We start from the raw sequence: 144,179 nt of genomic DNA, 5'->3' as shown, positions 1-144,179 counted from the left end.
CTAATTGTGGCTGAAGGCATAAATGCCAACACATAACTTTTCCTCCATTAACTCTAAATTCTTCAATCATATCCTGACATTCTTCCTGTCCCTAACATTTTATTTTAAAGGCACATGCAGTGAATTTTTTTCATTTTAATTCATGCATGTAATACACAAATTATGTTTTTATAAGTCAAAATTTCCCATTCACTTACATCACAATTTTAGACTTTACTTAGCAGTGGCATCTCACACTTTTAAGTTTTGGTTTCTTTAACAACTAAATTTTGTTAAATAGATTGGTCTGCAACTAATGCTGACATATAATTAGAGAGCCACTATTTAAAGAAACCCTTTTGAAAGTAAAAAAATCACTTGAAACACAAGAAGTCACCCCCTGTTTCATCTCTTGCAAGTTTGATTTTTTTTTTTTTTTTGAGACTGAGTCTCACTCTGTCGCCCAGGCTGGAGTGCAGTGGCTGTGATCTTGGCTCACTGCAACCTCTGCCTCCCAGATTCAAGCGATTCTTCTGCGTCAGCCTCCAGAGTAGCTGGGATTACAAACACCTGCCACCACGCCAGCTAATTTTTGTATTTTTAGTAGAGACGGGGTTTCACCATGTTAGCCAGGATGGTCTCGATCTCTTGACCTCATGATCCACTTGCTTCGGCCGCCCAAAGTGCTGGGATTACAGGCGTGAGCCTCTGTGTCCAGCCTGAATTTTTATATATCAGGTTTTCTTACGAAGAGGAATACCTCTAATTTGTTTCATTTACAACACAAATGCTTAACTTTCTGTAATAACTGCTCTAGTTAAACCAAAATAGTTTTCTATTATGCAAATGTTTAGTGTTAGTTAAAAGTAATGAAGGGCTGTCCTACAAGAAAAGCATTATAATTAATCTTTAACAAAAGTTAAATTAATAACCATAATTAATACACATCACATTATGGCTGCTTTATTATAAAAAAATGGACACCCATATTCTCTTATTGTTTTTGATGATATGAACTAAGAAATTCCTCCAGGGGATGAGTTTTCCCAATGTGCTTTTACATGATAAAATTTTTTTCAAACATTTGAAAAACTTTATTGTAGGAAGCACTTTTAAAATATGTATTAGCAATATTCCAAAAGTCACTATGGGAGCATTTCCTTCAAGTTTCTGTGCATAAATCACTTTGCATGCTCTCCATATATCAGAGAAAGAAATGTCAGCAAATAACTTCCCAAATATGAGATATTTTTGTAGTTGAATATTTCATTTCTGCATGAGTGGCCATGAACATCTATGAATTTACCAGGTATTTGTAGTCTGTGTGGCACAATAATAGGTATATAAAATTGAATATTGTATCTCATTCAGTTAAAAGATGAGAGTAATATGAGAATTATCAACAAATTTAAAACATTTTATGTTCTTTTTATTACATTCAGAACTATAGATTAAGTGTCTCTAATACATTTTTTCTCTCTTTACGAACTTCAAGAAAGCAGGAATTATGCTGTATTACAAGCATCAATAAATGTTGATAATGTTGTGATTTAAAAAAAATATATGATTCTATAAGTATGTTTCTTTAGCACTCTGGTTCATACTTAAAACTTCTCTCTCTTTTACCCATGGTCAGTTGTCGTTTTTTTCAGTTATTAGTATTTAACAAATGTTTATATTGTGCTCACTATATACTAAGTATTAATACTTCATATACTGAGTTACTCCTCATGGAAACTATGTAAGGTGCATGCTCTTATTCTCCGTTTATACGAGTAGAACTGGAGCACAGAGTGGTTTGGTGACTAGCGTAAGGTCACATAGCTAGCAAGTGGAGTATATGGGATGTGAATCTCAACCCTATGACCGAACCATTTGTACTATGCTGCTCCTCCAATAATGACCTCAATTAAGTTGTGTACCTGATAATTGATTATTTCATTTTATGTTTGTTGGTGATCCAATAACTGTATCACAATATTCATTGAACCCTGAAGACACATCACAAACAAGTTGTCTATGAAGTTATCAAAACCAGAATCCTCGATTTCAAGAGCAAGTGTTCCAACTGCTGAGTGGCCAGTGAACCCACAGTTTCTGTAAATAAATTAGAATGCATCAAGCCTGCCTAGTACACAGGTATCATCAGTTATTATAGTACAAGATAAAAGCAAAGCCCTGTTTTCTTTTCTTCACATAAGAGCTACAAGCTCCTCCTAGAAGGGAACTACAGCTAAAAAATTATACATTTCTTTTTCCCAAAGCTTCTTTACATTGATTATCCTATAAATAGGAACAGGTAGTAGTATTTTCATTTTATAGAAGGAAAAACTGAGACAAGGTGAGATCTTATTACAGGAAAGTTACTCAGTAAATTGGTAGGAGAGATTTTCAGTGACCTATAAAGCACTCAAAAGGAGAGGCAAAATAGCCTTAGTCCCTTTAGTACTTTGGAAGCATTTAAAGCCAGACTTTTTCCTATTTATATTTGAGAATATTTGTAACGATTTAGTAGGAGACTATTTTATTTCACCAGTATAATGCTTAAGAGTTAAAAGTAGATGTTAAATTGTGTGATTTCTGGGCACCAGAGATATTCCTCCAGCCCCTAAAAGCTCCTCCACTAGTTTTGTAATATTTATAATTTATATACGTAATATTGGCATCAATTGGCATTGAAAAATAGCATCCATTTCTTCAACATGCAAAAACACACATCTTCTAACCATGTAAAAGAGAGTATGTGAAAAGAGAGGTAATATGGTAATACTAGACATTCTTAATAATTTCCATTTGTGTAAATTCTCCAGAAAGTTTATTTTTGAAGGAAGAAAACAACATAATCTGGAAGTCAATAGGACACCAAAGGCAAGTTTGCTCTGAAGAGAAACAGGTAAAACTGAGACAGAATCCAGAAGGTGGTATCTAAGAACCCAAAGAGAAACTACCTCACTTTTGTTCTATATGAAAGAGAATGAAAGTATAAGCAAGTCAAACCCAATTAATCCTTATTAATTGAGAAACAATGTTCACAGTAGTTTTAACTACATAAACCAACTTCAAAGTATTAGAGTAATAAATGCAAAAAATTCAAGATCAGTCTTTCAAAACTATAAATATGCTTAAGTAGTTGAACTTGGTACAAATCAAACCCCAGGCCAGTGGCTTCTGAAAGAGATTGGATAAACTATGCTGAGCACTGTTAATATGCAAAGCAAAGCAGTTGCTTCTGAAACAGAAAGTGGGCCCCAAAGTGCTTCCATTGCTAAAATATAAAGGACTTACCCAGGGCAAGCCTGGAGTCCTACACAAACTCTGCTTGGAAAGAGAGTTTAAATGTAGGGTGAAATTGTTGGCAAGGATTTTTCTTTCGCCTAATTTTACAATGCAATAGATGAAAGAATAGGTTTAGTGTGGACCTAATAAAAGAAGCCTTAGATTTGGAATTCAGTCTGCAAGAGTATAGAGTGATTTTTCTGAAATAGCAGTCTCCTGGCCATGCGAGCCATCCAGGAAAACACAGCAAGTATAATCATGTCAAGGCCATCATGTAGCAAATCACAGGAACCAGTGTTCAGCCTAAGACACACATGTGTCCTGATAATTGGGTTTGTATGGGAAAGGAGATGCAGTCCAGGACCACGGATAGAAAGATCTGGTTAAACTAGCATAAACAATATGCATTCCAGGGTGAATCCTGCCACATTCCTCTACAGGCCACGCTTACCCAGTTAGCATGGTTATGTTACAAGAAAAAAAAAAAAAACACCTTTTGCTTCATCTCTGGCATAACAATGTGTTCAAGAATTTAAAAGATGTCTATGAGGAACTGAGGACTAGCAGCAGGGCTTCTTTGTCTAGACTTCAGCCTCTGAAAAAACTCGTTAATAAGATAGAATGATAAGCCCAGCAGTTTCACAAACTGACCTTTTGCCTTTTGAGCTCCAGTCATCACATTCTAAATTGAGCCACCCGCAGAAAATCACATGATATATCATTTTAAAGCCTTCTGGATCCAGTATTTTAGGATGATAGTTATTTACTTAATTTGCCATTTTAAAATAATATCTATAAAGTATAAAAAATGATACCTGGCACATAGTAACTGGTCAATAATATAAGCTATTGTTGGGTCTCAGAAAACAATACTCTGAAATGAAGGCCTCAGAAGCAAAAGTTTTTCTGACCATCTCCTGCTCTCTTATTCTCAGTCCCATTATCTCTTGGGGATAGCCATAGAAACTAGAATCCCTTTTCCCCAAAGCCAGCCATAAAATCTAAAAATATTACTCTAATTTTCCCTCTACTTTTCTGTGTAAAAACTAGATGTAAAGAAATTACAAGATCAGGCCGGGTGCAGTGGCTCACGCCTATAATCCCAGCACTTTGGAGGCTGAGGTGGGCGGATCACGAGGTCAGGAGATCGAGACCATCCTGGGCAACATGGTGAAGCCCCATCTCTACTAAAAATACAAAAAAAAAAAAAGTTAGCTGGGTGTGTGGTGGTGTGCCCCTGTAGTTCCAGCTACTTGGGAGGCTGAGGCAGGAGAATTGCTTGAACCCGGGAGGTGGAGGTTGCAATGAGCAGAGATCGCACCACTGCACTCCAGCCTGGCGATAGAATGAGACTCTGTCTCAAAAAAAGAAAAAAAAATTGTAAGATCTACCTTGTTTAACTGCAGTTCATAAGACACTCATTCCAGAGAAGACCCTACCCTACACACAGAAGGAAGGAATACATGCTCAGAGAGCCCAAGAAGAATCCAGACAGACAGGCTCTGCCTTGTTTCCCTACTCTGTCTATTAGCATTAGATCATAACTTTGTCCAATCATACTTTTACCTGGCTGCTCATACTTTGTTGAATCTAAGCATAAATATGAACAAGTTTCCCTTTATCTTTGGGTCTTCATTCTAATGACTCCCATGTGAACATGTTACATGAATTTGTATGCCTTTTCTTTAGTCAATCTGCTTTTTAAGAGTTCATTTTTCAGTGAACCTTCAGAGACCAAAGGGGAACTTTCCCGTTGACGCTTACACTATTTATTATTACAGGAACAGGAACATATTGTAACAGATAGGAGATCTTGGAGTTAATTATACTTTTTGAACAGACTTTTGCTTGGTCAATACACTGTAACTCAAATGACACTATTTTTAGTTCCACATTCATCTTGAACTTTTATTACTTTATATACTCTTTGTTGCTTCTCTTCTTACATAGGTGTGAAATTTTAAAAGGTATTTTAAAGTAGGAGTTAAGTTTGCAAATGTGCTCTTAAACAAATACTCAAAATATTATGTTGTGTATGGGTAATGTGGCAAGATGAGATTTTCTTCCTTCTCCCGTTTTCTTTCTTTGACCTTACTACATGTGATTAAATCAGTAAAGAGACAGACTTATGTGTGAACTCAGAGGTTGTGCTCTGAGAGTTGGTCAATTTTAGCAAGAAAACTCTCAATGTTTCAGAGTTGTTTCCTTTTAATAATTGGAAAGACTTAAACCTTCTTCTGCAAAGAATAAGTACAATCTACTGCAGGACTTCCAATATGGAGCTGAGAGAATGACGCAAGACCTTACTATATGCCTTTCTGGATACTTAGGACGTAAAGCTAAGGGCAGACAACATGAAAAGACCAAGTAAAATGTCAGAGAAGGCTAGGAGAAGGTATATTGGAAAGAAAATGGGCTTCAGGAGGCCTATCCAGAGTTTGTAGCTTCATAGGGCAAATAGTGAACTATTTCGTAATATTCACTGGGCTGTGCGTTCATGTCAAGATTACTTCCTTTTTTGTTGAACTGTACCTACACATCTTTCTAGGTAATATGCACATAATTAAGGCTTGACAACCATAACAAGTCATCATTTCAAAAGCTAAAATTAATTTTTTGTCAGTAATTGTTCCAAATTTAGAAATGAGAAAGCAGTCATTTCCTAACCATAAGAGTTGTGTATTTTCCCTAATGACAGGGCTACATTTTATAAGTGTTGTCTGGTAAGTATAATTTATTAAATGTATCAAATAATTGTTTGCAAAATAACAATAATTGCCTCTTCTTGCAAATGATGCTCACGGCAATGTCAAGCTCTTCCAAAATTGAATGATTTACTTCTGCTTTTCATTGAATAAAAAAACTAGCAGATTATCCTTAGACTGCTATTTCATGTACTGTATTTATTTTACAAAAGCAAAATTGTGAAGGGAACAATTTACCAGAATCAAACGCTGCTCTCTTCATCTTTACTTTCCTCGTTGGCTGTGGCATTCACAATGTAATGGTTATATTGTCAAGATTCCACTAGATTGCAATTCATTTTCCCCCTGTTACCCAAGAGCCTAAAAGCAAATTCCCAACAATACATTAAGAGGCATAAAACAATTCTTGAAAAAAGAATTAGATTAGATATGAAGCAATACAGGAAAAGTTGGAAATTGGGAATTATACTTATCAAGTTGCATGTGAAGAAATGTCATTTGTGAGATCTCCAAGGAACCTGTTGTGGCTGTTTGATACACTGTGCCTAGGGTTTGTCAGGTTGCAGCATAGTTCTTGGATTCAAAGAAACAAGCATTCATTTACATTGTAAAACTGCTCCTAAGACGGACCAATTTGTCTGCCAATGTTTATCCTTCTTTCAATCTACTAAGTGGATTTTTCCTGAATAAAAGCTAATGCTGAGCTATTTTTATTCTCTTTTTGTGTGTTCAGCTGAGTTTTCTTGGTTCATGAATATGCCTCAATCTTTTTCCTGAGCTTTTCAATACTTATTGTTGAATACTTAGTGAGCCATAATTAAATTTGTATTATCTAGAAAAAGAGCATCCAGATAATTCAGATATGAAAATCTACTCAAACCCATTGCCCTCATTCTCTAACTTTCCCTTGATCCTGTTCCTAGAATATGCTAAATAGTAGGACAGTTGGTTTCATATTCTCATTGTTTTAAGTCTATCTGCTTTGTAATAAAGCCTCTAACAAGCAGTGAAATTACCTAAGAGGCAAAAAACAGAAGAAAGGAGGAAGAAATGCCAGAAATGTCTGAAAAAATGAACCTTTAAAAGTTTCCTCTAAAGTTTTTTCGATTCGGGTTTTGTTTTTACCAGGCAGAGGGGCTCATTCTCTGTTTGTTTCTTTTAGAAAAATCATCTAAGATTTTTTTGAAGGGAAGCATTCAAGTATCTTTCTACTATAAAGATTTTGTCATTCTGTGTAATTTAAACACGTTTCATTTATGATCATGTAACCTAAAAAAATACTAATACTGAAAGCAAAATATTCCCTTAAAACCTTGTTTTTATTTTTGACTTTCCTCTTTTTTTAACCTTTTTTTTTTTGTCATCATGCCCTACTCTTCAAAGAAAAGGGGTAGGACAATCAATTAGTAATCTCAAAATGATAATGATACTATGTCATTTACTTGGAAACTAAAACATTTCCAAATACTTTCCACTCTAATAATGGAATAAGACAATTACAGTTTTAGGAGTTCTATAACTCTCATTGCTCTAGTGGTTTTCCAAATATTTTCATTATGTGATAGAAAATGGCTTTCTGCTCAGTACACCAGATAAATCTGACCATGAAGTTACTTGCAGGGTAACTGAAAGGTGTTGGTCTGTGCTTTTATTGCTCTATTTATAGAATAATGGCTAAACCTAACATTACCTTATAACCCATGAGTAAATTATATAGTCTTATATTTTTTTAAATCTGATTTCTTGATAGTGTGAGAAATGAAACTATGCTATAGCCCTAACCATAGACAACTATCTCTTCTCTGTAAAATCTGAGTAACAACCTTACGACAGAAAGATCTGAGCTCGGGGTTCCCAGTTCTGAACTCTTAAAACTGGGTGCAACTTTGTCCACCCTTGTTCTGCTATTGTTCAAGGAGGTAAAAGGTGGGTATGAGAAATCTTCTCTACTCAAAAACTTTTCCTCTTCATAGTCTACTAATTACAAATAGGTGTAAGTTGAGTTCTTTGTTATCCTTAGAGTTAAAAAAAATGCAAAGTAATAATATTGTAAAAGTTTGGAAAAGGAAGACAAATTCAAATTCAGACAAGAATTAATTGGATTGAATTGCATTGCTTCTTTTTTTTTTTTTTTTTTTTTTTTTTTTTTTTTTTTTTGAGACGGAGTCTTGCTCTGTTGCTCAGGCTGGAGTGCAGTGGGGCGATCTTGGCTCACTGCAAGCTCCGCCTCCCAGGTTCACGCCATTCTCCTGCCTCAGCCTCCGGAGTAGCTGGGACTAGAGGCGCCCACTGCCACATCCGGCTAATTTTTTTGTATTTTTAGTAGAGACGGGGTTTCACCATGTTAGCCAGGATGGTCTTGATCTCCTGACCTCGTGATCTGCCCGCCTCGGCCTCCCGAAGTGCTGGGATTATAGGCGTGAGCCACCGCGCCCGGCCTGAATTGCATTGCTTCTAATTGATACAAGCCCAATAAAGAAGGGAGGAAAGAGAAGAAACAGAATAAATTCAAAATTTTGCTCAACTGCTTATAATTTCTGTGATCCAAACAAATTACTTTTTCTGTATAGTGAGCATAATCCTACCTTGCAGAGTTGTTCCAATGATTAAACAAGATCACATACGCAAAATACTTAGCAGGCTGTGGTCATGCATTAAGTGGCCATTTTTTTTAATGGAGTACCCTGGTGGGAAGGGGCTAGAGTCTTGGCCACTCACTTACTAGAATAGTATAAGGTAGTGATCTTCCAACTGGGATATGCAAAACCCTGGGAATACAGAAAGCTCCTCCAAGGAGTCAGAGGTACGAATCCTCCTAAGAGAATCAAAGTCCAGATCCATTATTTCTCGATGTAATCTATTCTAAACTTGACCTGTTTAAGAACATTTCTGTGTGTGGTGAAGGCTGCACACTGGCAAAATTTCCTTTCCTACTAACTTTTAAAAAATTAACTCCTCCAAGTTATCAAAAAAAAAAAAAAAAGAAAGAAAGGCATTCCTTTTACCTATCACAAATTTGCTATGTTGCATTTCTCTATTGCAATAATGATCTAGGCTGTCAAGCAAGGGACAAGTTGAAAAATTGTTATGCATAGAGTCCCCTTTAATCAAGGTAGCATAACATTCCATCCATTCTACTAAAAAGGTACATTTCCAATACAAATCTACTTGTTATAGTTAGTGATAATTTTTCAAACTCTGTAATTTTTTTATTTTATCAATTGACTATTACTAATAATATAATAACAACTCAATCAAAAGGAATGTTTAACCCTGAGAGCTTTATAGTTGGAATAAATTATTTAAAGTTCAATTTTAATTTATATTCACATTTTTGATACGGAAAGTATGAGAGGATGATCAATAAAAGACTTTCAAGCATGAAAAATGTTATATTATGATAATATTCTAGGGTAGTAGTATAATAAAAGTACAATTTTGAGCAAAAAAAAGAAGGAATTGTTCAGAGTTTTTTTAAATTAATGGTTCTGGGTAACATCACCATGGCATTTAGATTCCCTTGGAAACATTTAAAAGCATAATCTAACAGTTACATTTTTAAATTATAATATTTACAATATGTAGAAAATTACATCCTTCTCAGCCACTTAAACTTATTATTAAAAATGTATAAGATGGTACACAGTAAAAACACAATTTTCTGGTCCATGTATGCAATACAAGCTAGTCTACAGACCCCTGAGGCAGAGGTTAATAGCATGGAACTTTCAAATCAGAAAGAACAGGCTTTGAAATCAGTCTCCACCTCTTGATTTTTAATGACCCATGTTCAACTTAACCTCTCTGTGCCTCAGTTTCCTTATCTTTAAAATGGAGATAAGCATGATAGAATTAAATGAGATGATGCATTGAAAGTATTTAGCCTTGTGCCTGGCTTTTGGCAGCTATCACCATCACCATCTTTACTGCATATGGGGAAGACAGGGAAAGAGAGGCCTCAGTGCGAAAAGAGGATCCAAGAGTTACAATGAAGACTTGAAGTAACATTTCTTTAAAGAAAATATATACAAATGGCCAACAAGTACATGAAAACATGTACATTATTAGCCATTAGGGAAATGTGAACCAAAGCACAATGAGATATTCTTTCAAACCCACTAGAGAAGCTGCAATCAGGAGGGAGAGAGGGAGGGAGAGAGAAAGGAAGGAAAGAGAGGGAGGGAGAAAGAGAAAATAAAAAAGAAGGGAAGAAAAATATTATGTTAGCAAAAATGTGGAGAAATTGGAACCCCTCATACACTGCTTGTGTGAATGTAAAATTGAGCAGTGGCTATAGAACACAGTTTGGTGATTCCTTAAGAAGTTAATTATAGAATTTCCATTTGACCCAGCAATTCCACTGTTAAGTATATATCCAAAAGAATTAAAAACAGGTATTCAAACAAATATTTGTACACAAATGTTCACAGCAGCACTATTCACAATAGTCAAAAGTTGTAAACAACCCAAATTTCCATCAACAGATGAATGGGTATGGATAAACGAATTGTACCATAACCACACAATGAAAGAGTATTCAGCCATTAGAAGGAATGAAGTTCTGATACGTACTACAATGTGTATGAAACTTGAAAACATTAAGCTAAGTGAAGAAGCCAGACATAGAAGGTCACATATTATATGATTCCATTCATATGAAATATTCAGAATAGGCAAACCCATTAGAATTGTCAGGGACTGGGAGGACAGGGAACAACTGCTTAATAAGCAGAGTCTCCTGTGGAGTTGATGAAAATGTTTTAGAACTAGATAGAGGTTAAGTTTGCACAACATTGTGAATATACCAAACACTATACAGATTTGAAACCTTGCATTTCACATGTTGTATGTTTTATGGCAACAGCTCTTCAACAATGATAACAAAGATGGTCACTTACCCTCAGTGTTTCCTTCTTGTCTCCAGGTTTTATTAATGCCTTGAGAAGCACCGGCTATCAATAATATCTAAGAAACTTTAACAGTCAAAGCATAGCTGCTGTTTACAGCTGTAAAGCCACACTGTAGGGAGGTTGCTTTCTCTGAAATATGATGTATTTCTGGAGCCATAGTTACAGGCATCCCTCCAGTTTGCAAAAATATTACCTGCAGCAACACCATTTTAAGGACTTTAAAGGGGTCATCCTGCTTTTTAAGGAGTAAGTGGAATCCCCTGCTTCAAAACAAGCTCTTACATCACAAGAAGAGCTGAGGAAAAGAGACGGAAGAGAGACTGATGGGGACACAGCATTCTTGTCCAGGGGGCAGGGCTTGGGGTTTTAGGAAAGTTAGACTGGGAAAGGGGACTTGCATAATCATTGAACAGTGCAAATTGCCCAAACGTGGTCAAACTACCTACCTGGTTGCAGTCTGTGGTGACAGTTGGAGTCTCTATGAGATTTTTGCATGTAGATTCCTGCTTCAACACTTTCTGTCTGGGTAACTTGAGGCAGGTTGCCTAATCTATGCAAGGTTCCGTTTTCCTCACCTGTAAAATGAGGATGATAAAATCTACTTCCAAGAGCTTTTTTGTGAGGGTAAAAAGATACAAGGTAGTTTTCCCACAAACTTGTCTGAGAATGACAATCACCTAGCATGCTTTCTAAATAATAAGTTTTTGGGCCCCATACCAGACATGGATCTGGATCATAGGGTCCAGGGAGAGGGCTGGGAATCATATTTTGAATGCCTTCCTTGAATGATACTTAGCGATCTAGCTAGAATGGGAAATAATAAAGCTCTTGGTACATAAGTAGTCAAAAGTGTTATTTATTATGAATATTTTAGATTATTATTTTGGTGGTTATGGTAAACATTTAAATGAGGTCTCCAGGAAATCAAAATAATTAATTATAAAAACCCCATTCGAGTGTTCTTTTCCTCATATTATACAAACAACTGACTTGACCAATTTTTCTCCATTCAATATACTAAAATTGAGAGGGAAAAAATAATAACAATTTAAGCTTCTGAAAAAGATTATAACACTGTCAGCAATTAGGACAGCCATTTGAGGACAGTTTCTTTTTGGTGATAGGAGGGGAGGTAGAAATTCTAACAGATAAAAAATCTCCGCCAGTTCCCTATTGAGATTTCTCATGAGTCAGTGACAATTTTAGTATTTTCAAAGAATAACAACTCTTTGATCTGAGGGTGTGCTCTTGATTTTATCAGTTTGAAAGAGAGTCTGATGTCCCAACTAGATACAGTTAATCCACCCACTACATTGACTTTTAAAATTTGATTGTGGGCCACAGTAACGAATACATTTTACATTGTATTTCAGCTACATATGTATCTGGAATAATATCATTATGTATCCTTATAATGTGCTACGCATTTGGATATTCTCTATTTTTTTTCTTTTCTTTTTTTTTTATTTTTAGAAATTTTGGTTGCAATCCACTAATTTCTTTCACAACTACTAATTTGTCCCAAACCACTAATGGGTTGCAGCCTAAAATTTGAGAAGCACTGACCTAACATATGCATCAGAAGTTAGTATTTTCACCTTCTCACAAATTGTGAATCACAAAATGACTGGTTTGGATTAAAAATAAACCAGAGAGCCCAGGCAATGTGGCTCACACCTGTAATCCTAACACTTTGGGAGGTTGAGGCAGGAGGATGGCTTGAGCCCAAGAGTTCAAGACTAGCCTGAGCAACATAGTGAGACCTCATCTATACTAAAAATAAAAATTAGCTGGGTATTTTGGTGCATGCCTGTGGCCCCAGCTACTCAGGATACTGAGGCAGAAGGATTACTTGAACCAGGAAAGTCAAAGCTGCAATGAGCTGTGCTCCTGCCACTGCAGTCCAGAGTGACTGACATCCTGTCAAAAGAAAAAGAAAGAGAGAAAGAGAGAAAGAAAGAAAAAGAAAGAAAGAGAAAGAAAGAGAAAGAAAGAAAGAAAGAAAGAAAGAAAGAAAGAAAGAAAGAAAGAAAGAAAGAAAGAAAGAAAGAAAGAAAAGAAAGAAAGAAAGAAAGAGAAAGTTTCATAATCCCAGTTTGCAAATCACCAAAGAAAAGAGATGAATCAGTAAGTTGGACTCATCTGGGCATTTCTGACTTACATAAGCAAAACCTGAAACTCTATGTAGGAAGCTATGTTATGACTACTTACAACTTTGAAGTTTACTGTTAATTACAAATAAAACAACTGCAAAAACTCGTCTGTGTATGTAGGGCTTCTTGAAAGTGAATTTGAGTATCTGAAACAGCTTGTGAAATAATGATCTGAGCAACGTGTCCTTTGAGGGGAAATGGCAAATGTGTGGAAAGGTTGTGCCTTTATTATTACATTGATAAAGAGTTGGCTCCTTTGTTTTATTATTTTCTCTCATGCACTTTTTTCCTTTCCTTTCATAAACTGTTTGTCCTAGGATTTGGCACTAAAAATTTCCAACATTATGTGATAAGTAGTAATGCTATCATTTGCCCTACGTGCTTTCTGCATTGAAACAGGTTTACCACATGTGCTTCTTCAGGTCTTACAGTGGGTTTAATCTAAGTCAGATTCCTAATCTGGAAATGAAAGAGGGGAAAACCTACAAGCATTGAAGAAGAGTCATCAACATGGGCTAATAACTACATCTGAAAAAGTAGAAATAATCTCTTTTCTTTATTCAAATGTGAAATATATGGCAAATAAGATAATAAACTCTCTTTATTCACACCTATGTTTACCAAAACTTAACATTTAGCCATATTTGCTTCAGATATTTTTTAAAAATATTACAGCTGCACGTGAATCCTTCTATGTGCCTCAATTCAATCCTATTTCCCTTTGTTTTTGCAATTATGTGAACATTGTAATTTTATTCAAGGATGAATCCATGAAGTCTACAATATTGCATGTTTTAAAGCTTTATTCATGGTATCCTACTACATGCATCATTCCACAATATATTTTCATGTTTGCTGAACATTTTTCAATATTTTGTCAACAGCTTCATATATGTAGCTCTAACTTACAAATTTAACCATTACACATTATTTCACATATGAATTGCCACAATATATTGTAAACCAAAAATAAAATTCTAAGCCCTCCCCTCTCCTTCAACCATCCGAATGGACCCCTCCTCTTGTCCAAGGGCATTCCAGAGTTAACCTGATAAAATAATTCAGGCTATGATGGAAGAGGGATCAGATGTGCCTCATTATAACCTCCAGCATTAATATCAACACAGACCTTAAGTTTGGTAAGAAACACGTACAATGTATTATCTCTAAAACCTTCCACTTGTAGGCTTCATCTGCATGATAAAACCTTGGTCTCCACAACTCTTTATTATAACCCAGACATTCCTATCTTGATGATAACTCTTTCAACCAATTACCAATCAGAAACATTTTAAATCTACCTATGACCTGGAAGCCCCTCCCAATTCCAGTTGTCTCACCCTTCCAGGTTGAACCAATGTACATTGTACATGTATTGATTAATGTATTATGTCTCCCTAAAGTGTGCAAAAGCAAGCTGTACCCCAACCATCTTGGGCAGATGTCATCAGGACCTCCTGAGGCTAGGTCTCGGGTGCATCCTTAACTTTGGCAAAATAAACTTTCTAAATCGATTGAGACCTGTCTCAGATACTTTGGGGTTCACATATTAATGCTGTTAAACATGCTTAGGTTATTGCCACATTTTCACTGTTAAAATAAATGTAATGACAAACAGTCTAGCACAAGATACAGAAATGCAGGATCAGAGGATATGTGTACCTTCACATTTACTAGCTATTGCCAAATTACTCTCCAAAATGATTTGAGTATTTTTATTTCTCCGTATCTTTGGTGATGAAAAGAGTTGAACTATGTAAAATATTTGAAGGGATTTATTCTGAGTCAAATGTGAGGACTATGACCTGTAACACAGCACCCGGGAGGTCCTGGGAACATGTGTCCAAGGTGATCAGGCTACAGGCAGGTTTTATACACTTAAGAGAGTCATAAGACATCAAATAATACATGTGGGGTATGCACTGGTTCAGAAAGGTGGAACAACTCAAAAGGGATAGGGAGTTTAAAGGTCATAGGTTCATACGTGGATTCAAAGATTTTCTAATTGGCAGTTATTTGAAAGTTATTATCTAAAGGCCTGGAATCAATAGAAATGAGTGTCTGGGTCAAGATAAGGGATTGTGCAGACCACAGTTCTTATTATGTACATGAAGCCTTATCAGTGGCAGCCATTAGAGACAACAGATGGCAAATATTTCCTATTCTACCTCTAAAAGGGGCTAGACTCCCAGTTAATCTCTTCAGAACTGGGAGGGCCTAGAAGGGGGAGAGATCTAGTAGAGATTCTTTACAGAACCAATTTTTCCCAACAAGAACAGTTTTGCAGGACATTTTAAAAGAAGACAAAAAACATATTTGGGGGTGAAATATTTTGTTTACCTTCTTTATCTGTCACGTGATATTACACCAGAGTCAGGTTGGAAAGTAAGCCATGTTATATAGGGTTAAATAAAACTTATCTGATGAAATTTATGGTTTGTAGGAAGTGACTCCCCAGGCCCCTTCGACAGGAATTTGGACCAGAAGAAAAAGGTCAGAGTTCAGTCCTCATCTTGAACAACATTCAATATTGTCAGATTTTCTATTGTTTTCTACCTGTTGGGTATGAAATTATATTTCACAGTTGTTTTAAATTTGTGTTTCTGTAATGACCTTTAGAATGGTTAACTTCTGTTTGTTTTTTATTCAGTTGTCTTTTGTTTTATATTATGTAAATATTTTAAATATTGTAGATATTCATTTTTTCAGATACAAACAACACAAACACACACACACACACACACACATCTCCCAGTTTTATCTTCAAATATCTTTTTTCCAGTTTTGAATTTTAACTTTGTTTTTCATGTCTTTTGTTATATAGAAATTTTACTCATCAATGAATTGATTTTATCAATATTTTTCTATATGGTTTATGATTCTGTGTGCCTAGTACAAGACATGTTTTTCTTACTCCAATTTCAATAATATAGTTTATTTTCTCTTGAGAATTTCACAGTAAATTTTTCAATAGAGGAAACTTACTTTGTGGTACAAGGTAGGAAATCTCTTTTTTTCCAATGTGAATCTGATCATCTTTTATTGAATAACTCATTTACCAACAATTATATATAATGTCACTTCCTTCATATGTGATATATATTCTAGGTCTATTTCTGATCTGTCTATAGACACTTGTCTGTTTTAATACCCATGAGCCAATACTACCCTCTTTTAATTATTGTAGAGGCATAATATCATGATACCTCAAAAGGTAATTGCCCTTCTTGTTTTCTTCAAAATTACTTTGTACTTTTTTTCTTCAATGTGAATTTTAGGATCAGCTTTTCAAGTTCCATTAAAAATGCTAATTGGATTTTATTACAAATGACAGATTAATTTGAGGAATATGGCAATACAGTGATATTCTTGTGAGCATGATTTTTATAATTTTATATTTTATTTTGATATTTTTGATGATGTTTTCTCAACTACTCAAGTTAGTTACATTATAAATTATTGGGGAGTTTTTTAAAGTTCCCCAACATATGGGAATCTTTTCAAATTTTTATTATCTTTCACTCTGATTTTCTAATTTAAGAACATAGTCTGTCTATTATCAATCCTTTGAAATATGTTGACATCTCCTTTATGAAAAATGTATTTGTTTAGTACAGACTTCTAATTACATATATTAGTTAAAGCTTGTAATTTTGTTAGCTATATCTTCTACATTCTATACATAGAAAGGGAGTAGAGAGTTCCTGTGTACTTCCTGCACCCACACATGCAGCCTCCCCCATTATTAACTTTCCACAGAAAAGTGGTACATTTGTTACAGTCTATTAACCTACATTGAGCCATCATTATCACCTAAAATTCATAGTTTACATTAGGATTTACTCTTAGTGTTATACATTCTATGGCTTTGACATATGCTTATTTTAAAAAACATTTCTTTTATGATTATGTGTACGTTAATTTTATTTTTGTGATTTTGATAGTTTTTATTTACAACTTTTGTAATACTATGTAGTTAAAAGCATAGAAGTTTATGAGTATTATATTTTTGATGGATGGATTCTTTATTATGATGTAGTGTCCCTACAAATGCTTTTTGTCTTGAATTCCATTTTGTCAAATATTAACATTGTTACATTTGCTTCCTTTTAGTTTGTATTTGACTAATATATCTTTTTTCTTCCCTCTCCCTTTCCTCTCACTTTGTTCTAAACAAGTCTCTATAGTCTCTATATTTAATATGATATTCTCTGTATTATATTACATAAGTTCAATACATTTATGTGTAGTATGATAACATATATTTGGCACTTTTTTATCAAATAGTTATTTTCCTTTGCTTTTGCTTTTCTTCTTTGCTGTTGTATTGATAGAGTTTTTCACTTTTTCCCTGTACAGATTTAGAAGAAATGTATCACATTTAGGCAGATATCTATAAAATTTAAACAAAAATGCTTAAGTACTAAAACATGCTTAACTCTGTATTTTCCCAAAACTTCTTAATGTTCTTCAGAATTTCAGTCCTCTTCCTGAACATAACAAGAAATTTAGCTTGCATTAACAGTGCAATAAACACTTTCTGTTTGTTTTTGCAGTGTACATTTGTATTTATTTTTATCATTTTTAATGCAAAAATTGTTGATTATTTTAATAGCCACAAGTTAATTAAATTTTGTTACCTATTTTTGCAATATTTATACTTTCTTAATAGACTTTATTTTTTAGAGAAATTTTATGTGCATAGTAAAGTTGAGCAGAAAGTATAGAGTCCATGTGTACGTTCTGCCCCCACACATGCAGCCTCCCCCATTATCAACTTTCCACAGCAAAATGGTACATTTGTTACAATCTATGAACCTAAATTGACACATCATTATCACCCAAAATTCACAGTTTACATTAGGATTTACCCTTGGTGTTATACATGCTATAGTTTTGACAAATGTATGACATTATGGTATCATACAGAACAGTTTCACTGCTCCAAAAATTCTCCGTGCTCTGTTTATCCTTTCCTTCCTCTAAACCCTGAAAACCACTAATCCTTTTTACTGTCTCCATAGTTTTGCCTTTAGTGGAATGTCATATAACTGGAACCATACTTTATGTAACCATTCAGATTGGCTTCAATCCCTTCGTAATATGCATTGAAGTTTCCTTCTTTTTTTTCCATGGCTTGATAACTCATTTCTTTTTAGTGCTGAATAACACCCTATTTTCTGGATGTAACACTTTATTTATTCATTCACCTTTGGGAGGACATCTTGATTGCTTGTGAGTTTTGGCAATTATGATAAGGCTTCTTGAAACATCTGTGTCCAAGTTCCCATACAGACATAAGTTTTCAATTTATTTGGGTAAATTCCAAAGAAGTATGATTGCTGGATCCTAGGGTAAGAGTATGTTTAGTTTCATAACAAACTATCAAAATGTACTACAAATTGGCTGTACCATTTTGCATTCCCACCAGCAGTGAAGGGGAGCTCCTGTTGCTCCATATTCTAGCATTGAGTGTTCATAGCATTTTGGATTTTGGCCATTCTAATATGTGTGCTTAATTTGCATTTCCCTAGTGACATATGACATGGAGCATCTTTTCATATACTTATTTGTCATCTATATATCTGCTTGGTGAGGTTTCTTTTCAGACCTTTTGCTCATCTTTTATTGGTTTGTTCATTTTCTTAATGTTGAACTTTAAGAATTCTTTTCACATTTTGCATAACAATCCTTTATTAGATATGTCTTTTACTAAGATTTTCTCTTAGTTTGTGGCTTGCCTTCTCATTCCCTTGACAGAGTCTTTTTCCAAGGAGAAGTTTCTCATTGTAATGATGTCCAACTTGTCAATTATTTCTTTTATGGACCATGCCTTTGGTGTTGTATCTAAAAAGTTATCACAAAGCTCAAGGTCACCTGGATTTTCTCCTGTGTTATTTCTAGGACTGTTACAGTTTTGCATTTTACATCAGGTCTACGATCCACTTCATTGTTGTTTTTTGTATGTAACGTTTTTCCTATGAGTATATTTTTAGCAGCTGATTTGGAGAATGTGTGTGGAGGTAAACTATTTAAAGACACAAAATAATTTTATTTATCCCTCAGTTTTAAATAATAGTTGAGTTGGGTATAAAATTCTAATTAACAACTATCTTGAAAATACTATTTTGCTATTTCTGGTCCTATTTTTGCCATTGTTGCTGTCAGTTTAATTGATATATTTTGTAAATCATCTGTTTTTTTTTTTCTTATCATCTTAAAGATTTTCTCTTTATTTTTGGTATTATGTTGTTTAACCACAACATGTCTAGGTATAGATGTGTTTTGTTTTTTCTTGTTTCTTCTTCTGATTAACATGTGAAGTGAAATTTTGATCTCAGGTTTCAGTTTTTTTCATATCTGAAATTTTTTTATCTATTTATCTTCAAATATGACTTAACTATTGGTCTTTTCATTCTTTTCCTCTGAATTGCCTGTCATACCTTTTTTTTTCTATTCTCCATGGCTCTGAAGTGAGATTTCATGGTATTTTTCTCTCTGTCTTGTTTGGTCATGAATTTATTATTAATGCATTTCAATTTATCAATTCCCCCTTGATTGTATCCAGCCTACAGTTTACCTTATTCATTTACTTTTTATTTAATAGTTGTATTTTTTATTTCCAAGATTTATTTTTCTCATAAGTATCTGTTTTTGTTTCATTTCTGTTTGTTTCCCTTTCTTAATTTCTACTACTGTTTATATAGTATTAAACCTTCTTTTGTTTCTTTGGCCACTGCCTATATAATCAACTTAAAAAGACTTTGAGATTTTTCATTATATTCTCTTCATATGAAGTGAATTTGTACTTCAATTTTTTTTTTTTTTTTTTTTTTGATGAAGTTTCACTCTTGTTGCCCAGGCTGGAGTGCAATGACACGATCTCGGCTCACTGCAACCTCCGCTTCCCAGGTTCAAGCGATTCTCCTGTTTCAGTCTCCCCAGTAGCTGGGACTACAGGCGCCTGCCACCACCCCCAGCTAATTTTTTGTATTTTTAGTAGAGACAGGGTTTCACCATGTTGGCCAGGCTAGTCTTGAACTCCTGACCTCAGGTGATCCGCCCACCTTGACCTCCCAAAGTGCTGGGATTACAGGTGTGAACCACCACACCTGGCCGTGTTTGTTTTACTCTTTTTTAGTGTAGCTTTCTTTGTCTGTTTTGGAATTTTATTTTGGTTGATTTGATGGAAAAAAATTGGTTGGATTTCGTTTGATTTTCTCTCTCTCTCTCTCTCTTTCTCTTTCTCTCTCCATCTTTCTTCACCCTATCCAGCATAGGAATTTTGTAATTTCTCCTAGTCTTTCTTCACCTCATCCTCAGTTCACAGTTGTGTTTACAGTGGAAATTTGTGACTATTTCCTTGTTAAGAAGCAGTAACTATAACAGATCCAGCCACCAAGCTACAAAACAACTGAGTTCATTTTCTAGACAGTAGCCTATGGGAATGTTTCACCCCATGGCCCCTCCTCTTTCAACCCTGCATGTGTGACATTCTGTAAGGTGAAGCCCCAGGAAGATAATGGCAACAGTTTTCTTGAGCTCCTTTCAAATGCAGAAGAGCCTCACCTCAGCCAACAGAAAGCCTGGCTTAAGACCTCATCTCATATGGACTGCCAATCCATGTACTTCCAGGCTGCCACTGCCCACTTCTAACTCAGCAGGCCTGTGGTGTCAGCTTTATTCACTGCTTTGTGCTTCTAATCTCTTTCTAAACCTTGAAGAACTTTATTTCATTTTTAGTCTAGTTATGTATGTTAGGCTTTTGATGTGGTTTGGCTCTGTGTCTCCACCCAAATCTCATCTTGAATTGTAATCCCCACATGTCAAGGGAAGGACGTGGTGGGAGGTGATTGGATCATGGGGGTGGTTTTCACCATGCTGTTCTCATGATAGTGAGGGAGTTCTCACGAGATCTGATGGTTTAAAAGTGACAGTTTCCCCTGCGCTCTCTCTCTCCTGCCACCTAGTGAAGGAGGTGCTTGCTTCTCCTTTGCCTTTCACCATGATTGTAAGTTTCCTGACACCTCCCTAGTCATGCATAACTGTGAGTCAATTAAACCTCTTTCCTTTATAAATTACCCGTCTCAGGTAGTATTTTTATAGCAGTGTGAGAATGGACTGATATAGCTTTATTTATTTATTTATTTATTTATTTATTTATTTGTGTTACAAGTAGAGCCGATGCTTCAGAACACTACAACAAAAACTAGTGGGACAAGCATTAGAACTGCAAAATCGAAGGTGCTCCAGAGCTCACAGGGTCAGAACAACCTGTTTAGATATAAGTTCATCCCTTCATGTTCATTTTCTCTGCCTACTCCATAAACTGATCCCAGACTTCCTCAAGGTAGACCGAATGAAGATACGTATTCCGCCAGGTCTGCTTACTATTTATTTAATTTACCTGTGACTTTTTCATTTTCATTGCATAAGTAATCAACTCATTTAACCATGGGAAGAATTAAACCAACAAGGCTCAATTATGTTTTTTGCTCCATGTTGTCAAACTTTAATAGTATTTCAGTTTACCTTGCTCTTGTGATGAGGAAAATAATGTGATCATCTCCCTTAACTTCCCTATTTCATCACAATGACTTGGTAACCTGTACATGTTGCTGTGAAATCACTGGCTTAATGCTATCTAATTCTACTAACTAAGCTTGATACATTTATTTCCTTTCTCTAATGTGATACTTTCCTCTTTTGATCAATATAATCCTATAATCTATGCAAATTCTTGTAGGAATAAAGCTTGCAACAATGTATTTTATTATTTTTATAAGCACGTCTTCCTATGAAAAATGTGTTAATTCTTTCATACAAGCAGCTTTTGAAAAACTGATATAAAGTATAAATGGGAACAAACATGACAGTTGTAACAAATATACTATTGGATATATTTTATTTTTATTCCACACAAGATATTAATACATTAACTTTATATCCTATTAGCTCTTTCAATAAGGTCAATAATTGATCATTTAATCTTTTTTTAAATAAAGAGGTTTTGTTTCCTACTAAAATTAAGAAAGATTCTTTCATCTTACTGATTTTTTCTGAACAGGTCACTGTCATCATATACCTTACCGCATATCAGAGTCTTCCTCATAAAATGGATAGGAACATCATGAACATCACTGTGTGAGTAAAGAAACCACATTATTTTTACAGTGTAGAAGAATTGCTAAGCTTTTGCCTCTTTTTTTGATTAATTTCATGCCTGACTCAGTCAGAGATTAGGCCTTGACACAGGTTATAATTAAATATTGAAATCATGAAGTGCAAGAATGTTTAATTTTTAAAATATGAGTTTTAATTTACCTCATACAGAGAATAGCTCTGGTCACCTGCAGAGATGCATTACACACTACATTGCCTAATGTAGGATGCCTGAATAAGGCTGAGCATACAGTTAAAGTAAACTAATGCAATTTACTGAACAGCAGTCAAATATTTATCCAGTTGATGAAGCAGACTTTATGTGAAACTCAGATAATAATTAAAGAGAAGCCTTGCTTAAAACATGCTTACTTCAGTTTTCACAAATATGTTATATCCTTTCTGCATCTTCCATTTTCCTAAATATCTCTGAATACCTGAAACACACCATAGTGAGCGTTCTATTTTCACAAATATGTTATATCCTTTCTGCTTCTTCAATTTTCCTAAATATCCCTGTATTCCTGGAACACTCCATAGTGAGCATTTGGTAAAATTATATCGAACATATTTCCTGCTATTTCGCAGTATTTTAAGCTAGAAGGGTTGATTGATCGCCAAAGCAGCCCAATTCTTCCTGTAGTTATACCTCCTGCAATGTGACTTTGCAGTGCCTCCCATCAAAGGTGGAGTCTTATTTCCCCACCTTTTAAATTTGGCTTGTGATTTGTTTTGGCCAACGGAATGTGGCAGCCATATTGTTATGCCTGTTCTGCTTTCAGAGACTGCATGCTTCTACTTTTTCTCTTGGAACCCTGCCATGAGCATGAGAACAAGCCCAGGCTACGGAGGATGGGAGACCACATGGAGCCTATCCAAGACTGGTCAGCTTCCAGCCACCCTGCTATCTTACAGTTAGTCCTGCTGACATTGCCCAAGCCTGACCCAAGGTGCAGAACCACCCACATTACTTGTAGAAGTAATAAATTGAGAAATAACAAATTATTACTGCTTTAAGCCATTATGTTTATAATTGTTTGTTATACTATAACATTGTTTGTTATACTATAATAGCTTAGTGTAACAAACAATATATACTGTTTGTTATACTATAATAGCTAATTGAAGCAGGATTTGGAGATCTAATCCAATCTGTTCATTTTATAACTGAGACAACAGAGGCCCAGAGCAGCTAAGTATCTTGTTCACATTTACACATTGTCAATGGCAGAACTTGCCTTTGTCTTCCTTTTGGTAACAGAGACCAAAGGAAGTTTGCCACGAAAATTGGAGTTTCAGCATAATAAAATGACATGTGTCAATAATGATTGTAAGGGCTTTATATATATTTATTGTAGTCAGAATATAAATATTATCTGATAGTATTTCTCAGATACTTTTTTGTAAGTTATGTGAAGAGAATTGTGAATGACAGAATGAAGACTATTTTCAAGTGTTAAATAATCCCGTAATTTTCAATCATTATGATATTACCATTAATCTTCAATTTTGGAATATTTCTCAAATGCTAAAGTTAACAGGGATCTTCTTAGAGCTTTACAGGCAGAACTAAATTTTTCTCTGGATTTCATTGCATCCAAAATTATCATCTGGAAGATTACTAATATATGGCATATCAGAGTCATCCCTATATTAAATATTTCAGATGAAGAGCATTAAGAAATCTGCAACTACTTAGATTATGTTGAATGCATGAACAAAGGCTAAGTCCATCATATTATAGGATGGCATGTTATAAAATTGTGTTCTAACAGATTTGAAGAATAAAAAAAATTAAGATTTTTGGGCTTCTTTTTAGAGTAGCAAATATTTCTACTTTTGGTCCATTGTACCTGCAACTCTTACACTCTATAGCATTGGTGTTCAAAGTTTAGCTCATCCAAGTCACCCGTATATCTTGTTAAATCACAAATTGCTGGGCCCCACTCTCAGAGCTTCTGATTAGGTAAACTTGGGCTGGGGACTGAGAATTTGCATTGCTAACAAGTTCCCAGGTGAGGCTGCAGCTGCTAGCTGAGAATCTACACTTTCAGAGCCTCTGCTTTATAGTTTTCAACAATTGTTGAAATAATGTGTGGATAGTCCATGTTAAAATATATCTTACTACAATATTTTAGTGGGAGCTAAAGGAAGCATATATGAACTATATTCACAATTTACATTACTAAGTAAATTATGCAGTACAAAATCCTGTCAATCAAAATCAATGAGACAGTCACTACATTCAGAATTTGAACAGCCTTGACTTTTTGTTGAGACATGCCCAGAATCTGCCCACAGACCAAGGGAGGAACTTGTCAAAAAAAAAAAAAAAAATTGTGTACTGTCACAAGGCCCATAATATTTGGAATGCAGGCAAATTAGCCCAAATGATCATCCTCCAAAGGGAAATAATTTGCTAGAGTTTTTAAAAGGTAAAGAAATGACTACTTCCAGCCCAGAGCCAGCTTTTTTTTTTAATTTAATGAGAATATTCACATAACACTTTCCATGACAGCTTCTGCTTTCCATCACTCAACTCTTTGTGAAAATAGTCCATTTTTGGCTTACTGACTGTATGTTTGGGCTTAATCCAAAAATGAACTTCTTGAAAGGTTTTAAAAAATGGTTTCAGTTGTTTTTAATTCCTGACTGCTTCAAATAAAGAAAACAAACTATAAAAAGGGTAGTAGGACTTTAATTGCATTTTTTTGCATTTAAATATCAGATAACTTCCTAATGGACCTTTACATATCTATGTCCTCTACAGAAATCCCATACCTTCCTCAATTTGAAAAGACAAGTGAGATTAGAAAAAGATTGGCGGCTGAAAGTGTCCTGTGAGAAAACACACACAAAAGCATATGTGTGTCCCGAACTCTTGAGTATGCACATTTAAGAGGCGCCAGCCAACTCGATCTTTCTTCTTCTGGTAAACATGCTTCACTGGGTATTCAAAGAGCCCATTCCATAAGAGGCCATGCAGTATTGTTTATAATTTTTATCGGTGTGGTTTTTCTCACCACCTACTTAAAAGTTCATTTTTTCTCCTTTTCTCTACTTCTTTGTTTCTCCTTTCCTTATAAGAAGAAAAGGCAAACTCAGCAAACCTAAGGCATTAGACAGAGAAGACATTCTTATGAAGACTATTTTTAACATTCTCTTAGTTTACATCTTCCTCATCTTTGAAGCTGACTGTATGTATAGGGTAAAGGTTCCTGGTACAGAACAACACACAGAGTGTATCCTGAAGTGGCAGGTTCCAGCCAAGGAAAGGCTTCTGAGACAGTTAGTCCAGTTCTAAACAAACATAACTTTCCTCTTCCCAAATAAAAGGTTCTTCAATAGCTGATGATATTCATTTTTTTTAAAGTTTAGTGACATCTTTTTAATACCTTATAAACACAGTCTCTATATTTGTGTCATTATTAGATATGTTTACTCTCTTTTAATACTGGTGAGGTTATTCTATCCTATGTAGACCTAGAATTTCTAGCTGCAAATAATTTCAAATTTTTCATGACTGCTTCCCAGTTAACTCCAACTCACAGTGATCCTTTCAACTCATGTGGCATCTATTTTTGCCACCACTTTTTTTTTTTTTTTTGAGACGGAGTCGCACTGTTGCCCCGGCATGAGCAGAGTGTCACAATCTTCTTGGCTTGCTGCAACCTCCACCTCCCAAGTTTAAGCAATTATCCTCCCTCGGCCCCCCCCAGTAGCTGGGATTACAGGCGCCCACCACCACGCCTGGCTAATTTTTGTTTAGTAGAGACAGGGTTTCACCCCGTTGGCCAGGCTGGTCTCGAACTCCCGACCTCTAGTGATCCACCCGCCTCGGCCTCCCAAAGTGCTGGGATTACAGGCATGAGCCACCACGCCTGGCCACCACCACTCTTTTCATATTTATTTGAAATGATCTGTGGTGTTGCTAGCTAACTTTTTGTGGACATGTGTGCTACCTACCTAATTAAATTGTAAGTGCCCTGAGGACAGAGACCTGAGGGAATTTGAGGTGTCACCATAACTTACACATGAAGAATACTGTGAGAATGTGCTGACAGATAGGTGGGGATGGCTGAGTCAGCCCTCTAACCTGGGATTGGGGATGGCTGGAGTGAATGAAAAGGATATCAAAACATGTAGAGAATGATTGCCTATCCTATTTAGGGTTTCCTTGGCTAAAAGCAACCCCAGGACAGGAGGCTGGAGGAGGAGGGAAGAGCAACTATGTAATAATCTACAGTAATTACTCCCGGCTGAAGAAATGGCATGTGGAAAGAATGGCAGTTAAGAGGTACAAAGGGAGAAATATCTACTGCGTAACAGGTATAGTTGCAGCCAACCAACCATTTTGGTGCCCTTTAGTGAGCTCTATTAGTCTGTAAGGTAGGAAAAGGGCGGTACCCTAGAAGGAAAAGCTGACTTTAACACCAGGAATACACAAACACATGCTGAGGTTGTGCAAGGAAAAAGCTGGAAATAGGCCAAGGAACTTCGCTTATGCCAAGTCATTAGAAGACTCATCCTCTCAAGACACCCTTTGTACTATATGCCAGGAATAGTATCTGTCCTTGCCTGGCCAGATGTCCAACTGGCTCCTTTAGCTTTTCTATTTCTTATTAGCTATATAGTGAAAGAGTTTTCCCTTTTAAAATCAGACTGTTGTGATTATAGACAGAGGCCACTGGCAGATTTGCTAGTCATTTGTCTACCAAAGGGTCTAGCCCTTCTATGCTGAAACGTTCTTCAAGGAATAAGTGAATGCATTACTATTAGGGGAAAATATGCATTCACAGTTATAATTAAGATAATCTTTTAAATTATTTTCTGATGTGCAAGCTTGTTCTTTCCCACACACATCTATTTATATATGGCTTAGTGCTTATGCCGTCATATATGTGTGTTGGAGGGTGATGCAGGTATTATATCTTGGAATTGAATAGTTCAGGTCCAAGCCTCAGTTTTATCATTTACTATTCAGAAATAAATATATGCACATATGTGAGCACACATATGTTTACTCAATATTTTGTAACTGTCCCCTAGTTATTAATTTGCTTTTCTACATGTAGAGTACTTTTAGAAAACATGAACTCATGTGCATTTCCTACAACAGTTGAGTATATTATTATATACTGTTATATATAATATTTATATTGAGTATATAATAATGTATATACATTATTATAGACTCAACTGTTGTAGTTTCCTATAAGAGTTGTAGCAAATAAGAAACTGTCTATATGCTAAAATAGAAATCTACACTGAAGCATGCCAACTGTTTAACTATGCAAATAAATGTCATAAAATAATTTAGAAGCCTAAATTAAGAATGTTGTATCTAAGTGAAACAACTGCCGGAACAGAGATCAACAGAAATTCATTACACACAGGAAATTTGGACCGGACATCAACAAGAGCACAGACCATGAAATCTTCAGTGAACCAAACAGTTAAGAAATTGCAACCAAGAGCTATAACTTTCATCCAGAGAGAGAGATGCTTTCACCAAGCGTGATAATTTTTTAATCCTCGTATTCTGTCATGACTCAACCCATGTGGCTAGAGTGAGCAATGCTTACTGACTCACATACTAGTGTGATGGGGGTTGTTGTGGAGTAGTTACTATTCTTTCTGTGTGGATGGGTATTTTGAGATTTATGCAGCAGGTATGTAGAAAAAAAAAAGATAAACATGGGTATTGGTCAGGGCCATCATGCTACACAACTACGGGAAACACCATTTCTACTATCGTGTGTGTGTGTGTATCTCCTTCTTCCTTAAATTTGGCCATGAAGAGCAACAAGGCTATATAAGGAGGCCTGACTTGGATTCTGGTTCTACCACTGCCACTTACCAGTTATATAAACTTGAACAAATCATCTCACCTTCCTGAACTCTAAGAACTCTAAGGTTTCTTGGTTTATTCTGTGTGCTGTGGAGCTGTTTGCCAATCTGGTGAAAGTTATAGATGCTTCCTCAGAATGATGTTTTTAATTGCATGAAATAATACAGAATGTTGAAGAATCCAATTATTATTTTTTCTAATGTAGTAATAAATGTGTTTCTTTATTATTATATTAAATATCATTATCAAGATATGGGTCCCATAAATACCATAATTTTGAACTATAATGAAGGTAAACAATATTTTGAGATATCTGCAACTGTAATGTGATATAAAAATATGTCATATCTATTGACAAAATTATAGATACCTATAATATTATTGCTATTTATTGCTTACATTCATTAAATAAGTAAATGCTAAATTTCAGTTGGGGGTTAGCAAAAATGAGGGGTAATTTTTTCCTGATGTAAGTTCAAGGACTACTTTTATTTTATCTATGAACCACAAGTTAAAAACCATTCCTCGGCCAGGTGCGGTGGCTCATGCCTGTGATCCCAGCAATTTGGGAGGCCAAGGCGGGCGGATCCCCTGAGGTCAGGAGTTTGAGACCAGCCTGACAAACATGGAGAAACCCAACCTCTACTAAAAACAAAATACAAAATTAGCCACGCGTGGTGGCACATGCCTGTAATCTCAGCTACTCGGGAGGCTGAGGCAGGAGAATCGCTTGAACCCAGGAGGCAGAGGTTGCAGTGAGCCGAGATCCCACCACTGCACTACAGTCTGGGCAACAAGAGTGAAACTCAGTCTCAAAAAACAAACAAACAAACAAACAAACAAATTGTTTTTTTTAATACTCTAAGTTCTGGGGTACATGTGCACAACGTGCAGGTTTGTTACATAGGTGTACATGTGCTATGTTGGTTTGCTGCACCCATCAACTCATCATTTACATTAGGTATTTCTCCCAGTGCTATCCCTCCCCAAGCCCCCAACTCCTGACAGCCCCCAGTGTGTGATGTTCCCCCTCCCTGTGCCCATGTGTTCTCATTGTTCAACTCCACTTACGAGTGAGAACATGTGGTGTTTGGTTTTCTCTTCCTGTGTTACTTTGCTGAGAATGATCGTTTCCAGTTTCATCCATGTCCCTGCAAAGGACATGGACTCACCTTTTTATGGCTGTATAGTATTCCATGGTGCAAATGTGCCACATTTTCTTTATCCAGTCTATCGTTGATGGGCATTTGGGTTGGTTCCAAGACTTTGCTATTGTGAACAGTGCCACAATAAACATATGTGTACATGTGTCTTTATAGTAGAATGATTCATAATCCTTTGGGTATATACCCAGTAATGGAATTGCTGGGTCAAGTGGTATTTCTAGTTCTAGATCCTTGAGGAATTGCCACACTGTCTTCCACAATGGTTGAACTAATTTACACTCCCACCAACAGTGTAAAAGTGTTCCTATTTCTCCACATCCTCTCCAGCATCTGTTGTTTCCTGACTTTTTAATGATCACCATTCTAAATGGTGTGAGATGGTATTTCACTGTAGTTTTGATTTGCATTTCTCTAATGAGCAGTGATGGTGAGCATTCTTTTCAAAAGTGTGTTGGATGCATAAATGTCTTTAGAGAAGTGTCTGTTAATATCCTTCTCCTGCTTTTTGATGGGGTTGTTTGTTTTTTTCTTGTAAATTTCTTTAAGTTCTTTGTAGATTCTGGATATTAGCCCCTCGTTAGATTGGTTTTTACCCATTTATGTAAAAACAGGGAAATGACATCTGCCCTCCAGAACTCACTGAGCTTTGCTAGGATCAAATTAGATAAAGTTAATTCAACAATAATTAGTGGATCATTTCTATGTGCCAGGCACTGTTTTAGGGCCCGGGGATACAGCAGTGAACATAAGAGACACTGTCTAGTGGAATAAATGTTTTAGTTGTGGATGCCAGACATTAAATGTATATGTTGTGAGAGGGGATGGTACAGTGATAAGAAAAATAAATGAGGAATCTGTACAGGAGAGATGGAGGAAAAGTCTCTGCGCTAAGATGCCACTGGAGCAGAGACCTGAAGGAAGCAAGGGACAAGGAGCCATGGGGACGCCTGGGAGAAGAGTCTGTAAGTAACAAGTGTTGTAGCATTACCTTTCATCTGACAACAATCAGTGAGAGGGTGGTAAATTGAAATGTAAGCCAACATTACTAAGTAGGAAAATTAAAATATGTGGACTTCTTGGTAGAATTATGAATTTATTCCATATTAGCATATAAATTATTTTATATCTGTATTTGAAAACTTTGTTTCTAGGCTGAGCATGGTGACTCACGCCTGTAATCCCAACATTTTGGGAGGCTGAGGCAGGAAGATTGCTTGAGCCTAGGAATTCGAGATCAGCCAGGGCAACATGGTGAAACCCCATCTCTAAAAAAATTTAAAAATTTTAGCCTGGCATGGTAGCGTGTGCCTGTATTCCCAGCTACTCAGGAGGCTGAGGTGAGAGAATGGCTTGATCCCAGGAGGTCAAGGTTTCAGTGAGCCATGATCATACCACTGCACTCCAGCCTGGGTGACAGAGCAAGAGCCTGTGTCAAAAAAGAAAAAAAAAAAAGAAAACTTTGTTTCTACTGTTTCATTATATATGCAGTTTTTTAGTGCAACTTATTTTGTTGCAAGCACTATACTTCACCACATTAACTAATTTAATCCCAATAAGCACCCTACAAGATAGAACCTACCATTATGCTACCTTACAAATAAGAAAATGGAGGTTCAGAGGGAGAAAAGGAATTGCTCAAGTAAATATATACAAGTATCAGGACCAAGATTTAAATGCAGTCAACTTGATAAAATCTGTCTTTTTATCTATCATGTCATACCGTTCCTTGAAAATAGATACTATTCTCTGACAGGAGAACAATCCATCTTAGATATTATATTTTTAAGTTACTGAAGTATTTCAGAATTTTTTGTTAAATGAGAAAACTTTGCGTTGCATTCACTGGGGAAAATGTGCAAAGAACAAAAAGCTGAGCCACAAAGGAGTCAGAAAAGAAATTCCTAATTAGAGGAAAGACAGTCATTAGAGAACCCCATTAGAAAAGTATAGTCACCCATAATCTTTCTCTTTTAATATCTATTTGGGATTACCAAAAATAAATAAATAATTAAATTTTACAAAAACCCAAAAGCTAATAAGAGATCCAGAAAAGACAATCTAAGACCTTTTTACAATGCTAGGAGCAGTCCTAGACCCTTAGCTATAGAAGTCTTGAGTGTGTTGAACCACAGGTTAAACTGAAAAGGCCCAGAAGTTTCATTAAGTAGGCAACAGTACATGAATGGAAAGAACAAAGTAAATATTTTAAATCAAAACTTGCCAGTTTTAGAGAGAGTGAGATTAACAATAAAAAATTCAGATTCAACTTATAATTTATATTCTGCCTTAAATTATTTCTCTTCTCAAATTTGTTTTCTTGATTCTAGACTACTCCTCTTTTTCAGGAGTGTATTGCAACAGTTCCAGTGAGAAATAAAAATGGCTGAAGAAAATCAGTAACAGTGGAAACATCCAGTGAAGAAAAAAAAGAATGCATGTTTAATATTGAGAGGCAGGGGAGGGTGGAGAGTGGGTGGCAAAGGGTAAAGTCCAGATGGCCTTAGTTTCTGCCATGAATGACAGGGTAGGTTGTGTGTTAGTTACAAGCAAGATAATGAATATGAGAGAAATAGAAGATTGGTAGTGAGTAAAAATGTGGACATGCTGATTTTTAATTATTATTGGGAGATCCAGATGGCAATAACTTGTAAGCAATTGAATGCAAGTCAGGAACTCAGGAGAGACATCTGAGCTGGAAATAGAGTTCCAGGAATCATCAGCATGTGGACAAAAACAGACAATTAAACCAAAGATTTAAAGCACACCCAGAGGTTGATAGGTAACGGAGACTGCAGTGGAGTAACTAACTACTTGAAGAGCCAGTTCCCAGTATCAAATGCCACAGAGAAGTCAAGTAGTGCTTCCAAGTGAGGAGTTAGGGGCTGGAGGGGACAGTGCATTCAAGCCTTTGACAAAGCAGTTGTGTTGATGTGGTGGCAAAAAGTCTGAAGGGCATACAGTGAGAGGTAAATATGAAGCTACAATTAGAATATAACTCATTCTATTTATGAACTTGATGGTTAAACGATAAGAAAAGGAGAGAGAGATGGTAGCTAGATGCCAAAGCAGAGTCAAAAAATGGACAGGTTGAAATTATCTGAAAAACAAACAAACAAACAAAAAAAGACTGATGGGGTAAGTGCCCCAAAGAAACAAGAGAGGCGAGGGTTTTGCCTGTCAAAATGGTCAGAAGCCCAACTGGCGATGAGTAAGTGCGGCCAAGGAAGCTAAAAACGTCGCATTTCATGAGACTTCATGAAGAATTATACTATGTCCTGTGCAGCTATCAAATGTCCTAACAGACACTCTTGTAAGTGAATAATCTGTTTTTGATGAAAATCTGTTGCACACATAAGCACAGAGCAGCTCTGTGTAGTTTTAATACACAGAGATTTTCTAGGAATACAAGTACGCTGTAATTCAAAGAAAAATTGATTTACGTTTGTTCCAATTTTTACCAAGAATTAGTCATAATTTCAGAAATTCACAACATCAAGAAGAAATATAATTCATGGGTTTTAAGTCACCAATAGCATACATCTATCATTCTGTTTGTAGCTATTCCATTTACACAGATTCTACAAAGGGCAGCAGCCTTTGACTGGTGAGATCATACAGGATAATATGCATATTGAAATACATGTTTCATTATAGATTACTTTATTTCTATTTCTTTTTTCTGTTAGAATTAGGCCATTATTTTGTTTCTATTCTCTGACCCCAGTTGTTCTAGTGACAACCACATTGTTGAGTAACCTTGCTCCTTTACCTTCTCTTGGTCAGCTTCAAAATATCCTCTAATATAAACTGTTGTGTTCATCAGTGATCACAATTTGGTTATAAGTAGGGTGACCATAAAATGTATTTTTCAAATGAGATGCTTTTGAGAATGATAGTGAGTACAATTAATAATTACTTGGGGACAATAAGAATGAACTGAGACTGTCCTGGGCACACCAGGATGTATGTTCACCCTAACTATATACTACAGGTGTGGTGAAGGATTTGTAATTATTTATTCATCATGGAAGAGACCAGACATTCTTGCTTATACCAAAGGGTGACTAAACACAAATCCTTGTGAGGAAACTACCTTTTGAGAACAGGGGCCATCATATTTTTGCCTCTTCAGCATCTGGCCAAGTGTTCAGTTCACATTTGGAAAATAGGGCTCAAACCTCAGGGTTTGAGATCAGCTGTGGTTAAACAACCCACTTCATATCAAAGCCATCACTCAGTGATCAGAAAACCTTACATTGCTAAGTGGTCACTGCCTCCTGCAGTAGAAGACAACATTTAATAAAGTCACATAGGTAGTCATTTAGGAAATACCAAAGGTACTTTTACAAAAAGCAGAGGCTCTTAAAAAAATAAACATATGAGGATTAGCCTAGGCTTTTTCTTACAACCCAGCCCAAAGCTGGCTAACACTTCTCAAACTCAATATGCACATGAATAATCTGGAAATCATATTAAAATGCATCTGCCAAGATGTTCTTCAGTAGGTGAATGGATAAATACATTATGGCACATGTGGATAATGGAATATTCAGCACTAAGAGAAATGAGCTCTTAAGCCATAAAAGGATATGTGAGGAAACTTAAAAGCATATTATTAAGTAAAATAAGCCAATCTGAAAAGGCTGCATACAGTATGATTCCAGCTACAGTAAATGACTTTCTGGAAAAGGCAGAGCTCTAGAAACAGTAAAATAAGTGGCTGCCAGGAGTTAGGGGAAGGGAGGAATAAACAGGTGGAAAATAGAAGATTTTTAGGGCAGTAAAACCCTGCTGTGTGATACTATAATTTTAGAAACATGTCCTTATATGTTTGTCCAAACCCATAGAAGGTACAACACTCACCCTAATGTAATCTATGGACTTTGGGTGATTATGATGTGTCTGTTTAGGTTCATAGATTGCAACCAATGGACCAATCTGGTGGTAAGGTTGATAATGTAAGAGGTTGTGCATGTGTAGGGATGGGAGTAGATGGGAAATCTGCACATTCTGCTCAATTTTACTGTGAAATGTTCTAAAAAATAAAGTGTATTTAAGCAGATAAATAAATAAATAAAAACAGGTTCTGGTTTGTGTATCTGAGTGCAGCCTTATGTACTATGGAGTTTGTTATTGATGTTGTTGTGTTTTTTTTAATTGATAAAACTTGTATATATTCGTGGTATATGACATGATGTTTTAATATCTGTATGCATTATGGAATGGCTAAATCAGGCAAATTAGCATGTCTATTACCTCACATACTTATCACTTTTTTTGTTGTGAGAACATTGAAAATCTACTATTTTCACAATTTTCAGGTACAGTGGTTCTCCGGTACCCATGGGTTATTGGTTACAGGACCTTTCTTAGATGCCAAAATCCATGGATGTTCAAGTCTCTGATATAAAATGGTGTAGTGTTTGCATGTAGCCTATGTGCATTCTCCACTATACTTTAAAACACCTCTAGATTGCTTATAATATTTAATTACTAATAAAATGTCAATGCTATGTAAATAATTGTTCTACTGTATTGTTTAGGGAATAGTGACAAGGAAAAAGTCCATCCATGCTCAGTACAAATGTAATTTTTTTCTGAATATTTTCAATCTGTGATCGGTTGAACCCATGGATACAGAGGGCAGGCTATATATGATACATTGTTATTAACTATAGTTACTAAGTTGTACAATAGATCTCCTAACTGAAATTTTGTATCCTTTGACCAACATCTCCTTAATATCCAACTCCCTTTTTCCTCTGCTCTCCCCTAACCCTGTTAATCACCATTCTACTCTCTGCTTCTATGAATTCAATGGTTTTTTTTTTAGATTTTACATATATGTAAGATCATGCAGTATTTATCTTTCTATGCCTGGCTTATTTCTGTTAGCATAATATCTTTCCAGGGATGCCAATGCTGCTGTTCCCCAGACCACACTCTGAGTAGCAAAGGCCTTACAGTACTTCAAATCTAGCATTGGTATTCACTTTTGCTTTTAATTGTGTACTTTCTCACATTAGGCCAAGCACTCCTCTGAGACTGTAAAGTATTTCATTCATCTTTCTGTCCCCAGGCCTTGGCTCCACACCTGGCATGGCTGTGTGCCTAGCATATGATAGTAGCTCAATATAACTTAATTGACTGAATGACTGAAATCACTGTGTCTTATTACAGAACCATTAGCCAGTAATTTACTCCTCCCTCTTCCTTTAAGAGGACTTAGTTGATGACACTGCCTTGTTTTTGTATGCAGCACACACATTCCTCAACACATAATTTTTCTTTCCAAAGACAATTTCTAAATGTATTTTACTTTTTGAAAACTTCCTGAACTGATTTAGATGGCCTCTGTCTCCAGAGTCTAGCTAGCAGGACTTGCTCAATTTTACCTGTTGACTAGGGATGCTGCCGGGACCCAAACTAATAACAGCTGAAGAAGCCACTCCCTGTGCCTTATCATCGTGCAAGAAGAATTTGGAAGAAAGTGAAGTAGAGAGGCCTATGCCTCCTGTAATTCAGACTTGCCCTATAACTCCATTGAAACTCTCCTGAATAAGGTTAGCAATGGCAACTGCATCAATCAAGGTCTAACCAGAAAAACAGAGCAAGTAAGAGGTAAATATTATAGGATTTACTGCAAGGAATTGGCTTATGAGATTGTAATTAAATGGTAAATTGATTCAGGGCAAGTATGAAATCTGTGGGACAAGCTATTGGGAAGGGCAGGCTGAAACTCTTGGGCAAAAGTTGATGCCACAATCCCAGGTAGCATTTCTTCTTCAGGAAAACCTCAGCAATGTTCTTAAAGCCTTTCAGCTGATGGAATCAGGGCCAGGATTATCAAGGATAATCTCCCTTACTTAAAATCAACTGATTATACTTCAATCACATCTACAAAATACCTTCATAACAATGCCTATATTAGTGTTTAATTGAAAGACTGAGGAAGGTAGCCAAGCCAAATTGACCCAGGAAACTGACCATCACAGCATCCCATTGCCATGAATAAAGACCTCTTTCCAAATGCTTTACTCATGTAGCAATGTCTGCAGCTCTCCCACTGATGCTTCACGCTTTCAACCCCAGAAAGATGGAATGTTAGTTCTGAACCTGAATTAATGTACTTTTTTTTTCAAAATAAAAAGGATCCTTACTTGTGAAAAACAAAGCAAAACAAATGAAAATAAAATGATGGCACTTAAGAGGCACCAATAAGCATGGTAGGAAGAGGCTTCTAGGACCCTGTTCTCTCCCATTTTTAGTGTTAGAGCAACACTCATTTCTATGACCCTTAATTTCCTTTCTCTAAATGGGAAGGCAGCCTTAGGATACTTCCCCTCCCTCCCTCCTTTTCCTCCCTCTCTCTCTCTCCCTTTCTCACACTCACACATACACAGGCATGAATGCTCACATACTTCATTTTCTGTCTTGTCTGATAATGCCTTTTCAGCCTCTGTAACTGACTCTACTCTTTTGTCTATTAAGTTTTCGATGTTCTTCAAGTATCCTTCTAACTCTTCATTAATCAACACACTCTGTGCATTCACTCCACAGGCCCCACAGGTTCCAAAAACAGCAACTCAGGGTGTTCAGGATGGGATTCTGGGCTAGAAATACAGTTTGAGAGTCATCTTCCACTCCCCATGCCCTTACCCTTCACACCCAAGAAACAAATTTTGTCTCTTATTCCTTAAAAATTTCTGTCTATAGATCTCTACTTTTCCATCTCCATTGCTCCCTGCTTTAATTCTGTCTTCATAGTCTTTCTCCTGATTTATTGAAATCATTCATTAGTATCTTTAAATTAATCTTATCCCCCCCAACCGCTTTCTCTTCCCTCATCACACAGCCTCCAGAGTTACCCTCCTAGAGCAAAGATCTAATTATTCCACTCTACTTCTTAAAAACCTTAAATGACACAATTTGGTCCCAAGCTCCACGTCCAGTCTCCTCTCTTGTTGCAAACCTACTACTAAACATCCCCTGGATATTCCCATACTTTTTCTTCTCAGTGGCCTTGACTGTGCTGTTCTTTCTCTCTGTTCCTACATTCCTTTTCTCATGAATTGAAGCCTTCTCTTGGACAGAGTTAATATTCCATCCCTCATGCCCACACAATGGTTTATATACATTTCTGTTTTGACATCTATCACATTGTATTATGGTTCCTTTTTTTTTTTTTTTTAACCAATCTGGCTCTTTCCACCTTCCCAGAGTCAAGCTTCTTGATGTCAAGATTTAAAGTGAATTATGCATCTACATAAACTCAGAAACAAACCAGTGGTCAGGTACAGAGTTCAAGCTGATTGCCTGTTTGTTAAATGAATAAATAAACTAATAAGTAAGTGAATGAATTAGAAAATACTGTCTTTGCAGCACTGGATTGTTAAATAAATTAAGCCTACCCACAGGGGCTGTATATTCAGCATCTTTACCAGTCTTTGATTTGGCTGGTTTCAAAGTCTGAAGATCCTAACAAGTGAGGTCTAGGAAAAGTTAAAGAACTTGCCCTAGGTAGCCAGCTATTAAGTAAGAAAAAATATATAAAAATTTAAATCATAATTTCTTGCAGTGTGGTTGCCTCTGGTAAGTGAAGAGTGAGAATAAATATCCTAAGAAATACACTTTTTATAGAGAGAAACTTCTCTATAAAATCCTTGTGAACTTCTTTTGTTAATGCTATACTGGAACATAAAAGATTCAGCACGCACTGGGGAGATGCTGCAGGATGCAAGAAGTTTAGAAGAGGAGAGAAAAAAAAATAACATGAAGAGATTTATGCTGTAAGCCTTCCACTTCATTTTTGGTCTGGAGAGCAAAAAAAAAAATACTTCTGAGAGCCATCTTTAATAAGCAAGTATCATGTTAATAATCCAATTTATGGATCAATAAACACTGAGGAGTTCTTGCCTGGTAGCATTAATAATATCCTTTCATCCCTGAGGGGGGCACAGTCTTCTTAGATATCTTTTATTTAGCTGAACTCAATGTAAGTAGAGATGACAAGCCTTGCAGTTAAATAGGTGGTCAACCACTAGCAGCTTTGCATAATGATGATAAATAGGAGGTGGAAATGTCAAATGCAGGAGTATTCTTGAAGGGAGCCTCAGCAACTTCATATTTTCAAACTTCACTAATCACTAGTTTGATGAACCTGTTTAATATGATGCATGCCTCTGTGTTAACCAGGCATACCTTTGTGGAAGTCCATACTCAACATAACAAGTCTATTTGACCACTTAGAAACACATTTGCATTTACATGTTCTCTCTGAGTTCCTCTCCCTCCTTTCAGCATGCTACACCATGTATTGTTTATGCACCCATGGTTCTGGCTGCTGAGTACGTGTGTGTGTGTGTGTGTGTGTGTGTGTGTGTGTTTGTTGGGCTGATTAAGCATTTAGTATGCAAAAAGCCATTCAAGTAGATTATCTTATTTAATTTCCTCAACAACCTTATACAGAGGATGAAAGGGAAACCCTGGAAATGAAGTATCTTACCAAGCTCACACAGACAATTGGTGAGGTGGAGATTTGACCCCAGATTCAAAGTAAAACAAGGACCATGTCTATATTTTTTCACCATCCCATCCCTATCACATAGTAGGGATTCAACAAATATTTGTTGGATGAATGTATGCATCACAGTCGCACAGTCTTCTGTCCTGTCCCCCTAGGGAGTTCCAAAATCCTGGGCAATTCCAAGGCTGAACTGTTCTTCACTGACTGAAAGCAGCAGGTAAAGACTGTAGGGATAGGAGAGTGGCAAATTCTAAGGCTGCTTGAAGGAAAGAAACAACCTAAAAAGGAACAAGTTTTCCCTCTTAATTGCTTTGAAGCCTTGAAGGCACTACATCTTCTGGGCTTCTCACTGGGAGGGTCTTCCAGCTGCTGGGAGCATCACTGAGTAAATGCAGGCCAAGAAGATTAATATCAGAGTCCCGCAACATCCCATTTTCTTACCTGAAACAACAACAAAAACACACCCTTGATTTGTTTCTACCCTTTTAGAAACATTTTATTAACATCTGTAAAATTATTGTTATAACTGTGAAACCCCGCACAAGAACTAAGTTTAAATAATTTTTTTATTTTCTTTGGTATAATGTAATGAGCTTGGAAGACAACTAATCTGGATTTAGACTCCTGCTTCACAGAAAACAAGCTGTGTGGCCTTGGGCACAGCACTTAGCCTCTCTGAGCTACAATCCCTTTAGCTGATGTTGCTTGCCCCACAGGATTATTATGGAGGTGATCACACGATATAACTGAGAGATTTAGCAGCAGTTTGCAAGTGTTTAGAACCAGGCCAATTGCCAGCTATGTGACTTTGAGGAAGCTTCTTTACTTTTCTCATCTGTAACAACTGGAATAATGTTATCTAGCTGATAGAATTAGTATGATTTAACTACGTGATGTATTTTAAAAGCATAGTAGAGTGCCTAATGTTTGCTACATGCTCAACACATGCTTGTCCACTCCTTTTCCCGTCCCTTCCCCTCAACTCCTGAAATCTGAGTCTTCTGTCTTATCACTGTCCTTCCCTTTGTATGTAACTCCCTGAACCATAATCATGTCTCCATGGTCCATTCCATAATTTACATTTTCCCATATCCTAATAACTCATAATTTGACTCATATGTCTTATGACTTTCCAGCTGCCATGCCTCTACATCACACCTCAGTGCTATGATGCTCACCGAAGGCATTCCATTATGAATTTAGACCAACTCTTTACCATCTCCAAAGCTCTCCACCCCATCTAAACTGAATGTCAAATATGTCTCTACCATCTTAAGGTATGTCTGCCATTTTCTCAAAGCAAGCATTATCCCACTCTTTGTTTTCTTTTTCAATTTGCCTCTGGGTCTAGGAGGTACTCTAACCCTTCCTAGAGCTCATATACCAATTATTGGGAGGCTTGGAACAAGAAGAATAAAAGAAATGTTCTGATTTTCTCTGGAAGTCCTATGCTTCTCCAAAGACTTCTCCCACCCACCCTGTCCCCATCTCACTGGCTTAGATTTGCAGAGTGACTCTGCTTCTCAAGTGTCTGATGAGGACATCAGGTGTCTACATTTAATAGCACTCTGTAATGCTGCAAAACAGCCAGGTTAAGTTTGTAGAGCATGCAGAGAGAAACATCATGCTGCAGGAATTCTATTTTTCAATCTTGTCTGGAGAAATTTTGCATAAAGTAAAAGAAGCAAAGCTGATGAAAGGTTGTAGAAGGCTTATGTGTTAAATGACAGCAGTCTGAATTACCCTTGTGTTTTCTTTAGGGGAAAAAAAGGCTGGAAATTAGAGATGCTATGTAGGAAGTGGGGAGACTTAATGAACTCATGATTGTGAAGGGACAGATTGAAAGAGCAGGTTCTAAAATGGGCTCAGACTTGGGCCTGTGTGATTGGCACTGGAGTAATATTTCCCACAGGGACTACAGAGTTGAGAAGAGAAGAGTGTGTTCTAGTAAAAAATTAAAACCTTGCTCTTTGCCATGTTAAACACGAGGCGGTAATGAGACAGCAGGAAGCTACTTTGGTGAACCAGCAGGAAAATAAGACTTAAGTGGCTGGAGAAGTGGGACATGCAGTGGTAAAACTGACTGGTTCATCAGATAATCATACCTTTCAATTACAGAGTATTAAGCTTTACAGTTTACCAAATATTTTCATATACTTTATCTGAATCCTCACAACAATTCTGCAAAGCAGGTATTATTATTCACTTTTTACAGATAAGGGGGACTGACATTCTGAGAGACATTTGCTTTGGCCAATGAACCCATTGATAAGTGCTGAAATTATGGTAGGAGCTTAGGTGCCCTTTTTGCCAAGCTCAGCATGGCTTCCATAATCCCATGCTGGCCCAGTTATGAAAATTCCCTTGCTTTTTTCCCTTTGGAGGTGGAATGGCCCAAGCTTTGTGGAATTATGTTTCCTCCAAAACAGTTTATCAAGTATAACTTTTTCCTAGATGAAGGTCATGTGGCAAATGACCAAGAGCCTTGGCTTGCACTTACAGAATTTCCCCACCCAACACCTTCTAGCATACTGGGTGTAGAAGGAAAATCTATTCCCTTCTTCTTTTTGCCAGCAAAACCAGGCTTGACACAAGAAACCAGACTTAACCAGGTGACCCTAATTAAATTCTGACAGTTCTAAACCAATTCAGAGGGTCCCACTCCCTTTGCTTGTGATGACTGGATTGGGGTGGAGGTGCAGGTAAGGGGTGTGGCCACCTAGGAGACACAGGTGAAGTCTGCAGAAAGGAGTTTCTTGTTTCCAAAAAGGTGATCAGGAAGAGGTGTCTCTTTTCTTCCTGTACGAAGTATCATGTCTGAATGTGTTATCAGAACTACATCTATTATTAAATATTCATAAGGGGAAATCCATTGCAATAAAGATGCCAGAACCAATGATAAATTGGAAAAAAAACTTGAAGACTTCATGACATATTGAAACTTATGCCTTGATAAATCTTGAGACTCTCTACCTCTTGACTTACCATTAGATGAAATAATGCATTTCCTTATTGTGTAAGATAATTTGAGATAATTTTATCTTGTAGAAGGTAGCTTTCTAAAAGATACCATCAGCTTGAGTTTTTACTTTTGCAAATTAATTCTCAGACTTTTGACAGATTAAATGACCTAAATATGAAGTTTTTCCCAGAAACTTTTACTAGGAGACAAATTTTTAATTGCTCCTCCAATACAATCAAATATAGATATTTTTGTCAAGAAATGACCACACAAATGTGGATGTAACTAGGTTATTGTATTAAACAAAGTACAGTTCTGAAGGCAGGTTTCCATTTTGTGTAATTTTGCATGATTTTATTACCTTCATAAACATATATGCCAAGATCATGATAGATATGTGATATCTATCTAGATAGATAGCAAGATAGATATAGAGACTCCTAGTCTCTGATCCATTCTCATGGATCTGTAGGAACTCAGCATAATTTTATAACCATCTTTGTGAATGTGCCAGAACTCTTTTTGTTCTCAGCCTATAATTTAAAATAATGTTCCGAGAGAACCTGATTTTTCTCTTCTTTCTTTATTCCTTACTCTGCCTCTTTCTCTGTTTTATCAATGCCTTCTTCACAAATATGAGTGAATCTAGAACTGTGAGCACAGATACATGCTCTCAAGAGGGAACCAATGGGCTATGGATTGCTGAGAAGCATGCCTAAGATGAATAGTTGCACCTCTCTCAGGGGACTTAGGAAAAGAATGTCACCCCAGGAAAGTGCCTGCCCATTGTAAGTGCCCTTACAGAGCACAGAGGTTCTATACACTTCGTTTTATTCAATAAACAGTGGATTGTCTCTATTCAGACTTGCTAAGATGTTAACATGCATAAAGGGAAAAAAATAGAAAGAAAATCGTATTCCCTGCACCGTCCAAATGACTTTTGGTGATGCTTAAATAACAGCCGATGGCTATTTATACTAATTCCATTGTCAAATCTAATAATGTGCCAATTTTATATTGTATAGATTCACTTGTATTAAATGTAAACTGTGTCTGTGAGTGATGTGAATGCATTAGCATGATGTGAGTGATATTCATTATATATGAATTGCCAGCTCTGCTCTAGGACCTTATGGTAATGAGATGTTTCTTTTCTTGAAGCTTTCCCAGTGAGTAACCATTTTTAATAAATAAAATAAAATATGGATTTCCTAGAAGACTTCATAGTTCTTTCATTGATAGGATTATTTTTAAAAAGCAAAGCATGTATCTCAAAAGTAGAGTCCTTCATATTGCTTAATCTGGAAGCTATTTCTGTCCTGTTCTTTGAAGGATTTTTCATTACAGCTGCCCACCATGGTCCTTTTAATGGACAAGGTTGGGGGCTGAATGGCTAGACTATATTGTTTAGATTTCTCAGCTTTTGGATTTCCCTTGTTGGTTTGGAAGAAAAAAATAGACTTTATTTCATTTGATAAGTATAAATAATGCCAAATTCCTATTTGAAGTTGTTAGACTGTGATTACCAGTAGAACTATAACCTTACTTATGCAAATCACCAGAGTTCATGGTAAGTCTGACATTTACAGAATTAATGAACTAAATAATTAAGTGACCTAGTAAGCGAATTGGTAAACCAGAACTATTAATCTTTTGATGAATTCTTTACTATCACTTAAATAATAAATTTTTTGCATAATTTTAAAGGATTACAGTAAAGAAATATTAGAATAAGAAACCCATTATGTGAAGGAACGTTACTTTTATAAATCCGTCATTATGTCTCTTTTTATTGAATTCATTTCTATTCAGGTTTAGAAAAGTGGCAATTTCTATATTGGTGACTAACAGTCCCCGACTTCGAAGTTTCTTTTTCCCCCTCACTGAGACAGAGGGTTTAGGATCATTTACTGCTTAAAAAAAACCACAGCCTAAAATGAGTAATTAGCATACAACTATAATTTCAGAAATCCCCTATTTGATGGTGCGCATCACATGTTTCAGAATTTCCAAGCTCTTGTAGGTTAACTAGCACATAAAATAAGTCCTTTGCACTGGTTCTCTTCAAAAAGCATTTCTCTATTCTCCACAAATAACTATCTTTCTCTTCAAATATCTTACCCTTCTCTTCAAATATCCTTTTTAAAAAATCATATCACAGCAGTTAAAATAACTATACTGGACTAAACACAACCAAAATTTAGAACACTGAAATGTCCAGGGTTATATCGGTAAATAATGGGAGGGAAGTGACAAGATTAGGTTGGGTCTTTAGTATCCATACTAATTGCTTGCAAAGGACTGTCCTGGGTAGAATGAAAGATAATTGAACAATAAGTATTCAATACCTTCCACTAGAAGGAAAAAATTAAAATGCTTAAATAAAAAGAGAGAATAGCAAAAGAAACATCTACAATGGTTTTCCCAACCCAAATGAAAAAAGAAGCTGATTGTGGCTTAAATCAAACAATAAATGTTTATCAAACAAGTATTATGTATTGTCAGTGTGCTAGGGACAACAGGACATACAGAAGAAAAAACAGATGCAGTCCACGAACTTGAAGAAATTATAATTTAAGTGGAAAGAGTTCACTGAGACACACAAAACTAATATCAAACTACCTTATGAGAATTAACAATAGTCCAAATGATTGCATACAAAATTGTTTCACACAAATTCCACATTTTTCAGTTTATTAGGCTGGGGAGATCAACTCAAGTAGCTTTAGTCAGCGGATATTCTAAGCATCTGCGAACCTCTATTTCTGGCTACATATCCTGCAAATCTTCCTGATAGAGAACATCTAGAAATACTGCATACAACATAATCGTATTCTTTTAAATGTGGAGCTGAGCTTGCAATAACTTAAAGAAAATTCTCAGGATCCAATGGTGACAGAGGATTTCAAACCAAAGTAGACAAAGAAGCTGACTCAATGGGTGCCCTTAAGACACATGCCAGTTCTGATCACTAATAGCCTCCTAGGGTTGGGAAAATGCCAGTCTTCACAGAAAGTAGACCAGACAGCTGGGATGAGATCCCCACATGGAATTGGGACCTACAGAGAACTATTCAGTCAATGAATTTGTGGACTAAGAAAAGAATCTTCCCATTGGCAAATGGAGATGAAAAAGATTTTCATCTATGCCTGGGTTTCAGGTAAAGTCTTCACTGAGAATTTATAACTTTACTTGGATTTAAGGATCAAATTTATTCTTCCTGCCAAGCTTGGTAAATCCCAAACCAAGAAGTAACATAAATCATCCCCAGGTTGATAGCATTCTAGGACACTTAGCCAAAGCAATGTAAGTCCTCTTGTGAGAGACTTACCTTTAACCAATGTCCTGAAAGATCCCCCAGAAGTAGAGGAAATAAAGTTTTGAATATAGTGAAACTTGAGCCATAAAAGATATTAATTTAACAGAAAAGGTGATGGTGAGGTCCCAGGAGGTAGAAACCATGGGTGCATCCTCAAAGTGGGAAGGTCATGTGGTCCTGGTCCTGGAATGCTGAGAAGAACAAGCTTAGTGGAGAGTAAATGGTAGAAATGGCTGCTCTTTTGTTCAGTTGGTGAAAAACCTTGCATTTTAAAAGAACTTACACCATCAAATCAGTGAAAAAAATTATCAAACCAACTGGTATGTCTAACAATGGCCGTAGTTCACTTGATCAATCTAAATGCTCATATTAGAGAAATGGCTGTTGATTGGGCAGGTGGGCTTCTAAAAAATGAAATATGTTTGAAAAAAATTATTTCCCTCTGGCCACATGTTAAGTATTCCACACGTATTGAATATTTTTCTTACTTCTTGAGTTTGCTACTCACTAAGTTCATGATTAGTTGGACCACAAGCCAAACAAGTAACAGGAAAATTATTTGCAAAGATAATTGAGAGCCAGGTAAATGTACCACCTGAGGACACAGCTCTCGAGCTTAAGTATCTTTAGATTTTTTACCTAAATTGCTCAATCTCTACAGACCAGGGCTTGGGACCACTAAATGTGCTCTTGCCCTTTTCTATGGTCTGAATGTTGGTGTCCCCCAAAATGCATACGTTGGAACCTAATATCCAATATGAAACTATTAAGAGGTAGGAATTTGGTGAAAGCAAGTAAGTCATGAGGGCTCCACTTTCATGAATGGGATTAGTATCCTTATAAAAGAGGTTCAAGGGAGTACCCTTCCTACTTCTGCCATGTGAGGACAAAGCAAGAAGGTGACATCATTGAAGCAGAGAGCAAGCCCTCACCAGATGCTGAATCTGCTGGTACCTTGATCTTGGACTTCCAAGCCTGTAGAAATTTCAGCAACAAGCACCTGTTGTTTATAAATTACCCAGTCTAAGGTACAGTTATAGCAGGCTGAACTGATAACATCCTCCAAATTGCTCTTATTATTTTTGTGAAAGAGTAAGGAGAGGAAAAATGACAACACCTAGCTTAATGCTTTGCACATAGAAACACTTAACACTGTTATATTAATTAACTGTTAGTGTAAACTCCTATTTCTCAGAGCCTAAAGGAAAGTCAGGCCTATTAATATAAGGACCTATAGGGGAAGGTTCACAAAGCAAGATCAGGCAAGACAGCAGAGAACCTGCCAGGAGCAATATCCCCAGTTGGATTTTGTCCTGTTGCAGCCAGAATGAACTGGACACTCCATAAAGCTTTGTTAAATTCAAAATATACTTCCTAAAATATGGTAAACTATTTATACCACAGAATAAAATTGACTGGGCACCATACTGAAAAGTCAATGCATGCCCTATTGTTAAACTCAGATTTGGTAGAAGTACCAATTAAAAAAACAGTTTCAGGTTAGAATGGACCTCAGAGTGGGTATTCTCCAGGGGATTTTCACATGCTCATTTGGCATTCAATGGAACTTAAACTTTGAAAAACAGCCTTTGACATCACATTTTTCCATCAAGTCCTTTCTTCACACAATATTTTAATCATATCAGAAGACTTGTCAAAGAGACTCTCAGTTTCACTTACTTTAGTCATTTACTTCAAGTTCATTGAGGAATGAGTATTTTTAAGCTATAGGTGTTATCCTAGTCACAGATGTTTTTATACTTGACAATCTTCTGTCCCCAGCCTCAAACTTCACAGGGAGTACAATCCAATTGTTTTTAATGATTATCGTCTCAGTGGGCACAAAGGTCACATGACAGAGTGTACAAGTGTACATTGCCACACAAGGATTCAGGCAAGAACTATCAGCATGTGGGGGAACACATTTGATAACTTCTCATAGATGAAGTTAAATTTCACTGGGAGCAGTATTGAGCAGGCATTGCAGGAAGAGCTGTAAAAAAAAAAATACACCAACAAAACTAACATCAGAAAGTCTACAAAGTTGAGGGGAAATAAATCTTCAGAAAATAATCAATTCCATATTTTAAGTATGTGCTTTATCAAAAATATGTGGAACTTAGAAATGATCAAACAGTGTGTACAAGGGTGCATACACACCCAGCAGGTGTTTATCATCTCAATTTGTTCAATAGAACCAGAAGTGGAAAAAAAATCTGTCAAGTCATTTAAAAGACTTAATTTCTAAGCTATAATTTTTAGATTAGAAATCTAATCTAATCTGGGCTGTCTTTTTTTAAAAAAATGCATTTCCTATCCTAATGGTCAAATCAGTTGTGTCATCTAAGGATGATATCATAAACACAGTGTTGCTTATGATGTTTTAAAACTTGAACTGACATTCTAGCTAAATGAACAAAAGGAAGACCAAAGAGGGAAACTTCGGAAATAGTCCTGTGAAAAGAATCTTTGGCATAAGCCCACCTCTATTAGTGGGTACTACATTGGACCATAGTCTAGAAAACTGTCGTTATGATTAATTCCCATCCCTGCTGCTGAATCGATCATGCAGTGATCTGCATTGATTATTAAGGTGGCTGAAATAACTGGATCAGACATGGCTTACCAGTGCAAATTGGCTAATTCATCAACACATAAAGATTTCAGAAGACCTGTTAATGATTGTCACATATCACCAGGAAAGGAATTACCCAGTACTTATCAAATCTGCTGGGCCCATTTTTACTGACATACATTGTATTTTTAAAATAAACACATTTTATTTTAGAACTATAGACTTGATATTCTTCACAATAGTAAAAACCTGTATTTAATCCCAAATCACTTAGATGTAAATCAAAATACTGCCTTCTTGGTTGTTGAATTGTCTCCCAGAAGAACCACTGGGGTGATCTACTCCTTTAATATGGCTTGCTAGGGAGTTATTAGAAACTTGTGACTTTTGGTTACTCTAAAACAAACCAATCTTTAATTGCAATAGGCCTTCATGATCAATTTCCTGAGACTCTGAACTTCATGTAAAGAAAATTAAATTGGAAAGATCCACTTGTACTTCTACCTATTTATAATAAAACCTTCTAGTGCTTCATATTATTCTTCAACCATATGCATTTTATTTGAGAAGTTAAAAAGTTGAGTCCCAACACAATTATGGAAAGCTAAGTTCTGAGCCTAGAGAAAAATTGCAAAAAAAAAAAAAAAAAAAAAGGCATATGAAGATTTAGGTGTTTCATGCCATCCTGTGCTGCTCTAAGTTATTTATGTGTCTGTAAAAGTGTGTATCTCTTTTATTTTAATATGTAATTTAAAAAGAAGGAAAAACGCTTGGGAACTATGGTAACTTACCAAACTCAAGAAGAAAACCACAAGGGCTTTCTAGTTGATTACTGGCAAGTAGAATGATTTGGGTTTTGAAGACACAGGTCCACTGGAAATTGGCATGATCTGGATTCATGAGAATTCCTCTCCAAAGCATTTGTCATCTAGTCCATGTGCTTCTCACGTTGTGAAGTATCTCTCAGTCCCCAGTTATGTTGCATCACAGAGGTCTCAAAATTTACTATTAGGAAATAATTAAAGATAAATGAAAAATCTTGAGATACCGATATATTGGGAGACCCAAATGAGCATTGTTTAGAGAAGAGCTACTGACACTTGTTTCACTTGTTTTTGAAAAGCAAATATAGTATGATTCAAAATTACTTCTGACAGCAACCAACTGCCAACGGTTTAGATTGGCTCAATTCAACGTATCTGAGACTCCCCATGCTACTTCCGTCTTCAAAAAGAAGCTCTTCAGATTGGCAGTGAGGGAATATTTCCTTTGAACATTTAAGTAATATTTAAAGATAGAAAAAAGATATAAATGCTAATAATTAAAAAGTAAATGAATAATACCCAATACAGAATACTTGAAAGGCATGGTAGATTTTTATGTTCCCAGAAAGTGGCAGCCAAGTGTGCCACTTTTTCAAATATTGAAAATTCTCAGTTTCTGCTAATATGCATAGTGAGAAGTACACAATTGAGGGGCAATTGCAAGAAATATCAAGTAAAAATACATTTGCACAATTAACAGTAAAAAAATTTGTTTGACTGTTCTAGAACATTTGTTCATTTCTCCATGTTAGTGTAGTTCTAGACAGAGACTAAAAGAAGGGGAGACATTAGCAGGGAGTGGACAGGAGGGAAAACGAAAGGGAGCAAACCAACACTGTGTTTCCAAAAATGTAAACTACAATTCAGAAACTGTTTGGGAATTATGGTTTAACACTTGAGTGGTGAATAGGGACAGCAGTATAACAGATTATTCTGATAATAGCAAGAAAACAATATCTTTTATCACTCTCTTAAGATCAATAATTTTGAAATTCAATAGTTTCTTAATCAGTAACAGTAATTAAAAATAAACATCTTCTCTAAGCATTTTTATATACTAAATATTTTTATTTTTATCACATTATTGAAAATGTTATACTGATTTAGTCATATTCCTAATCCTCAAACCAAAGTCTACACGTAATCTAAGTTAAAATAATAAAACCAAATTAAGAACTGATATGTTTAACCTTCAGAACTTCGATGAGCATGGTGACTATGTGAGATAAGTTTGATTTATGAGCTTGCTGCTTAGTTATGTCAGAGATACTTGCTTGGGAGATTTTGGGAAAGTTTCTTCTCTAACTAGTCAGCTTCTAGAATGTTTCTGAACAGCAACCATTCCAGTCAATGAAGAACCTTCACTGGTAGCTCACTTGCACATTTAATTACCTTTAAAAGTCAGCAAGACAACATACGAATGTTCACTTTTTATTAAATGACTCTCCAGACAAAAGGCTCTTAATCTTTTTAGAAGGAAGCTGACTTCATTGCCATCAAGAATTCTTATTCAGGTGAAGGCATGAACCGCATAAAAATTTCCCTTTGCCCTTTTGGCTACCCAATAAATAACCTAAAGTTGGAAGTAATGATAAATTAAGGAAATCAAATCCACAATGACTGAAAAGACTTAATACTGTAAATAATTAGAAGGAGAGATTTCCGGGGAGCCCCAGTGAAGCTATGAAGGTCAGACCCAAGAAACTCGGTATCATAGAAAATGACCTTAAGCAGAAGGCTGATTGCTCAGTATTTATTCTGGTTAGTCATGAGCCATCCATTTATTTGCCCTTTTATTCTAGAAAAATGTTTCCACCATTTACCAAGTAACAAAAACTATCTATATGGAAGTAACAAGACCTTCTAGGCACACACACACTCACGTAAGTAATAAGGACATATGAATCGATAAAAAGACAACTGGGTAGGTTGGTGATATGAGAAAGGCACAGGGGCTTAAGTAAGCATAGGAGGGGCATCTAACTCAGCTATAGATGAGGAGGGGGTAAGTGGATTAGAAAAATACCTGGAGGAATGACTGAAAGATGAGTAGAATTCACTGGATAGAGGGAGAGCAGAGGAAAAAAAGTTTATGTGTATGTTTAGGGAAGGTAGAGAGAACAGAAGGAAGATGCACACATATGGGTGTTGCTGTGATGTGACATGTTAGTTGTGGTCAGTGTAAACTCTTTGGGGAAAGCATTAAAAAGCCACCAACCAGCATTTTAACAGGAAAATAAGACCTTCAGGCTCTTGTTTTTGAAAAACACAAACTGGAAACTGTGTGGAAGGTGAATTGGAGCAGACAAACTAGAATCATGATATAAATGGAATCAAAAGCATGCATTCCAGAGCTGATGGAGTCCAGAACCAAGTAGCCGGGGAACTGAGATATTACAGACATGGAACTGATAGCCATAGGGTTATGGGCTGATTCAATGAGGACTCAGAAAGCCTTTATGATGATTCCAGTCTCTCTGAAAGGATGGTCTTTCTTGCTAAACTCCTTAAGCAATGCACTTCATCACTTATAGATGTCATGTTGTTTGAACTACATTTATTTTCTTTTTCGTATCTTCCCCACAGTCATGGAACAGGATATTTCTCCTTCTCACTGAGGAAGCCAAGGTCTTCCCTGAACACACTTCCCTCTCTTACCAGCCAAAGCTCCCCATTTCTCCCCAGCATGAATCTAAATCTCACCCTCTGGGATAATTTCTTCATATGTCCCTTCTCCTCTCCCCTGGGCTTCCTCTTTATTAAAGATTTATTGCCCTGGATAATTCTGTTGAAACTCCCTGGTGTCATTGTAATTTCCCAATTAAGGATCTCTACCCCACAAGAGTTATAGTTGGAGTTGCCTGGGTCTGCCTGGCTTGAGGGCATAAGTTCTCTTTTCTGCACTGCTCTTTTGAGGAAGGTCTATAATCACTTCTTGGAGCCATACTTGAAAAACAGCAAGCCTTACAAACCACAAGCCTTCCCATCATCACACTCCTCACTTTGGTCTTGGTCCAGAATTTCTTCAAGAATCCCCAGAGGAATAAAAAACAGTTAAACTAGTAGTGTCTGAGGTTAAGTGACAAGTTACAGCAAGATGTTGGACATTGTGCTAAATGCTTTAAATGTGTTATTTTATTTAATCTCCACAGTATTTCCATGAGGTATGTACTACCTGAGGCTCAAGAAGGTTAAGTTACTTGCCCAAGGTCATGCAGGATGACTTTTATACTGCTCCTCCTTCATCTCTTGCAATTGTCCCCCCATTCCTTATTGAAAAAACATCTAATCCAACACATTTATTTATTCTTCAATCCTGTACAAATTTTGATTGTGTTTACGTAGTCATTAGTAAAGTCAAATATAATTCAAAAGTTTAGTTATCTTTTCTTTCATTCGTTCATTCAAACTTTCAATGTGCACTTGCTACTTGTGCTACGCATTAGAATTCATAGACGAGTAACAATCCCTGCTGTAGGGGAGCTCCCAGTTTTCCACTGTGGCCCCACAAGCATAACGAACTAGTTTCCAAACGTCACCAACAAATGGAAAGGTTTCCATCCACAGGGCTGAAGAAAGCTGGATAATTCACATCTCTGATTTTTCTTCCTCTGCCTTCTTACTCATCACTTTCCCATAGATCTTATTTCTCCATTCGCCATCTGGCTTTGCCAAAATATCTAGTCATCTTGGCCATATTGATGGCTTAATTTCAGTTAGGGACTGACCTGCAAAGCGTTTGACTAGCTATTTGACTTAATTGAACACACCTGGTCCTTAGGAAAATATCCAAGGGCCCACAGGAAAACTAAGGAAAAGCCCTAGTTGCACACATTTCAGTCAGCACTTGGGATTTTTACAAATAAATTATTATTCCCCCTTGAAATTCTGAAGTCTCTTCTGCCCATTTATTTTAGAATAGATACCCATCACCAGGGTTCCAGCCATGTTCGTTACAGAACTATGACATATTGAAGGTCTTCAACGAATGCTATTATTGTTGCTATTAATGGCATGGGCAATAATGACAAATTGTCATAAGTTTCCATGCTGCCTGAGGAGAAAAATTCTATTCTGAATATGCAAGAAAGTAATTATAAGCATATTTTACTTTAAATGGATTTATTCATGTTTTCATGTATTTGCTTTACTTGTGTTTGCACATTGCAGCAGGCTGTAGTCCCAAAGTCCAATATCAATAAGAGGGAAAAAATACAATTCAACCTTTGACTGATCTGCAGATAACATGAGGGAAATGTCTGGGGGAATCAAAAATGAACAATTAGCACAGAGAAAAAAGCAATTGTTCTAAGGCAGTGAAACATGCCTGATAGACAACCACATTTGCACAGCCTCACTCTACTTCCTTTTGCAGAAATGCTGCCATTGGGCTCCAAGGACACTCAGATCCCTATGTTTCAGAGTTAGCTGTTAGACCTACTCCACTGTCATGGGCACCGGAAATAATTTCCTTTCAAATAACATCCACAAATCACTCACTCCTTTCTTTCCAGTAAGTCATTGAGTAGTAGGAAATTACGAGAAGAGGAAAATGAAAAACTAAGTAATTGCCAAAATATGTTTATATGCTTTACTGAAATTCATAAGAATTGACTGTCACTGTTAGATAATGAAACTACCCATTATCAATTTCCCCTTGTTCCTTTCTTCCTCACAGAACAAGTGGGTGGTGGGGGAAAGGAGGGCAGAAGTGTGCTTAGTTAAAATATTCTATTTATCAGATTCTCTAACTCCTAGGGAGGGCTACGTGACATAGTTATGGCTAATGATATGTAAGCAAAATCTGCTGGGGATTTCTGGGAGAGCTTTTGCTTTACCAATACAAATGCTCCCCCTTTCTTCTTCCTTTTGCTTTTTCTCCCTGCCCGGAATGCAGAGTTAAGGCTGAAGATGTAGCAGCCTTCTTGTGACCATAAAGAAATAAACACATGAATGAAAGCCATGTGCTAAAGATACAGGAGGAAAAGATAGAGAATTGAGTATTAATGACATCTGACTATTACATGTAGCTGAATCTTAGATGATGTTTAGGATTTATTTTATTTATTTATTTTTTAAGACTGGGTCTTGCTCTGTTGCTCAGGCTGGAGTGCGGTGGCCCATTCATAGCTCACCGCAGCTTCAAACTCCCAGGCTCAAGCAATCCTCCCATCTCAGCTCCTGAGTAGCTAGAACCACAGGCATGCACCAACATGCTCGGCCAATTTTTTTATTATTATTATTTTTGTAGAGACAAGGGTCTCACTATATTGTCCAGGCTGGTCCCAAACTCCTGGGCTCAAGGGATCCTCCCAGCTCAGCCTCCCAAAGTGCTGAGTATTACAGATATGAGCTGTGACATCCAGCCCATGCGCAGGATAAAGGACAAAAAACAAAACACATCTGTGTCCACAGCAAAACTGCCTCCGACATCTCTGTCATGTGTGGTTCAAATAACTGTTAGGAATATTTGACCTGTGCTCACTGAAGATTTTTTTTTTGTTATTGTTCCAATGTCTACCTTCTACTCAGGATATAGAAGCCACATAAATAGCACAATGTGCTTTAGTTTAGAAACTGAGCATACACAGAGATCTTGACCTGCCAGACCCCTGGAGTGGTGGGTCAACTTCTGGGCAGACAGGGAAAAAAGCTTGAAGAAGTGAGTATACATAAGGAGACTAGACCCTTTTACTCTCCCTCAGGGAGTAATACTCACTCTATAAGGTGAACACTGTTGTGTCCCTCCCTGGCAGCTGAGCAGGACAGGAGAGAGGGCAACCTCTCCTCTGAGTATCCTGGGGGGTGTGCTGCAAATGCCTTCCTGGACATGCTCTGCTGAAGAAGTTCTTAACAAAAGCAGTTCCCTGACTCATGTCACCCAAGGCAGCCTTAACAAAAAGCTAGAACTGGCATGGGAAACCTGTAAAGTGGTGGACATAAAGGCTTCAATAATGGCATCTGAAATGGATGAAGCGCCTGTTGCTATCTGCTGCCAAGAACAGCACACAGAAAACCTCTATCTGTAATCCGAAGGCAGCATCTTTTGATAGGTCAGCTGCAATAGACCAAGGGAGAATGTGATGGAGAATGTGGATCACCCAGTGCAATTGTCACTGCAATTTAAACACAACCTCGAGCACATGTTTTCCTGATAGCAGCAAGGTGCAGCCCGATAAGCATTCTAGGGGAAGGCTACCCAGGCTATTGGACACTAAAGTGGCTGCCGCAGTATTTAAGAGCATATGATGACAAAGTAGGGACACACAGGCACATTACTGACAGAGGGCTCTAATGGTGCTTCAGACTTCAGTGCTATCTAACTCAGGGACAGCACGTTCAAGTGCCCACAAGGTAGATGGCCTGCCCTAAAGCCTGCTGTTCAATTCCCTAAATTATGTGGTCCCTCCAATCTGTCTTTCCTGTTCCACTTTTATCAGGATGAATGACAACAGCGAAAGCAAGAGGCTAAGTGGTAACTAATATGTAACCTCCGTGATGAGGAGGAATAAAGGACTGGTGAGACTCTAGTGAACTGAAGGGTCCGTACCACATCTAAAGGTTGCAGGCATTACATAGCTCTCCTCATTGTTATCATGCTGGCCCAGTGTTTCAAGCTTCTTTCTTGTTCTTTCAAGAAAATCCAGCAATTCTTAAGGAAATCTGTAAATATTTAAACATATTTCTGGTCAAACAAAATATGCCTGTGTGTTGGGTCCAACACATGGACTGTCAAATGGAAATTTCATATTGTAAAAATTCAAATGCAGTAATATTTGTGTTGAATGCCTATTATAGACACAGTTTGTCTTCGCATCTTAACCTCTGTTTCCTCCTTTCCTGTTTCCTTGCCCATCTCTAAGTTCCCATCGTTTCTTTTATCCTTTCCCATGCTCTCAGCTGGACTACAGTCATCAGTAGGAATGAAGTATTACCTGTCTCAGAATTATTTACATCTAAAGAGATCTCTGCAATTAGAAAAATTTCTGTAAGAACCCTACAACGGACTCTAGGAAGGACTCTACAGGCAGAATGTTAGAGGAGAGATCGGGGCAGTCCAGCAGCTCTCATATCACACAATATACCTCTAGCAACTCCTGCTGGTGCTCCATCATGTGAGGGCCACACATTCCTCTGTTCACAACCAAACACAGAGACATATATTTACACACATCTGCAATAACTTTGATTGTCCAAATAACAACATGACAGATAAATAGACCTTCCTCAGGAGTGGCAGATAAAATTTAGTGAATCTAAACTCGTTGGCACATTTTATGCTTGTTTCCTGGGTTGGGTTTCAGTTCGCTTTGTATCCACAGGAAATGTTATGATGGAAAATTCCACAACTGGCTCCCAACTTGCATTCCAACTTGGATCCAAGAACCAATTTCATCAAATCAAACTGGAACTAAAATACAGAAATTTTTGGATATATAATCACACAGTAATAATAATCATAAAAACTTCCAGTACAGTATTTCTTTAGAATTTACAAAGCACTTTCATATCCATAATTTCATTTGATCCACCAGGCTAGTAGAAGCACATAGAATAGTTCATGAATGTGAAAAAGTCCCTTAACACAAGTCATAAACAGAGGCACAATTTTTAAAATTACCTTGTAAAAACTTGTTAGAAGCAAAGCACATTAATTATAGAAATTAGCCCAATCCATATGGGAATTTAATATATGATAAAGGAGGCATCACAACTAAGTAGGGCAAGGTAGTTTTAAAATATGTTCACAAATTCTTTTATATTTCTCCTTTCAAGAGCTAGAGGTTGATTCTCCTGCCCTTGGGTGAAGACTGGACTTAGTGCCTCACTTCTAGTGAGTAAGATGTTGCGGAAGCAATAGTATCTCCCTTCTGAAATTATGCCATTAAAAACACCCCAGCTTTTGTCTTTGGGGTTGTCTTTTTGGCTTAGATCACTTGCTTTGGCAGAAGCCAGATGCTATATCATGAGGACACTTAGGCACCTACTGAGAGGCCCACAAAGTAAGCAACAGAGGCCTCCAGCCAACAGCCAATGAGAAACTAAAGCCTGGTAAGAACCATGGGGATGATCTTGGCAGCCGATCATTGAGCCTCCAGATGGCTGCATTCCTGGCCAATAGCATAATTGGAACTTTATGAGCAAGGCTGAGCCAGAACCACCCAGAAAAGCCACTCTCAGATACTGACCTTCAGAAACTGTGTGACATCATAAATGTGTGTGTTTTAGGCTGCTAAGATTTGGAGGAATTTTATTACACAGCAATAGATAATTAGTACATGGGGTAATAATTGATGTTAGCACAACTAGGTACTCATCTGAAAAAATATAACACTGGATACATACTTTATACTGTTGAACAGGACAAATTTTAACTAGATCAACAATTTCAATATAAAATACGAAATGTTCTAAATTGTTAGAAAAAACATGGGCTGGTTCCTTTACACCTGGGTTTCTCAACCTCAGCACTGCTGACATATTGGGCTGGATAATTCCTTGTTGTAAGATGCTTTCCTGTGCATTGTAGCATGTTTAGTGGCATTTCTGGCCTCTATCCACTAGATACTAATAAGTCGTACCCAGTTGTGATCATCAAAATTATCTTTAGACAACAGAGCAGAGGAGGAAATGAACTTTCAAGTTATGATAAAAAGAAAATACACACACACAATAATATGCAAAGTCAAAGGACAAGCGACATGCTGGGGGGAAAATATTTGCAACTCATATCACAGGCAGATGACTAACAATTGAATAAAAAAACGGGCAAAGGACCAAAAGAGGAAATTCCTAGAAAAAAGAAATGCAAGTGAACCTTAAACATATAAAATGATGCTCGATCTCATTCAAAACAAGATAAATTGAAATAAAAACTAAACAGATACCTTCTTTATTTATCAACACTGGCAAAAATCCCTGAGTTTGGCGGTATACTCTCTGGTCACATCTGGGAAAATAAGAGAAATAAATACTCTCATACATTGCTGATGGGAGTACAAAATGGTTCAACTCTAATGGAGTAGGATTTAGTATTATCTTCCAAAAATTACAAGTGCATTTATTTTTAGACCCAGCTATTCTATTTCTAGGAATTCATCTTAGTGACACGCCCTTCTTGCTTTCTGCCATGATGATGGAACTGTGGCTGGCATGTGGTTGCCCCACTGGAGACTGCATTTCCCATCCTCTGTTGCAGATAACAGAAGCTATGCTCCTGAGTCTTTGCGTGGAACGTAACTGGAACATGAGATGTTTGCTGATTGCAGGTCTGGACCTCAACATGTTGGATACACACTTCTGCTCTTCCTCTTGATCTCTGTTTCCCTTCCTGTGACCTGAAATATGGATGTGTCCATGATCCAGTTTCAACCATGCAGACTAAGACCTTGAGAAAAGTGGAAAGAATGAGTTTAAAGTCCCTGGATGAGCATGAGAAACAAGCCACCATCAAACTACACACCCCCCTTCCCTATTTAGACTGTTGCATGAGAAAAATAAACGTGAAGCCATTGTATGTCTGGATCTCTTTCATAGAACAGCTTAGCCTTTATCCTACTATATACATGCTCACATGTGAAATGACATGTAGACAAGGTTATTTATTTCAAAATTGTTATACATAGTAAAAGATTAGAAACTGCCCAAGTTTCCATTAATAAGGGGCTAGAGGCCAGGCACAGTGGCTCATGCCTGTAATCCCAGCACTTTGGGAGGCCAACATAGGAGGATCACTTGAGCTCAGATGTTCAAGACCAGTCTGGGCAACAAAGTGAGACCCCATCTCTACAAAAAATATGAAAACAAAAATAGCAGGATATGGTGGCACAGGCCTATAGTCCCAGGTACTCGGGAAGCTAAATTGGGAGGATCACTTGAGCTACAGGAGGTCGAGGTTGCGGTGAGCCATGATCATGCCAATGTACTCCAACCTGGGTGACAGAACAAGACTCTGTCTCAAAAAAAACCAAAATAATAATAATTAAATAGGAGTCTGGATATAAAAGCTACAGCATATCCACACAATGAAGTCCCAAGTAGGTATTTAAAAAGTGAAGAAGCCCTCTCTATATTCAAATAAATAGACCTCCTGGACATACTGTTAAAAGAGAAACACATGACACAAAGCATTGATTTCCAATAAGATCATACATCCCTAGTGTTGGGCTTGGGCATGTGACATGCTGTAGCCAATGGAGTAGGGGAATGTCGGTTGTGTCTGAGCTTCCTGTGACACCATTAATTTCCACCAGCTACCATGAAAGAAGCATGTCCCAGAAAGCAGCTAGTCCTTTGGCCTGGGTCCCAGAAAAAGAAGGTCTAGGAAGCCTATTGCTGCCAAAAGCAGAGCTGCAGCCCACATGCAAAGTGAGTGAGAAAGAAAATTGTATTTTGTCCATCACTGACATTCAGGGGTTGTTTGTATTTACGAAGAATAATCTAGTAAAAGCCAAGTGGTTTTCTATTAATAAGCTACTTATTGTTTAACAAAAGGAATTATAAGAATTTATATCACTTGGGAAGGCCAAGAAAGGAGGAGCACTTGAGGCCAGGAGTTTGAGACCAGCCTGGGCAACATGAGACCCCATCTCTACAAAAAAATTTTTTTAGTTAGTCAGCCATGGTAGCCTGTGCCTGTGTTCCCAGCTACTCTAGAGGCTGAGGCAGGAGGATCACTGGATCACTTGAGCCCAGGATTCTGAGGCTTCAGTGACCTATGATCACACCACTCCACTCCAGGCTGGGTGACAGAGGAAAACCCTAACCAAAAAAATAAAAAATAAATTAATTAATTATTTCATATTTAAATTTACTTTTATAAAGAAACAGGGAAGACACATGAAAAACTGTTGACAATTTTTACGTCATAATAGAAAGCAGAGATAATAGGATGGACAGGGAGGAAGCAAAGTCTGTTAATGTCTAAATGTATTTTTTAATTGTTTTCACTTTTTACCAATGTGAACATATTACCTAGTCAAAGAAATAAAAGGTACTCATAAAATTTAGAACATTACAAATTAGCAAAAAGTAAAACAATAAAAATGTAATGATCAGTTGAAGCTGTTATCAACATTTTGCTATATCTACTTCTTGTTTTTAATTCTGTATTTTTAAAATAAAAATGGAATTGTGCTACACATACTGTTTTGTAAACTTTCATTTCCACCTACCAGTATATGAGGGCAACTTCTTGAATGTTCAGTAAGCATTTTAACCTGCAACGCCCAGCTTACTTATTTAGGCTTCCTCCAACATATTATAGAAAGTTCTAGCAGAGGACTGTGCAGAACTGATCATGCACATAAGCCTTAGAGCCAGTCTTCCTGTGTCTTCAGGTCACCCTGTTTGACTAAGAAGTCCCCAGCCTTGCAAGGACAGACATGAGTGTGAGGGAGGGCATGAGCTTTTGTCTGCAGAGCCAGGTCAACCCAGAGGCTCATGTATGACTCTAGCAGTGGCAACGGCAGAAGGGATTCTGGTTGTGTTTTACACTTGAGGAGTGCCTTTCTTCAAAGATTTGATAAAGCCACGAGTGAGTGCCTTCTTTCTAAGGACGGTTTTTCTGTTTCTATATGATCAAAAATTTGCATCTCAAGCTGAAGTGAAACTAGTAAAAAAAAAAAAGTTTTATCAAAAAACAGAAAAAAATTCTGCTGTCTCAGGAATATCTTAAGAAAATATGCTAAGAATAGGAGGAATTTGATATTGAGATTAAGTTTTTCATCATCCAGCAAGGAATGAGGTCACACAACTGGGGGCAAGATTTTGGGTACCTACGCCAGTGTGTTGCCACTACACAACAATGTCCCTATCCCTACAGCATTGTACTGAATGGTATTTGTATTTTATCCCTATAACACAGGTCACCTTTTAACTTACCGCATGTCACCTTTGCACTGACAGTGAAAGGAAGGACATTCTGATAGCATAGATGTGTATGTTTTAAATAATATAAACTAAAATCCACACGTAACATTCAATTGCCAGAGTGTAGCACCGGTGTACCCAATGGAGGGAATTACTGTCAGGGTGTGTTTCTTATTCCTCTAAAGATCCAGGGAATCAACTCAACTGGCCTGGAGGAGAGGGGTCCCTGCAGACTTACCAGAGCTTTAGAAGCCCCAAGGCAGAATTTTCAATGCCAGAAGGTGATTTCGAGGGCTATATTAGCCCATAAGCATGCCCATGAGGACTAATGGGAACGCTGTAAGATAAAAAAATATATTATAAAAGACAAGGTGAAGATGAAACAGATTCAGACTTTTCTGGCAGGTCTAAATAATTTAAAAGCTCAAAGCACAGGCTTCTAGGACAGGTTAAACACATCCAGCTGTGAATCAGAAGACCTATGTTTTACGAGTTTAACATTTTGGATAGTAACCAAGAAGGAGGGGGTTGAAAGTCATTCAGGAAGAGCAGACAAGAGAATTTTGGATTCTTGCTTTTTACTGACAGAGCAGGCAAAAATTATGAGGATGGCTGATAAAGGTAGAAATAGCTACTCAACTAAACATAGAAGAGATAGTATGAAAAGGACTTTTCCAAAGAACCTTCAGCATTACACCCCATTGTAAGAGAGGAGGCAGTGACGTAGCTTAACACCCATGCCTTTAATATCCTGTATCACAGAAATACACGATGTGCCCCTATGAGCACATGGGCCAACTCTGAACATGACACTAGTGAGAATTTTATCATTGGCTTTTGTGGGGTCAACATTTCCATATTCAACTTTTGTCTTTATCTCTCTAGAGTATTCTAGGAGACGTGAAACTTAGGTGAGAAGACTATTATGGAGGTAAGAATAACAGAAGCGGGAAATGCCAGGTGGCCACCATTGTTGCAATCACTTAGTGTGACCACTGCCTTGCTTGTGGAGGAAAGAGAGGTAGGAAGATACACAGCAGGAGCAGAAACTGCCTTATATGAGGATGATGGAGAGAAGGAATGGAAGGAGAAAGAAGAGGAGGGGAAGATGTTAATGACAAACACCCAGAAATGGTAAAAATAAGGCTTTCCCAGTCTCCATCCAGCTATTTCAGGGCCATGTGTCTGGGTAGCTGGCATCCTGAAGCACTTGGGCAAGTTGGCACTTGTAGCATGGAATTTTTCTGCCAAGCAGTCCTGTCCTTGACAACCTTCTAAAGCTCATTTAGAGAGAGACTGTTGTCTCTGCAAGCGTTTGGTAGTTATGAAGCCAGGGCAGCCTCTGGCTAAGAGTGATATTGAATCCATGATAAAGCCACAGAGGGAAAACTTCTCACTTTCCTCGAAGACATGTCTCCTAAAGCTGTTAGGAGTTATTGGCTGGTGTGTGGGCTGTCAGAATGAAAACTCTTTTTGAGAAAAAGTATCCTATTTCTCTGCCATATGTTTTAATCATTGCAGTCAATAATTTTGCCAGGTAACCTTAGTATTTCTCCTCATTTTGTATGTTCACATTGCATTATCAATATTTTTCACTGATTGAGCCATTTTGGGTGCATACATTAATAATTATACTTTGGGAATAGAAATTTAATAATTAGACATTTGTAGAGAAGCCACTCGCTTCTGAATTGTTGTCAAATTACACTTAACTCATTTATGCCTTAACGTGTGACAGGAGCTAGAAGTGTTAACACTACATAGAGTGTGAGATCTGGGCCAAACACCAAAGAAAACTCACAGATTCATTGTTTCCAATACCTGACCTCATGCAAGTTGTGTCACGAAACTACTTTTGTTGCAGAGACAACCAGCACTGCTGTTAGCAAAAAGTTTCCATGTATTCTTTCAACAATAAGGGTCATACACTGGAGTGTTACAGGTACCACCTCTTGCCAAAGTGCATATATTTTTCTCAGTCAATATTTAATCAATTGTAAATTATTTCCTTAAATACTTTTGGTAAGAAGGGTTTCCTCTGGTCATTTCAGCTTGGACTCTTACAGGGTTGCAAATGAGTGTCACTTGCTCCCTGTCAGTTCCTCTATATTGACTTGTAAGCATTTGCTGCATCATTTCCTCCTGTAACATTTTTGCTCTGCAACTTCCATTCCATTCCGATGATCAGCTACCAAGTTTCTGACTGCATAAGCATTTGCCACCTAAAGTCACAACAACATTTTTAACTTTTATTTTCCTAGAACTTATAATTTTTTACCATGGTAAAATGTACATATATAACATAAAACTTACCTTTTCAAGTGTACAGTTCAGTGGCATTAAGTACATTCACAATGTCATGAAACCACCACCACAATCCATTTCCAGAACATTTTCACGATCTTAAACTGAAACTCCATGCTTATTAAATGATAACTCCCCATTCCTCACTTCCCACTGCCCCAGGAAACCTCTATTCTACTTTCTGTTCAAACCACTTTCTGTGTATTTACTTGATGTAAAGAAAGGGGAATCTGTCAGCATTCATAGGTGAATTGACAGCCAAGACCATAGGTGAAATGACACCCACCTCGGAAAGAACATGACTCAAGGATACTTGTCCTCAGTTCCTGTCGTCTTCATGCTCCTCTCTCCATGTCCCTCTGCTCAGAAAGCTGCAAATAAAACAAGCAACAGAGTGAGAAAGCAACTGATAACAATTAGACTTTGTGTCCTCACCCAAATATCGTCTTGAATTATAATCTGCATAATCCCCACATGTAATGGAGATACCAGGTAGAGGTAATTGAATCACGGATGCAGTTTCACCCATGCTGTTTGTGTGATAGTCAGTGAGTTCTCACGAGATCTGATGGTTTCATAAGGGGCTTTTCCCCTTTCACTCAGCACTTCTCCTTCCTGCCACCTTGTGAAGAAGGTGTTTGCTTCGCCTTTGCCTTCCACCATGATTGTAAGTGTCCTGAGGCCTCTCCAGCCACGCTAAACTTTGAGTCAATTAAACATCTTTCCTTTATAAATTACCCAGTCTCAGGCAGTTCTTTATAGCAGTATGAAAATGGACTAATACAGCAACTATGAAATGGGATAAAATATTTGCAAACCAGATATCCAATAGGGGGCTAGTATCTGAAGTACGTAAGGAATTCATACAATTCAATAGCAAAAAAAAAATGATCTGATTTTAAAAGCGTTAAAAAACCTGAATAAATTTTTCAAAAGAAGACATACAAGTGGCCAACAAGCCATTTTCCTACTTGCTTGAAGTAGGATAAGATTTTTTTGCTTTAGATACTGGCAAGACAACTCACATTACTGCAAAAGTCTTGGGGTGTTTTTCGTTTTTGTTTCTGTTTTTTGAGACAGAGTCACTCTGGCTTTCAGGCTGGAGTGTAGTGGCATGATCTCGGCTCACTGCAACTTCCACCTTCTGGGCTCAAGTGATTCTCCTGCCTCAGTCTCCTGATTAGCTGGGATTACAGGCACCCACCACCATGCCTGGCTAATTAGCAAACAATACATGTATTCTTTCAAAAATAAGGGTCATACACTGGAGTGTTACAGGTACCACCTCTTGCCAAAGTGCATATATTTTTCTCAGTCAATATTTAATCAATTGTAAACTATTTTCAGTAGAGACAAGTTTTCGCCATGTTGGCCAAGCTGGTCTCGAACTCCTGACTTCAAGTGATCCACCTGCCTCGACCTCTCAAAGTGCTGAGATTACAGGCAGGAACCACCATGCCCAGGCTTCTGCAAAAGTTTGACTATTAGCAAACAATAAAGCTGTATAGCCAGGATTTGTGGGAAGAAAAAGAACATTCTACAATCTTTTGGCATATTAAGGATCAAGCTTTAACACTTAAGTCATAGTATTATTTTACATAAATTTAGAGATGATACTTCTTTTGCCAGGAAAAGCCTTTGGCCACATAGCATGTTGCCCTGAGAGCAGGAGGAGGATAACTGAAGGAGGATGATACAGTTTTGATCTGTGTCTCCACACAACTCCCACGTTGAATTTTATTCCCAAGTGCTGGAATTGGGGCCTAGTGGGAGGTGATTGGATCATAGGGGCAGTTTCTAATGGTTTAGCACCATCCCTCTAGTGCTGTTCTCATGATGGAGTTCTCACGAGATAGGTTGATTAAAAGTGTGTAGCACCTCCTCCCCACCTCCTCCTCCTGCCATGTAAGATGTGCCTGCTTCCCCTTCACCTTTCCACCAAGTATGTAAGTTTCCTGATGCCTCCCCAAAAGCCAAGCAGATACCAGCATCATGCTTCCTGTACAACCTGCAGAACTGTAAGCCAACTAAACCTCTTTTCTTCATAAATTACCCAGTCTCAGGTATTTCTTTATAAATTACCCAGTCTCAGGTAAGCAGTGCAAGAACAGCTTAATACAGAGGGAAAGCCCAAAGGTGACCCTGACCAGTCCTGAGGCATCACTGGCGAGATCATAAAGTCATGGGCCAGGGTGTGGGTTCCTCCTTCCCAAAGATGGGTAGAGGGAGCCTTAGAACAGTGCCAGCCAATAGAAAAATGATGCAAGTCCCAAATTCAACCTATGAGTATAATTTTATGTTTTCTAGTAGCCATCCGCAAAAGTGAAAAGAAGCAGGTGAAATTAATGTCAATTATCCATTTTATTTAATCCAGTATAACAAAAATATTATTTCAACATATTATCAACAAAAAGTGACTGCTAAGCTGTTTTACATTTTAAACATATTTTTTGCCATCTGACATATATTTTATACTTACAACACACTGCAATTCAGACTAGCCACATTTCAAGTGCTCAGTAGATGCATGTAGCCAGTGACAATCATATTGAAATAGTACAGAAAAACAGCAATTATCTGTTTAATGCCATGACCTAAATGACACAGAACTGGGAGTTTGAAGGTGGCTTAGGGAGGAAGAGAATCAAATGAGCTTGAGGCAATGCTATGGTCCCTCCTGTCATCTCCACTAGGGCCTGCTGACAGCTTGTAGGCGACCTAGAAGTTTCCCTGCCCCAGTGACCAAAGATAGACAGACTGAGATTTAAAGAGCACTGGCAGAGCTGGGGCAGGAAAAAGAGGGCACCGGAAGTTGTAGTTTCAAGATTAGGACAAATGGCTAAGGTCATAGGCCGACAAGTGTAGCACCATTTCAACAGAAAATGACCATAGGATCCAGAAAACAGAGGGTCAAAGCCCCTCTTTTGTGTAAGATGAACCTCCACCACAGCACTTCATTCATTCATGTATTCAACAAGTATGAATTGAAGGTCTGCTCTGCAAAGGGCATTGATCTTGGTATTAGGAGACACAGCAATGAAAAAAAGAATTTTAAAAAATATCTTTTCCTATGGGAACTGCATTCTAGTTGAGTAAGAAAAAAGTTGAAAAAAATAATAAACAAAATGTAGAGGTTGTTAGATACTGATAAGAACTATGAGAAAAGAAAAAATAAAGTAGGATGAGGGAGTGGGTACATAAATAACTTTAAATAAGATAATCAGAGAAGGAGCAGGGCAGGGAATGGAAAATCTGAGACTGAACATTTTCATTCTTTTTTTCTTTTCTTGCTACCCAAGGTGGGAGCAAGGCAGCAAGGATGGCTCCAAACAGGGATCAGAGCAGTTAGGAGAAATAAATTGCCTTATATTTGGTACCTCTGTGTGTAATGTGATTAAATTGGCTACTTAAATTCATATATATTTATGTGGAAAAGAGTGCCAGTATGTAGTACAAACTATTAACTGTGCTTACCTCTGGGAATTTCATTGAATTTATTTTCATTGGACTTTTCTCCACTTTCCATATTTTCTATAATCAGCATAACCTACATTAAGCAAGGGGAGAAAGGCCCTCCAAAACGTCATTTCTGAAGAAAAGAAATAGAAATAAAGCCAGATTCCTCTGCCATCTGATAATATCTGTATAATTGAGGTATCTAACCATAATATGAACTTCTGAATTCGGTTCACCTTTCTGTGTCTTCTCAGCAACCATCATGCTAGCTTTCCTTCCTTTATGTTTTTATTCAGTTTTATTTTTTTAATCCATGTGTCCAAATTTTATGAACTTGAATCTTCCCATTTGCATTTTTCTCATATTCAGCACCTAGCATCTGATTGTGCTGACAGCACCTTTTAAGAAATGCTGACAGGTTTGGGTTGTGATGCACACACACACTGCCCCGTGCACCCATACATCATCGACTGTGACACTTCTCCCAGTCGGCCCCACCACCTCTTGGTGTGCTTTCTTCTGGAAACTTCCTGTGTGGAAAAATCCCCAAAGACATTCCGAGGAATTGCCATCTGGAATATTGAAAGTCGTCAACATGCTGCTTCATATAGATTTATTTGCAAGTACCATTATGGGCACCAAATTCAACAGAGCTGCTGAAAGCTTTTAACTCTTTGAGATAGAAATGATACACAAACTCAAATAATTAGAACTGCCACTACTTTGAAGTGATACCATTTGATGCTAACAGAACATCTTGATCTCCATTAAGCCTCAGAGAACAATACAAATCTTTTGGCAAATGTATGAGCTTGGACTGGCATTCTATCAACTTGTTGATCTTTACATTAACTTGTGTTAGTATACAGGATTTTCAAAGGCTCTTTTTGTTAACAGTGTTGAAAATATGGAAGAACTATGTGTCTACAAAAATGTAGCTTTTATTTTAATTAAAATTTTCATATACAAAGTATTGATAATCTACCCTTCCAAAACCAATTATGAATACTTTGTAAAATGTCAGTTTTTTAAAGATTATTTTAATGTGAATTTGATTAAGAAATATACCAAAGAGAATGAGATGTTTTAGACAACTGAGAAATGTTTTTTATAAGGTTTGGGGCCTTGTAGGGGATAGGAAGGAGGTTTGAACCCTCTTCCCTTTCAGAGTTTCATACCAAGGGAGTTTGTACACAGGAAACACTAGCCAAATGGGTAACAAAATACTACTTTAATATATAAATACCTGATGCAAAGTCCTGACAATTTATGGCTTAGAATTCAATTAGAAGACCTAGTTAAAGCTTCCTAGTTACTTTTTGTACACCTAAACTACATTTTACCAGAAAATTTTCAGCAGAGTTTGAGTACACGTCCCAGTTGATCAAACAAGTTGGCAAAAAAATTCAGTCAGTGTAGGAAAGAATTAAGTACACAATTAACAAATGAATTAGCATATTGATCTAAGTAGTGTTTACCAAACACCGCCCGTAACAATGATAACATTGATATCCTTTTCAATCGTAAATATTCCAGGTACCGAAACTGATAATATATTGAGTAATTTTTAAAAGTTCAATAAATTTCAGAAGATTGAAATAATGCATAGTGTGTTCTCTGATCATGTTGGAATTATGCTAAAAATATACAACTTTCAAGTCCCAAATTATTGAAAATTAAGCTTTCAACAGAAATAAACACCTGTTTGTGATTAAAAACAAAGCTAAATTTTAAGAACTTTAAAAGCTAGTAACAGAAACTTCCTTTAACTGATAAAAGACATCTAAAAAAACTTTGTTGCAAGTATCATAAGTTGTTATTTAAAGCTTTCCTTTAGAAAAAATCAATTCTATTTCTATATGCCAGCAACAAACTATAAAGTTTAGAAGTAATGCCATTTAAAACAGTAACAAAAAACACCAGATTTCTAGGAATAAATCTAGCAAAAAATGTCAAGACATCTATAGACAAAACCACAGAACATTATCGAGCAAAAATAAAGGAAATATATTTATGTAATGGAATCATATGAATTTTCATATTGGAAGACTTACAATTATAAAAACTTCCATTTTTGGCCAGGCACGATAGCTCATGCCTGTAATCCCAGCACTTTGGGAGGCTGAGGCAGACGAATCACTTAAGGTCAGGAGTTTGAGATCAGCTTAGCTGACATGATGAAACCCTCTCTCTACTAAAACTACAAAAAATAGCTAGACATGGTGGCAGATGCCTGTAATCTCAGCTATTTGGGAGGCTGAGGCAGGAGAATCGCTTGAACCTGAGAAGTGGAGGTTTCAGTGAGCAGAGATCACCCTGCTACATTCCAGCCTAGGCAACAGAGTGAGACTCTGTCTCAAAAAATAAAAATAAAAACAAGATTCAACTTGACACAATAAAAATCCCAGCAAATTTTTTGTGTATCATTAAGACAATTTTAAAATTTTTTATGGAAACTGAGAGGGCAAAGATTAGCCAACACAATTCTGAATAACACAAATATAATAAAGTTGGAGACCTCATAATACCAAAAATGAAAGTTTATCTAGGTGCAATAATAAAAGTAATATGCTAAAAGTACATACTTAGACAAATTGATCATTGAACAGAATATAGCCTCCACCAAAAGAAAGAATAGTGTATTTGATAATGGTACTGGGTCATTTGGAGATCTACCTGGAGAAACAAATTAACCTTGGTTCTTTCCTAGCTCATATCATACCTAAAAATAAATAACAATTGATTTTTTAAACTCTAAATATGAAAAGCAGAACAATGAAATTTCTGGAAGATAACAAAGAGCTTATCCTTCTGAATTTGAGGAGCAAAGCCTTCTTAAACTGCACACACATTAAAAAATACTAATCATAAAACAGAAAAATGATAAGCTAGACAGTATTAAAATTAAGAATTTTGACTCATCAAAAGAAACTATCAGAAGACAAACACAAGCTACAAAGCAGGAGAAGTTACATGTGATACCAATATTTAACAAAAGACTCATATCTAGAATATAAAAGACAAATGGAGCTCTCATATATTGCTGGTGAGAAAGTACATTGGTAGAGTCACTTTGGAAAATTGTTTAGCAGCCCCTGCTTAAACTGGAGCATTCAATCTCACTCCAAATACTCAACAGAAATATATATTCATGTGCAAAGATGTATAAAATCATATTCCCACAAATATGATACAAAATAGCCAAAAATTGAAAGTAAGCTAATTAGACATTAATATCAGAATGGATAAATAATTCCATTATATTTATACAACTAATGTACAGCAATGAAAACAAATACAATAGCTAGTTTAAAAATAAAAATTCTGCCTTTAATAGTCAATGGCTTTCTAGATTTTATTAAATACTATATGATTTATGTCAGCAACAAAATAATCTTGGTAATATCTTGTGTGTTTAATAAAACTTAGCATTCATATATTTTCATATAATACATTCAAGAGTTTATTCCCTTTCAAAAAGAATTGTAGATTGCACATGTCTTACAGGTACTTGGATCACTGAAGCCAGAGTTGCTATTGAATGAGCATACAAAAAACTTTCAAGTAGAGTTAGCTTTGATTCCTCTTTGTGAGACTTGGTTTCAATTTTAATTTTAATTATATTTTTTCTATGTGGTATGGCTGCTTTACAATGCATATTTCATACTTTGAGATTCAAAAAAGTGAAATAATTTAAAATATTTCATTAATCCCAACCCTTTGGGAGGCTGAGGTGGGAGGATTGCTCAAACTCAGAAGTTTGGGACCAGCCTTGGCAACATAGTAAGACCTCATCTCTACAGAAAGAAACTTTTCAAATTAACTGGGTATAGTGTCACATACCTGTGGTTCCAACTACTTGGGAGACTGAAGTGTGAGGACTGCTTGAGCCTAGACTGCAGTGAGCCATGATCGTGCCACTGCACTCCAGCCTAGGCAACAGAGTGAGATCCTGTCTCAAAAATAAATGAATAAATCTCATATACTTTGTATCTTATATAGTGGGTTAGTTTCTCTCTTTTACATGGTGTACGGATCAATACATGCTCCAGCATCAGATAAAGAAGAGAAAATCTATCCATAATTTCACAAAAATCTTTTTGAAAAGACCATGTTGAGATGAAATTAATCAGGATGATGCTCTTGCACAATCCCTTTAAGTTTACAATGTGTAGAGGTTATAAGACTCCTTTTTAAATAACACCTCTTATTTGTGTAGAATTATACATTACAAACTGTTATTTTGCTTAATCCTTTTAACCACCGTGTGAGGCAGGCAGGCTAGAGGATATTAGCTCCATGTTACAAAAGAGTTGGAAAACTATACCCACATTTAGTTTAAGACAGAGCTGGGATAGAAGACCTGGGCCTCCATACTCACAACTGCTTTTTACCATGACTTTGTGCTACGTCATTTTAAAGTAATCTGATTTCACAGTGTTTTATAGTGTAAGAGTAACATCTATAGCATCTATTCCTGGCAGGTTAACTCTGGAGCCAACCAACCTAATTAATTACCTCATAACTTGGCGCATTTTAAGGCATGGTTATACTCCTAACTCAATTTCTCACCTATGTTTGAGAGTCCCCTGAGCCAAAATTGCAATAAAACGAATGGGAACGAACCAGGGAATACAAGCACGTTTTCAAATTTAACCTAAGCCTGGCACATCCTCACCAATTGCTCAGATGGCAAGCTAAGGCAGCTAAGTGGAGAGAGCAGAGAGAAGACCCACTTAGAAGTGAACACTTATGAAAAACACAAGCAGTATCAGATCCACTCTTTTCAGGAATAAAATTCCCAGAAGCCCTTTTGCCGGTCTACTACATTATTACCAGCAGGACAGAGGGCTATACTTCTGGGGACCAGAATATGAAAGGAAAAGGTCAATTAAGCTGCCTGCCTGGGGCCAGCACTCCTTTCAGCCTGGCTTTCACTATTCTTCATCTGAAGAAAGAAGCCAGAATATTCACCTGTGCCTTAAAGCAAGTAGGAAGCCCAAGCATCCTGCCTGGGACCACCCTGCTGGGCAGAGAAATGACTGGGTGAGGAACCAGTGAATTTTCCTCATCTATCAAAATGGTTTTTTTCTATGACTTTTTTTTTTAAGTTCCAGCCTTAGTATCTCAGCTTTGCTCAATTAACAAATCAGCCACTTTTTTTTTTTTTTTTGCATGAGGTGCAGCAGTCTATGCTCTTAACCATCTCTTGAAATGCTCTTGCCTCTCCACTGTTTTTGCAAATCCATCCTTCCTCTGAGGTCCAATTTAAGCTACCTTTCTGCTTCACCATCTTTAGCCTCTTGGCCTCTTAAAATGCAAGCTGCCCAAGGCAGGGATTAACATCTCCAGGTCAATGACCAGGGGCAGTAAAAGCAGTAAATGGACTTTCTCTTTCTAGTGTTTCTTTAAGATTGAGGAAATCTGCTGCCAGAAACACCAGCTCTACCCTCACTCCCACCCACCACCTTCACGTCAACCTGGCCTTGTGCTTCTTTGATCCCATTTGCTTTGTATGCCCAGTCCTCAATGAATCAAGGAAACAAAGAAGGCTCCAGGGACCAGACAATCTTCATGCCTTCCCTGAAAAGCATGACTGCAAGGAGGAGCGTGGATGCCAGAACCAAGGAGAGCTCTTTTCTTTTATTTATTTTTTTTAAATGTTAGTGGGTACCTAGTAGGTGTATATATTTATGGAATACAAGAGATATTTTTATATAGGCATGCAACTCATAATAATCACATCATGGAAGATGGCATATCCATCCCCTCAAGCACTTATCCTTTGTGTTACAAACAATCCAATTATATTATTTTAGGACTTTTAAATGTACAATTAAATTACTATTGACTATAGTCACCTTGTTGTGCTGTCAAATACTAGACTTTATTCATTCATTCATTCTATTTTTTGTGCCCATTAACCATCCCCACCTCCCTTCCCCAACCCCCACTACCCCTCCTAGCCTCTGGTAATCATCCCTCTATTCTCAATGAGAGTTCTTTCAGAAAGGAGGAGGGGGATGAGCACAGAATCAACTGGGTCTCCTGTACTTTCCAAACAAGTGGTAGGCATGTCAGTGTTATGGAGCACATCTCTCTTTGTGCTACTTTGGCACCATGCTTTCCCCTGCCTGTCTCCATCCCCCAGCAGCTAGGGCTTTGCTACATCTACTGCACACCACTGTCATCAGCATTCATACCTAGTTGCTGAAATGAATGGCAAGTGACTGTTTTTCATTATGCTTCTCAGGAGTGGCAACTGAGTCTTTCCAGAGTTAACTAACCTACACAAGCCCATAAAGGGCCAGCAATAGACTTAATATCAAGAATGCACCTCCTGACCCCTCTTCTTCTGATCTATGTTTCAATTATTAACCTGGGCTCCTGAAAAGGACACAGGCAGCTCTCATCATGCCAATTCTGTGTTAGTGAACAGGCGGTTAGTTTCATTTATGTAACCAAAACACGCCATGAAATTTTTTTCATTTTTTATAACACTTAGCTCAACTCAATTAATTGTTCTAGTTACAGTACTCCTAATTTTTATCCACCTGATTAACTGGAGAAAAATCCAAATACATTTCAAATTATAAATCTTTCATGATTTGGGAGATTTTATACAAATGTACATTTGACAGTGCTAATTTAAAGCAAATATCAAAGTTGATTAAACATTCTCAAGATAAGAGGGATAAACGATTGGATTATTTTATAGATTTAACTACCAATCATAAGCTGCTATGAGCAGAAATGTTGTGATATCCATTTTTAAAAATAATTATTTGGGAAATATACAAGAAGAACTATGGAAGCGGGTCAAGAATGTATGCACAAAACATTTGTACTCTTTACTGTGTAAACACTAATTTATTTATTGAAATCATACACTATTAAATATTTATTAAATAAATTAGCATTTTGCTGAGCTTCCCTCCAAAATCATTAATATGGTTTGTGGCTATTGATGTAGCCAGGGCTATGATTGTTTCCCCTGTCTCTTTTCCAATTGTTTGCTAACTATTTATTCACCAAGCATCATCCCCCAGAGTTTAATCTAACTGTGCAGTTATTCTCTAAAAAGCTAGTGAAGTAAAAGGTTTTTGAAAATCGTGGAACTCTGATTGAACCTCTGGGCTTATGTTAACCAATTCTCTTATTTTACCAATGCATCTGAAAAGAGCTTTCACGATTTACCCAACACCTTGAAACCAGCATCATCTTTTAAATAAAGAAAAGGAGTTATTTTTTAATGTGACGGACAGAGTTATTCATTAGAATTTCACTTTTTGGGAAGAAATTTGGGGTCTAAGGGTAGGTTCATAAACCTAAAAAGAAACCTATATGGGGGGCTGGGGGAGGGATAGCATTAGGAGAAAAGCCTAATGTAAATGACGAGCTGATGCGTGCAGCAAACCAACATGGCACAAGTATACCTATGTAACTAACAAAACTGCAGGTTGTGCACATGTACCCCAGAACTTAAAGTATAACAAAAAAATTTAAAAAGAAAAATTTAAAAAAAGAAAATTTCAAGTTCAAAAAGGAACGAATCCCTCAAAAACCCCAGAATAAAAACTGAAGAAAGAGAGATTTATCTGTAAGTATTATCCATTCACCTTACAATTCTCAGAACCACTTGCAGGGCAAGCTAAATGCAAACAATAAATAAGCACGTAGACAGATAAACAGAAACAGCAAAAGTGAAAAAGTACACATTGCCAAGAAAACAAACTCGTCCTCTCTGCTGGAAAATGAGCAGAACACATTCAACAGCTGAGAATATGCAGCCGCACGGTGCTCTCCCAGGTAATGTATAAATGAGACACAGCATCCAGGCATGACAGCCTCTGAAAATCTCAATTGGTCTTTCTATGTCTTAGATTTAAAGTATAAAGCATACATTTTCTCTCTTAGTTCTCTGCTTTGGTTAATACTAGATGACAATTCTTTCTCTAGTAATCTCAAACAATACATTAATAAGAACATTTTCCATATGTAATTTAATATTATTTTCATATTTGTCATGTTCATGCCAAAAGAATCATATTTTTACTCATACACACACAAACACACACACACCGACACACACACAGACACACACACACACACACACACACGGCTTTCTCTGGTCCTACTGGCTAATGTATCCCAAACTTTTGGTATTTCATTATAGCAGGTCTTTGTGAGAAATGCTTTTATTCTGTAGAATTCAATGAACAAATTAAACTACTATGAAGAGAGGTATTCCACGTAGGAAATTTTTCATAAAATTCCTAAATTCCACATTTCTAAAAATGCGACCAAATATTTACACTGAAAGCATAGGTAACAGCTAAAATTGCCAATTTAAAATTTCTGTGATATATCGAGGCCTTAATCTAATTATAGAGGAATTATCTACACTTTTCTTTCTAAGATTTGTTGGCACATTTTTTTTCAAAGTAAATATAACAACCAGGAGCTATTCTGCCCATTTTTATCTTCCACATTAAATGCTGAGTTGTCACCTAAAGAGCATTGTTATTTTGTTATGACTAGATTTTACAATAGTCATTGTGTAATAAATGCTTTGAAATTGATCCCAACAACAGATAGAATATCTTCTCTTTTTTTTCTTTTTTAAAAACACTATAAAATAGATTTTTAACTGTTAGAAAAAAATACTTTTCTCCAAACCTTCTCTTCTCATCTTGGGCATATACATGCATAACTTTTACATAGGTTTAATCAGGACCACATATATTCTTTTTGTTTCCCACTTTTTTCACTTAGCATAAGTTCATAAATTTTGCTTCATATATTTATAATTTCCAGATGAATAAATTCTAGCAAAAAAATGGTATGAGCCAGATTGTCACCATGCCTTCATCATTATTGTCTTATTAACTGCGTAATATTCTAACACATTGATATACCACAATTTAATTAGACATTTGTGATTAGTGGACATTTGCACTGATTTCCATTTTCTACCATAAATAACCCTGCAGTAAATATATATGTATATAATCCTTCTCATCATCTTCAGATTATTTCTTCAGGACAAATTTCCAAGAATGGGAAATTACTAATTTTATTCCCAAAATGCTTTCCCTTTTAAATTGCTGTCAGGAATTTGTGAGTTTAGTTGTTTTCCTATACTCCATTAATGTCAAATATTGTTATTTTTAATTTTTGCTAACATATTTAAAATACCTCATTGTTCTTTCATGTTTTAATATTTTTTTTCATTTAATAACTAAGGAGAGTGAACTTTTTAATGTTTTGGATAAATTATTATTCAAGATATTTTAATAGAGGAGCACTTACTATATGCCGTGTGCTGAGGTGAGCACTACAGATATAATTATAAATAAAGTGGTCAGGCAAGGTGGCTCACACCTGTAATCCCAGCATTTTGGAAGGCCAAGGTGGGTGGATCACCTGAGGTCAAGAGTTCGAGACCAGCCTTGCCAGAATGGTGAAACCCTGTCTCTACTAAAAATACAAAAATTAGCCGGGTGTGGTGGTGCGTGTTTGTAATCCCAGCTACGCAGGAGGCCGAAGCAGAAGAATAGCTTGAACCTGGGAGGCGAAGGTTGCAGTGAGCCGATATCGCATCACTGCATTCAAGTCTGGGCGACAGAATGAGATCCATCTCAATAAATAAATATAAATAAATAAAGCATGATTTTGACCTAGAGGAGCTCGCAAAGTAGAGTATGTCAATGTCCTTTATTAAGGTATAATTGAAATTTATTTCTTGCCCTCCTTAGCAATCAATTGACATTTGTAGAGTTCCTACTTTGGTAACATTAGTTTACATATACATGTTTTGAGAAATTTTTAAAATTCGAAAACATTCACATATAAGTACAATGAATGCAGAGATGCTCACCACCAAAGGTCACATATTAACCTTACTTATATAGATATATCAAGCCTTCTCATTTCAATAAAGAGACTAAATTTAGAGTCTTTTTTTCTTCCCATTTCCAATTCTCCCTTTTCCTAAACAACCACTATCATAAATTTTGTTTGTATATTTTCAATTAATTGTAAAATTAAACTTTAAATTTTAAAAATGATTTATGATTAATATATAGTAAAGTTTTCTGAGGATTTTAATTCACATATACAATATTGTACTAATATATGTACACACACAAACACATACATATAGTTTTGAAACTTCTCTTTGACACTTAGCATTGATTTTGAGACAGATCCTTGTTGCAATATAAATAATTACCTCATTTCTCTTAATTGCTGTATATATTCCATGATATAGATATATTTATTTATCTATGTCCCTATTAATGGACATATAAATTATTTCCTTTTTCCTTCAAAAAAAGGGCTGTAATAAATATCCTTATACATAATTTTTTGTGGATATGTATGAGTTTTCTCTAGTGGAAATATACCTTGAAATTGAATTGCTGTATTGTAAACTATGAGTATTTTCAGTTTCATTGGACACCATAAAGTGATTGCGCCAGTTTATTCTCCCATCAGTAGTATATGAGAATTCCTGTTTTCTGGAATTTCCCGACCACAGAGTTTTAAATTATCACCAATTGTATGCACGAGAAATGGCAATTGCTTATGTATTTATATCTTTGAGTATTAGTAATAAAGACTAACATCTCTCCACATTTTTCCTCTTAAGTTTCTCAGTCTGTAAATTGTCTAGTCACATAATTGGATCAGTTTTTCTATTACATTCTTTACATGATGATGATGATGATGATGATGGTGATGATGATGATAATGATGATGACTGATGATGGCAAGATAATGTACTTTTACTATGTAGAGCAAGTGTTCTTAGTGCTTCACACATATTAACCTAAATGAATCCTCAGAGCAGCCATATGAGACAGTTTCTGTAATTATCCTAATTTTACAGATGAGGAAACTGAAACCCAAAGAGACTAAATAACTGATTCAAAGTTAGGGAGCCAATAAATGAAGGAACCAGACTTTAATCCTAAACAGTCTGTGTCCAGACTGTTAAACTTGCTGTTAATAGTGCCAATCACACTGGGTGAAATAATTAGTCTCATAAAACAGGAGGATAGAACTAACCCCAACCTCATGTAATTTACATACACTGGTTCATCTTTCTCAGTATATTTTGTTTTACAAAATCAAAACTTCTACAGGTGGAACAGATGTCAAAATTACTACAAATATAAAATATTTTAGACAATTTTTGATATTTTTGATCAATCCAATATCTTCTTTTTGTAGAAATCAAGATACATGCAAGTGTATTGAAAATGTGTTTTAAAAATCACTCTATATCCAAATGCCCAGATTGTTAAACTTTAGTGTATCTTTTAAAATAAATTAATAATTATTTAATTTTTAATGGTTGAGTATTTTTCTTCTCTTTCCACTATATCTAGAATTAAAAATATTTGGAATAACAAGTCATTTTTAGTATAAATTAAGGAGGGAATAATGAATGCACTTAAAATATATATAAATATAGAATTAGCATATGTAATTAAACCAAATTGGAATTTTTTAAAAACACACAGTTCAGCTCTACTGACACAAATAGAATAAATCATTGCACACCATTGTAGAGGGTAGAAGTCTGTAAAAAACAAAAGAGTAATAAGTTTTACCAAAATGGATATTACTCGAAACGTCCAACGATAGGCAGACTATAGTGTGATTTTTCATGGCTGGTAAAAATAAATAAAACTATTTGCAGATGAATTCTGTCAGCTAAGCAATCTGGACTAAAAGCTTAGCAAAAAAAAAGAAAAGAAAAGAAAAAAAAAGATTTTTACAGACATGTTGTGTGGAAAGCAATTTTCCCTGCTGAGTATGCCCATCAAGATATAGATCTTAAAAACGTTGGTTGTTATAGTGGAGGTAGATGAAAAGGTAAATGTTGTGTGCTGCCTCTCAAGATGACATAACAGAACTGATATTTTTAGTGAGTCAAGTTAGTGTTTATCACCATTTTTCTCACTGAGCATATTTATTTGGATTTAGAAAGGCTCCCCAAGCCAGACTGCTTTTAGACAGCTCAGGCTCTTACCTAAACTTCTCCCCAACCCACCACATCAGATACTTCTCTTCTACCAGCACAGTGCCTAAGCTTACAAGATTAGTCAGAGTTTAGTCCTGATAACTCCTGTCAAGAGGCAAATCTTCTGTCTGGAAAGGGGTACAATACATGGGTCCATTGTCATCCATTAATATCATTTATTGCTCGTATTTCCATCGTCCGTAAACAAAGCTTTGAGAGAATAGTTGAAAGTTAAGCTTTCAAAAGATAACAAAGAAAGCACAAGTCTAGAAAGGAGTTTCCCAAATTTTGTTTTTTTCGAGAAATTTCTAAGCACTGTTAACGGGATTCCATTAGGAAGTACAAGAGTCTATCTAGCTCTTCATACAGTTACCAGACACATTGCCATTTTAAAAGCTCTGAGAAGTCTAGGAAGAAATTTTTTTTCTTTTAATTTGTGGAATTTACCCTGAATGAAAACTGTAATAACAGAATGTGTGTTGACAGTCGGGATGAAGTTCCAATGGGTCTCTCACAATAGGGTACAAGCTCTTTGATAGGGTGATAGACAAGGTATGAGACAGAAAAGTTTGATACCTACTGACAAGGGTAGATCAGAATGCATATGCAACTAATTATTTCTAATTAGAAAAATCCTCCAAAGTATAAGACACAGCTTTAAAAATATTAAAAATTAAATACACGTTGTCATAAGTAATCATGTTGAGTGTAGCTTTTCCTGATGAGGTGTAATCAGGATGTGATAGGGAAACACACAGAAGTTAGCCTCACAAGTCCCCAATTTGAGTTCCTGTTCTCCCACTCATTACCTATGTGATGTATGGAAAATTTGTCATTGTAAAGCTCTATATAAATGCAGAAAATTATTGGAATCTAAGAATTGTGGGTACATTCATAAGATAGCTGAATCTTTCTATATTCCCCCAAATAAATGAAATGCTCAGAATATTTTAAGGATTTCTGGCATTATTTTGTCTTTTTTTTTTCCAGATTAGGGCTAAAATTGAATAAACTGCTGTAAACACTTCTGTTTGTATCTTTCTGAGGACAAGTTTTTGTTAGGTACACCACCATATCTACTGAGTTTTCCATTTCATTAGATTTTCAAGTTTTTCTATCTGTAACAGGATGCTATGTTCTGGTTCAGTCATCAAGTAGGATGTTTTTCATTACTTCAAAAACATCTAATGCTATTCTGATTTCTTTTTGGTTTGTTAAGAATTGACAGGTTACTCCTAAATATCATGAGAGTGTATGTTGATTGTGTGTATTTTGTTTCATTTTTGCCTTTTGATGATTGGGATAAAACAGAGCTCTTTTTACAATCATGTGTCCACAGAAAAGACCTGCCCAAGAGTGTTCATTGCAGTATTTTTTTTCTTACAGCTGAAAACTGGAAGAAGAGAACAAATATTCATCAATAAGGGAATGAATACATTATGCTATTATATATTCATAACTGGAGTGCCATAAAACAATAAAAAGAAATAAACTACTGGTGCATACAACATGGATCAAACTTATTGTGTTGAAGGAAGGAAACCAGACATGAGAGAGTACATCCTGAATAATTTCTATTTCTTTGAAATTTAAGAACTGGCAAAAACTAATCAATGGTTATGGAATCGGAATACTGGTTACTTCTGGTATGACTGGGAATGCCATAGGGGAAAGTCACTAAAAGTGTTCTATATTTCATCAGGATGGTGCTTAACCAAATGTAAACATACAGAAAGGTGCGTTGATTTTGTACACTTAAAATTAGTGCACTTGTTTACTTCACTGTATGTCATCCTTCAATTAAATGTTTTTCTTTAAAATCAGAAATTTTACATCCTTCATATCTACTCTTTGTCAATATTACATCTAAATTCAAATTTACTTTTTCATGTTACATTTATTTCTTCAAACACAATTGATTACTTTCATAGGCTTTCCATGGTACTAGAAGCTGAGGGCCATAGTGAGGGGGGCATCCATGATTGCTGCCCTTAGACAGTCTTTAGCTCAGGTGGAATGAGAGAAATGGATGAAATAATTGTAAAATCTCCAGTGTACAAAAGGGAGTGTGAAACCCAGGGCACTAGCCTAATCTGAGAGGTCAGAGAAGGAATTACGTTTTAACTGGGATATCAAGAATGAGCTGAATCTATCTAAAGGAGGAATGTTTGCTAGAGGGAATAACACATGCAAAAATTCCTGAGGCAAGAAAGGTGTTCTCACCATTCAGCAGAGGCTTCTGGGGCAGGGAGAGCTAGCGTGTGCGGCTGGAGAGGTAGCAGGGCCCAGAGAGATATTAAGTCAGTCAGTGAGAATAATGCAGCTGTTCAGATACACATGACAATTTCAAATTAGAGATTATTTCAAATTTGCTTGGAGCTGCTGCAGTCTTATATCACTGTCAACACCCAATTGATTATTTTGTAGTGGTTGTCTGGTATTGAGAAAATCCAAATTAATATGGATAAATGGTTATGAATCATTTTTAATATCCTTCCTAGCAATCCCAGGAGACTTCATGATTCAATAGAGATGGCAGGAGACTCTTTTCTTCAAGTTGGAAAAGCAACAGCAACAAAAACCAAGCCAACTGACAGCACAGACTAACACAGTTTTATACTAGGGATTGCATTTTGTCAACTTCCAATTTATGAGAAAATTACATGAGTACCATATTTTTAACCACATTTTTAAACACATGTTTAAAATAATATTCTGATACAAAGTTTGTAGAAACTCTGAGGCACTCAGTGTGAAAATCACCAGTGTTGTAGACCAAGGGATTTGGGGTTGGAGTCTCATTTTGTACCTCGCTATACAAATTTGAGCAAGTCTCAAACTTCCTTTTGATCATTTATGAAATGATGTCTGTTCTGCATTCCAACTGTGTTAGTCTCAGTTGCTTACGTAGAGCGACTCAGTTGGTCACCTGCCTTGCTCAAAGAACACCAAGTGTCTTTCAGGTGGCATCATGCCCAGCTCTATGCCCTGAATTTTGATTAGTAGAAATCTATCAAGGTAATCTCATCCTTCTGGCCAGGTGCACACTTCCTCAGCCTCTCTTGCAGCTCAAGGTGTCCATGTGACACAGTTCTAGAAAATAAATTGCTCCTGTGAATTTATTTCTACTTGGAAGACAATGAAACCCCATCTAAACTAAAACAGTGAAACCCCGTCTCTACTAAAAATACAAAAAATTAGCCGGTCGTGGTGGCAGGTGCCTGTAGTCCCAGCTACTCAGGAGGCTGAGGCAGGAGAATGGCCTGAGGAAACCAATGCTCAGAGAATTCGCTGAGTTCACTTCAGGATCTAAGAAGTGACAGAGGCAATAAGAAGCCTGGCCCCCTGGCCAGATAAACAATAAAGTGCAGGCCCTCTCCAACATGGCGGTGCACTAGGGAAAGAACACCCAGGCTTGAAGGCAGGTGATGAATGAGGGGAAAGAACATTTCATAGAGAAGATAACACAATGGCCCAGGCCCTACAGGTGATCTATTGGCTTAAACTACTGCCACCACTTTACAAAGGTGAAAGGGCAGGGAGAAAGACAATGGCAGAAAGCAAGAAGGAATGGTGCTTTCATTCCCTGATTACTTTACTTTTATTTTCATTTTGAGACAGGATCTCTCTCTCTGTCACCCAGCTGGAATGCAGTGGCAGGATCATGGCTCACTGCCACCTTGACTCCCAGGCTCAAGCAATCCTCCCACCTCCACCTCCAGAGTAGCTGGGAAGTGCCACCCCTGCCAGCTAAACTTTTAGTGTTTTGTAGAGACAGGGTCTCCCTATGTTGCCCAAGCTGGTCTCAAACTCCTGGGCTCCAGTGGTCCTCCTGCCTCGGCTGCCCAAACTGCCTGGACTACAGATATGGGTCACTGTGCCCAGCAATTTTCCTGATGAGTTTAAGTGGAGTCTTTCATTTTTTTTTTTTCTATTTTACTTTAAGTTTGGGATACATGTGCAGAAGATGCAGGTTTGTTACATAGGTATACACGTGCCATGGTGGTTTGCTGCATCTATCAACCCATCATCTAGGTTTTAAGCCCCACATGCATTAGGTATTTGTCCTAATGCTCTCCCTCCCTTTGCCCGCCCCCCACCGACAGGCCCCAGTGCATGATGTTCCCTTCCCTGTGTCCATGTGTTCTCATTGTTCAACTGCCACTCATGAGTGAGAACATGTGGTGTTTGGATTTCTGTTCCTGTGTTAGTTTGCTGAGAATAATGGCTTCCAGAGTCATCTATGTCCCTGCAAAAGACATGAACTCATTCTTTTTTTATGGCTACATAGTAATCCATGGTGTATATGTGCCACATTTTCTTTATCCAGTCTATCACTAATGGGCATTTGAGTTGGTTCCACAGTCTTTGCTATCGTAAATAGTGCTGCAATAAACATAGGTGATCATGTGTCTTTATAGGAGAATGATTTATAATCATTTGGGTATATATCCAGTAATGGGATTGCTGGGGGAAATGGTATTTCTGGTTCTAGATCCTTGAGGAATTGCCACACTGTCTTCCAAGATGGTTGAACTAATTTACACTCCCACCAACAGTGTAAAAGCATTTCTATTTCTCCATAGCCTCACCAGCATCTGTTGTTTCCTGACTTGTTAATAATCGCCATTCTAACTGGCATGAAATGATATCTCATTGTGGTTTTAATTTGCATTTCTCTAATGATCCGTAATGATGAGCTTTTTTCACATGTTTGTTAGCCACATAAATGTCTTCTGTTGAGAAGTGTCTGTTTATATCCTTTGACCACATTTTGATGTGGTTGTTTGTTTTTTTTTCTTGTAAATTTGTTTAAGTTCCCTGTAGATTCTGGATATTAGCCCTTTGTCAGGTGGGTATATTGCAAAACTTTTCTCCCATTCTGTAGGTTGCCTATTCACTCTGATGATAGTTTATTTTGCTGTGCAGAAGCTCTTTTGTTTAATTAGATTCCATTTGTCAATTTTGGCTTTTATTGCAGTTGCTTTTGGTGTTTTCATCATGAAGTCTTTGCCTACGTCCTGAATGGTATTGCCTAGGTTTTCTTCTATGGTTTTTATGGTTTTGGGTTTTACATTTAAGTCTTTAATCCATCTCGAGTTAATTTTGTAAAAGGTGTAAGGAAGGGGTCCAGTTTTTGTTTTCTGCATATGGCTAGCCAGTTTTCACAGCACCACTTATTAAATAGGGAATCCTTTTCCCGTTACTTATTTTTGTCAGGTGTGTTGAAGATCAGGTGGTTGTAGATGTGAGGTGTTATTTCTGAGGTCTCTGTTTGGTTACATTGATCTATATATCTGTTTTGGTACCTGGTAACATTCTCTTTGAAAACTGGCACAAGACAAGGATGCCCTATCTCACCACTCCTATTCAACATATTATTGGAAGTTCTGGCAAGAAAAAGAAATAAAGTGTATTCAAACAGGAAGAGAGGAAGTCAAATTGTCTCCGTGTGCAGATGACATGATTGTATATTTAGAAAACCCCATCGTCTCAGCCCAAAAACTCCTTAAGCTGATAAGCAACTTCAACTAAGTTTCAGGATACAAAATCAATGTGCAAAAATCACAAGAATTCCTATACACCAATAATAGACAAGCAGAGAGCCAAATCATGAGTGAAATCCAATTCACAATTGTTACAAAGAGAATCAAATACCTAGGAATATAACTTACAAGGAACATGAAGGGCCTTTTCAAGGAGAGCTACAAACCACTGCTCAAGGAAATAAGGGAGGACACAAACAAATGGAAAAAAAATCCATGCTTATGGATAGGACGAATCATTATTGTGAAAATGGCCATACTGCCCAAAGCAATTTACAGATTCAATGCTATTCCCATCAAGCTACCGTTGACTTTCTTCACAGAATTAGAAAAAAAGTACTTTAAATTTCATATGGAACCACAAAAGAGCCTGCATAGCCAATCACATCAACTTTCAAGTGGCCCAAGGAGGAGATGGACCCACACACTCTAGCTAGCCAATTCTCTCCTCTTCAGTCTAGCTACAGCCTTTAAAATTCAATTGATCTAACCCAAAGGTCTTCCTGGTCTTGAAATGTCCATTGTTCCCTTTAAACATACTGACAAGTCTCATTCACTTTCATTCTGGTCTTCTCCACCCTTTCCATGGTACCATTTTTTTAGCTGAATTCTTCTACTCATTCTTGTGTGAACCAAACTCAGAGAGACACAGGTGTGGAAACCTGTTTATCTAAGTTTTTACATATTTATATGCTGTCTGGATCTCTAAAAAATATAATATGGGATGCTGAAATATACGCATTATGACCAAACTGTCTCCTCTTCTTCTCCATCTCTTTCTCTTCCTCTCCTTTGGTGATGACATCATTCAGAAGGGAAAATAAGAGTATAGACTAGACAAGATAAAACCAGGAATTAGGTTTTCATACAAAAGTGTAAAGTGCACATGATCAGATTCTGTATACTTGTGAAGTCATTAAGAACATGGATTCTGGAGTCAGACTGCCTGAATATTAACCTCACTTCTACAATTTATCTTGGCAAAGTTATTTAATTTCTTTGTTATTTGATATCTTTGTATGGTCATAATATTACTTACCCCATGTGGTTGGTTGTGGCTTAAAGTAGTCAAAACGTGTAAAAACAATTACAAAAGTGCCTGGCATATAATTTCTCTAAAAGTGTTAGCTCTTACCAGAAGAAATCATAATTATTGTTGTTACTATACTGTATAGAGACTGAAGGATATGACATTTACTTTGGGTCTGCCTGATTTTTACTAAGCCCAATATCAGCTTTTCTGATTCATTATAAAAACAGAGAAATTAAAATCATTCAATATATACTATCTAATAACTAGGACTATTCTTTTATTACAAAATGCTCTTAAAATGTTTCAAAATCATCAGAAGAAATGTGTACAAAAATTCAAATTCTAACACATTAACTCATTTCCTATGAGATTTTGCTTTTTGAAAGTATTAGCAGGATCTTCAGATGTATTTTCACTTTTTAAAAATTTGATGTTTTTCAAAGTGCTACCAAATAAATTTTTATCACTGTATTTCTTTATGCATGATTAAGAAGTGAGAGTAACTGGCCTTATATCTAGATTCATCTTAAAATAATGTTTTATGGAGTATCAGATAGCCAAATTGCTACAACTACCTGCTACAACACACCCAAAAAAAAAAAAAGCAGTTTATGAATAAATTCCTACAGGCCTACTTTAACTGCAGTCCTGCCACTTTAATGTTATTAACAATTACAACTTGGGTAGTTAAATGGACATGGTGGAGAGTTTCTTTTCAACCAATAGTAAAAAATAATAATAAATCCTTAGCACTACATTTTCTAAAAAGACTTGGCTTCTGTGCACGAGATCCATTGACTAGAGTCACAATTGCAGTTGCTGAACTGAATAATTAGCTCAAAGCTTGGACTAAGGTATTTTTAAAAATAATCTTTTGCTATGTGAAATTATCTGATAAAATAATATTCAGATACGTTTTCCTCTTATTGCACCAGTAACCAAACATAGGCAAATGTCTTCACTCATTTATTTATTCAACAAGTTTTTTAAATGTACTGTGAGACAGGCATTGTACTAAGCCTAAGGGACAGAAAGGTGAATTAAAGAGACAGGGTAATTTCTCTCACAGAACTTACCTCCATCCCATGGGGAGGCAGAAAGGAAACAGACAGTTTCCATATAGCCGAGTGTGATATGGCCCAGTGGGGCAGTACAGTGTGTACTGTGGAGCTCTGGGTAGTGACACTTAACCACATGTTGAGGAGGAAGGGACAATTGAAGCTGAGGTCTGTGGAGCTTATGGAAATTAGTCAGAGGAAGATGGGGAGGGAGTAGATGGGGAGGACAGTATTCCAGCCAAATGAAGTATAACGTACTGGCAGTGCAGTAAGAGCCATATACAAAAGCTTACAGGCAACTTACAACCTAGAGTTTCTTACTGCGTTTACAAGAATGAGAAAATACCTGCTTAGACATCAGACTCAGTTTGATGCATAAAAGAACCACTCCCTTTTAAAACAATTTCTTTCAAAGAAGTGAATTCGATAATAAGCAGCACAGAGAAAAAGAGGTGTTTGATACCGACTGAACACAGTAACAATAAGCATTTCATTAGCAACTCCTGGGAGCTCAATTGTGTGCTAAATGCAATTAAATATGACTAAGTATTTCAGTTCTAATAAGAGAAAAGATTGCATACCTCTGAAAAACTGCATTCAAAGTTTATATAAATTAAGGAATGAGGAAGTGGCGTATAGATAGGGTGACCATACATCCCAGTTTTTCCAGGACACTTTCCAGTTTATGCCTGTTGGCTCTGCACAAATAATAATAGTGCCTACTTTCACTCTCAAAAGTAACCTGGGTAATACAATAAAATTATATGTAATGATTCAGAAAAGGGGATGAGGGTGGACTGGGTTATTGGGAAAGGTTTCATGGAGCTGGAGGGACTTGTAGTGGGGCTTAATGGCAAGGTGGGATTCATTTAGAAGAAACGCCATTGTTACAACTGAAGATCAAACCCCAGCCAAGAAGCACCTGCTCAACATTTCCATGAAGTGAAGCCTGTCTATTCATTCACTTTCTCATTCATTCATTCAACAAATATTTATTGAGCACATACCCTGTACCAGGCGCTGTTTAGGCACTGGGTTGCACGAGTGAATAAGCTGGCCGAGATCCAGTCCTCATAAAGTTCCAGTGGGGGATGAGGGGAGCAGAATTTATTTCTAAATAAACTGGATATTTTCAGATAGTGATAAGTGCTCTGAAGGAAATCCAAAAGGGTGATATGTTAATGAGAACCTGCGAAGTGGCTACTCTAGAGAAGGCCCTCTGAAGAGCTGGACTTCAAGTTCTGACCTGAATGAAAAGAAGCAGCTACCCATGAAATGATGTGGGGAAGCATTCAGGGTATAGAGGAACACCCTGGCACAGGCATAAGCTTGGGATGTGGCTGGCAGTAATGGTCTAGAGCAGGGATGACATTTTGTCACAATATCAGGCAAGGCAATTAAGGTAGGGCACGGCTGCTCAGCGAGACAGTTTGCATTTGATTTTAAGTGCAAGGGGAAGACATTTAAACAATAAACGGGCAAGTGGCATAAACTGAATCGTGCTTTTAAAAGACCTCTCTGGCTGTCTTGTGGCAAACAGAACACAGGGGAACCAAGAGGAAGCAGGGAGGCCAGTAGAGATACAAGAATGTGCCTGAGTCGTTGCAGGGGAATCAGATGGATTCAATAGATGGATTCAAAATATATTTTGGAGGTAAGTTGACAGGGTTTGTTAAACGTTTTCTGAGGATGAGAAGGTGGGAAGTAAGTGGCACAAAGAATGAGAAATACTCCCTGGATTTGGCCTTAAATTAGGTGTGTGGTGGTATAAATATAATTATTGACATGTTAGCACAGTTCCACTTTCAAGCATCCATTCATGCTTTGACCAAAGAGCAATTAACCTTGAAAAAGGGAAATCCTGATTTATGCTATGAACTCTTAGAACAAAGTCCATGTCCAATTCATCTCATTTCCTATGATGCTGAAATGTACCATATGCACAACAAATGCTCAAGAAAATTAAAATGAATGAATGAATAAATGAAAGCTTTTCCTCTGAATTCATCTAGATATTTCAGGAAAACATCTGCGGCAATATAGAGTAAATCTGAGCACTAGGTGACTAGTTCATCTGTTCTCTCATTTATCATTTCTTTACTTCTTTAAGACCTATTAATTTAGTGCCCAGTTTGTGCCAGGCATTGTGCTAAGCAGATATGTAAGTTACACAGTGCCAGTGCTTAGGGAAGAAAAAAATTTGATGACAACAAATGACAAATAAATCTGATGACAAAAAACTCAAATAACAAAGAACTGAAAATCAAGGAGGGCTTCTTTGAGGAAGAAATTCTTGAGAGAAATGCTAAAGGCAAAAACTTGACAGGAGGAAGTTCATATAATTAGAGGACTCAAAAGAAGCCCTTGTGGCTGGAGCTGAGGGGCCAGAGAGCCCATGATGAGATGCAGCTAAGAGGTAGGCAGGAAGCAAATTTTGAAGGGCCTTGTGGGCTGAGGCCAATGAAAGGTTGGAAGCAGAGAAGCTGTGATCAGATTTGCACCTTGAAAAGATTACCTTAGCTGCTGGTGGCCAATGACTAGGCAGCAGAAGGAGGCTAATCAAAGAGTGGTAGCTGGTCATATTCTCTTTGCAGCCAATGCACATTCCTTATCCAATCTGGAAATATAACATGGTCTGAATAATTGTCTTTGGTGAGACAAAAAGATAAAAGATGCAATACATGCATGAAGTTCGAGTAGTTGGCATATAATTTCAGATATCTAGGTAATAGTCAAGGCTTCCCAAAAGTCCTAACCTCAGAATAAACTTTTTGCGATTTTACTATCCAAGAAGCAGCTAAGAAAATGTCATTATTTTGGGGGCTGGGTGCGGTGGCTCACGTCTGTAATCCCAGCACTTTGGGAGGCCTAGGTGGGCGGATCACGAGGTCAAGAGATTGAGACCATCCTAGCCAACATGATGAAACCATGTGTCTACTAAAAATACAAAAATTAGCTGGACGTAGTGGCGCGTGCCTGTAGTCCCAGCTACTTGGGAGGCTGAGGCAGGAGAATTTCTTCAACCCAGGAAGCGGAGGTTGCAGTGAGCCAAGATCGTGCCACTGCACTCCAGCCTGGTGACAGAAGGAGACTCCGTCTCAAGAAAAAAAGAAAATGTCCGGTGTGGTGGTTCATGCCCGTAATCCCAGCACTTTGGGAGGCCAAGGCGGGCAGATCACGAGGTCAAGAGATTGAGACAATCCTGGCCAACATGGTGAAACCCCGTCTCTACTAAAAATACAAAAATTAGCTGGGTGTGGTGGCACATGCCTGTAGTCCCAGCTACTCAGGAGGCTGAGGCAGGAGAATTGCTTGAACCCGGGAGGTGGAGGTTTCAGTGAGCCGAGATCGCACCACTGCACTCCAGCCTGGCGAAAGAGCAAGTCTCTGTCCCCCAAAAAAAAAAAAAAAAAAAAAAAAAAAAAAAGGAAAGAAAATGTCATTATTTTTTGTTAACTTGGATTTTAAACTAACAGGTTTTTTTTTTCCATTTGAAGTGTAATGCATGTTTATCTTCAAAAGTTTAGTATATGGGCCTGGGGAACATAGGAAGACCCTGTTTCTACAAAAAATTAGCCAGGCATGGGGTTGGTCTGTACCCCAGCTACTTGGCAGGCTGAGGTGGGAGGGTTGCTTGAGCCTGCGGGGTCAAGGCTTCAGTGAGCCATGGCCGTGACACTGCACTCCAGCCTGGGTGATAGAGCAAGAAACTGTCTCAAAAAAAAAGGAAATGTAGAAAGTAAGAAGAGAAAAATACCCTTATTATCGCCCCAAAATAGTCTCTGTTAATATTTTACTATATTTCTCCATATACTTTTCATGCAACTTTCTTTTTTCTCCCACAGATTTGTTATCATGCTATTTACACAATTTTGTTTCCTTTTACTTAATCTTATGGCACAATCATAATAAAAACTGTTTCTTTCTGACTTTGTCCAAGGTCTTAAGTAACCCTCTCCCTCCTCTCCAACCAGATATTCTGTTTATGGGTCACCTATGACAAAGTGCTGGTCTCCTATATGTCCTGACATAGGCAAGCCTTTAGAATATTTGTTTATTTTCTTCCTTGTCAGAAATGTCTGATTTCCCCCTGTGTTGATAAAAGATTACCTTCTCACTGGAAAGGGGATGTGAAGACCTGCTAAAAATTTCAGAGGCCAATTTCTTTCAAATAGTTTGACCATTTATGTCACCCAAACATCTACACTGTGACATTGCAAAGATAGTATCTAAGCTGTGTTACCATTTCCAAATATTAGAACTTCGGTAAATCCATGAAGTTAATGTATACTTCATTTTATTTACTAAAACTGTTCCAGTTTAAGAAATTATTGTAAGCCAAATGAAAGACATCCTAGAAGTACTTTTCCTTCTTCAGGTTTGAGGAGTGGGGTGGATTGAATAACAACATCATTTCCTTTGCCTGAGAAATAAATGAAATTGCAGTATGCTAAGTTGCACATATTTTTCATTAGCACTTAGCTACCGTGTCTACACTAAGATCCATTTATCTCATACATTTTTTTTTTCTTTTCAGATAAAACTTTCAAATGCTTACATTTCACTGCCTGTTGGTTGATTGGATAATTTGAACATCAAAGGAAACTTTCATTTAATTTAAGCCGTAAAGTTGTCTTTTGCTTTATTAACTCTCGATCAATAAACAAGCAATTTGGAAATGTAATCAGGAAATGCTTCCGATTGGCTGACAATGTATCAAAGCCAGGCTTCAAGGCAACAGCAGGCTGTAACAAGCAGTTTATTACCAGTAGCTGTTACTGACATTAGTCAAAACCAAGAAAGATAAAATGGAATAAGAAATGTAATGCTGGAGGAGCCTTGGGCGCTGTGTTCTCTTCTTCCTTTTGAAAACTGCAAGCCTGTCTTTGATATGATAACAAATATAAACTGTTTAAAAACACCAAATGCAGAAAAACTGAGCCTAGCCTGTCATGGAGTTAATCCATTCCAGAGTGACATATAAATAGTGTAACATCCAGCAGATATATGTTATGGAAATATTTTGAATTGGATTTACATGTAGTGAGCAAATTGGAACTTTTGATTTTTACCAGATATTGTAATATGCATGTTCTCATATTAACGGAATGTAATCCTATTTGAAGATAATGAGTTTTCAACAGGCTCTGCAATTGGAAGCTACATGAAAAAAATTGTTTGGTTTTTAACTAGAGAGGGGCGAAGAGAATTGGACCCTAAATTTGCAGGGTAGCCTCACTTTCTATCAGCCAGCTGCATGTTATTTTGCCCTCGGTTACTGCTTACCAAGAGATTTCTGGGATTGATGGGTTTTAGGCTTTTTCCCCCTTTATCTCTGGACTGTCCATTGCCATGGGCAAATAGCAAAGTACAGAGCACTTGACAGGGATTTTTCTTTGCACACATCACTCCTTACAGTCATTCTAAACAGTCTGTGCATATCTTTCATACAATTAAAGAAGGAGAGAAGGGAAAATATCCTTTACTCTTGTTGGTTTGAAAACTCCTTTAGATATTGAATACAGATTCACAGAATTATTTTTCATTGCACTCAGAAAATTATAAGCCACACTGATAGCAAAATCAAATAGACTTAACACAAAGGGGAGATGAAAAGAACCAAGAAGGGATTCTATTTTTTATTGCTTTCAGAGGCATCTCTGCCTTGGCACGTCGGCCATGCTGAGCCCGGCTACCTTTTCATCACCATGTCAGGAGTTCCTCTCCTAGATCAGTTAGAGATCTCCATATTTCAAAATAAATAAAATATATATTGTTTGATGAAGCTTTCCTTTAGGGGCCTATATATCGAAATGAGTCTATAAGACCTGGCTGGTGGATTCTGCTAGAATTACTGACCATAATCTCCATCTACTATTTTCTCCGGTGGCCAGGCATATTAGATAGTAATTTTTCTCTGAATAACTAGCTAACCACTTGCCCTATTTGTCTTCAACACATAAGTAAACATACCGAAGCATCACAAAGGCTCCTTTTAGTAAATGGTGCATAATTTGGTGCATGGGTATTTCAGTCTTAGCTTGACTACCTCACTATTAAGCTGCGTGATAGGTCTCTTGAAACATTCTTTTAGTTTGTTTTCTGCTTATAGGTTCAGAAACTATGGTATAGTAAAAATCTATACATATGCAGAGTTATCCATTTTTCTCTTATGACTAACTCCTGTAATAATGAAAATAAAACCTCTGAGCTGATTCGGCTACTTGGTTTTGACTGGCATCTTTTGAATAGATTTAGACAAGCTAAAAATTTTGACTCATTTGGCATACTACAAATATTAGGAGAAAATAGCTTCATTAATAATTGCAATTCAAAGTTCTCATGACAGTCAACCCAACAATTTCCAGGAAATCATTAGTTACAGTAGGACTTCGCAAATATATTGTGAAAAATAAACAAGATATAAGATATTTTTTGAAACTGATGTCATAAAAAGTCACACATTTCTTAAACATCACTATAGGATATTAGTCATATTCTCCAAGTCTAATGACAGTTGAATTTTTAACAACCAGCTTCTGATTCACAGAGATCAGAAAATTTTATATCAGTATTCTGGTGACCCCAACAAATTCAAAATGTGTATTCTTTCAGAAGGAGTGATAATAAAAGTCTCTTCAGCTTTATAATGGAAGGCTGAACAAGAAGTTCAGACTCAGAGACCAAAAGACGTTGCAAGAAGGAAGTATTTACCACCAATGTATGATACAACAAGCCATCGAGATAGTGCCGCCATGTATTTAGATTTATTTAGCCCTCCCTGTGTTCTATATTTACTGTGCCTGAAACTTAACACCTATTGCTATCAATGAGAATATGTAGAAGTCAAAAAAAGTGTCTTAAAATAGATTTATCATTCATCTGTTAGCACCTGAAAACCAAAGAAAAGAAGTCAGTAGTTTAACAGATTTGGAAGTTTCTTTTTTTTTCCTTTCCTAAAATTGATCCAAAAAATCTATGTGAGGTTATTTATAACATCTGCAGCTTTGTGCCTCTAGGACAAAGTGTGAGAATATCAATGTTGAAACAAAACTTTAGAGGGGAAACATTAAATATTGTGAAAAGAATAGCGTCAATTGTTTAAAGACCAAGGACAGTGCAGCACTGGAGAGAAAGAAAAGGCACAAATGGTGTCATTTATTAGTTCTAGAAGATTACATGGCATTTCACTGTTTCACTATGCTCAATAGAGAGTGAAGCAATTTGTTATAAAAGTGATTTGTCTAGGATAAGTACGAGTGTTGAGGCAGTGGCTATGAAGATTACTTTGTAATGTTCTCACTTGTGTATCTAACAGATTTTTAAAAATCACCAAAAATATTAGTCTTTTGAAGTATTCTGTTTTGTTTCTTATTTATGAAAGAAATATGATCAGTTCATGTTAGAAAGCAGAACTCTGGAAGGTGGTCCCTTTGTAAACTAAGCCTTACACTCATATCACCAGTTCCATGAATTATGACCTAATGATTCCAAGGGGTTACTGGGCTGCATATTTTAACTCACAGATAAAGTGCCCAGGTACCAGTAGATAAATATACCAGGAACATGTACAGAAAATTTACACTACCGAATATGTAGAGTATAAAACTGGGCATGTTTAACCTAGATACTAATTGAATATGCAAAATTTGAATACAGTGAAGGTATGGGCCTGAGAGAAAGGGAAGAACATTGGATGACGCCCAAGTGTCTGGTTGGAGCAAATGTGTAAAAGATGGTGCCATTTGCTGGGATGAAGAATACGAAGTGGGGAGGAGTTGGAGAAAATTTAAAAAATGTACATTTTGGACATGTTATTTTGAGGTTTCTAAAAATTCAGGTCTAAATGGCGACGTCACGGAGGCTGCTAAAAACATAGGAGTGGTGGTCAGAGGAAAACACTGTGATAGAAAGATAAATGTGGGGATCAGCAGCATGGAGTGACAAAGGTTATCTGAGGAGAGAGGCAGAGAGAGGAAAGAGGTTAGAGCCAGGCCTTGAAGAGCCCCACATTAAAAAGAGCCGGGAAAGGAGACTGGGAAGAAACCATCAGTGAATGAGGAATAAGGCCACAGGAGAGGGACGTTTCCACATCCACATGAAGGAACACTGAGAAGATATTGTGGACTCTATTAATAGAGTGATTCTTAGAGCTCATGAAGAATGAGGACAGAAAGGTAATCATTGCCTTTGACAACGTGTAAGTCTTTGGTGTCCTTGACAAGAGTGATTTCAGTAGCATGCCAGGGTAGATACCATATTAGAGTAAATTGAATAGTCTCTAGGATGAGAAATTGTAATTGCACAGGAAGTGGCGAGAAGGCAGAGTTTCCTTTGGCTTTGTTTTAAAAGATAGGATATAGAAGAGAATGTTTACCTGCTGATGAGACTTATCCAATGTATACAGATGGACAATACAAGAAAAAGACGATAACAGAAAAAGGGAAGCAACCGAGAATGTGGGAAATGATGGAATTCAGGCTTGATATTGATAGGTGGACTACTTGCAGCACTGACAAAAGGAAAGATGATTGATGCAGGAAAAGCTGATAAATGCCCACAGTTATTAGTGTGCGAGTGTGTGCACATGCATACATGCATGCTATAGTGATAATTGCACTTTGAAGAAATCTGGACATCAAAAATTAAATTATATGGAAATGGTTTCAAAGAGGAAAAAAAAAGAGGCTAAGTAACTAGATACTTTCCATTGTAAAGAAAACTTTTATATGGCTCTGTGCTAAACACTATTAAGCAAATATAGGTTTTGATTACTTCCAGCTTTTGCATTTGAGTAATGACCTTTATTTTCAGATTAACATTTTAGTAAAACAGGACTTCTTATCACCTTCTCACTTTTAGTACCTATTATTATCATAAACTAATGATTCTCAAAGTGTAGTCCATAGATCCCTTCTTGAGACCCTTTCAGACTTTTGAGACTTCAAAACAATTTCTATAATAATACAAACACTTTTTTTGTCTTTTTCACTGTGTTGACATTTGCACCAATGATACAAAAGTACTGATGATGAGAGATACTGCTGAAACCTTATCCTAAATCATGTGGTGGCACCAAATTATACCAACAGTTATTGTATTTTTACCATTGTGAACTCTCAGATAACCAAACAAAAAAGTCAATTTTACCTAAGAATATCCTTGATGAAGCAGGAACCATTAATATTATTAAATTAAGTTATTGACTTAATAAATAATTTTAGTAAATTAAGTTACTAATTTAATAAAATTAATGCCTTGAGTGCATGGCTTTTCAATAATCTGTGTGATGAAATGAGAAATACACATAGAGTGCTTTTGCTGCATATTGAAGTACGATGGTGATCTCAAGGAAAAGCATTTGTGCTATTATTGCAAGCTTCACTAGGTGCCTTTTAGTGGAATATCATTTTGACTTAAAACCCCAATTGTCAGCTGGGTGCGGTGGCTCATGCCTGTGATACCAACACTTTGAGAGGCTGAGATGGGTGGATCACAAGGTCAGGAGTTCGAGAACAGCCTGGCCAGCCCAGTCAAAACCCTGTCTCTACCAAAGATACAAAAAAATTAGCCAGGCATGGTGGTGCATGCCTATAATCTCAGCTACTAGGGAGGCTGAGGCAGGAGAATTGCTTGAACCCATGAGGTGGAGGTTGCAGTGAGCCGAGATCGCGCCATGGCACTCCAGCCTCAGCAACAGAGCAAGACTCTTTATCAAAAAAAAAAAAAAAAAAAAAAAGCACAATTGTCAAATTAAGGATGGTTAGTGTGTATTTGACAGGTATTTTCTCAAAAACAACCCAGCCATCATTTAAACCCTGCAACTTTTTGCAAAAGAGTGAATGCAGAAGCAGATATGAGAGTGTCTTCTATGAAGCTAGACATGGAAGATATTTGCAAAAAAAAAAAAAAAAAAAAAAAAGTGAAATGATGCCATTCTATTTTCTTGTGGTTGTTTTGAAAATAGATTGCATTTTTCATAAAAAGTTTCAGTTAGGTGTACAAAAAATAGAATTGTTATTTTGACATAAGCTAATGACAAACATTTAAAAGATTTCTGTTTCTAATTTCTTATATGGTAAATACCATTGAATATAACACACATAAACAAAAACTCTTTGGCATACTCAAAATTTTTAAGAGTCTACAGTAGTGGTAAGACCAAAAGTTCAAGATCCACATTTAAAGAATGTATCTAATCCATGGAATATATATTTTTTCTTTTGTGTGTGTGTGTGTGTGTGTGTGTGTGTGTGTGTTTTAAGACAGAGTCTTGCTCTGTCGCTCAGGCTAGAGTGCAGTGGCACAATCTCAACTCACTGCAACCTCCGCCTCTGGGGTTCAAGTGATTCTCCTGCCGCAGCCTCCAGAGTAGCTGGGATTAGAGGGGCACACCACCACACCCAGCTAATCTTTGTATTTTTAGTAGAGACAAGGTTTCACCATGTTGGTCAGGCTTGTCGTGAACTCCTGACCTCATGATCCGCCTGCCTAGTGTTTTTATGTTTGGTTTCATACGTAAATCAAGTTCCCTGATTAAGTAATATGTCCAATTTTCAATATGATCACATTCTACACAAATGCCTGTTGCATTTATATTAATAAAAAGAAGGATGAATGCTTTAATTTTTACTCTTATTCTTTAGCAATAATTACACATGTAGGTTGAATTGAAAATCGCAGTCCTTCAGAAGATTCAAGATCTCTAAATCTCTGTGCTTTGGCTTATGTTACCACAGGGCTGGTAGGAAGACAATAGTGGGTGAGGCAGGATGAGAGGGTTTGGTTTCTACTTCCAGCTCTGCTCCTAACTTTAATCAAATCCCTTAAACCCTTCGGGCCTGAAATGTCTCATATTTCCTTTGTAATAAGGAAAATTATGTAATTGTTTCTCACTTCCTTTCAGTAATTTGAATTTCATGTAATTCTGATAAAGATGTCACCAAATGGTCCAGTCTAAAAGTTATCCCCCCAAAAGAGAGAGTAGAGCAACCAAAAGCAACTTCAAGATAACTCAAGTTCTTAACCTTCATTTCTTGAATGCCTCAAAGACCGCAGTAATAATTTTTACACTCACCTTTATTCCTGTCATCTTCGTCTATCTATAGGATTCCCATTGCATACACCCCATTTTCCCTCACAATTCACATCAGAGATACCAAAGAGCAGGTGTAGCAAAGTAAAATCCTCCTCCAGCCCCTGTAGCCCCGCTTTACAGAAATACTATTCATGGTTTTGTGCATCCTATACATTTTCCATATTCTGGAATCACCTCCCCACTGCAAGAGATAAAGCATGGGTCCGGATTTTGTATCACTATAAAAAGTATTTAAACTAACACAAGAACAGAAAACCAAACACCACATGTTCTCACTCATAAGTGGGAGTTGAACAATGAGAACGCATGGACACAGGGAGGGGAACATCACACACCAGGGCCTGTCAGGGTAGGGGGTGCTAAGGGAGGGATAGCATTAGGAGATATACCTAATGTAGGTGATGGGTTGATGGGTGCAGCAAACCACCATGGCATTTGTATACCTATGTAACAAACCTACATGTTCTGCACATGTATCCTAGAACTTACAGTATAATAAAAAAGTATTTAAATAACCTCTTTATACATATAACTGTGAATAATTTTGCAATGATATCTTCATAACTTCATAATTAAGTAGGATTTTTTTTAAGTTATTCTACCAGAATAACTTAAAGGCTGGACAAATTTTTATTCCTACCCAAGTATAGTTTAATGCCTGCTTCTCCAAACCTTTCTCAATACCAGCTTCGATGAAACTTTAAAAATTTTTTGCTGGACTGATAGAGTTTAAACTGGCATCTCATACCATACTAATTTGGTTTCCCTTATTAGTTTATGTTAATTAAAAATCATACTTTTATATGTTTATTGCCCATTTGAATTTTTTAATTCCTTATTCAAGGCTACTTTTTTCTTTCTTTCTTTCTTTTTTTTTTTTAGAGACCTGATCTGACTCTGTTGCCCAGGCTGGAGTGCAGTGGCATGAGCATAGCTCACTGCAGCCTCAAACTCTTGTGCTCAAGGGATCCTCCCACCTCAGCCTCCCAAGCAGCTGGAATAACAAGGTGTGAATCACTGAGCCCAGTTAATGACTACTTTCTAACAGGTTGCTAGACCTTTACTAAATGATTTATAGAAATTGCTTTCTTTAGCCTCAACTTGCAAATATTTTCCCGATTTTTTGTTTCTTTTTTAACTTAAAAATGTTTTTACATAGGAAGATATTTCAAATTTTCATTTTATTTATCAATATATTATCTATAGCTTTTCAGTTTTATCATGATTAGAGAGGTCTTAAGCTTACTTTCTTTAATCACCAAGATTATTCAAAACTTTTAATATTTCATTTTTATGCTCAAATTTTGAAGCCAAATAGAATTCATTTTGAGTAAGGAGTAAGATAAAGCTTCAGTTTTATTACTTTCCAAATGGCTAGCCAGTTGTCCAATACCCTTTATTGAATAATCCATCTTTTCTACAATGTTTTGAAAGGCCACCTTTATCATATCCCAAATTTGTACATTTTCCTCTATGTCTGATCTCTCTGAATACAGAGTTAAAGGTGAAAGACAATAAATTAAGTAAGAATAAAAAAGATAAAATAGAAAATTAGTCAAAATAGATTAAGAAAAAAGAAAATAATTTTTAGAGGAATATTAAAAATGGAGGCATTTTTTTTCCCTTGGTTTCAAGAGCATATGCTACATTTGTTAACTAGCCTATAGAATATTGAAAGTATTTTCACCCTATTCATGAGATTTGAATTCTCACTGTAAATAGTATAGAATGAATGCGTGAGCACTAGCTGTCATCATTTTTCTTAATCTTGGATCATCACTAATGTTAAGGCATTGGGAATATAAAGTGTCTTTAAAAGATCTTGTAAGGCATAAGCACACAACACATAAAACAGTACCCCATAGCTAATGGACAGAACATCTCACCACCAACAGGACTACTTCTATTCTGAGTGTTTTTGTCTCTGTTTTCAGAGAAAGGGGCTATTTTTAATTGCAGGAGGAAAGAAGTGTGTGTGTATATGGGGTGTGTGTGTGTGTGTGTGTGTGTGTGTGTGTGTGTGTGGCTTATGTGACGTCAATGGAAAATAGAGGAAGATGCAAGGGCATCATCCATCCCCAAGCATCTTTGGACTAATTTTAATTATCCTTGAAAAAAGGTTTTGGATTCAGAAGCAGATAGGACTCCTGAAAGGGCCTTTCTGAGAATATGGGAATAAGAGTTGCTGCTTCTGGGGCCCGGATGACCACATGTGGCTCAGAGTTGGAAGGATACCATTTTCCTTGGCTCTGCACAGAACCCAGCACCTCACCAGAGTTGCAGTGACTGGAAACCCATGGAGCATCAGTGAGCGCATCCCTGGCGGGAACATTCCATTCTCTCGGTGCTAATGAGGATGCTCTAATAGTCTGGTTTTGGCAGCATTTGTAGGAAAAGAAGAAATGGAATGGAAGAAAGAGCAGAACAAAGGAAGCTCACTAACTGCTACTGAACTTTGTCTTGGGGTCACATGGAAGGTACCTCTTTGCAGGACAGTGAGGGAAAGACTAGAATCAGGAGCCATGGGCCTGTTCCTCCTTTTGTGGAAGCTGTGAAGGAATAAGCATTTGGAGTCACAGATGTTTGGAGGATGAATGAATGAACTAACCAATGAATAATCTTTACTGTAAAAACAATCTTTTTAGCACTCTAAGTGACTGGTCTTACTTGGACTGAATATTAAAAGTTGGCCAAATTAGCACCAAGAACAAGAAATAGTCTTTGAAAATTAGAAATTGGAACTTACTAGAGCATAAGTGGCTGTTTTAAAATGTTTCTGGTGGCACTTGATTATTGTTGTCATGTTTTTAACCTACATCATTGGGGTTTGATCACTTCAACATCATCTTCTCTGAAACACACATTTTCTAGTAATTATAAAACTGCAGCCTCAGGGGTAGCAATCCTCAGCTCAGAGGTCCTAGGTAAAGTTCAGGGCAAACAGGACATGCATGTATTAGAGACCCCAAGTCAGTGTTGTTTGATATAAGCAGGAAGGAACTAAGGGGAAAGTGGGCTCACATTTCTTTCTCATTTTTGTCTTGAATTCCCTGGTGACTTAATATCTGAGTTAGTTTTCATGAGGGATGGATGTAAATGGATGAGGAATCGGCCCCAGTTTGGATAGCTGAGCGAGTTCTCCTGAGAAACAGCTACATGACCCTGCTAATTCTGATAACACAGTTCAGGGAAATAAAATCCAGGGTGTCTTCCCACAAAAAGTACAATTTATACAACTCTTGAGCATTCAGCATTATCCTCTGGAAACTAGGAGGATTCGTGCAACTTCAAGAGTTAGAAAGGACTTACCAACCCTAGAGAGAATATTCTTAATATAGTTTTATCAGGATATTTATAAAATAATTAGATCTTTAATAACATGGTCCTGAACTCTTAACATTTTACAAAACACCTCGAGTTAAATAATTCATACATTAATTGATATATAGGACAAATTTTAATGCTTAAAGTATTTGAATCAAATGACCCTAAAAGAAGACAGGTATTTGATCAAGCCAGGCAAATACTGCAATGGATGGGGAGTCTAAGCACAGCTGTCTGGGTACCAGGCAATTTCCTTGGTTCTTTATATTAATTATGTAATGTGAATTATGTCTTGCATAAATGGTGACTAGAGGGACAAAGGTGTTATAACTCAGAAATTGCATCAGTACATTTTCCCCAGCACATTGGAATCATCAGCACAGAATCAGCACAAAGCAATTGTGGGCAAACTTAGATACAACCAAGTAGAAAGTCTTAGCAATTAATAATTATTTGAAGAAAATTTAATGGGAGTAGCTGTTGATTTCATGGTTTAAAAAATTGTGGGGCCAGGTGTAGTGGCTCATGCCTGTAATCCCAACACTCTGGGAGGCTGAGGCAGGCAGATTGCCTGAGGTCAGGAATTCGAGACCAGCCTGGCCCACATGGTGAAACCCCGTCTCTACTAAAAATACAAAAATTAGCCAGGCATGGATGGCTGACACCTGTAATCCCAGCTACTTGGGAGGCTGAGGGAGAGAATTGCTTGAACCCAAGAGGCGGAGGTTACAGTGAGCTGAGATCTCACCACTGCACTCCAGCATGCGAGACAGAGCGAGACTCCATCTCAAAGAAAAAAAAAAGCTTGTGAGGTTGTCCACTATTTTAAGCTACTGGTAAAGCTACAGTGTAGGTGATGAAGCTGTAGAACTTGTTCCCCACCCTAAAGCAATGAATTTATGAAGAAGCCCACACCATGAGTCAGATTTTTATGAAAATAGTCTCTCTTAAAACAAATGTCCTCCAGGACATGTGTCCTGGAGAAGAAAGCACTAGCTTAACATTTTAAGATTGCAAAGGGCTATGTTGCTTGGTGTAAATGCTAAGAGAAATGTAATTATGCCAGAATTTTCGTTAGGATTGTTTCATTTTGTTTTTGTTATTAATGTTCTAGTTACAAAGATCTATGGTTTGAGTAGTCTGCTCTATTCCTAGTTTTCTCATGAGCATCTTTATTTTTAGGGCAAAATTGTATAACCCCCAAGGTTTTTCAGAAGAACACACATGACCTTCTATCATCAATGCCCAAATTTTCACCTGAAATCCCTCCTCATAGTCTCCTAGAGTGAGTTAATTCCAGGGCTGACAACATTTGGGCTGTAGAACTTCTCTTGTCACTAGGAAAAGATGGTTGCCAACAGTACACAGTGCCTACAGGAGGTGGGGGGCACATTTTGTTATTCTGCATGAAGTTGCAGTATAAGATATGAGGCAGCCTTAGTTATGATCGATGTTCAAAGGTTTTAGGTGTCTCAGAGTTTAATCTTCCCAGTTCTTTTTTATTGTTTCGGGAGTGCCTTAAGAGGTGGATGAACTTGGACCCTAAACGGATGCTACTGCGGTGACTGGGGCTTATCTCATACATGCTGAATCTTATGCCTATGCACTGTGAACTCTGGCACCATCCAGAAAGCTGACAAAAATGCTTCATTCCCTCAGTTCATGATATTCCACTCCTTTTTCTTTCTCATTTCTGCTCCAAGAATATAATCAAGGATGATAGCTAATTTTACCTATGAAATATACTGTCAAACACAGTATATTTTGTATGATAAATACAAAACTTAGTTTATGACAAGTATATTGTCAAGATAGAAGACACTGCCCAAAGAATTTGAATTTTTGAAATACAACAACAAAAGATTTTTGACAGGGGGCAAAAACGGGAGATGCCTTTCTTTCTAATTTCCATTACATTGTTAAATTAAGCTTGAATATTAACAATACATGTATTTTGTGGGTGAGGTGGCTGTCCACTTGTAAGATAAACTTGATGATTTGCTTTCAAATATAAATGTATGAGATGAGCACATGAGGCACAGGTTCTTTCTTCTTTTGTGCTTATTCCCCCCCCCCCCAGTTAAGTTTTTGCATTCTTTATAGAGTTGCCAGAATCACCATCAACATGCCTTCTTATACCGTAGATCATTTATAGATAATCAGCATAAAATAATTTATTCTTTATAAATAATACCAAAGTTGTTTCTGGATTTTCTTCTCTTATTGCTTTTCAGAGCCATGTATAATTCTCTAATGGAAATAATTTAAAATATACCAAGGATGTCTGTAAGTTAAAAGGATAATATAGAAATGGTTATTGAATCAGCACATTAGCTGTTAGCCTTTCTATTTGCTTATCATACAGTGGGAACTGCTGTTTACTTTTTATTCTACAAAGGACAGGCCCACTTTCTGTCTCCAAACAGTTAAAGGAATTAGATGAGAAATTATTCCAAATGAACTGTACACAGTTTGATTAGCCTAGCTGCAGAGTATAGTTTCTGAAAAAAGAGTCATCAACACACCGAGGTCAAATGCATTCTTATTGAATAATAAATTGAAGCCCCAAATGCTTTATGCAGTAGCATATTAGTATATATGATTCTTGTTAGCAATGCAGTATTTTAATTTGCTGAATATTTAGGATGGGTTATTTTAAAGCTGTCCCATTTAACATCACAACATTGAAAACAGGCTCTGTGTAAATGGGTCAAAAATGATACTCATATATAAAGGAGGACAGACTTTTTAAATACTGATAACAATATTGCTTGTTAAGATCTTTATGCCTTGAGAAGCTCCTTGGCATATATGATATAATGTCACTTTGTCCTCACCACAGGCCTGTCAGGTATGGGGGGAAAACGTATGTTTAGATGTAATTTTTGTATCATAAATTGACCTAATGGAGACATGTATTTTGTAACCAAAAATAAGGAACATAAAAAAGTATACAATAAATACATATGTATATGTATGTATGTATACACACACACACATACGCGCACACACATATGGTGTTTGCAGTTAAATAAAGCACTTGAAAATCATAAGCATCGATCAAATATGTCTTTTGTTACTATGTAATAAAGTTAAAGTAGCCCAGTATTAGAAATAAAAAAAAAAATCACACACAAGGCCAACAATCCTTGATTTCAGTGTTTCCAAACCCTGGAATAATCTGGTACCAAACGTTCAGCTTCCTTCCAAATCATTGGTCAATTGTTGGAATGTGTGTGATGCATGCATGTGTATGTGTGTGTGTGCATGTAAACAGCAATCTTATTTGCAAAACATGCCAAGAGAAATATTTTGAAATGAAGTGGAAAATCAAGGTGCTGTCCACAGAATTTTGCATTTTTATCAAAAAGACCCTTAAGCTTTCCCAAAAACTGGTGCTTCCACAGTACCATGAGAAGTGAAAATCTGTAGCCATTTTATTTCACTTCCAAAGTATTATTCTACAATCTTTTTCACAAATGTGAGAGTACCTATGTTGTATACTGGTGTATTATTCATGTTTTACTGAATTTTCATAAGTAATAAAAATTTTAAAATAGAAAGGTAGATCGATCATGTGAGGAGATAAAACATTCCCATTCAACCGCAAAGATGTTCCTAGGCATTGATCTATGAGTACCACTCGACCGCAGGAAATATTTCCCGGCCCTGTCTTTAGATAATATATGGACAAAGAAGGCAAGATAAGCTAGAAGCATGTAGCATTTGATAGTTTAAATGATTGACACCGTGGATTGCTAAGTTTCATAGATGCTTGCCTGAGTTCTTTACTTATTAAAAAATAAATAAATAAATAAGTAGAAGTTAGCAAAACAATAAAACAACAGATGTGCAAGCTCAAATTTAAAACCAAAGCCTTCCTTCTTCCCTTGTCTTTCCTCTTCCCTTTTCTCTGCCTGACTCCAAGCACACCTTTCCAGCTCATTACTGCAAATCATTTGAATTCCAGCACACAATGTCACCTGCTCTGTAATCTGATTACTTTATGGAGGAATTAGTATGTATATTTAATGTAGAAGGGTTTTAATCTTGATGAAAATAATCCTAAGGAACTGTGATAGGGCCGCTCATATGTCTGGCAGATATGCCAGTAACATGCTAATAAATGACAGCTGATTTATGTATCTGGATTCTTTTATTTATAAAAATAGCAAGTGGACTGATTTTTGATATTAATAATACAAGTGAATCCACTTTGATTAGACTTCTGTGGAGAGCTGTGCATATCCGGCATTACAATTAAATCTTGTGATGTGGAATGGGAATGACATGCTAATGAAGCAAGCCAGTGAGCCTGAACCAAGAGTGTCCAACATCATTATGGGATATCTTAGATGAAGAGTAATTATAAGAGGAACACTGAAATGTCATTAAAAATCTTCACTAAGAGATTTAACCTACTATTTTGTACTAATGCTGGATTTTTTTTTTTAAGCAACATAACTGAACACAAAGTTCCTTTTCAGAATTTACAGGAAAAGGTTTTTAAATAGGTCTGGATTTAAGAAAAGAAACAATCTAGTGTCTTAATTTAATTTTGGTACATCAAAATTCAACGGTGGTATGTAATTGAAATCTCTTTTTAATAATTTCAGATGAATTAGAAATTAGGGCTTGATCCAATTTCCATGAAATTTATTAAAATTGAGGGTTGAAGCCCTTGAAAATTTTTATTCTTTTCACTCCATTAGCACAATGCATCTAGTCTAAATGACTCTGTCAGTTAGTATGGTACATTCCTTGTTTATTTATGAGAATTTGTTTCAAAGAAGTTCAAAAGAGGTAATATCATGCATATTCATAGAATATAGCTTTAATATATAAATCAAGAAAACTCTCAAAGCTTAAATTTCTTCGATTTTGGGGGAAAGAATGTACTACCTTCACCTTCATAACCAGATTTGTTTCTGAGCAATGCTCACTCGGGCTCTGCCTGCGTGCAATTCACCCTGTCCCCTACCTCCATAGGAGGAAGACTTCTTCATGACAAGTCTCAATTGGGTACCATTTGAACAGGACTCAGAAAGATGAAACAGTGCCAGCTCTCAACAACATAAAATGTGCACTCCGAGCGCTGACTCCAACTTCATAAATCCAGGAGCCTAAAACTATAAGAAAATGTGACCGAAAACTTAGTACCTATCACACTGCCTTGGCACCCAGCAGGAAAAACAGAGCACTTCTCAGTGGCAAACAAATAAATTACGTACATGCTGAAAGACCAAAAGAAATATGCCAAGCATTTGTTCCCCTTCTCCAGGCTCTTTGTGAAGAACTGCAATTATGCTTAACAAAAACAGCATAGAACTAGTTGGCATCACTCTGAGACATAAATGTGTTTCTGTTCCAAATATGCAGCATTTTCAGAATGTTTGTATGTATTATGTGCAATTTGTTCAGTGTATCGTTCTAGGAAAACCAGGTCCTGACCGGGTAATTATGAGAAAGGTAAACAGTATTTTCCGACTGTGAGCTTCCATTTCTAAAGTTGGAGCAGAAAACTCGTATTATTTACACCTTTTTAAAGAAACATTACCAACACAGGGCTTGCCAGTTTGCCTTCATCAAATTAGATTTTTTGCAAATGAGGTCTTTTCCTTGTTTAATGTAATGGCCCCCTGAAGAAAACGATGTGGAGAATGGATCTCTTTCAAGTAGGTAGTGAATGTGTTAAAGATACCTCATCTCACTAGGGTTCTGTAATGGAAATAAAACTAACTCTCTAAAATCCTTATCAGAAAATCCTGGGGTTTTCTATTTAGTTAAGTTTGGTTCAACAAGTCTTTATTCCTTATCTGTACGGTTTAGTGTGAAAGATGGCCACACTACAGCAATATTTCACTATAATATTTTAAGGGCTAAGATAGAGAGATGTTCTTGGTGCTATGGGAGTATCAGGAGTGGACTATGACTATTTGAGTAATGAGGCACCCTGGAGGATGAAATACTGAGTTAGGGATGGCTGAGATGGGTGGTGACAGCACAAGTTGAAAAGGGCACTGCAGACAGGAAAAATTATGACCAAAGATTTGGTATCGTGAATCCAAATGGCATGTGTTGTGGGGTTGGCAAATGGCCGCGATCATAGTAGATGCAAGTACTCCATGACCTTCATATCACAAAGGACATGGTAGGAATGGCAGCAGATAAGACAGGAAGCAGCTGTAAGGTCCAGGGCCTAGAGGGCCTTCATATCATGATAAACAAATGAAACTTTATCCTGCAAGTGACCTTCAGCAACTGAAGGGTTTTAAGCTAAGGAATAGCATGGTCTAGCGTACATTTTAGGTAGATCACTCATTTTCCTAACTTCACCTATGTTGGGACAGTTGTGCCTCTTAAACGTCCTTTCTCAGATTCAACAGAGTTGGCTTCAACGAGTTTTATAACTAATGGAAATTCAACAATGTTTCTACCAATAATACTGAAATAGCATTTTGAGGAGTATTGAGCTACTGCAAGTTCTCATGACGGCTGTTCTTGCTCTAGCTTCTTTAATATGCTTTCCATTCACAACCATTTTAAGCATTTTATATGTTCAAAACAGCAAGACGATCCTGAGCTTGGCCAAATTCCAAACCAGTGAATTGGAGCACAGATGAAGCCTTGCCACTGAAGCCAATTCAGCAAGTGAGCCTTTGCTTCATGTCTTTCAGGTGTAAAAATATTTTTGCCCAAAAACATTCTAGGAAGAAGGAATGCAAAAGACTCTTCAAAAAAAGACCATACATTTGCAGAGCACAATTGCTATACACATCATCTGATTTAGCAAGATTGCTTCTGAACATTGACCCGTTTGAGAAAGTTGGGCAGAAGGAGGGAAGACTGGATTGAATGCAAAACTAAGAAAAGAGGAGAATAAGGAAATCAACACTGAGAAAAATAGGAACCAAATAACAACACAGTTGAAAAAAAAGAGCAAAGTCCTGAATCATTAGCTGTCTTGCTAATGATCTTCAAAAAGTCATTTCTAAGACCATTAAATACTCAAACATTTTAGTATAAAAAGTCCTACCTGTCTCCAATTTTCATTTGTTTATTGTTTAACAAACTAAGAAGTATAAGAAAATCAATTGCACTTAATTTAGAAAGGCACTATCACCTAGAGTAGCCTTTTGGATACGATTTGAATCCTTTTCTGTCACTGGAGGGCTTTTTTCAATTCTTTGATTTTTCTATCTGGACTACTTCTCCAGAGGTTCCAAGACCCTCACAAATGAGACAAAAGCCATAGTTAGTTGAAGCATAGGATAGGTAGAAAGAGGACCTCACCAAGTAGCTCCAGATAAAGTAGCTGTCACTCCCCATTACCTAAATTCTTCCTTCCTCACCTCCCTTCCCTCACATCAATTAACTTTTGGCTCAGGCTGGGTCAATCATATTTCTTTTCTTGAGGATGTGTACTAAAAAATTGTAATCAGAGGACGGTTGATCTAGGAACAGTAAAATCCAAGAAAAAATTAAATTAAAAATATATTTGGAACTCTGTAAAGAATTGACATTCAGATATACAAGGGTAAAAATAAAGTGTAATACATATGGATTTATAAGATAAAGGTATATTTTCAAAAGTAATTATTGCTTTTTTTCATGGTAAAATGACATTTCCTACTTATTTAGTAAGTGTAAAATATGAATTTATAATTTCAGCACTAATAATTTTGTCAGTAATGAGAGCAATTAACATTTCACACTGAACTAATAATATTAGTAAAAAATAAAGGGGATATGATCCATTTAGATTCATATAAATTTATGCACAGGGAGAAAGGCCAAGTAGGCATAGCATGTACACAAGTATCCTACCCATTTTTGTTGCCTTTGATTTTTTTTTTGAAGTCCACAGCTGACTTCCTCTTAGATTGATGGAAATTACATTTATATTCTAAGGAAATGACATCAAAACGAAGCAGCATTCACTCTTCAGATATCAACTAACAGGAAAAATCAATTAACCACATTTTTCCAATACCAATAGGACACTGCCAAATGGCACCACCACAATAACACATTTTTTAGAATATTCTTTCCCTTGACCAGGCACAGTGGCTCATACCTGTAATCCCAGCACTTTGGGAGGCTGAGCTGGGCAGATCACTTGAGGTCAGGAGTTTGAGACCAGGCTGGCCAACATGGTGAAAATCTGTCTCTACTAAAAATACAAAAATTAGCCGGTTGTGGTGGTGTGCGCCCATAGTCCCAGCTACTTGGGAGGCTGAGGCAGGAGAATCGCTTGAACCCAGGAGGCAGAGGTTGCAGTGAGCTGAGATCGCACCACTGCACTCCAGCCTGGGTGACAGAGTGAGTGAGACTCTGTCCAAAAAAAAAAAAAAAAAAAGAATATTCATTCCCTCAAAGTATGTATTGAGTACTCATTATGTGTCAAGTATGATTTCAGGAACTAGAAAGGAGGATGAAAACATAAAAGGGCTTTTGTCACAAAAAATGTTATATATTCACCATGCCATTTCCTCTTCTTGGGTTCACAGGAAGAAAATTTTTCTCAGGCTCCATTTTGTGTGGCCACATGAATGAGTTTTGGCCAGTAGAATGCAGGAAAAATAATTAAAGCAGCTTCCAGTCCTGCCCGTTAGAAATATCCCTCATGACCTTCCAGCTCCCACTTCCACCTTGGAGATGAGTATTTCAGAGAGTATAGCTACAAGAAGGGGCAGGCTCTCTATACCTGCATCAGACTATAAGGCAAAAGAAGCTTTTGCTGTTAAGCCACTGAGATTTGGGATTTTATTTGCTACCAATGAGTTGCCTGTCCTAATCTCATAATCTGGAGAACAAAATGATAACAATGAAAAATTATAACATAATATGGGAAATGTAGAGATAAAGTAATATAGATGAACAGAAAAATAGCAAGGGCCTATTACTCAGGGGCTCAGCCGGGGATGGCATCTCATGGGAGGTGACAGTTTACAGTGCCCTAGAATTATGGTAGGATTTTTCAAAATAGAGCAAAACTAAAAGTGAGATTGAAGGAAATGATCTACCATTGCTGTAACGTCCTGTATCAAGAAATGACTTGATATCTTCTCAGTCAAAGGCAACCAAGATAGGAAAGGAAAACAAAACACAATTTTAATTTTATTGTGCTGAAACAATACTGAATTACTACTTAGTTAACATAACTAAAAGTATTATTTGGCCAGATACATTTACTGAGTAGTCAGATGGCACTTTCATTATAAATGAATTCATGAGAAAAAGCACCTGGCAGTTTATGCAGACATGTCAAAATTCTCTCCAAAATAGAAGGTATTGATTAATAACTACCTGATACCCAACAGGTGCTGTCTTCAGATGCAAGCTCTTTCCTGATATCTAGGTAGGTTTCAAAGTTAATGTAGTGATAATCACAATCTATAGCAGCCAGAGGAAGCTGAAGCCATTTCCACTGAATATCCTAATGTGGATGTACAAAGTTTCCTCAGAGATGAAACAAAAACTAGTAGCACAGCCAAAAAAAAATTCAAACTCATTTATTATTCAGAGAAAGTGGTGCGTTCTGCACTGGTCTCTTCTGAGAAGGTGTGAGGTGAAGACTTTGCTGTGAATTGTCAAATCTGCTTTTCTAGGAAGGATGTTTGAATTATAACAGAAAGAAAAACCTGTGGATTTTGGAAAAATGAAGAAAACTGTATTAGAAACAAATGAACAAGGGGTCAAGGGTCTTGTCACTGGAAGACAGATGATAACCAGTCCTCAAAGTGCAAAATATGAGGGTATTGAGTTATAGGAAGACAAAGATTGGAGAGAAAAGATCTAGAGCATTGGGAGATCTTTGAGGAGTTTGATCTGTGGCTACTACATTATATCTCTATAAATTCAAGGCAGAAATGAATAATGGTTTTGCAGGTTTGAGGCATATATCATTTCTAAGGTGGTCTTGTAGGAACACAGTTATTTCAGAGTAATGGTGATGAAGGCAACCGCTTTATTCTGAATGAAGTGGACCAGGCAGAAGTGTTAAACCTACTAAAAAATTTAAAAGCACTAAGTAGATCTCAAAGTTAAATCTGTGGTTATAATTTTGAATTGAGGGTTTCAACATAATGACCAACCTGTGCACTTATGTGTATTCCTACTTGAATAGAAACATGTCAGATATTTCTAAGAAGAAATGATGATAAGGACTAGCCTGGCAAGAGTTTTCTCCTGATAAATAGCAATGTGGCCCCAGCCACTCAGGGCATAAGAAATAGAAAGCTAGCAATATGATTAGAACAATGTGTTTGACTGCTTGACTTTTGTGAACCTCTATTTTATAATGATCTTTATTTTTTTCTCTTCCCATCACTATGTTCTTATTAACTATAATATTTCTGCTACTATTACTGCTGGTCTCATTCAGTTTCTTGAATAACAGGCAGTTCACCTTTGGTTTGGAAATTAGGAAAGAAGGCAACATGAAAGCTGATGATATCTTGCAGCTTTATAAATGAAGTGAAATTCAAATATTAAAATACATTCTTCCGTCTTCCTTTTTAGCAATCTTGATTAGGAGAACATGAACAGGCTCTGGGATAAAAGAAATAGTCCCACCAAAAAGGACTGCTTCTTTTTACAGTCTTAATGTTTGTCCTTTATTGCAGACATTGTAGCAGAATGCCTTAAAACCTGTGAATGTCCTTGGAAAAAGTGTCCTTGAAAACAGTTCTTGTAACTTTTGCTAAGTGTAATTAGTAATGTGGCTATGTTTGCATTAATTGGAGAATATAATTGGGAAGCCCATTTTTTTCCTGTATCATTCTATATCTCACTAAACTTAACATAAATGTTCAAAGACCCTTGTGAAAATATTTGATGTGTGCTTGCTGAAATTATTCTGTTGTTTCAGGATAAATTTACTCCGGATTTTGTTTTATAAAGGTAGGTTTCCTCACTGACTATCCCCTCCCAAATTTCCACAGGACATCAGCACTGTCCCCATGAGGATAAAGAACCCCACTCTCTGTGTTTTGGGTGGGGCATCTAAGTCCCCTGGGCCATTAATGACCACTCTGTTTATGCCTAAGGGGGACATGTAGACACCTGTAAAGACAGACTCAGCTGGATGAGCCAGTGACAGTGATGGCCATGGTCCATTGATGGCTTTGCTCAATAGCATTGTGAAGAACAGTTAATGTAGTTTGACTCTAACAGCAAGGAAATCCACAGATTCTTTCTCAGCTTCTCCGTGATATCTGATGTATTCCTCTTCTATGGTGGAAAGCCTAAGTGCCACACTCCTTGAGGTCTTCCCTTTGGTTTTGCAAAAGTATAGTTTGGGAATCAAAAGCACGCTAAATGCTTTGTATTCCCACTTGAACAATCCTCATTCTCTCAAATGCTATGGGATTCTTCTAACAAGGGAAGGTTGTGGCAGAGGGAGAGATACAAGCAAACTTATATTTTCAAAGTTTATCTCATTGCATTTTTATGGAATGAGGCAAAGCATGGCTGGCCATTTCCCCTGGGGTAACAGCATGTATTTGGTGCCTTTGGAATGCCAGGTGTTCTGGATAGCCATCTCCTTTGGTTCAACATCATTTATTTGAATAGAACAATTCCTTACATCTATGAAGTATCCTCATCAAGACCAGAACTATTAGATTGTAAACTCATCATCTTTACACTGCAAGTCACTGTCCCTAGAGAACAAAGTAGCTTTCCCTTCCTCCTAGGTCAGTGGTTCACAAACTTTGCTATAAATTAGAATTACCTGGATGACTTTAAAACTTTTCCCTCACATAAATTGAAACAAAATGTCTATGGGCAGACAAACCAGGTATGAGCAAGTTTAATAGAACAATGGGAGATGCCAGTATATAGCCATGGCCTAGTAACTACTGGAGTGATCATCTGGCCACGATATCAGAATAGCTTTCTGATATAGAAATTAGTGGTGAACAATCTATGGTGACTGGGACTGAAGTGGGCAGTAGGAAGAAGAAGAGACAGGTTTCAGTGAGCTTTAGAAGCAGGTGGTCCTGGAGAGGTGGGGGTAGGAGAGTCCCTGTTGGTGGTCTGAATTCGTGCAAGAAAATGTTTATCTTTCCCCCCAAGTATGAATATGTGATTAGAAATCAATGTTAAGATAGTTTTATTGGCTGAATTGTGTCCACGCAAAATTCATATACTAAAGCTCTAATTCCTAGTATCACAGAATGTGATGGTATTTGGAGATAGAGCCTTTAAAGAGCTTATTAAGTTAAAATAAGGCCATGAGGGTAGGCCTAATTCAATCTGACTGGTAATCTCATAAGAGAAAATCTGGGAGAGGGGCTTTAAGATAGCTGTCTAGATTCATCTGGTACTTGCCTTTTCCATGAAGAGGAACCAGAATAGTGAGTAGACAATCGAACTTTGATTAGATCATCTAAGAGAGAATGCTGGAATTCAACAGAGAAGTGACAGGAAGCACCAAAAGCAAGGAAGGAGAGGGAAGTGAAGCAGCCTGCTGAGCCAGCATTAACTAGGAGCCCAGAGAGGCTCCCCAATGCAGGGAAAGAGTGAGAGACTCCCAGTGGTTCACATTCCACCCTGGACTCCCATAGTCCTAGCCATGGGACAGCCCCATTAACCCTCAAGGGCTCTGAGACTAACAAAGAGAGCTGCCTGGAGATCGTACAATGGCATTGCTCTAGAGAGAGACATCTGGCTGAGTCCCACAAACCCCCAAGACCTAAGCAGCTACCATTCTGAGAGCTGAGTAGAGCACCATTTTGAGAACCCAACCCTGACCAGACTATGTCCTGACCCAGGGCGTAACAGCTCCCCACTGCATCTTCATATCCCTGGAGGCTCATTGACGTTCCCCTCTCACAGTTGCAGCTGCCAGGGCCAAGGCAGAAGCCACAGTGACCCTTCTCCTCCTCCCTCCCCATTGTAGAGGAGAAACTGCACATTTTTATGCATCCTAAGGACAAATTCTACCTCCCACAGCCTCTACAGCTGTGATTTGCTGTGAGGCCTCAGCAAAGCATATGCCCCCAGCTACCTAGCTACAGCTACTGAAAGCAATCCCCACATTTTTCAGTAGGCGGGCCACACACACCTGTTACTGCCCCCACCTGAGCATTCCACCAGCAGCCTATGATCACCCTGCCCCTGCCTACTATCGCCAGTGCCTGCATGCACTAACAGGGGGGCCTGAAGACAGGTACACTAAGCATGGCTCTGCCTTCCTCCCCAGACCTGAGCATGTAATCCAGAAGCCTGAGGATCGCCCAGCCCAGTCCACCATTGTTGGCAATGGTCTCCAGACACCTTCCAGGGTCTGGAGTCAGGCTCACACAACCTGCCACCAACACCAGAGCTGGCACCCACCCACACCTACTACCTGCAGGCTTGAGGACTGGCCCATCCAGCCCATTGCAGCGACTGCCTATACCGGCATGGACTGCGTGGGTTCTAGGGGGTTGCCCCACCACCACTACTGACATTGCTCATGCCATGCCCACTACTTAGGGTCTAAAGAACCTGCGCTTCCACATAGCCCCACTGCTGCCATTCCCAACACCTGAGCAAGCCACATGGAGACCCAAGAATTGGCCTGCCTGATCTTACTAATACTGTTACCAATGTATGCCACCCTGGGGCCCAAGAATGGGCATGCTCAGCACACTGCTGCCACCACTGGGGCCCAAATACTGGTCCACCTGATATCACAGTCCCCAACAAAACTTCACTACAGCCTCCACTAACAACCACACCCTAAACTATCAAGGAAATCACAGACACCACTGATGCTATTTGCAACCAAAGAAATCATACAGAGACTGTGCTACTACTACTATACCTATGCAGAATCAAAACCAAAGTGCTCTACCCAACCAACACCATAGATACATCTACAGGAAACATCCTCTCTCTGTTAGTCTGCTTTCACACTGCTGATAAAGATATACCCAAGACTGGGCAATTTACCAAAAAAAAAAAATAAGAAATTTAATTGGATTCACAGTTTCACATGGCTAGGGAAGCCTCGCAATCATGGCAGAAGGCAAGGAAGAGCAAGTCACATCTTACACGGATGGCACCAGGCAAGGAGAGAGAGCTTGTGCAGGGGAACTCCTCTTTTTAAAACCATCAGATCTCATGAGATTTATTCACTATCACAAGAACAGCATGGGAAAGATTTGCCTCCATGATTCAATTACCTCCCACCAGGTCCCTCCCACAACACATGGAAAATTAAGATGAGATTTGGGTGGGAACAAAGCCAAACTATATCATTCCATCCCTGGCCCTTCCAAATGTCACATCCTTACATTCCAAAACCAATCATGCCTTCCCAACAGTCCTCCAAAGTCTTAACTCATTTCAGCATTAACTCAAAAGTCCAGAGTCCAAAGTCTCATCTGAGACAAGGCAAGCCCCTCCACCTATGAGCCTGTTAGTTACTTCCTAGATGCAGTGGGGGTACAGGCATTAGGTAAATACAGCCATTCCAAATGGGAGAAATTGGCCAAACAACAGGAATACAGGCCCCATGCAAGTCTGAAATCTAGTGGGGAAGTCAAATCTTAAAGCTACAAAATGATCTCCTTTGATTCCATGTCTCACATCCAGGTCATAATGATGCAAGAGGTGGGTTTCCATGGTCTTGGGCAGCTCCACTCCTGTGGCTTTGCAGGATAGAGCCTCCCTCTCAGCTGCTTCACAGGCTGGCATTGAGTGCCTGTGTCTTTTCCAGGTGCACGGTGAAATCTGTCAGTGGATCTACCATTCTGGGGTCTGGAAAATGGTGACCCTCCTCTCACAGTTCCATTAGGCAGTGCCCCAGCAGGGACTCTGTGTGGGAGTTCTGACCCCACATTTCCCTTCTGCACTGCCCCAGCAGAGTTTCTCCATGAGAGCTCTGCCCCGCAGCAAACTTCTGCCTGAACATCTAGGCATTTTCGTGCATCTTCTGAAATCTACATGGAGGTTCGCAAACCTCAGTTCTTGACTCCTGTACACTCACAGACTCAACACCATGTGGAAGCTGCCAAGGCTTGATGCTTGCACCCTCTGAAGCCATGGCCCAAGCTCTACATTGGCCCCTTTCAGCCATGGCTGGAGTGGCTTGGATGCAGGGCACTAAGTCACAGGGACCCTGGACACAGCCCATGAAATAACTTTTTCCTCCTAGGTCTCTGGGCCTGTGATGGGAGAAGCTGCCATGAAGACCTCTGACATGCCCTGAAGATATTTTCCCCATTGTCTTTGGGATTAACATTTGGCTCCTGTTTCTTAAGCAAATTTCTGCAGCCAGTTTGAATTTCTCCTCAGAAAATGGGATTTTCTTTTCTATTGCATTGTCAGGCTGCAAATTTTCTGAACTTGTATGCTCTGCTACCCTTATAAAACTGAATGCTTTTAACAGCACCCAAGTAGCCCTTTGAATGCTTTGCTGCTTAGAAATTTCTTCTAACAGATACCCTAAATCATCCCTCTGAAGTTCAAAGTTCCACAAGTCTCTAGGACAGGGGCACAATGCCACCAGCCTCTTTACTAAAACATAACAAGAGTCACCTTTGCTCCAGTTCCCAACAAGTTCCTCATTTCCATCTGAGACCACCTCAGCCTGCACCTTATTGTTCATGTCACTATCAGCGTTTTTGTCAAAGCCTTTTAACAAGTCTCTAGGAAGTTCCAAACTTTCCCACATTTTCCTGACGTCTTCAGAGCCCTCCAAACTGTCCCAAAGTCTGCTTGTTACCCAGTTCCAGAGTTGCTTCCATGTTTTCAGGTATCCTTTCAGCAGCAAACCACTCGACTTGTACCAATTTACTAGTAGAGTTTATTAGTCCATTTTCACACTGCTGATGAAGACATATCCAAGACTGGGCAATTTACAACAAAAAGAGCTATTGGACTTACAGTTCCATATGGCTGGGGAAGCCTCATAATCATGGCAGAAGGCAAGAAAGAACAAGTCATGTCTTACATGGATGACAGTAGGCAAAGGGAGAGAGCTTGTTCCGGGGAACTCCTCTTTTTAAAACCACCAGATCTCATAAGACTTATTCACTAACACAAGAACAGCATGGGGAAGACCTGCCCCCATGATTCAATTACCTCCTACCAGGTCCCTCCCAAAACACATGGGAATTCAAGATGAGATTTGGGTGTTGACACAGCCAAACCATATCACTCCCCTATGCAGCATAAATTCAAAAAAGAAAAAAAAATTTACACTAGATATGCAGATATTATTATAAGGACACAGGAAGAACCAAGGAGATATGACACCTCCAAAGGAACACAATAATTCCCCATCAATAGATCCCAATCCAAAAAACATATATGAAATACCAGAAGAGGAATTCAAAATATTGATATTAAAAAAGGTCAGTGAGATACAAGAGAATACTAAAAAAAATACAAGGAAGTCAGGGGAAAATTGAGGATATGAATTAGAAATTTATGGAAGAGATAGATATCATAAAAACGAGCTAAAAAGAAATTCTGGAACTGAAGAGTTCATTGAATGAAATACAAAAATACATTCAAAACTTCAACAATAGACTAGATCAAGCAGAAAAATGAATCTAAGAACTTGAAAACAGGTCTTTTGCATTAACCCAGTCAGATAAAAATAAAAAGAATGAGCAAAGTCTACATAATGTATGGGACACCATAAAAGTATAAAATTTTTGGCATCCCAGAGGCAAAGAGAAAACAATAATGTTGGAAAACCTATTTGACAAAGTAATAGATGCACACTTGCCACGTCTAAGAAGAGATTTAGACATCCAGATATAGGAGGCTCAGATATCCCCAAATACATACAGTTAAAAAAAAAAAAAAGGATCTTCTCCAGGGCACATTATAATCAAACTGTCAAAAGTCAAAAACAGAGAGAATTCTAAAAATAGCAAGAGAAAAGTATCTGCCCCAACATATTAACAGTGAGTTTCTCAAGCAGGAACCTTAGAGGCCAGGAGAGAGTGGGATAATATATTCAAAGTGCTAAAAGAAAAAAAAAATACAGCCTGTCAGCCAAGAATACTATACCTAGCCAAACTATCCTTGATAGATGAAAATGACATAAAAACTTTCCCAGATAAATGAAAGCCGAGAGGATTTATCACCACTAGAGCAGCCCTGCAAGAAATGCTTAAGGGAGTCCTACACCTGAAAATGAAAGAACTGAAAGAACATATTTAACATCATGAAAACACACAAATATTAAAAAAAAAAAAAACCCTGGTTGAGCAAACACACAAACAAGGAAGAGAAAAGATGCAAATGTTACTACTACATAAAATCACCAAACCACGATGATAAAAAGAAAGAAAGAAACGAAGAGACCAGGCATGGTAGCTTAAGCCTGTAATCTCAGCAGTTTGAGAGGCTAAGGTGGGTGGATCACTTGAGCTCAGGAGTTTAAGATCAGCCTTGGCAATGTGGCAAACCTCCATCTTTCCAAAAAAATACAAAAATTAGCTGAGCATGGTGGTGGTACATGCCTGTGGTCCCAGTTACTTCAGAGGCTGAGTTAGGAAGATTGCTTGGGCCTGGGAGGTTGAGACTACAGTGAGATGAAATCACACCACCGCGCTCCAGCCTGGCCCTGCCTAAAAAAAAGGAAGGAAGAAGGAGGGAGGGAGAGAGAGGGAAAGGAAGAAGGAGTGGGGAAAGAGAGAGAGAGAAAGAAAGAAAGATTAAAACAGGCAGAAATCAATTAATAAAATGACAGGATTAAGCCTTCACATCTCAATAATAACTTGAATATAAACAAATTAAACTTTCCACTTAAAAGACATGGACTGGCTGAATGGATTAAAAAAAAAAAAAAACCTGACCCAACTATATACAGCCTACCAGAAACTAATCTTACTTATAAGGACATATATAAACTAATAGTAAAGGGATGAAAAAAATATCTCGTGCAAATGGAAATGAAAAGAGAGCAGGAGTAACTATACTTATGTCAAATAAAACAGACTTTAAGTCAAAAACAATAACAAGAGATAAAGAAGCTCATTATATAGTGATAAAGGGATCAATTCAGCAAGAGTGTATTCTAAACATATAGGCACCCAACTGGAGCACCCAGATACATGAAGCAAATATTATTAGATCTAAAGGGAGAAATGCACTCAGATACAATAATAGCAGAGGACTTCAACATCCTACTCTGCATTACACAGAGTATCTAGACAGAAAATTAACAAAGAAACATTGGATCTAAATTGCACATTAGACCAAATGACGTAACAGACATTTATGGAACATTTCATCCAACAGCTACAAAATATTCATTCTTCTCATTAGCACATGGAACATTCTCCAGGACAGACCATTTGTTGATACACCAAACAAATTTCAAAAAATTATTAAAAATAAAATTATATCAAGTATCTTCTCAGAGCAAAATTGAATAAAACTAAAGAGCATACCAGTCAGAATGGCTGTGATAAAAAAGTCAAAAAAAAAAAAAAACAAAACAGTTGGTGGTGAGGTTGCAGAGAAAAAGGAATGCTTATACATTGTTGGTGGGAGTGTAAATTAGTTCAATGATTGTGGAAAGCAGTGTGTCAATGCCTCAAAGAGCTAAAATCCTAACTATCATTCAATCCAGCAATCCCATTACTGGATATACCCAAAGGAATATAAATTGTCCTATTATAAAGATACATGCATGTGTATGATCATTGCAGCACTACTCACAATAGCAAAGACATGGGATCAAACTAAATGCCCATCAGAGGAAGATTTTATAAAGAAAATGGGCTGGGTGCAGTGGCTCACGCCTGTAATCCCAGCATTTTGGGAGGCCAAGGCAGGTGGATCACGGCGTCAGCAGTTTGAGACAAGCCTGCCAATATAGAGAAACCCCGTCTCTACTAAAAATACAAAAATTAGCCAGGCATGGTGGCAGACACCTGTAGTCCCAGCTACTTGGGAGGCTGAGGCAGTAGAATCGCTTGAACCTGGGAGGCAGAGGTTGCAGTGAGCTGAGACTGTGCCACTGCATCCAGCCTGGGTGACAGAACAAGACTCCGTCTAAAAAAAAGAAAAAAGAAAAGAAAATGTGGTACATATATACCATGGAATACTCTGCAACCATTAAAAAAGAATGAAATCATGTTCTTTGCAGGAACATGGATGGGAGCTAGAGGCCATTATCCTTAGCAAACTAATGCAGGAACGGAAAACCAGACACCACATGTTCTCACTTATGAGTGGGAGCTAAATTATGAGAACACAGGGACACAAAGAATGAACAGACACTGGGGCCTACCAGAGGGTGGTGGCTGGGAGAAGGAAGAGGAGCAAAAAAAATAACTATTGGGTACTAGGCTTAGTACCTGGGTGATGAAATAATCGTACACCACACCCTTGTAACACAAGTTTACCTATATAACAAACCTGAACTTAAAATAAAAGGTGTTTTTTTTTTTTAATAAAAATAAATGGCTGAGTGTGGTGGCTCATGCTTGTAAACCCAGCACTTCGGGAGGAAAAGGTGGGCAGATTGCTTGAGCTCAGGAGTTCAAGACCAGCCTGGGCAACATTGTGAAACACTATCTCTACCAAAAATGCAAAAAAGAAAAAAAAAATAGCCTGTCACGGTGGCGTGTGCCTCTAGTCCCAGCTACTCAAGAGGCTGAGATGGGAGGATCATTTGAGCCCAGGAGGCAGAGGTTGCAGTGAGCCAAGATTGTGCCACTGCACTCCAGCCTGGCTGAGAGAGTGAGATCCTGTCTCAAAAAATATAATAAAGTAAATTTTAAAAATATACAAATAAATAAATATAGTGGCAAAACTCCTTCCCTCTACCAAAAAAAAAAAAGTCACATATGAAAAATCTACACCTAACATTACACTGAGTAGGGGAAAGCTGGAAGCCTTTCCTCTAAGAACTGGAACAGACAAGGAAGCCCACTTTTACCACTCCTATTCAGCATAGTACTAGAAGTCTCAGCCAGAGTGATCAAGCAAGATAAGAAATAAAAGGCATCCAAATTGGAAAACAGGAAATCAAATTGTTCCTCTTTGCTGATGATATCATCTTATATCTAGGAAAACCTAAAGACTCCACCACAACTCTCTTTGATTTGATTTAAAAAAATTCAGTAAAGTGTCAGGAAACAAATTAAACATACAAAAATCAGTAGCATTTCTATACAGCAAGAATGAACTATCTGAGAAAGAAATCAAGAAGGCAATCCCACTTAAAATAGCTACAAAAAATCGCTTAATAATAAATTTAACAGAGGAGGTGAAAAAATCTCTACAAGGAAAACTACAAAACGCTCATGAAAGAAATTGAAGAGGACACAAATAAATGGAAAGACACTTCATACTCATGGATCAGAAAAATTAATGTCATTAAAATAACCAAACCGCCCAAAGCAATCTATAGATTCAATGCAATTCTTATCAAAATACCAACATCATTTTCACAGAATCAGAAAAGAAATCCTAAAATTCATATGGAACCAAAAAGAGCACAAATAGACAAAGCAATTCTAATCAAAAGAACAAACCTGGAGGCATCACACTATCTGACTTCATATTAGATTATAGTAGCCAAAACAGCATAGTATTGGTGTAAAGATAGACATATAGATCAATGGAACAGTATAGAGAACCCAGAAATAAAGCCACACATATACAGTCAACTGATCTTAGACAAAGCCAACAAGAACATACATTGGGGGAAAGACACTGTCTTCACTAAACGGTGCTGGGAAGATTGGATTACCATATGCAGAATAATAAAACCAGACCCCCTATCTCTCACCACATACCAAAATCAACTCAAGATGGATTAAAGAATTAAACACAAGACAGGAAACTATAAAACTACTAGAAGGGCCGGGCGTGTTGGCTCACGCCTGTAATCCCAGCACTTTGGGACACTGAGGCAGGCGGATCACATGGTCAGGAGATTGAAACCATCCCAGCTAACACGGTGAAACCACGTCTCTACTAAAAATACAAAAAATTAGCCGGGCATGGTGGCACACGCCTGTAGTCCCAGCTACTCGGGAGGCTGAGGCAGGAGAATCGCTTGAACAAGGAGGCAGTGAGCCGAGATTGCGCTACTGCACTCCAGCCTGAGTGATAGAGCGAGACTCTGTCTCAAAAAAACAAAAAACAACAACAAAAAAAACTAGAAGGAAACATTTCAGGATGGTGGCCTAGACAAAGATACTGTGGCTAAGAGATCGCAAAAGCAAAAGTAGACAAATAGGACTGTATTTAACTAAAAGGCTTTTACACAGCAAAGAAAACAACAGAGTGAAAAGAGAAGCTGTTGAATGGGAGAAAATATTTGCAAACTATGCATTTGACAAAGGACTAATATCCAGAATATACAAGGAATTCAAACAACTCAATTAAAAATAATAAGAATCCCTTTAAAAAGTGTCAAAAGATGGCACACAGTGGCTTACGCCTGTCATCCCAGTACTTTGAGAGGCTGAGGCAGGAGTATTAGCTTTAGTTCAAGGCTACAGTGAGCTACCATTGTACCACTGCACTCCAGCTCCAGTGACAGAGTGAGATCTTATCTCAAAAGAAAAAAAAAGGTGGGCAAAGAACATGAATAGATGGTTCTCAAAAGAAGACATGTAAATGGACAACAGGTATATGAAAAAAATGCTCAACATCACTAATCATCAGGGAAATGCAAATCAAAACCCCCAATGAGCTATCATCTTACCCTAGTTAGAATGGCTATTATTAAAAAGGCAAAAAATAGCATGCTGGTGAGAATGCATAGAAAAGGGAACACTTATACATCACTGGTGGGAATGTAAATTAGTACAGTCACTATAGAAAATAGTATGGAAATTTCTCAAAATTAAAAATACAAGTGCTATACAATCCAGCAATCCCACTACTTGGTATTTATCCTAAGGAATAAGCAATCAGTATGTCACAGGGATATCTGCATTCACGTGTTTATTGCAACCCTCTTTCACAACAGCAAAGATATGGAATCAATCCAAGTGTCTATCAACAGACAAATGGATAAAGAAAATGTGGTATATATACACCACAAAATAATAATAAGTCAAAACAAATAAGTCCTGTCATTGGCAGAAACATGATGGAACTAGAAGTAATTATATTAAATGAAATAAGCCAGACACAGAAAGACAAATTTTACATGTTCTCATTCATAAAGGGAAGCTAAAAAAATGTTGATCTCATGGAGGGGGAGAGCAGAATGACTGATACAATCAGCTGGTAAGGTATCAAGGGAGTAGGGGGTGAAGAGAGTGCAGTCAATGGGCACAAACATACAGTAGATAGAAGGTATAGATTCTAATATCTGATAGCTGACTAGGGTGATTATAATTAGCAATAACATACTGTATATTTCAAAGTAGCTAGAAGAGAGAACTTGAAATATTCCCAACACATAGAAATGACAAATATTCAAGGTGGTGGATACCCCAAATACCTTGACTTGATCATCACGCATTCTATGCATGCAATGAAATATCACATGTACCCCCATAAATACATAAATATTATGTATAATTTTTTAAAATAGAAGAGGGAACTTGGGCACATGGAAGATACCAGGGGCACTCATGCACAGAGGCACAACTTTGTGAAGAGGTAGCAAGGGGAGAGTCATTTGCAAGCAATGGAGAGGGGCTTCAGAGGAAATCTACCTTGCCAGCACCTTAATCTTGGAATTCCAGCCTACAAGAACTGTCAGAAAATAAATTTTTATTGTTTAAGCCATCCATTCTGTGGTAATATTTTGTTTTGGAAACCCTAGCAAACCAATAAGGATAGTATTAAAAGAACGGAATAATAAACATTTGAAATTCTGTTAAGTATAGATTGTATTGAATTACCAATGCAACTTGTCTTAATCCAAATAAGTTTCTTAAAGCTTTTCAAGTTGTCATCAGTTTTTTTGTGAAGTAAGCATAATAGTTTCTCCACTACCTTGTATTTTGCCCACTCCTTACCTACTTAAATCCCACCCAGCCTTCAAGGTCCAGTGCTAGTTCTACCCTTCCAGGAAGTCACAGGTCACCCAAATTCTCCATGCTTCCTCCCTTGTCTGAACCCTCAGGACTAGTGATCTATGCTTTCAAGTTGGCTCCTAGTCATAAATTGACCTTTGACATATCAAATGTTCTTGCTTCATTGGCAATTTAATTCTCCTTATGTTTTGATCTAGCTATTCATTTTCTATATCTCCTATAAAGTCTGATAAGACTCTTGTAGAAATATTGATTGATAAGTAATTAAGAAGGCTTCTACAGACACTACCACACTTTGTACCTGAACTTAATTAAATCTTAAAAGATCAAAGAGGGGATAGAAAGATTTTCTTTCTGTAATGGCTGTGTCACAATCAGCGATCAGCATTTTAACATTGATGAGCAGTCACAAGTGACTTTGAGACCTGTAAATGGTTATTTTCTAATTCCAAGTGAAGTTAAAAGATGATGGAGAAGGAATACAACCTAAAGGCCACGGCTAGTCATCTTTTATACTTGGACATGCTTCAGTAGGCAGAAGAAAAAGATCTCCTACAAACAAAATGGAGACTGGTGCTAATGACTAGATTTAAAACTTCAAAATCTTCCTAATTAGACCCTAGTCTAATACCACTTGATAAAATTATGTTGGAGAAACAATGTCCTTGTACATTGTCAGATGACATAATCCGTCACAGCTCAGTGAGTCGTAACATTAGTTTAAAAATACTAGAATTAAGTCACCATGTTTTATTGAACAATAAGGTAGAATTGAATTATTCTTTTCCTGGTTTTTAATCATATAGCCATGAGTCTCTCTGTTTTGTTGTATGATTAAACATAGGATGGTGGCCAAGCCAAAAAATAATTAAAAGAGGAAGTAGAAGATAATAAGTCAAGTTTTGAATATCTCCCTACAGAATGTTTTCATCTATTTTTTTTTAAAGAGAGGTGCATCATCTGTGAAGCATGAATGGCATCAAGAATTGGCTCTCAATTTAAAAAGGAGCCCCTGGACGTTGCCTTCCAGGCAACATATGGGCCGTTGCTTACCCTGTACTTCACTCTTTCAGTCTGCCTTGGTAGCAAATTTTGAGGGTACTAAGTGAGAATTTTTATCGTTTTCTTCCCTGTGTCTCTTAGCTATTGCTGTGTAATAATTTTTAAACAGTAAAAACACCAGTCTCCCTCAGTGTCATACAGTCACAAATATTTATTCAGTGTGCACGGGGATCAGCTGAAAGATGACTGATCCGGGAAAGCTCACCTGGACGGCGTTGCAATCTTGTCTGGACTGCCTGTGCATCCCTCCTCCTCGTCCTCTTGGATTGCTCTTGTCTGCTCTCAGGGTGATGGCAAAGGTGCCAGAGCTCATGACCAGTCACATCCGTGCTTCTCATGCCTCTGCCTGGGTCACATCTACTAACACCTGTTGACAAAGCAAGTCACATGGGGCCTTAGTTTGTTTGTGCTACTATAACAAAATGCCACAGACCGGGTAATTTATAAACAACAAAAATTTATTTCTCACAGTTCTGGAGACTGGTATGTCCAAGATCAAGGCACCAGAAGGTTTGGTGTCTGGTGAGGGCCCTGTCTCTACTTCCAAGATAGCACCTTGTTGCTGTATCCTCCAGAGGAAAGGAGAGCTGTGTCCTCACATGACAGAAGGGACAGAAGAGTAGGAGGGGATTTCCTTCAACCTCAGGAACTTTTATAAGTGCTAATCCCATTTGTGAGAGAGGATCCCTGATGACTTGATCATCTCCCAAAGCCCACACCTCTGAATACTGTTGCATTGGGGATTAAGTTTCATATGAAAATTTTTGTGGATGTGAGGGGACACTCATCGTTCAAACGATAGCACACAGCTACATCCCAAATCTATGAGAGGAATATATGATCTGCCTTGTAGGGAGAGAAGCTAGGAAGTTACATGGAAAGGAAAGTGGATACAAGGTGGGATAAATAAGTAGGGGCATTACTCTCTTTACCACACTCATTGTTTTTTATTTTTCTTTATTAATCCACTTATTAAAATTTACTGTGGTGAACATCTGTTATATGCAAGGTGACCCCCCTTTTAGCACATCAGTTTTAAAGTAGCTTTCCTAGATGTTAGGGTAATTTCCATGATACGAGAAACTTCTGGCCCTTTTCAGTATGAGATTGGTCTTCAAAATTCTCAGCTTCATTTGCTGTGAGAACACAAACAGGTAAAGTGGGTGCTGCCGGAGACCTGGAGCTTCTATTTTGCTATTTGTGGTGGGCAAGACTTGGAGAGCAGTAGCAGCAGAGGCTGTCTAGGAGTGGCCAGGTTGAAGCAATCAACCAGAAGTTGCACTGGGGCTGAGAGAGTGGAAACTGCAATGAAGATAAGTTTCTGATATTTACCATTTGACCATAGTGGTGGCAGCTTCCTTAACAGGCCAGCTCTGCATCCTCTGATGCAGGAATTTTGGCATGTTTCTCCAACCCTCCCAAAGATTCTGTGAGTTCTCCACACTCCTTTATGTTCAAACTAATCAGAGCAGATTCTTTGAATACCGACCGCCATTGAGCAACTACTCTACACAGAGCAATTTTTTTGCTAGATTTTTTTGGAGATGTCAGCTAGGATTATTTGGGTGCAAGAATGAATTTACGCGAAGTCTCTGAAGTAGCTTACCCAATAATGGAATGTCAGTTAAAAAAGGAGATTTGGAAAGGGAAGAAATTAGGAAATCTCTGAATGTTCAGACAGTAAAAACTCAGGGCACCAATATTTATATGAATTGCCTCTAACCTCTTTTTTCTGTACTTAAGTAATTCTGCTGAAGGTTCAGTTTTGAGATACAGAATCTGTAGAGGAAAAGAAAAATCTTTCCTTCCTGTCTTAGGTTCATGGCTGAGACTCATAAAAAAAAGAAGAGAAAAGCATACACATTTATTTAATATAAGTTTTATGCGACACGGGAAACTTTGGCAATTAAGTCCCAAAGAAACACGTGTTGGGAGGCTGAGGTGGGAGGATTGCTTGAGGCCTGGAGTTCAAGACCAGCCTGGGCAATGTAGTGAAACAAAAATTTAAAAATCAGCCAGGCATGGTGGTGCATGCCTGTAGTTCTAGCTGCTCAGGAAGCTGAGGCAGGAGGATCGCTTGAGCCCAGTAGTTCAAGGCTGCAGTGAGCTATGATTACACCACTGCACTCTAGCCTGGGCAACAGAGTGAGACGCTATCTCTAAAAAGAGAGAAGTAAAGAAAGAAAGAAACAAGTAAACCTGTATATTTTTAATAATAGGCTTTTTTTTTTTTTTTTTTTTTTTTTGAGATAGAGTTTTGCTCTTGTTACCCAGGCTGGAGTGCAGTGGCACGATCTTGGCTCACTGCAACCTCTGCCTCCTGGGTTCAAGCGATTCTCCTGCCTCAGCCTCCCAAGTAGCTGGGATTACAGGCACATGCCACCATGCCCAGTTAATTTTTGTATTTTTAGTAGAGATGGGGTTTCACCATGTTGATCAGGCTAGTCTCAAGCTCCTGACCTCAAGTGATCCACCTGCCTCAGCCTCCCAAAGTGCTGAGATTACAGGCATGGGCCACCGCACCTGGCCTTTAATGATAGGTTTGATGAAGAAGTGGATAGTCATGGAGAAGTATGAATTGACAAAGCAGGTATGATCTAATGGTAATAACTGGGAAAAACTTAGCAAGGCCTGTTTGTTCAGACTCTTAGCTGTGTCCTTGTATATTCAGAGGTAAATATGTTCCTTTCCTCCAGGTACATATAGAAAAGACACCTTTTGAATGAGGGTTTTATGACCTGCTTCAAGGGAGAAGAGCTGGAGGTCATACAGTGACTTTCCTAGGTTTTACGACTTGCTTCAGTGAGGAAAAGGGAAGGGAATGTGAGAGTAACCTTCCTGTTTCAGTTGTTTTCTCAAATCCCAAGGTACCTTATTTTGGGGTAAAGTGTCCCAAATCCCTTTAAATCCAACTAGTTTCACTTAGATCTCATGCCCACTCCTTGGAAAGTAGAGATAAGAAAACTTTACTGATGTTCCCTCCAAGACTTTACCTTTTGGGATATTGATAATTCCTCAAAAAGAAAGAGTAATGCTTAATTGGAAAAAGAGGAAATGGGTGTTATGTGGTGAAAAACAAAACAAAATAAAAAACAGAGATGAAGAAGAATAACCAACCCAAACCAAATATCCACAACAGATCAGAGATGACTAAGGCTTCGTATTGGTTATTGGGAAGCTTACGTTTTAGTAGAAAAGATAAACACTCAATCTTCACTTATTTTTCAATATTAGGACTCCAGTCATTGGATTTAGGGCTCAACCAAACTAGCATGACTTCATGGTAACTTATCTAATTATATCTGCAAAGACTCTATTTCCTGGTAAGGTCACATTCTGAGGTTGTGGGTGGACACGAATTTTGGGGTAACACTATTTGACTCACTACAACACCGACAGGCTTCAGAATGCGTCTAGACTTTCACCTCGGTGAAAATTATCCCCAGAAATCATTTGTTCATGCAGATGCAATATAAATATATTGTTTTTAGGTGATATAAAATTTTCTTGTGATAAAAATATGCACTTGATAATTATTAAGCAAGTATAAATATGACATTGGCACATCTTAATTTAGACATAAGAAAAATATCCACTTTAGATATTTTTCTCCCATATAAATGTCATTCTTTGCAGTGACTAAGAATTAGAGGTTATGTATCAGAAAACTTCTTTCTTGGACACTGTGTAGTTAAATAAAGAATATATTCCCTGTATTAGTCTATTGGTGACATTACTTTTCAGACCACAGAGAAATTATATAAACCTAGAGTGATTCTTAGTAGGCTTAGAAATTCTGTCATCGTTAGATAAATTAAGCTGTTTTCCACTGATTTATGTAAAGTGTAATTAACAAATTAATACATATGAAGATAAGATAATGGAAACCACCAAGCAATAATGTAGTTTTGTTGTGTTTTTGAAAATTACTGAAAGTAATGGCAAAGCTAATCTGCTATAAATTTCTTTTAATTAAACAGTGTTTAGAATAATAATTTTTTTCTCAACTCAGCCTATCTCATACTATTCTGCATGTTTTTCATCTTTACATGCTCAGGACGTGTTCTAACATTGCCACTATTTTCTGTATAGCAGCATATTGATTAATAATCATGTAATTGTACTACAGGGTTAGAATAATGTTTTAGGTTTGTTGGCTTAAAACCAAAAGCTATTTCAACTATGATATTTTTCATTTAAAATAATAAATATTATCATTGTAATGTCCAGCCAGATATATTTATGGTGGTTAAAAACTCATAATAATTATTAATGTAAGGCAAAGCATAAAATACTAGTAATCTGAGGCAACATAATCTAGGACACCCTTATGTGGAAAAGTGATGCTACTTATTAATTTATTGTAATTTGTATTTATACACTCATGCCTAGGGCATCAATACAAATAATACAACAATTGATCCATAGGTGATAGACTTTCTTAACAACTGTTTACTCAAATTTTATCAAAAGACAAACATGAAGGAGTTGTGTTAGTTAACATTATATACTTTGCTTCCTAGGGGATTGTGAGAACTGGAGAACTAAAGACCTCCTGGGTGGCACAACTTCTGAAATCTAATATTTAACAAATGCCATATTTAACCAAAAGCGAACATTGCCTTTTTCTGTCAGACCTTGAGGCTCAGTCAGTTGTGGCCCTATTTAGGGTTGGGGTTGGACAGAGGGAGTCTCAACCTGGATTACATTGGAGCTCCCCATGGTTTATAGTGACCACACAAACAACTCTGAAGGGTCTCAGGCCAACTTACACATCTAGGCCTGTCCCAGAAATGATATGACCTCCAGCGACATTTGTCTTTTCCTGAATGAGACCAAGGAAAAGCATAGCCCGCTTGGGACTGACTCTGAAAGAGCTGACTTCCCCAGCTCTCTCTCCAGCTTGACTTCCTGAATTTTTCCATCTCACCCTGCTCCTGGCACTGTTAACTCCATGACCCATGGTATTTTGTAAAATACCCCTTTCAGACCCTCAGAATTTTTTTTTTCTGTACACGTACCTAAATCATCCTTCCTGGAAAATAGTGGTTTGAGACTGAGATGGTAAGGTGACCATGCATAGAGTTAAATGGGCACCTGGAACATTAGTGAGAACATTTCTGATTAAATATATCTACCATGAAATGCCTCAGGCTTTGACCTACACCAATAAATCCTTGTTTCTTAACAGCAAATGAAATTCCTGCACAGGTTGCTGGGTTTGTCCTCAACAGCTCTTTTCCTTCCTCCTATTACAGAGGGAATGACTTTCTGAGAAACCAGTTGAAATATTTCTTACTAATTTGAAGGTTAAGAGCAGGCACAGAATCAATGGAAAAAATAGAACGCTGTTTTCTTTCCTGATTCCTCTTTTGACATTTTAATATAAATCAGAGAGATCCTCAGGCTTCTATCCTGGGAGATTTACAATTCAAAGCAAAGGAAAACTTTCTTTTATTCTTTGTTTAAAAAAAACCCAAACCAACCAAACAAACAAAAACACAGTTCTAAACTATTCTTTGATCTGGTGAGTGGTTTTTTTTTTTTTTTTTTTTTTTTTTTGAGTGGTTTTGTATTATATTATTTTAATATAAAAGTAATTATACACAAACATAAAATATTTTATCTATTATTTCTTGGATTGCCTTCTATGCCCTTGAATCTTCTTTTATATTTTACATCTCTTTCTCTGTCTCACTCTCTTGTGCTGCTCTGTGTGACTTGCTCAACTTTTTGGTTTCACCTTTTGGCTGATTTGCTTTTGCAATTGTGTTTTAAATGCTCATCAACTGTTTCTTATTCTCTGATTGATCCTTTTTCTTACCAGTCTGTTCTTTATATATGGATGCTATATAAAATATAATATATCATATTTTATATATATAATATATATCATATTTATATATATATATTTTTTTTTTTTTTGAGATGAAGTCTCACTTTGTTGCCCAGGCTGGAGTGCAGTGGCGTGATCTTGGCTCACTGCAGGCTCCGTCTCCAGGGTTCACTCCATTCTTCTGCCTCAGCCTCCCAAGTAGCTGGGACTACAGGCACCCGCCACCACTCCCTGCTAATTTTTTGTATTTTTAGTAGAGACGGGGTTTCACTGTGTTAGCCAGGAAGGTCTCTATCTCCTGACCTCATGATCCGCCCACCTCGGCCTCCCAAAGTGCTGGGATTACAGGCGTGAGCCACTGCACCCGGCCCCTATATATATTTTTAATCTCTACCACAACAGTAATTATTTTTTTTAAAAAGGACTACATTTCCCTAAATTATGTTTTTCAGTGTCTATTTGTTTCTGCTTGTTCATCTCTATCTTTCTCTTTTGTGCTATCAATAAATGCTAATGCGTGATTTTGCCTTCATGCACTTGAATGAGGGAGTGAGTGACCAATCTAGGTACATGTCACAGGGCTTCTGTATCTGACTCACGCTCTTCCACAAAAGAGAGAAGTGACTGCCAATTCTGGGGGTGAGAAATGGCAGACGCTGCCTGAGAGTGCAAGGGTCTCCTCCTTCCTATCCATGACTAACGTCAACCTTAAATAACAAGGTTCAGAAAAATATGAAGAAGTATAGAGTTTATTTCAGCACAAAGCTTAAGGATAGCCACCTGGGGGACACTGACACCAAACCTGTGTGGTCAGCGTTCTTAAGTGGAGAAGTGAAGGTTCCAGTTATATAGGCAGAGACTAAGAAATTTTAGCAGGATTGCAACATTTTCCATAGGAGACCAGTGTATATGTTACAGCTATTTGACTGGTTATAGATTTCTACATTCCAAGGAAGATTATTATTCCATGAGGATAGGTAAAGATCTAAGGAGATACACACACACACACACACACACACATGTTGCTGGAGCTCAGAGTACAGGTTACTATGCTCAAAACAACTATTAGTTAGTGATCACATTTTTTCAAGATCAAAAAGGGATATTTTTAGCCTTTTACATCTTAACATAAGAGTTTATTACTTATCTAAAGTTGGTTTACTGTGTTATAGTTACTTTTAGGAAACTGGTTAGGAGTTTTGAGTTGACACGTTATAATTATTCTCAGTTAAATAAGGAGAATATGCTCATGATTAGTATTTTCATGTGGAACATGTAATTTTTCAGAAATGGATTCTAATGCTAATTGAGAGAGGCCTGTATTAGACTTTCTATTTGGAATTTTTCTCATCCTGAATTTCTATTTTATGCTTTATAATATAGATAATGCATTAGTATAGCACACAAATATTAATTTGGAAAAATAAAGATATATCTGGGAGCAAGGCTGAAGTTTTTTTTAAAGTTATGAGATCAGTATAGTGGAGGGTATCTTTCTACCTGCATCCTGGAGGCCAACAGTGCTGTGGTAGAAGGAGGCTTAGAGATGAGTGTGGGCACTGAGTGCCTTCGTAGACATTCTGTAATTCAGTCTTGAGTCCATTCTCTTGGTTTCTTCCCCTTCTTCCCATCCTGTCCTTCTTATCTGACAACTTGAGGAAACTCTGCTATAAAAAATGGCTTTTGCCTCTTCAGCCCGTTTCTCTCTATGGCTCTCTCCATTCTGGTTTATCTGTCTTTATGACCCTTTCCAGAAACACATTTTGGGTTAGCTGCTGTTTCCATTCCACCTCCCAGCTGGGCTCAACACTCCACTCTAGTGTGTTTATAAATTTATTATTCTCAGAACTTCTTTAGTGTAATTCAAGGTGTTTGGGGGACAGAGGAGGGTTAAACAGATGGCTTAGTCCCCTCCTTAGGGCAGACACCTTGGTTCCAGGGAATCCAATGGGACATGGACACAGCTGGCATCAGAGACTCTGAACCTGGGTGCCAAGAAGAAGCACACCCAGATGGCCAGAGAGACTCCTCCCCAGGACACTCCCTTCCTAATTTGGGGACTCTATTAATATCAGAGTTATGTTAGCTAAATGGTTTCTTTAAGTTGAGGCAAGATTTCTCCTCTGAGGGTAGGCTGCCAGATAACAAAGTAATTATGTATTAACAAGAAAAAATTAAAAATCAGTCCACTGCTAACAGCAGTACATTTGTGATGATGGAGATGACTTGTAGGTCAGTTCTAAGCATTCCAAGTTTAGGAGTACTCCTCAATCTGAAGATTTCACACCACTACCTAAAGAATCATCACCTAAAAACACTGAAAAGATCAAGGATGCCAAAACAGGTCAGGTAGGTCTGAATCTGATGTCATGATAAACACTCAGAAATTATGCAATTTTAATTGCTTCTCATCCTTTTGGCTGAGATCAAGTGTAGAAATTATGTGATTTTTGCCTCCCCCATTGGGATCCCTGAGGAAAGAGATGGTATCCATTTTCAAATTGAAATCCATGGCTCAAAACCTGCTCCTGTGGTTTAATCTGCACCTCAGTGTTTATTTGTGTAGATGCAACCTAAATGACCTGATTTATTTCTTATTCATTTCATTTGAACAACTACATAATCATACTACAAGAATAGAGCCTTGAGGAGTTGAAAGGTGAGTGAGAATGTGGGAGAGTTGCAGCTAATTTCAATGTAAGAAGGGCATTAAATCAAATATAACTTGGTCAGCAGAACTGCGTGGAGAGACAAGTGACTTATAAATAGAATTTCAAGATAGAAAGATAAGGACAAAAGTGTCTTCCTGTGACTGCATTCTCAATGGTAACTTGACAAAGATGCAAGGGCCCAAAAATTATGGGGAGAAAATGTCTAGCCTTTAGCCCGATGTCTAATTACAATAAAAGAACACAATAAAATATACCAGAATCCAAAACTACACATAGAGATTAAAAATTAGAGAAAATTATTCCAGTTCTGAAACAGATACTAATGAGACCACAGTAGGAATTACCACCCAGTTGTTGAAACCTTGTTAAAGCAAAGGAAGCTTAAAAAAAATGAGAAAAGATTTTGAATCGCAACATGATTCAAATGAAAGGGGAATCCAGATACATACAAAAGTTAAAGATCGTAATTTCTTTTAACAGAAATGATCACGTGAAGGTTTGGCAGAACCTGACAAAGCAGAAAATACAGACTCAGCAGGGTTAATGGAACATGTTTTAAACCAAAGCTCTGGATTTTTCATGGCTATGTAACATGATTTGAACACAGAAACAACTCTCTTTACATGAGATGTAATTATTATGGAAGTGAATTAAATAGGAGCAATGGATGTTGAAAGCAAGATACACAGATGAATGCTGGGGATTGTTTTTTTAGTTGCAAGGACAAAGCTAACAGTTATACCAAGCTGCTTCATTAAGTCTTTGATACTTAACATATAAGAATTTTTCTGGCCAACATGGTGAAACCCTGTCTCTACTAAAAATACAAAAATTAGCTAGGCATGGTGGTGCGTGCCTGTAATCCCAGCTACTGGGGCAGCTAAGCTAGGAGAATGGCTTGAACCCAGGAGGCAGAGGTTGCAGTGAGCCAAGATTGTGCCATCACACTCCAGCCTGGGTGACAGAGCAAGACTCCGTCTCAAAAAAAAAAAAAAAAAAAGAATTTTTAGCATCTAATCTACAGAATATCAGTTCAGCCTTGTTGGGCTTGGTGAGCCGCAGATGTGATTGGGCCATTTGAAGAACAGCAGAAAATAAACCTGAAGGGACCAGAATAAGCATAGTCATGGGAGAGGGTCAGGCTGTCCTGGGCAGACGGCACTGGGGCTAGTGGGTCAGGCTGTCCTACAAAACACATCAATCATAGACTGTTCAGTGCATCGGGACTCTGGATAAGTTAAAATGCTGTATAGAGGTACAGTGAACTGACTACTCCATAAGGCTCAATATTGAGGCCCAGATAGCTTTGAAAATAGCTGCTGACAGCATCATTCTTTTTCTGTCTGAAGAAAAGAATCATTCACCAAGAGGAGAACTTTCTACTAGCTGCTGGATCTTGAGCCAACTAATTCAGTTTGATCAGTCAAACTTGAACTTGCTTCTGATTTCAGCCATCGCTAATCATATCACCCGGCACTATGCTCTTGGGCCCCCCATTGTCTAATGGAGAGGCTCAATAGAGAGATGCATAGCTGTACACTCACAGTAATGCTTCTATTTCCTGTGTCAAAATCCTAAGGGGCAATTTTACCAAAGCTACATTGTAGGTAGGGATCACAGGGTGTATTAATCTTCCATCCTTTAAGTACAGAAATTCTGCAAGGGATGCAACATTTGCTGGGACATTTCCAAGAGTAGTTTGACCAGGAGTGAGCTTCCTGTGAGATTGTGGCTGGGCTTAGGGACACATTAGCTACCTTTAGTCAAACATTCATTGGCTCTATATAAAAACAGCAGCGCTACTGAATGTCTTTGAAATCCATGGCCCACTTTGAATTAGCACAAATCTCTAAGAAGCTCTGTTATCTATTCATCTTAATAGAAACATCAATGCATTTATGGCTGAAATTTGATTAAAATTATTTACTTGGGCAATGCTGAGCCAAAAGTCACATCCTCTCACCTCTTCCACTGGGAAGGGAAGTGGAGTTAATGCTTTCAGGACAGGAATAGCATCAATTCGAATAGCACATCTCATACATTGATCCTTCAGAGCTTTGAACAAAGAACAGAATATTAGTCCCCTCATTGCCCAAGGAGGATGTTAACCTGTACCTCTGCAAGAGCGAGGACACCACTAAAGTCACCTTCCCCCGCTGGATGGGGCAGATGCCAACTGTGAACGGGAACTTGGTTAGAGTAAAAGATTCTTTGTCAGGAATGTGGAAATTGTGACATTAGGGACTAACCTGGGCTAGAGGATAAAGCTTCAATGAAATTTGCAAGTTCATTTTGGTTTATATACCTGTTGGAGCTGAGACATTAAATGCAGAAGGCTTTTAATCTAGGTATTTTAAACACTACTTGATACCATGGACTAGTGTCACTCAACAGAGAGTACTTCAAGGACAGAGCTATCTCTGAACCAGAATAAGACCCCAGGAAGGCTGATTCAGCCCAGAGCATTTGGGACAGGGTTATTTTCTTTTGTTTCAACATTCACTTTTGACAGAACTGGCTTTTCTCTTCGCCCCTGCTGGAGAGCTAATAACTTCCTTCACGTTCACCTTACTCCATTTCCCCCCTCCACCCACCCAGGCTAGTGCAGCTGACTCAATATGCAGGAATGCCATGCACTTTATTTACTTTTATTTCTGTCTGTCGTTTGCTATCAAGATAGCTAGAGAGATATAATAAGTAATTAAACACAGCAGCAGATCAGGTAGGTTAGCGTACAAAAAAAAAAAAAACAAAAAAACCCAACAACAACATAGAATAAATCGCCACAAAGTGCAGGCTCAGTATTCAGGATTAGAGCAAGACACAGGCAACACAAAAAGAAGATTATAGCCAAACCCTCTCCTGCCTCAGGCAGAGCTATTTGTTCCTGAGATTTCTAAAGATGCACTCAATTCCTGCACACATCTGAGAGTTCCATAGCTGTGGCTGACATTGAAAATAAATAATCCAAATCAGCTTGGCCATATTAACTCTGAAATCCACTTTACTAGTGAGATAGAATTTACTTCAGGCCATCTAGGTCAATAGGCTTGGAGAGGGAATTCCAAAGATGAAGGCCCTTCATAGAAAATGCTCAGCCTTCAGACCTGTGTAGTTCTAAATCAGAGAGCTTGGCACCTCCAAGCCCTCCAGCTGCTGTGAGGGCAAACCCAGGAAAGAGGTGGTCATTGCATATAACCTAAATCCCCTCTCTGCTGCCTCTCCCTCAACCCCTGAAACAGAATGCTGTTGAGGTCTGCTACGTTGATTCCCCCTGAAAGCAAAGAGGCAACTCATGAGGTATGGAAGCCTGGAGGGAACAAAGGCAAGTGTGAACGTGTGTGAGCTCATACTTTGGTATGATGAAAAGTAGGTACTCTTCAAAAGGTCTGCTCTGTGGCAGAGGGGCTCGTTACTGAGAGCAGAACCGCACTGCCCACACAAAGGCAGGTGGGGAGGGAAGGGGCTCACTGAAGTTAGAATACAGACAATATGGAACCAAAGATCGTTGAATCTTAAAATCTGCCTGTTACAAGCATTCATTTAAAGCTGTTGGTAAGGGCAAAGATCAAAGAATAGATGTGGCTGGAAGATATGTTTTCCTGTTTACTCTCCCCAGGTAGCTTTTGGAAATGATTGTTGGAAAAAAAAAAAATCAGTCAAAGTAAAAATGAGTCTGTGGTAAAATAATGCCCTTCCCCCAAAGTCATCCACATTCTAATCCCAGGAACCTGTGAATACGTTAGGTTACATGGCAAAGGAAATTAATGATGCAGATGGAATGAAGTTTGCTACTTAGCTCAACCTAAATGAGAAAGAGTATCATGGATTATTCTTGTGGGTGCAATATAATCACAAGGGTCCTTCAAAGTAGAGGAGGGAGGAGAGGTGAGAGTAGTGTGTTGTGAGAAGAACTCAGCCTGCTGTTGCTGGCTATGAAGATGCAGGGAAAGGACCACAAGTCAACAACTATAGGAAGCCTCTGGAAGCTGGAATGGGCAAAGAAACAGAATCTCCCTTAGAGCCTCCAGAAAGATATGCAGCTCTGTGACACCTTGATTTTAGTCCATTGAGACATGTGATGAACAAGTGTCAGATGATAAATTTGTGTTGTTTTAAGCCATTAGGTTGGAGGTAATTTGTTAGAGCAGAAATAGGAAACTAATACAGAACCCAACAATCAGCTTGACATGGAAATGTGAAGTTTTTGCGTTAAGCTTTGTCTTGAGTCATGATCACCAGAAAATCAACAAACACTTGGGAAAAAGAAAATGGAATTCCTTGCTTAAGTTGAAGACATGCTATTGTTTCTGCCTGGCTAGCTAGCTAGCATCCTGGTTCATCTCCTGCATTTTATGTGGTACCCTGTTGGGGATGAGAACAACATTTAGCAATTATTAGGAGAACTCGTTCCCAGCACATTGTCAATCCCAACACTACTGGGTTGATCTTAATGAAAGACTTGTTAAGTGATCGGCCATGTAGCTAAAGGCAATTTAACCAAAAAACCGGCAAAGAGATGGGCAGTCACCTGTCATGTCGTGTTTTCTGAATACCTAAAGGCCAGCTCTTGAAAGATATTTCTCTCTGAATGCCAGGGGAAAAAAAAGAAAAAAAAAAGGATGGTCCTGCTTTACTTTGATATGCTTTGCTGCATTCAAGGTCATTCAAAAACCAGTGCTAGAATTAGAAGAGAATTCCAGGACATGGAAAGTGTTTTTCCAAATCACCAACACATTCACCTGAGAATTAAAAACTAAATTAACTTTGAGTAGAGAGGTGAAAATGGGCAAATATACCTGAGGTCTTACATACAACAGGACCCTGCTTTTCTTTTAAATTGTGTGACAGTTCATGTCGACTAAAATTAGGCTTTGATGCATCCCTCTCATATGTTTTTAAAGATAATGAGTGTGCACAGTTTCTGATACGTGGCTATTCTTTATCAGTATCCCTTTATAGGAAGAAACTACTAGACAGAGAGACATTCCTGGTTGAAGGTGGGATTTGTTGGAGACATTGGCTCTTTGATTTGCACCCAAAAGATTCTTACCATGTGGTGGCCCTCTTATGTTTTCAACAAGTGGCTAATGGGAATGGGCTGTGCTAAATGAACTTCAGGACTGGAGAGGAGCTAGTAGGTGAGCCCTGGGGCGTGGTCTCCTCTGAATGAGCAAGCACATTTTCAACACAATTGGCTGCCTAATCGCGTGTTGCAAAGTTGGCTGATGTATTTGGATGTGTAAGCAATTATGTTCCAGCTAAAAGCTTTGGTTGGTAATGCTTTTGCTCTCCATTTCTTACAACTGAAATAACAGAGGGAAGAAATTGGTATGGAAATGGTTTTCAATATGTTTTGTGTTGCTTTTTAACTTTTCTTTTAAAACATTTTTCAATCAAGCTGGCCAACTAACTGATCCAAGATTTATTATACCTGCAAGCACCACACAAAATAGAAAACAAAGAGAAAAAGAAACATAGAGGATAATAAAAGTAGTTTTGGTAATAGAAAAATTTCTGATGAAAAGGCCTACATATTTACATTAAACCACATCATTTAAATGTTATTAATTTTCCTGAGCACCTCTCTGTATGGGGCACAGTGTAAGTTGAGTATTGAGAATGACTAAAGCATATGGCTCCTGACTTCAAGAAATTCTCTTCAGGCTGGGCACGGTGGCTCACACCTGTAATCCCAGCACTTTGGGAGGCCTAGGTGAGTGTATCACCTGAGGTCAGGAGTTTGGGACCAGCCTGGTCAACATGATGAAACCCCATCTCTACTAAAAATACAAAAAAAATTAGCTGGGTGTGGTGGCTGGCGGGTGCCTGTAGTCCCAGCTACTTAGGAAGCTGAGGCAGGAGAATCACTTGAACCCAGAGGGCAGAGGTTGCAGTGAGCCGAAATCATGCCATTGCACTCCAGCCTGGGCAACAAGAGTAAACTCCATCTCAAAAAAATAAAATTAAATTAAAAAAAAAGAAATACCTCTTCAAGTAGGCATTTGGCAGACATTGGTTTAATATCTGACTCACTTGAGGTTTCATGAAATGAGACTCTTATTCTCCAAAAAAGCAGTTACTGTAAACCAGAGACTGAATATTTTGCTTTTCAATAATCCTATCACAGCCTCCACTAAGATTTCCCCATCTATCACATTATGCTGCTAATTAATTTCAAAACTACTACAAGTTGTTTCATTAGGGGCTAAAAAACAACACTCAAACTATTACCTCAAATAGTCTGGGAAATTAGGCAAACCAAAAAGAAATAGGCAAGTTTTAAAACAGCCATATTTGTCATAAAAATATGGAATTGTAGACCTCTAAAAACACGTTTTTGCAGTTGCTTCCTGCAGATATTGCACATAATGTTTCTGTAATTCTGGTAACTCTAGCACTTCAGATTTTCAAGTTCAACTGAGAATTCATTATCATTCCTTCATTAAAATGTCTCCATGTGCAAAACCAAACTGACACTTCGTGTGCAAGCAGTAAGATCCGAATTTGAATTCCAGCTCCTTTGCTTACTAGTTCTGTGATGTCACTGTAGCCCTTTCCAACTCACTTACTTCTACTGATAAATGGGGAGATTTCTTATATCCCAGGACAATTACGAGCATCAAATAAAACACATATAAGGACTTGCCTAAGGTAGTGCCTCAGCATAGAGAGAATCTCAGTAAGAATTAAGAGTTGAGGTGAGTACTGAAAGTAAGTTTTGCAAAGTGTATTTGTCAACTCTGTCAAGGAGACTTTAAGTCTCTTTCCATTACAATGGAGATTTAATGTTGAAGGCGGTTGTATTCTTAATTCCTTGAGTGTTCAGCATTTAAGTGTATGTTTTACCTTATTGAGAGCTGATAAGATGATGTTGCCTTGCACAACCTGGAGAACATTCTGGCACTTTCTACATATGCATGACTTTGAAGTTTGGAGTAATCAGTGAAAATAATAATATAATCTTTAACATGCACTGTCACAGTTTGCAAATGAACATATCCAATGAGCTTGGAGTTTTGCTTTCTCTGAAATTCTTCCCAGTTGAGTCAATTATTGGTTATTAAAATGAACACTCAGTTCTTAAGCTCTATAGTGTTCTTATTCTGCTGGGGTTTGCCTACACTATTTGGAACACAGAAATCAACAGAGGAACTGCTCATGCAGATTTATCTCTTATTTCCAACGCAAGACACTGTGGCTAACCGTTTAGGTTGGCCTTATTACATGCAATTCTCCCTTTTGAGTAAGGGTAATAACATGCATAACCAGGACTTGGGCAGCAGCGGTTTGAATTTTACCTGGATGACCTGGACTGAAAGCCCAGGATACAACGGAGGTTGGTAAGTGACACACTGCTGATTGATAATCCAGGTATAGACATAGACTGTGAGACCAAAGGGCAATATTAAGCCTGGGAAATCACTCTTAGGTAAAGCAGAGACACGGCCTCAACCCCACAAACAAAGGGAGAGTGGGAAAAGCCATGGGCAAAAATGAAAACCAACAGCGCTTATTGCAGATATCAGAGCAACCAGAAAGTGGGGCAAAAGCGGGTAACTTCGGAAATAAAGGCTGACTCAACCACAGAGGGGACAGTCATACAGTGAGATTCAGACTCTCTGAGGAATTGACTTGTGGCAAAGCCAGAAGACTCCTGAAGACATTTTCCTTATTATTTTTTCCCACTCCAGATCATGTGTATGGGTGAGGGTGAGAGGTCTGATGGGTCACTGAGACAAAGAGCTTTGAAGTGAAAAGCTGGTATGACAAGGGGCTCTGGGATTCCACCAGCTGCTGGTACATAAAGCGGGGGTAACCACTGATTGTCTGAGCTGGGTTCATGCATGGGCTCTCTTTTATTTCCTTCCACAATTGGCACCTCCCTTAGGAATCTCTGTTATAGTTAGTATCTCCAGTGTGCTCCTCCTATAGAACGTCCAAATTGAAGTTCTTCATGAGATTGGTAAAGGGATGCTAAAAGGATGGGGTGGGTGCTGCCTTCTCGTCTGAAGCCTTGTAGGGGAACTTCCAGAGACAATGCCAAAAACTTTTTAATGTGTTTCCTCAAGTTGGGAGACCAAAAGGTCTGGTGCCAGACTCACAACTGACTAAGGTAATGCTGCCTGTGGACTCAAGCCTGACTCCCTACCGGGAGAGCCAGCCTAACAAAGAGATCATTGCTTTGCTGGCAAAAGTGGGATGGGCCTGCTGACCAATGTCTGTGAGACATATGGATATAATAATATTTTCCATAGACCAAATCTGGGCTATGCAAGTATAAGGTAAACACACCTAACAGCAGTAACATAAGCATACTCTTAGGATGAGCCTGTATGCCAGACATGCCTGAATGTGTGTTCCAACCAAAAGAGTCTGGGGTTTGCCAACCCAGAGATACATTGTCTATGAGGAAAATCTGAGCCCCGGCTCATCTGGTGGAAGGGTCATTATATTAGTCAGTTTTCACACTGCTATTAATATAAAGATACTACCCAAGAAGGAAAGAGGTTTAATTGACTCACAGTTCCACATGGCTGGTGGAGCAGGAAACTTAATCACGGCGGAAGGCCAAGCAGGCACCTTCTTCACACGGCAGCAGGAGAGAAGTGAGTGAGGATGCAGGAAAAAGTACCATTTATAAAACCATCAGATCTCCTGAGAGCTCACTCATTATCACAAGAACAGCATAGCACAAGAACAGCACAAGAAACGGCCCCTATAATCCAATCACTTCCCTCCCTCAATATGTGGGGATTACAGGTCCCTCCTTTGACATGTAGGGTTTACAACTCAAGATGAGATTTGGGTTAGGACACAGAGTCAAACCATATCAGCCATACGGGGGATTGAAGCCCTGAGTTTTGGGTTGAATGCAGGTTGCCAGGTGGAGGTCGTTAAGGGGAGGATGTTAAGTGAAAATGCTAGATAAACTGCATGCTGTTTGCAAGTAGTTGTTGTTCTTCTGCACAACCAGCTGCCACTGGGCCATATGCAAGGCAGATATGTTGTCCAGCCCCCTACCATTGTACCATTTCTGTATGTAAGGTGGTTTTCCTGCCCAGCCCGCTGCCACTGGACTCACTCCTCTGTATGTAAGTCTCTAATAAAATCCTGTGTGTCTCTTTTGCTGGTTTTGGGTCTCTTCTTCAGCCTCTTAAACCTGGCAATTTCCTTACTGAGGTCAACAGGGATTTGGCACAACAGCAAGAGAGCCAAAGTAGAACTGCTGAGGGCCTGCCTGACCTTGCAGGAAGAAGCTGGAGAAATAACGCACCCAGCCTTGGTTGAAGGAGCAGCCAGTAACCACTTTGAATAGAGAGCGGTATTTTGTTTTTGTTTTGTTTCAAAAGAAAACTACAGAAGGGAGGTCCAATTGGGGATATCCCAAGACTCCCCAAAAGGGTCCTTCTATGAACTAAATGTTTGTGTTCCCCTAAATCCATATGTTGAAATCCTAACCCCCAATGTGATAGTGTTAGGAAGTGAGGCCCTTGGGAGGTAATTAGGTCATAAGGGTGGACACCTCATGAATAGGATTAGAGTCCTTATAAAAGAGAAGACCTCAGAGACCTCTGTCACTCTTTCTGCCATGTAAGAACATAGCAAAAAGACAGCTGTCTGTGAACTAAGAAGAGGGCATTCCCTAGAACCGAATCTGCTGGTACCTTGATCTTGGACTTCTGAGGCACCACAACTGTAAGAAATGAATTTCTGTTGTTTATAAGGCACCCAGCCTATGATAGTTGATTACAGTAGCCCAAACAGACTTACGCATGTCGCAAAAGAGAATTAGTCAACTTTAAATAGAAGCTAGGTCCAGAATAAAGCCTCAAAAGCAAATAAGAACTGGGGCCTCTTGCCTTTCTGTCCCCTCTCCCCCTGCCCATTTTGGCCTTGCTGACCAGCACAGACAGCTATGAGTGGGAGGCAAGCAGAGCACCTAGGCAGGAGAAGGTGGCCAGGGTCCTCACTGCATAGCAGCAGGGCTCCAGGCTGGAGCAGGTGTGAGCTGGAGGAGGCCGGAGGTTATTATGCAAAGTCAAGGTAAGAGTTCTGACTGAAACCTGGGGCTGTGCGCTAAATATCAAATTGTGATATTTTCTTCTCTAAAGTGATGATAGAAATGTCTATTGCCAGAAAGTGAGTCAGTAAGCCATGGCACTGGTCCAAATTCTTATCTGGTACAGATAGTTGCCCAACTAAATAAAGCTCAGAAAGACAGTAAGAGACCAAAACTATCTGCCTCTTGATTCTTTTCTTCAGGATATCCTTGTTCAACTTAAGTCTTACACACACAGCCATCCTAGTAGGAAATCAGGGAGCCACCCAAGTTCTCCCTTTTTCTTGTCATCCTCAATCACTCTACCATCAAAACCTATACATTTTACTCGCTAAATGTATTTTAACCCATACCCACCACTTCCTCCCAAGCTGTGTCTTAGTTGAAGTCATCATCAAATGCATCTGGACTACTGCATGCCCCCTTCACCAGATCTGAACCTCTAGTCTCAGCCTGTGTCCCCATTAAATATGTTTGATAGATATATAAATGGTCAATATATCTAAGTCATTATTCTAATCAGTTATTTTTATTCATGCTTTAAGATTTGGCTCAATAGTCATCTTAAGAAGCCCAAACAAGGCCCACACTACTGGCTGACTCTACCTACCCATTCTGTGCATAACTCTACCTTTGTAGGAATATGAATATATATACCTATGTCACTCACAACTCCAAACTTTTCAAGGGCAATAAGTCTTCATTTTAGTATGACCAGCTTTTAATCAATTATTTATCACAAAATAAATGCTTAATAAAAGTTTCCTAGACTGAATTAAACCTACGTTAAGAATAAAGTTAAACAATAAATAATAAAATTTACAGTAATACGTTTATTTTTAAATTAATTATTCTGCATTTGCAACTCCCAGCATTTCGTTATTTGTGCAGGTAGACTGTTAAATTATAGTAAATTTAATGAGATCATCTTGGATCATGCTTTGTTATTGCCCCTTGTGAGCACCATGTTATAAATGGCCTTTTACCATTTTCAGGGTGTTTGCATAAATGCCATTCAGATGTCATTGAGGTAGGGAAACTATGTTCCTTCCCAACAACCTCTCCGCTCTGGTAAGGTGTGTATTATAATAGAAAGTAAGTTTTACACCAAAGTCTGCCACAAGTACATACCTTTATTTATTATTAGATACAATAATATTTACTAACCAGTTCTTGTAAGATCAAGCATGTTCTCACTCTTACCTTTTAGGCACTCTGAAAAGAGCCAGTCATTAGGTTTACTCAGAAGACAGGATCAGTTTATCTACTAGAATCAGGCCAGAAAATCGTCTTAGTCCATTTGGGCTGTTATAACAAAATGCCTTGGACTGGGTAGTTTATAAACAAGAGAAATTTATTTCCCACGGTTCTGGATATGACAAAGTCCATGATCATGGTGCCAGCAGATTCAGTGTCTGATGAGGGACTGCTTCTTGGTTCACAG

The sequence above is a fragment of the Pongo pygmaeus genome, chromosome 6 (assembly GCF_028885625.2).
Source record: "Pongo pygmaeus isolate AG05252 chromosome 6, NHGRI_mPonPyg2-v2.0_pri, whole genome shotgun sequence".
In the NCBI taxonomy this organism is placed as follows: domain Eukaryota; kingdom Metazoa; phylum Chordata; class Mammalia; order Primates; family Hominidae; genus Pongo; species Pongo pygmaeus.
This window is presented reverse-complemented; position numbering follows the sequence as displayed.